Source organism: Brachionichthys hirsutus, chromosome 23 (assembly GCF_040956055.1).
Source record: "Brachionichthys hirsutus isolate HB-005 chromosome 23, CSIRO-AGI_Bhir_v1, whole genome shotgun sequence".
Classification (NCBI taxonomy): Eukaryota; Metazoa; Chordata; class Actinopteri; order Lophiiformes; family Brachionichthyidae; genus Brachionichthys; species Brachionichthys hirsutus.
The window spans coordinates 6,366,760-6,482,482 of record NC_090919.1 but is presented as its reverse complement, the minus strand read 5'-3'; the positions used below and the strand labels follow the sequence as shown (position 1 = coordinate 6,482,482).

At 47.0% G+C, this 115,723-nt stretch overlaps 8 protein-coding genes and 1 non-coding gene across 9 annotated transcripts; 6 read left to right on the top strand and 3 right to left on the bottom strand.

Moving 5' to 3' along the window:
* Positions 1 to 465: 465 nt before the first annotated feature.
* fxr2 (FMR1 autosomal homolog 2) lies at positions 466 to 12,748 on the bottom strand. The gene is made up of 17 exons (XM_068755691.1): positions 12,083 to 12,748; positions 10,057 to 10,109; positions 9,338 to 9,431; positions 8,980 to 9,051; positions 7,778 to 7,926; positions 7,589 to 7,682; positions 7,177 to 7,293; positions 6,916 to 7,086; positions 5,686 to 5,764; positions 5,393 to 5,550; positions 5,074 to 5,160; positions 3,903 to 4,122; positions 3,595 to 3,768; positions 3,170 to 3,364; positions 2,964 to 3,071; positions 2,525 to 2,613; positions 466 to 2,144 (listed from the first exon to the last, which is right to left on the bottom strand). Exons 1-17 carry the CDS (start codon positions 12,176 to 12,178, stop codon positions 2,034 to 2,036), a joined length of 2,067 nt encoding a protein of 688 aa, XP_068611792.1. The 5' UTR covers positions 12,179 to 12,748; the 3' UTR covers positions 466 to 2,033.
* A 2,249-nt stretch (positions 12,749 to 14,997) lies between these two features.
* haus4 (HAUS augmin-like complex, subunit 4) lies at positions 14,998 to 20,007 on the top strand. Its single transcript, XM_068755949.1, has 9 exons — positions 14,998 to 15,128; positions 16,143 to 16,282; positions 16,543 to 16,674; positions 17,653 to 17,793; positions 17,941 to 18,037; positions 18,580 to 18,725; positions 18,829 to 18,959; positions 19,056 to 19,124; positions 19,687 to 20,007. The coding sequence occupies exons 1-9, from the start codon at positions 15,062 to 15,064 to the stop codon at positions 19,871 to 19,873; spliced, it is 1,110 nt and encodes a 369-aa protein (XP_068612050.1). The 5' UTR covers positions 14,998 to 15,061; the 3' UTR covers positions 19,874 to 20,007.
* Positions 20,008 to 20,706: 699 nt separating this feature from the next.
* Positions 20,707 to 28,204, top strand: zcchc4 (zinc finger, CCHC domain containing 4). The gene is made up of 13 exons (XM_068755780.1): positions 20,707 to 20,794; positions 20,893 to 21,002; positions 21,464 to 21,546; positions 21,699 to 21,971; positions 22,453 to 22,533; positions 25,696 to 25,768; positions 26,029 to 26,179; positions 26,504 to 26,604; positions 26,864 to 26,985; positions 27,082 to 27,157; positions 27,237 to 27,288; positions 27,368 to 27,515; positions 27,855 to 28,204. Exons 1-13 carry the CDS (start codon positions 20,707 to 20,709, stop codon positions 27,964 to 27,966), a joined length of 1,470 nt encoding a protein of 489 aa, XP_068611881.1. The 3' UTR covers positions 27,967 to 28,204.
* On the bottom strand, positions 21,984 to 24,235 carry si:dkey-219e21.4 (tripartite motif-containing protein 14). Its single transcript, XM_068755781.1, has 3 exons — positions 23,703 to 24,235; positions 23,464 to 23,617; positions 21,984 to 23,336 (listed from the first exon to the last, which is right to left on the bottom strand). The coding sequence occupies exons 1-3, from the start codon at positions 23,916 to 23,918 to the stop codon at positions 22,738 to 22,740; spliced, it is 969 nt and encodes a 322-aa protein (XP_068611882.1). The 5' UTR covers positions 23,919 to 24,235; the 3' UTR covers positions 21,984 to 22,737.
* Positions 28,205 to 37,432: 9,228 nt separating the features above from the next.
* Positions 37,433 to 83,597, top strand: pde5ab (phosphodiesterase 5A, cGMP-specific, b). The gene is made up of 22 exons (XM_068755624.1): positions 37,433 to 37,530; positions 41,020 to 41,518; positions 41,801 to 41,974; positions 43,725 to 43,814; positions 43,899 to 43,970; positions 44,669 to 44,758; positions 44,858 to 44,995; positions 49,512 to 49,579; positions 61,698 to 61,806; positions 61,901 to 61,985; positions 64,413 to 64,588; positions 66,103 to 66,162; positions 66,534 to 66,680; positions 69,588 to 69,713; positions 70,672 to 70,766; positions 70,836 to 70,923; positions 72,257 to 72,357; positions 73,326 to 73,403; positions 74,798 to 74,861; positions 81,472 to 81,546; positions 83,201 to 83,284; positions 83,478 to 83,597. The coding sequence occupies exons 1-22, from the start codon at positions 37,433 to 37,435 to the stop codon at positions 83,595 to 83,597; spliced, it is 2,637 nt and encodes an 878-aa protein (XP_068611725.1).
* On the bottom strand, positions 77,343 to 77,414 carry trnae-cuc (transfer RNA glutamic acid (anticodon CUC)). The gene has a single exon. It is a non-coding gene; the product is annotated as a tRNA-Glu (tRNA).
* Positions 83,598 to 86,181: 2,584 nt separating the features above from the next.
* LOC137911397 (amine sulfotransferase-like) lies at positions 86,182 to 88,854 on the top strand. Its single transcript, XM_068755766.1, has 6 exons — positions 86,182 to 86,326; positions 86,424 to 86,629; positions 87,718 to 87,844; positions 88,307 to 88,401; positions 88,503 to 88,668; positions 88,745 to 88,854. Exons 1-6 carry the CDS (start codon positions 86,185 to 86,187, stop codon positions 88,852 to 88,854), a joined length of 846 nt encoding a protein of 281 aa, XP_068611867.1. The 5' UTR covers positions 86,182 to 86,184.
* Positions 88,855 to 89,673: 819 nt separating this feature from the next.
* LOC137911384 (amine sulfotransferase-like) lies at positions 89,674 to 92,648 on the top strand. The gene is made up of 6 exons (XM_068755748.1): positions 89,674 to 89,815; positions 89,913 to 90,118; positions 91,509 to 91,635; positions 92,101 to 92,195; positions 92,297 to 92,467; positions 92,544 to 92,648. The coding sequence occupies exons 1-6, from the start codon at positions 89,674 to 89,676 to the stop codon at positions 92,646 to 92,648; spliced, it is 846 nt and encodes a 281-aa protein (XP_068611849.1).
* A 1,478-nt stretch (positions 92,649 to 94,126) lies between these two features.
* Positions 94,127 to 99,773, top strand: LOC137911387 (amine sulfotransferase-like). Its single transcript, XM_068755751.1, has 6 exons — positions 94,127 to 94,268; positions 95,812 to 96,017; positions 96,452 to 96,578; positions 99,238 to 99,332; positions 99,419 to 99,590; positions 99,664 to 99,773. The coding sequence occupies exons 1-6, from the start codon at positions 94,127 to 94,129 to the stop codon at positions 99,771 to 99,773; spliced, it is 852 nt and encodes a 283-aa protein (XP_068611852.1).
* Positions 99,774 to 115,723: the final 15,950 nt, after the last annotated feature.

Below are 115,723 nucleotides of genomic sequence, written 5' to 3'. Positions count from 1 at the left end.
TTAGCCATCCTCTCACGCACATGCAACTGAACTGAGGTACAAATACTCGTTTAAAAACCAGCATACAGGTGAGAAGAAACGTCTAAGAGCAGCGTCTGGGTCATCTCACTTCAAACACTCCCATTCATGTGTCTGGAAACCTTTGGTCATGTAGATGCTTGTCATGCACAGCCCCCCCCCCCCATGAGTCGTGTCCACCGACAGAAAGCTGGACGTTCTGGGTAAATGAGCGAGTATTATTATTTTTTTTTACCAAGTCAACATTACATTAGTTGGACATTCACTGTGTACGTTAGCAGCGATTCTAGTGAATGAAAGGATAGCGCTGGGAGTGTGTCGATTAACGCCCCGTCCTCATGCAGGCACCGCCTACGAGTCGTTAACTACGCGTCATGCAAGTTAGAAAAATAGACTGCGAACTCACAAGACAGAGAGGTCAAAGTTCATCTCCAGAGAAGAGGCGGATTTCACTTCATTTTTTTATTTCATATTTTCTAAGATGTGGAAATAGCAACAAAACAAAAACAAAAAACTTGAGAACGGTAACCAAGACAACAGTGACAACATGAGCAGAGAGCCGCCGAGGTTCTGATGCCTCTCTCACCCCAACCCGCCAGGTACAAGACAGACACTTTGCAGTTCCCTGCTGTGGTCTTCCTACGCTGCGCCGCGTGGGCGCCGACGCGGACCTAAGCACACCCGGTGTGTGTGCCTAGTGTGTGTGTGTGTGTGTGTGTGTGTGTACCTGCGTGGGCCTGTGTGTCAGTGTGGCTCTCGGGTCATTTGAAGCTGTTCAACTGACAGTCCATGGTTTCAGGGCCCGACCCCACCGGCAGCACCCGTCCCAGAAAGGGACCCTCGTGTGCATCTGGAGCCGCGTGCCGTAGTGGTTTATCAAGACGCCGGTGCAGCTGGAAGCTAGCACCGCTTGCCCCCCTCCCCCCCCACCCCCACCCCTCTCCAACGCGAGAGAAAGTGGCATGGTAGAGCTCCCCTCGTCTAAATCTGCAATTCAAGCCTGTCCTGCGCCCGTCCCGTTTTGAGAGGCTGCATGGGGGGGGCCACCCCGGATCCTCTGAAGGACCGATCCATGAATCCAGATGCCTCTTCGTGCGACTTTCCCCGGGCTGTGTCACATCGTTACCTCACTCCTCCCAAGTTTAGTTTTGCGGTTGCTTAATATCTCAACTGTGCACACAAAGACACACATACACGTGTTCACACACGCACCAACCCCCGACGGCATCGACTCCGAACGAGGACAAGCGGCTTCAAATTTGGCACCGGACTTTCTCCTCATCCTGGCCGGCCATGCAATCCCTTCCCTCCGTCTGTTCTCGTCTTGGAACAAAAACTTATTTTCACGCGAGGGAAGAAAACCTCTTCCTCTTTTCTTCCTCCAAGGAAACAGAAGCAAACGTAGTGGAAAAAAAAAAAGTCACGTTTTTAATTTCTTTTTTCAAATTCAAGGCACAATATCTATTAATTTTCCAATCCGTGTCCGTCTCCACTCCCAGGTACAGCGTGCGAACTTGGCGTCTTTGAACTATCGGCCTCACGGGCTCCGACTCTCGCCTGAACTCTAACACGGCTAACAGAAGCGCCCGTTGGTTGAGAGAGACCGCCAAGTCCAAACCAGTGATAAACAACGAACAAAATCATCATAAGAAAAAGAAAACAAACAAATAAAGACAACCGTCTCAAAAAAAGAAAGTCTCGTCCTGTTTCTCATGTTTCAGTATTTTTAAAAATCAAGTCATATCCACCAGCTCTTTTTTGGCAAGCTAGTTGTTGTTGTTTTTTTAAATAAGCACTAAGTACTGATAGATAGGATAGCGTACACCGTTAACGTGTGTTTTTAAGTAGATGCGTTTGTCGTTTTTTTGTACTTTTTCACTCTCATAGTATGGATTCAGGTATTTTGTCAGGTACTTTTCACTCATCTGTTTAAGGTTTAAGTTAATGCAAGCAGGGACAGAGTTTGCCATGGAGTCTTGCTCTAGACTTGGGTTCACGAGGAGCGGGCCACATTTTTACGAGACCCCGTTGACCAAGGTCAGGGTCTCGCTGGGCGAGGCCACGCCGTTGCTGGGGGAACGCTTGGAGGGCATTCGCTCAGGCATCTGGGCGCTGGTTCCGTTTTCCTGCATTTAGGAAAGACGGCAAAAGGTTAGAAGTCGAGGGAAATGCCGACACTCATTATCCTCACATTCACAAACTCCAGTGGGCGACTGCTGCCAGGAACTGGGGTTCACCGTCTTGCCCAAGGACACTTTGACATGTGGACAGTCAGAGCCGGGATTCGAACCGTCACGGGACCGATCTACCGACCGAGCCACAGACACCACGGCGGTGTTTCCACAGATTCATTAACAGTTTACAGGTGACTTTATATCGCGTTTAAACCCAAAACCACTGGATTAGAGTTGGAATCCTTCCCACATGACATCGAGCCAGACAGGAAGACGCTCTCGCTGGCCACATGCGTCACGCCAGAGGTCAATGCGTGCGTTCGTGCACATACCTTGGGCTCTGGGCCAGTGTGGTTTTCCTTCTGGGGCAGGTTCTGTCGGCTCTGGGACTCGGGACGGGATATGTAGTCAGCGACGGTCACTAGAATCATTTCAGAGTGTTCAAAACGGCCCGATTGTTTGTTAGTCATCTTTAAAACAAACAACCAATCACGCTGCCAGCGGGGGATCAAGTCACAGTCTGTGCTTGAACTGGCTCGACAAAAGCTCAAAACGATATTCAGCCATCAAGCTCTACTCCACCCTGAAATGTATATGATAAGAGCACGAGCTGAACGATGCCTAAATTCAGCTGTAGTCACAGCGCCACCTAGTGGCATTTGCTGGACGTCTACATGCATAAAAGCATGAATGAGAACATCCCAACGCTGGACTCCGACCTCTGAGGAGAAAGGTCAAAGCTTGTTTCTGTGAAAGACAATGTCAGCTCACCATTCTCAACGAGCTGCCTTTCACGGCTGGTTGAACCCCCTTCCGGGCGGTTGCCACGGTTGCGGCGGCGGCGACTTCGGTTCCGGCGCTGAGGTCGGGCTTCGTCATCTTACATTTGTGGGCGAAAACACGAGTTACTCCCTTCAATGACGCTCCGGCACCGATTGAACGTAGGACTGCTTCCGTTGCCACGGTGAAACGCTCACCCAGCCCATTCTCAGAGGGGCCGGCCTGGCCGTCTGACTCCACGGCAGCGTCCATCACGCTGGGCTCCTGGTCGTTGCGGCGGCGGCGGGAGCGTCTGCGGCGATCCCCTCCCAGGCCTTCGCTGAGGTCGGCATCAGCAAGCTCTCCCTCGCCCTCCAGCAGGGAGTACGGGTTACTGTCGGGGTCCTTCAGCACTGGCACAGAAACGCAGCGTCAGGGACAAGGCCCGGAGCGCCAGCGCTAACTCGTCTGCTACATTTTTAGCGCAAAGACCGAGTGAACATGATCCAGTTGATCCCGCTATGAAACCCACGAGCTTCTGGGTAGCAGGTGCGAACCGGAGTCCTCCTCAGACGGGACGCGCACCAAATGTTTGGGCTTCGAGGCTGAACTGAAGGTTCAAAAAAATATGACCTTTAACTACCTGAGCTGATGGAGTTGGAAGGCTTGGGCCCCGGCCCTCCACGGCCCCGACCCGTGCCCCGGCCCCTGCCACCCCTTCGGGATCCTCGCTCATCGCCGCCGAGACCGTGGGTCCGCTGATCTCGTTCGTTGGCATCCTCCGACTCGGAAGCGTTGGACTGTTCGGAGTTTGTGCCTGGAACAAGCAGATCCATGTAAAAAAAAATCAATTCAAATCCGAACGAACAGAAGAACCGACATCAGTCTGACACGGAAAACACGGGGGGACACAAATTCATTCCTGGTCTTCTTCAGTTCATTCGTTCTTACCATATCCAGAGTACTGGCCGTTGGAGGCCCTGCGCCCTCGACCACGGCCCCCGTAGGTGCGAGAAGTGTGGAGGGAGTTGCTGCTGTCGTCGGTGGTGTAGCCCTTCTCCCGGTCGCCGCCGGGCCCCCCGGCTCGGCTGGGAGGCGCGCGGTATCCAACCCCGATCTGACGAAGCTGATCGTCAATCTGGAGACGCTCGAGGCGCAGCTGCTCCACTTCCTAGAGCGCAGGGAGACAGTCGGAGACCGTTTAGCATCAAATGCTCACCAGAGCTCTCTCGCATGACGAGGGAACCCGGGTCCCTTTCCTTTTGACAAACAGCACTGCATCGTAATAAAAATATTCTACTACTTGTGGCGTATTCAAGTGTTGCACTTCGTCTGATCGACAGGCATCAACGGGTTTAGTAAAAAAAAAAACCCACATGGACATCAGAGGATGAGAGTTTAAAGACTTATAGATCAAGCTTCAACTGCAGAAATAAGACGTTTCCTAGTAGAGAATGCAAAGCAGGCTCCGCCGCAGAGGGCTTTGCACGTCCAGCAATCCACCACTGTGTTGCAGCAAAGAGCCGGATTCAGTGTTCCAAACGGAACCAAGTGCAAATAGAGCCAGGCGGCCTCTCAGACAGAACGCCGACGCGCGTCGAAGCCGCTTGTCATCGCTCTAAACCGAAAGCCGGTGCCGAGGATCCAAACACTCCCCTCGCTTCATCCCTGGACCACCATGGGACTGGGATTCGGTTAGAGGTGGACAGTTTATGTTTTCCCCGTGCCGGGACGGAGGCTGCCGAACGGCAGCGGTTTTCTACGGCGGTTGTTTTGGGTTCAGGGTGACAGCTGCCTCCACCCAACGACAGCTGAATCTCCCGGGAAGCAAAGCGGAGGGGCCGAGGGTTCATTATTTTTGGACGGCGACGGTCCAGCTAGCTGGTAATCTAAACTCCAGCGTAACTTCACCCCGTCCCACTGAGAGCAGCTATTAATAAAAGCAGATGAGGTAAGGGCAAAGCGAGGCGTTGTCAGCAGCCTTCTCCGTGCGATCCCGAGCGGGGGGGGGGGGCGACAGGTGTCACAGAAAGCACCCGCTCCTCCAAGAAATAGAGGAAGAAGCCCGTTCGGGGATTCCAAGCGGAAGCCCCGCAGGCAGGTGAACACGGGTTTGACTCACCTGGAGGTAGGACACGTGGTATTCCAGCAGAGCCTGAGCGTTGCTGATGTTCTCTTTAGTTCCCACGAACACAAAGGGAACCATGCCCTGAAAGAACACAAAGAGGGAGACGGGGAAACGCAATCAGCACCGAGACAGACCAAACGCCGAAAGGTTTGGTTTTAAACAATGGACCGATCACAGGAAGCACTCGGAGACAATGGACTGCCGACGGAACTGGGGGGGGACGAGGTGCAGGACGACCACCTGGACGCAGGGTGGAGCAGCAGGCCTAAACGTCTGCTGCGTCAACACGGAGACGAGCCAAGCGTCCAGTCACCTCCTTGCTGCCGGCGGCGTCCTCCCTGCCTGACCCCTGCCTGCCCCCCTCCTCCCTGGGAAGCTTTTTGTCGTTGTCTCCTTCGATCCGAACGCGGACCACGCCGGACTTGTCCACGATCTCCTGGATGACTTTGCCACTCTTGCCGATGACTTTGCCTGTGCCAAAGACAGAGAGAAGGGGGGGGGGAGGGGGTGATGAGAGAGTGTGGCGGCTGGGGAAAGGCTCCGGCGATGAAATGAGAGGTCACTGACGGAATGAACGCCCTCTGGAAGGCCGTGCAGCTCACTCACCTACGAGATTCCTGGGTACCTGAAAGTAGTCTTCCTTGAACTCCAGGAACTCTCTGGCCTGCCTCACCGCCTCGGGGGTCTGAGAAACACAAACCACAGTTACACCACCCACGTATGATTACTGGAAAAAGTAGCGGCAGTATTCGGGTTCGACGTTACCGTATTTATGAAAACTACCTGCGCGAAATCATTTGATTGTTACCCACAAATATTTAACTCCCCCCCCGATAATATATCCAAAAGACTAATTGTCAGGAATCAAAAAGGCCTGGATATTTTTCTGACCAAGATGAGACAAATTTTCTTTTCCTGTGTGATTCATACGAACGTTTAGACTTCTCCCCGTCTTTAGTCGCCATTGTTACGCCAAAATCGAATAAGTTACGTGGTTTGGACATTTTAAAGAAAGTTCTCTTCGAGGGACGCACCGACCTGGCCGATCGCCGATTTTTAAAAACTCCTGACCGGCCGATAGCGATTTTTTAATTAACTGACAGTAATACCACCTTCAACGTTACAATCTTATTGAACACAAACAAGAATTTGTGCAGCAGGTTACCCTGCAGACCTGCGTCGAGTCCCTCACCAAAATGAAGTACTTTGCTTTTACAAATAAAAGGAAAACACAAGGTTTGAGGTCGTTCTATTCTAATAGTTCAGAATGTTTAACATTTTAATAAGTCAACGGCTAATAAGAAGAATTAACACAACACAGGTCACTTCTGCTTTTCCACCAGACAGGCAACTTCTTTTCTCATCTACACGTCCAGCCAAGCCAAACAGGCGCTCTCGTTCAATACGGCAGGGGGCGGAGCCATCGGCTCGGGCAGGTAGGCAGGTCTGTCAGTGACTTAATGGCCTAGCAGGAGACGAGAGTGGCCGCCTTTCAGACCTTCGTGGAGATGGATAAAATCGCTTTCACAAGTAGAAATCGTCCGAATGTTTGGTGCATCCCTATAAAACACACGCCGAACTGGATAAAGGTTAGTCCTTAAGCCGGCTGAAGGTCAGCGACTGCCCAAAAGGAGCAGCCGTTAATGTCGAACCCCGGATAAAGACGAGCGTTCAAAAAACAAGCTCCGCCTCCACTGCATTGATAAGCATTCCCGATGCATCGACTAATACTTTGGCACACTTCCAACGTGCGCTTGCACCGCCTTCACTGCTGATTAGCTATAACCTGTTTAACCAATCAGACGGCGCTGTGGGCGGGACAATGCTCCTACAAACCTCTCCGTAGATCCTGAACGTGCAGCTTTCCTCCTCCAGCTCGATGGCCGTGACGCCGGGCACCTTCCTCGCCTGCTGGATGTTGGCGCCATGCGAGCCGATGGCGAGGCCCATCAGGTCCTCCCTGACTTTCACCTCTTCCTGGTACGCCGACGCCAGCTGCTTACTCGTCTGGGAGGGGCAACATTTGTGGTTACCGCGCAAATCTCAGGGTCGACATCGAGGGGATCCACAGACACGCCGTCACGGGACCACGCCTACCTCCAGATGTTTGGTGGCTTCCTCGTTGCGGGACATTAGCATTAGCTTGGTACGGATGCTTCGGAAATGCATGTCGCTCAAAAGCGTTGCGCGCTTTACTGCGGTTTCATTCGTTGACTGTGAGGATGGCAGAGGAGGAAATAAATTAGACGGCTTGATGTCAATGCGGACCAAGAATGATGTCGTGCAGCTTCACGACCACCGCCGGGCTTGAGACGACTTTAGAGGCTGCGTTGGCAGAGACGTGGAGACGAGAGAGAAGACAGGCGGGGGCGCTCCCTTTCTGCCGCTTCCAGCGTAACGCGCAGCTCTGCTCTCGCACGTCTTTCTGCGCGAGGAGGACCAGCCGAACCGCTGCGGGACTCACGACGTTTTCAAATCAACTGAAACCGAAGCTCGGACGGGGACTGACCAGCACGACGAGCTCGTGTTTTGGGGCGCTGTAGAAGATGCAGTTGGCTCCGATGGCTTTCCTGAAGTCTTTGTGGATGTTGTCGTTTGCACATCTGTCAATGAGAACCACGGGTCACTCATCTGGCAGCGCACCGGTCGACGTCTAAAGGCGCCGCCGAGGCGCGGGAAAGCTTCACAGGACACTCACATTTCCCTCAGGTCCTCTGGGACGGGGATGGGGACCTTATGGAAGGAGTTTCGGGACGAAGGGCTGTTGGGGTTGAGGGGCCTGATGCGCTCAGACGTGACGATCTCGTTGTACGTGGCGTCGCACGCCGCGTATTCGATCACGTAGAACTGAAAAGACAAGGAGAGACAGATCTTTAACAACGCAGGACGAAAGAAAAGAGAAGCAACACGGAGCAGGAGTTCAGGTCTCTACCAACAAGACGACACGCTCGCTCTGGAAGGTGCAACACAACACGGTGCAAAAATGTAGAGAAAGACAAGGCGGAACCTAAGAGAGGGGGGGGGGGCGGTGAGAGGAACGCTACAGCCCGCCTGCTCAGAGGGACAGAATTAAAGCGCGAGGCAACGCCAGACATTCCTGCCGGCTCTGATCACGCGGCTCCAAACAGCGGCTCCATCTGCAGCTCCATCTGCAGCTCCCGCTCAGACCGAGGGCAAGTTCCGACTTCGGTGCAGTTTGGCTGGTGTGAACGCAGCGAGGCCCCAACGCCAGAAACGGGCTGCGTCATCGGAGGAACTCCTGCGCCGCCTCCGGCCACTGATGTACTTCCTACAAAGCTCTGGGCGGCTTCGCTGGCGTAACAACTGAGGGTTGAAAGTTCGTCGCACAGAAACGCACCATCAACGCCGTCCTTTGGTTGAATGGTAAAAATCCCAGCGTGAACACGAAACAAACCGGGAAAGACCGGTGGTGAGGACAAACGGTGGAAAGCCCCAGAACGGCGGCAGGTTGCCGGAGGGGCAGCGAGAAGGTGCCGGGTTTGAGTCGGGAATTCTTCTCCGGCTTCCTCCCGCCTCCAAAAACATGCAGCTCAGGCGGATTGGTGACGCTAACTCGCCCGTAGGCGTGAGTGTGTGTCTGTCTCTGTGTCGCCCTGCGATGACCTGGCGGCTTGTCCAGGGTGTGCCCCGCCTCTCGCCCATTGACTGCTGGGATTGGCTCCAGCTTGATGGCGGACAAAGCGGTTGGAAAATGAATGAGTGAATAATAGAAATGTCAGATTAACGTGCATTAGCTACAACGTCCCCTTCGTATGAGCGGTTGAGCGTTTCCAATAAAGATGTGAAGCGATGGACAAATGAAGCCCCGCCTCCAGAGGCGAAAGGGCCTGAGCTCTCTCTCCTCATCGATCCTCACTTTGAAAGCCGGCAGCCACTTACTTCTCCCTTCATCATCCGGACCCGGGCGAGCCACCAGCCGCACGGCTCCTGTTCGTTGGCCCGGGAGTAAACCTGGAAGAGATGCAGAGCGGATGAGTCCAGGGATACACAGCCGTTACCAGGGCAACGCGTCGAGTCTCGGGTCCGTCAGATCAGAGAGACTGCATTCACACACACAAAAACAATTCCTCTGAGCGTTATTCATTTATGACATCATGAAAAGTTGAGTCGGTCTGTGGAGGAAAAGCAGCCCCAGACCTGGATAGCCCCCCCCCCCCCCCCCCCCCAAACGGCGATACACCTCGTGGACCGTAAACACACAAAGTCGGCGACGGCGCCGCGGCGCTCCGGGCCTCACCTCCACCTCCTCGCCTTCGCCGATGTCCTTGTGGTAGTCGGCCGGCGGAGGCAACCGCACGTCGCTGAAGGGCAACTGTCTCTCCGGCTGCCAGCTACGGCGGGACGACACAAACAGACACGCAAACAGGTGAACGGCGGCAGGCCGCCCGGGCTCAGGTGAACTCGGGTCAAACCGGATCCGAGCAGAACGGCGGCACCGCTCCGTCACTTCCTGTGTGAACGCCGGCTGACAATCCCATAAAGTTCCATAGGGAGGACGTTTAGAATCACGTGGTACACAAACCAAACGTCAATATGTACTACGACTCCTCTGAAGTACTTTGATCGCTGGATTTCAGCACGATTCTCATTTTCACGTTTGGTTTTATTTACGCGCCGTCTTTCACCGCGACGGCAGAACAATCCAAAAGCGACAGGCCGGCACGCTGAACCCCTCCCAACCCGCATACCTTGGCTAACTATTTTTAGGGACACCCTCTAAATTCCAAACCGGCAAGATAAAGCGGGACTGGGGGGGGGGGAGCATGCCGTTAGGAGAGCAAGGCTGGGGCAAAAGACACGCGTGGACAGCTGCATGTGGAGCGCAGGAGCTGAGGAGGACGGTTTTAAATGTTCACGCGCTAGCGTGGCTAAGTCATCTCAACTCAGACTCAGTTATTAGCTAGTCCTTAATAATTATAGTTCAAGCTCAGTGCGGACGATCAACGGCCAACTTACTTGTTCTCAAAGACAATCGTGAGGGAGTCTTCGTGGACATCTTTGATGGTGCCCTGACAGAAAAGCAGAGGGGATGATTGTAATTATGAATTCACAAGGCGAGGACGAGGACGGGGACGAGGACGAGGGCGAGGGAGAGGACGGGGACGAGGCGTCTCCTGGAACCAGCCGACAGCTGGCCCCTCAGCCGCTACGGGCTGAAACGAGCATCGAGGGCCTTCTGAAAGGAAACACATCACGTCCCCGACACACCTGTCCCCGTGTGAATGCCGTGCTGGCTCAAATGACGGGGGGACGGGGGGGACGCAGACCCCTGACAGTTCAGCAACCCCCCGTCCCCGTCCCCCCCGTCTTCCCCGAGTTTCTGTCACAGTTGGAAAACATGTTTTAAACGTTACCCGAGGAGCGTTCAGGGGGCGAAGACAGAGACCGTAGGCCCATATGCTATGCTAACAGATGCTATGGCTACAGGGAGATCATTTCACCATGACCACCTATAACCCCCCCCCCCCGCCGAGCATCCATGGATCATAGGAAGCCAGTGTGACACAACCGTATATGGGGCACGGACATCACGGACACCTTCTGTGTGTGTTGGGGGGGGGGGGGGGGGGGGCACTAGCCTCGCATTAGTATGTTTACATCCGTTTACCTCCTTGACGAAGTCCACTTTGACTCGAGCTAAGTCAGAAAGCCGCGTTGGATCTGCACAGAAAGACGTTTCTAGACGCGCCCATCTTTTCACGTACGTGCTATAAACAGGACAAAGTGCCATTTTACTGGCTCTCCTGCTCGGTCAGCATATAAACGATCCCGATTCACAGACCGAAGACGAGAAACAAAGCGGAATGAAACGGTTTCCATCCGGCCCGTCGATCCCAACGCAATAAAGCTTTATCATCTCCGATCAAGACAAGGGGCACGCTGGAAGACGACCTTTGGAGCGGCAACAACACCGTCTAAGTGTCTGTTCGGTTCATCGAATAAGACCGGCGAGACGACGGGCCCGACGGGGACGAGTGGAAAGCGTTAAGCCGTGCCAGAGCCAAACTGTCATCCTGTAAATCAGAGCGACAGGTGAAACAGCAAAGGAGAGTAAATATAGGCTCGCTGCTAAACCGCCATGTGGCCGGCTGAACACCCCAGGAAAGAGGGGGGGGGGGGGGGGGGGGGGGCATGGAGAAATGCGTCTAAACACAGAGCAATAAAAAATTAGAGATATCAGGTATGGTCGGGACGAAGAAGTAAGGCTTCACCTGTCGAAGCCGGATTGCTGCAACTAATTTAATAAAATGCGCAACACACCTATTAGCCGTATGTCAGAAACCTCATGCAGTTTTTATTTGCAGTATTTGTAAGAAAACGTGTACAATTCCTCTCTGTTGGTAGTTTTTGCCCCCGAGAACGGGCGGTCCTAGCTAAACGCTCCTTTGATCTCCCGTGCGCCATTGACAAAACCGACAACAAAGTAGCTTCTGAAGCGCATCTTCAGCCGATGGACACGAGTGGAAACAAAGCGGCGACAAAGTCACGTGTCCCGAATAGGAACGTAAAGTCCCCATTTCTCCGGGAATCGAAACAGAAACCGACTCGGTGGCTCCGTCCTCGTCGGACAGATAAACACAAGCGACGAGGCTAGCTTCGGTTAGCATCCGAAACGTGTTTGTGGGCTCCGGTGAAGCGTCGCATCAGCAGCCGCTCATCAGCGCCCCGCCTCACTCGGGAAGAAACGCATATTAAAAATCCATCTCAAAACAGTCTCGTTTTATATCGTGTATTTGTTTAGGCGTTCGATGCACGCGACCAGAATACGGTCACGGCAAGTGGACGTAGCCGGACAGCTAGCTGGAGCTAGCTCGCTAGCTCCCAGCCTCGAATGGCACGAAGGTTGGACCGACCCGTTCGTCAGAACTGGACCTCAGCGAGCGTCGCCCACGCAGTCGGGTTAAACAAAACGGACCGAAATCCAGCAGCGTCCCGACGCAGAACCTTTAACCGGGACAAAGTACGGCTGCGGGCGGATTACCTTGTAGAAGGCCCCGTTCGAGCCGCGGACCTCGACAGCCAGCCCGTCCGTACTGGTCGGTAGATCCACGCGGCTGAGCTTGTCCGTCGCCGTCATGACTCCCTGCGAGTCCTGCAGCGTGACCACCGCCAGCTTCGCCGGCTCTTCGCCGCTTTCTGGCCGCTTGTGGATCTCCAGTGTTCCGGGTGGAGGGACGGGGGGGGCAGAGGAAAAGGGGGTCGGGGAGACGGGTGTGATGGTGGCAACTACTGCTACGCGAAACGCTGTTTCCAGCAGAAGCTAAAGGGGAAGCGCCGCCGCCTAGCTGCGTCTGAACGCGGGCCTCGGGGCTCGGAGGCTGAACGCCACAGCCGCGAGCGGCGGCCAAGTCTCGGTGTGCGGGAGCAGAAAAGGCGAGCTAATGATGCTACGGCTGGAGGATGCTAGCTGCTAGCTGACGGGGGTTAGCTATCAACACCTTGAGCCCGTCAGGCTTCAGGGATGCTAACTGCTTAGCGCTTGTTAGCCTGTCTGCGTTTGTTCGCTGCGCGTCGTCACGTTGAATAGTTTCCCTCACGTCGTCACCGGGGGCGGATTCTCCGGTCTGTAGCGCAGTTTTCAGCGGCGTTTCTCTCCCATAAGCGTCTAGATGCGCACTACCGCCCGGCGACTCCTCACTCCAGCGACCCGTCCCCGCACGCGTCGAGTGAATCAGGGAGCGACTGAATGACCCCGAACGACCCGCCCCCCAGCGACGAAGATCCACCTTTTACCAAATAGAAGGTGGTGATTGGTTAAATTCAAGAGCAATCAACTGGATCTTTCATTCATTGGTTTAGCAAATAAGGGTTGGTCCACGAGTATGACCAATCAGATCCAGTGTATCCCATTCTAACATAACCCATTGGTTTATTTCCGCGTCAATTATAATTTTACTCGATTTCACAGGTTCCCATGTTCACTCATTGATGGTGGAAGACCACCACCCACCGTGTAGACAGCGCGACAGTGAAGTACATGTACATGCTGTAGTATTTTGCAAGCAAATGTTACACTGCATTACAAAAAAGACATATTCAGTTTTAGGGAAAACCAGATTAGGGATTAGCTTCATTCCCTTCGGTGCATTTTATCATCTTCTTTAATCGGACAAACCCTTTTGCTTTAGAATAATACAACTTTTATTTGCACAGCACAGGCAAAATGTTGCAAGGGTATGTTACATAGGACATGGAATGCAGCACCCAGAAGACCAGATATGGGCAGAGACTGCAGTGAGGTAACAGCCGTAAGAAGGCCAGTGGTCACAGGAGGAAATACTACACAGTATAGAAATACCCACAATTGTTGAAACCCAGATTATATGTGAATTTAACGTTTTCATAATTTTCAATTTTTATTTAGATATCAAGGATAAACATCTGTAGCTCTATCACATATGTGTCAAAGTCAAGGCCCGGGGGTCAAATGTGGCCCGCCACATAATTTTTTGTGGTTTGTTTTTGTAAAATGCTGCATCTGTCACACACGTTCTTAGAAGCTTGCAATTGTTACTTGGATAAGTTTGGTTGTTGATCCAGCTCTTCTGGATCCAAACCAACATTTTACAATATGTTCCCGGTAACTTTCCCAACATTTCCTGAAAATTGAATCAAGATCCGTGCAGAACGTTTTGAGTTAAAAAAAATACTGGAACTTTTACTTTTCACTTTTACTTTTTATGGTTGGTGTATAAAGATACCAAGAACAATTTAGAACATTTTGATGATGATCCAGATCACCATGTGGACGGTGTAAATCTAATTAGGAGGAGAATTATTGAACTAGCAGTCTCTCTCCATTCTATCTCATTTATGTCTTCTCATAAGTTTTTTCTCCATGCATTTAATTTATCTATTGCAGAATCTTTTGAATTAAACATGAATAAATTATAATATATGGTCAGTAGACCTTCTTCTCCTTATTTTTCAATTATTTCTTTGATTAATGAAAGTGTAGGAATGTAAATAACATCTTTAATCCAAGATGACATAAAACATTTCAACTGTAAATACTTAAAGAAATGTTTTGTAGGAAGTTTGTGTTTGTCACATAAGTCTCGAAATGTAAGCAATACTCCATCCACATATAAATCCTTAACAGTAGGGATGCCCTTCATTTTCCATATTTTAAATCCACCATAATTTTTGCAAGTACACATTTGTCATTATTCCATAAAGATGTAAACTGGGAAAGAGTTATGGAATTCTCAACATGTTTGTGTGCTGTGTGCCAAATAATAATACTGCTTCTCAAAACCGGATTTTTTTGTTTGTTTGTTTTTAAATCTGCAGAATAGAGATAACATTTTTCAATTTTCAGCCAAGCTGGGGAAGAATTAGTACGAAAATAATGAGAAGTATAGAATTCAACTGGGCAGCCATATCGTACCATTGTAATCTGAAGGCCACCTCTATCATAGGGTAATATAATGTATTATTTGCTATTTTTGACCTTTGGTGTTTGCGTTGGACATATTTATTGGGTTTTTATCTCTTTGGTTGAAATATGGTTTCTTGCACTCGAAAAGGTATTATTTATTTTATTTTTTTATTTTTATTCTGCTTGAAACAAACAATAAACTAAAGTAAACTAAACACTGGAAATGTGATTTACTTACTTCCGGCAATGCGGCCCAAGGCCCAAGCTCTGACACCGGGAATATATGCTATATAAATAAAGCATATTATTATTATTATTATTATTATTATTATTATATTCCGTTTTGTGTGGGACAGCGCAGTCAGTGTTGAATCCCGTCTCGGGATTTTTGCCGCGCGCGTTCTCGCGAGAGGTTTCATTGATGACACGCGTGTCCGTTAGCCAATAGGAACGCATCCTACACGGGCGCGTAACTTGACTCCGGAAGTGCGTGTACTATGTTGCGTCGTCGAACGAGAAAACAAGTAAATTAGTAACAAGTCGGACTGTTTCGCTCGCGCGCCTTTCGGAGACGTAAACATGTCGTCTGGTTCGGATTCAGCACTTTCGTCACTGCTCGGGGAGACGGACCGCGTCCAGCAACAGGGTCAGAAGCTTTGCCCGCTCGTTGACGATGATTCTGTGGCGTTGTGGCTAAGGTTTCAAGCCACAACGCCCACGTCGAAGATATATATAATATATATAATATATAAATAAATGAATGAATGAATGAATGTGCTCAAATTGGTGGAAGCCACAGAGGAGCCGGTGTGTGTAGGTTGTCAGTCATCCAGGTCGAGGTAAAGGCACGACCCTTGACCTTATGGATGCTATTGCCTCCTGAGGAGTCCTGGTGCTCCTTTGTCTAAACTCGACCAGCCTCTCGGATGAGAGGTGAAACGTCCGTGTCCCGGCTGGCCGAGCTGGTTTAATGGGTTCCCGTGTTTCTCCCTCCCAGTCATTCCCTGCTGGTTTAATACGTTCCCGTGTTTCTCCCTCCCAGTCATTCCCTGCTGGTTTAATGGGTTCCCGTGTTTCTCCCTCCCAGTCATTCCCTGCTGGTTTGATGGGTTCCCGTGTTTCTCCCTCCCAGTCATTCCCTGCTGGTTTGAGTTCCCGTGTTTCTCCCTCCCAGTCATTCCCTGCTGGTTTAATGGGTTCCCGTGTTTCTCCCTCCCAGTCATTCCCTGCTGGTTTGAGTTCCCGTGTTTCTCCCTCCCAGTCATTCCCTGCTGGTTTAATGGGTTCCCGTGTTTCTCCCTCCCAGTCATTCCCTGCTGGTTTAATGGGTTCCCGTGTTTCTCCCTCCCAGTCATTCCCTGCTGGTTTGAGTTCCCGTGTTTCTCCCTCCCAGTCATTCCCTGCTGGTTTAATGGGTTCCCGTGTTTCTCCCTCCCAGTCATTCCCTGCTGGTTTGAGTTCCCGTGTTTCTCCCTCCCAGTCATTCCCTGCTGGTTTAATGGGTTCCCGTGTTTCTCCCTCCCAGTCATTCCCTGCTGGTTTAATACGTTCCCGTGTTTCTCCCTCCCAGTCATTCCCTGCTGGTTTGATGGGTTCCCGTGTTTCTCCCTCCCAGTCATTCCCTGCTGGTTTAATGAGTTCCCGTGTTTCTCCCTCCCAGTCATTCCCTCCTTCCCACTGTGCAACGTCACGGAAGAGGATCTGGCTCAGAACCCGGGATTCTGTAAACTCCTGTCTGCGCTGGCTCAGCGTGTGGATCAAACTGGACTCCTTGTTCAACTGAACACGGAGCTGCACAAGGTTCGTAGTAAAAGGATGCACTTCAAACTGAAGTCTTCTTTAGGCCCTAAAACTCGCTGGTACAAATAGTTTGTGTATTTTTGCCTTTGTTAAATGTTGTATTTTGTTTGGGGCTCTGACGCACTTTAGTCTGAGATGAACCACAAAAAAGAGAACTTTGCGTTTGTCGCTGCAAACGAGCGCTCGGTCTTTCTGTTGCTGCGCGTACTGAATGTACTGCACTGAAGTACTTGTGAATGTTTGTGTTTTTTCATCTCCAGGCCGAGCAGAAGCTGCAGAGCCAGAAGCGTCACTGGCTGCAGTCTGAGAGCCTGCAGGGGGCGCTGCAGGAGATGATCCAGGAGCACCGAGTCAGGAAGCAGCACGCCACCGCGTCCCCCGACGGGAACATGGTACCGTCGGCATGGAAACGCCAGATACACAGTCACGTTTATTACTCGTACTAAACAGTGAATCAAGGACTGCTGCTACTACTAGACTTTCTTCTTGTCCCCTGAGGGGTCTCCATAGCAACCCAACCTTCTCCACCTCACCCTGTCCTTTGCATCGTCCTCCCCAACACCAGGCACTCTCATGTCCTCCCTCACTACGTCCATGTCTCTTCTCCTGGGTCGTCCTCTAGTCCTGTTCCCTGGCAGTTCCATCCTCAGCATCCTTCTACCGATATAGTCCCTGTCTCTCCTCTGGACATGTCCAAACCATCAAAGTCTGGTCTCTCTGACCTCGTCTCCAAAATGTCTAAACTTCACTCTGTCCCTCTTATTGTCTCATTTCTAATCCTGTCCAACCTGGTCACTCCCAAGGAGAACCTCAGCATCTTCATCTCCTCCACTTCTAGCTCCGCCTCCTGTCTTTTCCTCAGAGACACTGTCTCTAAGCCGTCCATCATGGCTGTCCTCACCACTGTCTCTAAGCCGTCCATCATGGCTGTCCTCACCACTGTCTCTAAGCCGTCCATCATGGCTGTCCTCACCACTGTCTCTCAGCCGTCCATCGTGGCTGTCCTCACCACTGTCTCTAAGCCGTCCATCATGGCTGTCCTCTCCACCGTCTTGTAGACCTTTCCTTTCCGAGGACGGCATCCTGGATGTGTTTGTTTTTTCTTTCATGCTCCGAGACAACAGTTGAAACGATAAAATTGAAATTAATGTTGTGAATCTAGTTTGGGTATTTAGGGCGAGTCCTTCAGTCCAGAATCCAGAGGGGGGCGCCACGCCCAGCAGGGCTACTCAGTTAGCCAACAAAACAAAATCACATGGCGTACGAGGCGTGTCGTGCTGCGTGTTCGTCGCTGCAGACGCAGCAGCAACGAAACACGCCTTTTAGCGCGTCTGATCGGCCTGAGCAGCCGCTTTGCTTTGCTTGTGTAGTTCTACGAGACGATGGAGAAGTCTCTGCTGGTGTCTCGCTGTATTACACTGCTGGATCCCAGTGGCTCTGTCAGCCGAGACCAGCCCTCCCTTCTGGGTCTGAACCCCCGACTGCTGATGGAGCTCATGCCTTCAGAGAAGGTGAGTCACGAAGACACCATTTTAAAGGAAGAGAAACGATTTGGCGCTGCGGTTTCTTGTGACTTTATTCTGCATCGACGACGGGTTAAGTGTCGCCCATCGGCGGAATCCATTTTTACCCGAAATGCTTTGCTTATTTTTTATCAGAATGTTCAGAGGATGAAGCAAGTCCTTCCCGAAAAGCTGGAGAAACACCTGAAGAAGAAATGTCTGGATCTCCTCTCCTACTATCAACCTGAGTGGGGTACAGTGTGTGGAGACCGACGTGTCCAGATTCCGATTCGCTCCCACCTAACGCCGCCTCATTCTGCGTGAGCGCGTTGAGCCGCAAACCAGTTGTAACCGTGAGCGGGTCACCGTGGTAACCCATGCTTGATCCTAACCTGGTCCGGGAGCCGCGTCCGTGTTGCGTTTCAGATGAAATGGCTGCAAAGGCTGTGACCCAACAAGCGCTACCCACTGCACCACCATTTAGGACCCAGTAAGAATGAAGGCAGTGCACGTTTTTATTCAGAAATACGAAAGTGACATCGTGCATTCATAGAATTGTCCAATCGCAACATGTATCAATTTGGTTTTTAATTCACTAAAGACAATAATCAATGAGATTAATTAAACTTTTTGTGAAATGATATGAAATATTTCATGCACAGTGGTAAAATAATCATAGGCAGCGTCTCCGTCCACTCAAAGCAAGGCGTGTGAATGCTCGTCAGTCCCGATGACCAGTGGGTCGGACGAGAGAGAGGCCTTGACAGAAAGTCCGTCTCGTTCTCTTTGTTCCAGAAGCGGAGAGTGAGGGTCTGAAGACCACCAAAATGTCTCACCTGTCAGCTCAGTTGGACAAAGACAAGAAACGAGCAGAGAGCCTGAAGGAGAGCTGCCAGGAAAGCACAATCCTGCTGCAGCGACAGACTCGACTCTACCTCTCTGTAAGGGCAGGTCGGCGAAGTCCACCTCATGCCCGTCCAGAACCGAGGAGGGTTCTGCCTTGTTTCTGCGTGAAGCTTGTTCCTCTTTCTGCGCTGCGTCCAGGAGATGATGAAGTGCGTTCAGCTGCTCCAGTCCTTCGTCTTGGACCACAGGCTCAGGGTCCAGACGGACCTGGACGGGAAGAAGCTCGACTACTTCGAGGGGAAATGTGAATTAGTCTTACAGAAGATAAAGTAAGAGGTTCTCAAGGCTGTTGGTTATTCTCGGTTTACTGTGTGCTTCATCAGTCGTTGTTGAAAATAGTGTTTTTTTTTTCTTTGTCTTTTAAGGACTGAGATGGTGGAAATTCAGTTGGACACATACACAGCGGACACAATATCTGCTCACAGGAAGATAAGGTATAAGTCCTTTAATCCAGTGCTTCTCAAATGGTGGTCCTCATTTTGCTAAAGTGTTTTTATATTTTGTGCTCCTGAGTTAATGCTGCTGGTCAATTTTAATTCATTATTATTTATTGATGTTATATAATTTATTATTTAATTGTAAAAATTGTAGTTTAAGGATTAAAAAAAATATTTCAGGCAAACTGATGCACTTCAAATATTTTTTCAGACAAAAACAAAATGGTAATAAAGTTATTCTTTTTTGTAAGTTGATCTATATTTCTTTCTTTTTCATATAATTTTTTTTATGTTAATAAGGATACAAGAGTGTTTTTTCCGGGGGGGTCGCGAAATGTTTTTTTCTTCCTAGGGGGGTCGTAACGGAAAGGAATTGAGAAGCACTGCTTTGATGTAATTAACTCCGGTTGTTCAGATTCCTTTGTACTTTCTTGTGATAGTCCTCACAGGCGCTGAGTCATGTTTATTACTGACGCGCCCTCTGCCTGATTCACACCTTCACAAGCCGCTACACAAACTACGTTTCGTCCGACACAGCGGTGGTTGTGTTTCATTTCAGAGAGACAATGGCGTCTGAGCTGAAAGCCTGCCAGGCAGAGAAGCGGTCTGTCGAGTCCAAGCTGGCTTCCTTTGAGATCTTGGGCCGAGGCTTCGAAGCCTTGGCCGAGGAATACTGCAGGTTACGGCAGGAGATCGACGTAAAGAACTGGGCTCTGAAGGAGTTCACGCAGTACCGAGACAAGTAGAGAGCGTTTCGTGCCGCGGTCCTGCGTGACGTAACGCTCGTCCCATAAACGCTTTTTCATTGGCTCACGTCCTCCATTCGTCTTTTTACATCACTCAAGGTTTCTCTTTTCAAAATGATTCCTCAGCGATTCTTTTCAGCCAATAAAATTCATTTCACTTTAATTTGGCTGATGTGCGTTCTTTATGGGATGGCGTGAGACCTGATTATAAATGACAGAAGAACTGAAGGAGCCCGGCGGGGGGGGGGGAGGTGCAGCGTCTCCAACCAAACCTCAACAAGTCTGCCTGATTCTTCTTCTGCTGTCCGTGATCTAACGCGCGTCAGACGGCGCCACACAACCAGCGGGCGGGGTCAACGCTGGGGTCATCTGTCAGTTTGGAAAGGTGTGTGTGTGTGTGTGTAGCGTCATCTCGTAGTAGTACGACATCGTAACGTGATATTAGTATATTATAATATAGTCATCATTGAATATTGGTTTATTGATAGTTATTTGTTGTGTGAATACAAAAAGTGTGAATGCAATGCTAGCCAATGAATGAATAAAATACGTAAATAAAATGTAGTCAGAGTAGATTGTGGTAATATAAATACACTTAAATAATAAATCTGGAGAAAAATAAAAGCTTTATAATAATCTGCTTTTGTGAATGCATACAAATACTCATACAAATGGTGACTGGATAAATAGGAACAATAATTACATTGAAAAACAAACCAGGCAGGCTTCGCAGTTGTATTTACATCTGACGTATTTACTGCGACGCCATATTTGTGTCGTCATAACCACGCGACCAGAATCGGCGTGGCTCGCGGTAAACGTCGAGTCCCGTCATGGATCCTTCCGAAGGGAACGCGCAGAGTGTCGGAGTCCAGCTTGTCCCTCCAGGCGGCGGGGACGCGGCGCCGTGTTGTCCCCACGGTGAGTCCCCGGCTGGACATGTCCTCGGAGGTCAAACCGGAAGCATGGCGGTTCATTAGCGGCGGGTCGCTAAAGGGGATCATCGTGTTTCCCGACAGGCCCGGCGCTGCTGTTCGAGAGAGTCGGCGCGGAGAGCAGGAGGTTTTACGCCTGCTCGGCCTGCCGCGACCGGAAGGACTGCAAGTTCTTCCAGTGGGAGGACGAAAAGGTGAGAATGCGACTTCCGGTTAGCAGCACGGCGGCAAAGGGGGCGGGGCTATGCAAATATTCCACGTGTTACATCTGTAAAATACGACAACAACAGCTTGTAAGAACACTCATGAACATGTTTAAATATTTAGGCGAGCTACACAACTGGAATGATCTTCAAAACATCTGGCAGGAGGCAGAAAGTAGCATTGAGGTAGCTAGCATCTTTAACTAGCATCTTTAGCTAGCATCCTTAAACTAGCGTCAGCACAAAGTAGTATTCTGTGTTCAGTTCTCGGGGAAATAAACCTTTTGTATCGACTATCTAAACTGCTGCGTGATTTTATTACTGCAAATGACGGATCGATAAATAAACCTTTTGTATCGTGGCTGTTATAATAACTATTGTAAACATTTTGAGCTGAGAAGCCCTCTCTCTCTCTCTCTCTCTCTCTCTCTCTTTGTTTGTGATGCTTGGAGGTGTCTGACGCCCGGCTTTTGGCCAGAGAGGCGGAGAACCGCTCGAGGAGGCCTCCGTTTACCCAGCAGCAGTACTGCAGCAGGTAGCCGCTCACCTGCAGGCTGTCATGGCCGCCGGTGATCCAGGACGCATTGTCGGGCTTTTCGACGTTAATGAAAAGAACGAAAGCACCGGCGCCGTTTTATTTTCCGTAAAAGACAAAGGGATATGAAAGGTTTGGCTTCTGATCCGCAGGTTGGTAACGTTTGCCTCCCTCCCGCTGGAGGAGCAGAAGTTCTGCGAGGACTGCCAGATTCTGCTGCTGCCGCCGGAGCACGGGGCCCACGCCCCGCACAGATCCACGGCCGTCACGGCGGCCCGGCTGAGGAGGCCCAGCGTGCTGCTGCGCCCCCTGGAGAACAAGAGGAGCAACGCCCAGTACCTGTTCACGGAGCGCAGCTCCCACTTCCTCCTGGACGCCTTGGCTGCTCTGGGATACGGGAAGGTGCTGTGTGTGGGCACGCCCAGGTGAGGGAGGGGCGGAGCTCCGCGCATCTCGTGGCTAAAGATGGATCATGGATCAACTTCCAATCTCTCTGCTGGTTCTCTCGTTTTATTTATATCAATATTTCAAACTATCCGGCAAACACAAAGGGCCCCAACTCGACGGCAGTGTTGACATGTCTCTGTCAGCAGGAAACGATGCATCGCCATGGATACGGCTCAGTAGAGTACTGACATACAACACCTGTACCTGTAATACCAGATCCTTCTTTCAATACGCAGCTCCAAATGATAAACGTACCAGATCGGATAAAAATAACGTAAAAAAATTATAAAGATAATTACTCCCCCCCCCCCAGTTACAGAAAAGCCTGGAGCGTCTGAGTAAAACAGAAGTTCTGTTCAATGAAGCGTTCATTAAACAGGACACTTGAAATGTGAAATAGCTGATGTTTGATCGTCCGTATTAATCCTTGGTCCCTTGTGATTGGTCCTCTTCCTGCAGACTCCAGGAGCTCATCAAATTGCGCAACCGAGAGCAGAAGCACAAACCGATGAGGAGCCTCCTGCTGGACATTGACTTCAGGTCGGTTTGCGTCCTTTTCTAGCTAAAGGGTCGTATTCATTGTCGTGTAAACCCAGCATGATCACATCCTGAGCTCCAAGTTTGCTTCACTGCCCTCGGGCCGCTGCTTTATCGCCCCCTGTAGGAGAACTAGCCGTTAATGCAGTGACTGTCTTTGTGATGTTTGTGGGCGGTCTTGTGGCCGGGTGGACTGCGGCTGTGTCCTCATGGCGTGACCGGATGACAGAGCTCCAGGTGGTTCGGCCACATCTGGCGCTCCGGAGGTTTCAGGAAGCGCACGGCGGGGTAGAGCGGCTCGGTGAACCGGTGGTGAGCCCGGTCGAACACCGGCGTCACCGCTGCAGAGAACGTCTGCAGGACGGCCGTGGTGTCGGCGTCGTGGAACGCCAGCTGGCCTTTGTCGTAATTCACCCACACCCCGATCTTGCGTGGGGGGGCGTGGCCTGTGCCCTGGCACGCCACGTGCCGGTCGTTGTGCCAAGCGCAGAGTCGTCCGTTGCGAAGCTCGACGCACCACGAGTTCCGGTTGCGGCCGAGTTTGGCCCCTTTGTCCCGGCCCTTCCTCTCCAGGCTGGCGTAGGCCACGCCCACCGCCCAGGCCAGGCAGCAGCGGACGTCGACCTCCCAATAGCTCCGGGATGCCGCCAGCGGCGAGCGGCCCAGAGCGCAGCACACCTTGTCAAACTGAAGCGGCTGCTCCGGGGAGGCCCGGGCGGCGCCTGCGTAGGACAGGCCCCGCCCCCCCGGCGTCACCGTGATCTGCCTGTGACAAGTCTGCGTGTCGATCGCCACGAGAGAGGAATCTGAAACGAGACGGCGAGCGATTGGACATTGATCACGGCGCACTGGCGGCGCGCTGGCGGCTCGCTGGCGGCGCTCTGGCGGCGCTGGCGGCGGCGGCGGCGGCGGCGGCGAGGTCCGCCTCTGTACCTAACAGCAGAGTCTTCCTCCGCAGCTGCGCGCTCAGCTGTCTGGAGACGGACGATAACGTTCCCAAGAGGCGCTCGAAGCTTTCTTCATCCAGTCGGATTTCCTCCTCGGAAGCATCTGGTTTCTTCGGACTGAAAGACGCGACGGAGGACACCTGAGAGACGGGGGGGGGGACAAAGTCTCATGAGGACACCGGTGAGATGCCTCCAGGGGGCGTGTGTTCTAAATGCTGCTCTCACCGTCCCGGATTCTCCTGCCGCTGCGCTCGCCGCTTTCTCGGCGCTGCTGATGTTCTTAGCTACCTGGTCCTCATGTTGCTCCCAGTTCCTTTGGACCTGGTCCAGCCGGGTCCTGGTCCGCCTCAGATCCAGCTCTAGAGAATCCAGGACGTCCCGCTCGTCCTGGATCAGGACACGCCGCATGCCCTCGAAGCGCTCTCGAACCTGCTGCGCCATCACCCCCGAGCTCGTCTTCGGGGGGGGGGGGCGGGGCGGGACATGGACGCGGCGCCAGTTGGCTACTGGAGGACGTGTCCTCGCGGTCGGGCGGCTGTCTACTCACTGAGAGGTCGGCCTTGCGTTTCTTCAGAGACTGGATGTGAGCCCGAGTCCTGGATCTCTCTGCCTGCAGCTCCTCCAAACATCTGGACAGCTGCTCCTGCGCAGAACACAGATCCAAGTCGCGGTCGAGCCGCCGTGGCGTTTAGATTCAGGCCGTAGCTTGGAAAAGGAAAACGTCTGCCCACCCTCAACCCTCAACCCTCAACCCTCAACCCTCCCCAAAACGCCTTACTGAATATCAAAGGAAGTAAGTAAACGCATCCGGTACTACTCAAAGTAATAAGTACCTCATATCTCAAGCTGTTGTATAATTTCTACTTCAGTGTCATCATTTTTTTTCCCTTAAAGTGGTCAAACGCCCGCTCGGTAACGGACAGCTCGCGTTTTATCAGTTCACCGGTCGGGCTTTTATGCTTTGATCATTTCATCCGACTTCCGATCACTTTGTTACCCGAAGACGGGGAGGGATTCTCCGGGAGACGGATCAGTGAGTCGGACGGTGAGGAGGCCACCGAGCCGGAGCAGCAGCTTCTGGAGATTCTTCTTCTTTGGTATAAATCTCAGAAACTGGAAAACTGCTCTCAGAATATTTCATAGTAGAAGCGCTCTGATCTGCAGGTTCCGGTGGACCCGCGCGACGGAACAAAAGGACAGCTGACTCGTGTCATTCATTTTGACGTATTGATCTGGTATTGCCTGTAACTGATGATTGCAGATCAGGATGGCTGTTTACAGCTCGGGATGCTAATGGTGTACTATGGCAGTATCTTTGAGTACTTGAGTCTTTTAGACTAAAAAGAGAGAAGAGATGTAAATTTAAACAGGCCGTACGGGTCCCCAGGGGTACGGGGCCCCCAGCCGTGCGGGTCCCCAGCCGTGCGGGCCCCCCAGCCGTGCGGGCCCCGACGACGGGCTGCGTTTCTACCATTTTGCAGACGACTGAAGACGTCCCGCCGCTCGGCTGAGGAGCTTTACCTGCGAGGGCCGAGTGGCGTCTCCGACCTTCCTCTGTAGCTTCGGGGAACGTGGGAAAGGCTGGACCGCCGCCTCCCTGCCGGAGTCCAGCGAGACGAAGCTCGCCGCGTCCTGCAGTGCGCTGCGGTCGCCTGCAGAGGTCGCCGCCCGACCGGTCTCCGACGGCTGCCCGGTCCCGACCGATGAGGCCTCTTTTTCTGCCATGACTGGACCCGATCACAGATCAAAGCTCGACATGAAAGAAAACCATTTCTGTTCATCGGCTTCGACGGAATGGCCGACGCTTCACGGGAAACTGAAGGGATAACGAATCTCAACCAAAGTCCGTTTCTCTTCTGCGTGTGTGTGTGTGTGTGTGTGTGTGTGTGTGTGTGTGCGCGTGTGAACTAGTGTCTTTATGGTGGAATCAGCTTCCTGACCTCTGCCTGCGTTGGTCGTGAGTTTTCATGGCGTGTATGTTGTGTGTTCTTACCTGCGGCCGTCCTGATCCGCGTCACTCCCGTGCCTAAAGAATGCGCAGGAGGGTGCGTTCCTGCACAGCAAGCTGCAGCCTGCAGCACACACACCTCACTGTTACACACCTGTGTGTGTGTGTGTGTGTGTTTTGGCTATACAACCCAAGGAAACGGAACCGATCTGTTTCATGTGAAAATGCTAAATCGTATTTTGAACATGATTTTGTTTGTCCTGCTTCCAGATATGCTCAGTTCTACGGCCGGGACGAGTTTTGTCACTACAACATGTTCAACCATCACTTCTTTGACGGGGAGGTAAGTGTGTGAACTCGTCTGAGTGGGTTCCCTCCAGGGTCTCCGGGTTCCTCCCACCTCTGAAAACATGCAGCTCAGGTGAACTGGTCGCTCCAGTTTGTCCAGAGGTGTGAGTGTGTGCGTCCGTGTGGCCCCCGCGACGCGTTCGGGGTGGACCCCGCCTCCTGCCTGTCGTCAGCTGGGATGGGCTGTGACCCACAATGCAACGAGGAAGATGGCGGATTTCTACTGTGTTATGGTGACCTTTGATCTCTCGCCAGGCCTCCAGCCCAGTCCTGCAGGCTTTTCTCACGGAGGCCGACGGAGAGAAGGTGGTGACGGTGGCTGACCCCCCGTTTGGCGGCCTGGTCAAGCCTCTGGCCAGTAGTTTCTCTCTGATCTCTCAGACCTGGAGGAAGCTGCAGAGTTCAGGTCAGACTGGGTTTTTTTCCTTTTATTGATTTAAAGCTTTGCTCGTCCACAGGAGGAAATTATTTTTTGCTGTGATGCAGCTTGAAAGGAGCCAACCACGAATACGGTCAAAGACGGTAAACCGTGATCACAACCGCATTTTACATAAAGCTGCTTTTATTCTTTGTTCATGTAAATCGGGATTTATACAACTTTAACCGCTAATACCAACAAATGACATCAAAAACAAACAATTTAACAAGCGAATAAATATCTCTGCAGTCCAGCGTGTGAAGTCACGTGCAGGTGTGTGTGTGTGCGTGTGTGGCGTGCGTGTGCGTGCAGACAGCAGTAACTCTGAGATGCCCTTGATGTGGACATTCCCGTACTTCTTTGAACCTCGCATCCTGGAGTGTCTCCCCTCACTGACCATGCTGGACTACCAGGTATGCGAGCTGCTTCGGGAACACAAAAGAACCGAGAGCTCTCTGCTGCCCAACAAGAGAAAAGTTAAGATGATTTGTTCAAGAAAGTGATGATGTCGTGTTCAAAAGAAAGGCTCAAAGTCCCGACTCCACAGAAAGAGGCTCGTCTGACGGCGTTTTAACAGCCGGGACCAGCAGTGGGCTTCTGCTCCTTTGGGGCTTCGTTTCTCCCCTGTGGACCTGCATCACTCACATAAATGTTTGCTGTGTTGCTCACCAGGTGGGCTATGACAACCATCCTCTTTATAAACACGGGAAGACAGGCAGGAAGCAGTCTCCAGTCAGAATCTTCACTAACATTTCACCCAGAGATGTTGTCCTTCCCAAAGAGGAGGGCTACAGGTACCTTTGCTTTGGGTGGTGTTAGCTCAGCATTTTTACGAGTGTTTACTGGCGGTGTTTTAATGGCGTTCTGTTTCTTCTCTTTGTCCCTGGTAGATTTTGTTCTGTTTGCCAGAGATTCGTCTGGTCCCTCAACAAGCACTGTGCTAAATGCAACGTCTGCCCGTCCAAGGTAGGAAACCGCGACAGCAATCATCGCCGCTTCTCACTCGGGTAAAGATGAAGGCTAAAACGTTGTCGCTTGCCTCCAGGACGGCCGAGAATGGAAGCACTGCTCGCTGTGCGACGCGTGCGTGAAACCATGTACGTAAATGTCAGCAGACGGTCGTAAGGTGTTCGTTGATGCCTGCCTGACGTTAATGTGTGTTCCGTCCGCCGCCAGCCTGGAAGCACTGCGCGTCCTGTGGCTGCTGCGCCCTGCCGGACCACCCGTGTGGGCACCTTCAAACACGGGGGGGCTGCTTCAACTGCGGCAGCCTGGAGCACAAACGCAAAGCCTGCCCTCTCAAAGACGCTCACAGGCTCAACAGGCGAGTTCGGACGTCACTTCAAACGTCAGTCCAGCAATTTACAAGTGCCGTATTTTCCGGACTATACGTCGCTCCGGAGTACAAGTCGCATTCGCCAATTGACGCCTCATGAAGACGAAGAAGTTCTAACTCGAGTATCCGTGACGAGTTTTTCATCGTTCCTTCTCGTCTCGCGAAATTGAGTTGTAACTGCGGATAACTGGGGGTTTACTGTACATATTTTAATGTTGAATAAGTCGCAGGGCCAGCCAACCTATGGAGAAAAAAAAAAGCGACTTATAGTCCGGGAAATACGTCAGGAATCAATGTCTCTTTTTGTGTCTGTGGTTTTCCATCCAGGCATCGAAGTGGAGGCAAAAATGTATCCCGTCATCCTATTCCAAAGACTAAAGCTAAGAGGAAGTCTGGAGCGGCTCGCAGAGCGAAGAAGATGGCCGCTCTGTCGCTGTGACTGCAGTAGAAAAAGGATTTGTACTGTAAAATAATATTTGAGTATTGTTTCACTCCTTTTTTGCTTCTTGCATTTCTAGTCTCTCTGCAGGTGTTTATGACAACCTCAGCATAGCTCATCTTAAAAACTCCTGCAGTGTGACCTTGCAGAAGACATTTCCTGAGTGTGTGAGTGACCTGTACCAGCCCACATGACAAATTAAACCATGTTTGTGTCCTGAACTCAGACTGGGACGGATTTCCACTTTAATCCTTCAGTCTCGTCTCTTCCCAAACTCTTCCTGGCCATTATTAACCCTTGTGTTACCCTTTAAGTCAGGGGTCCCCAAACCTTTTCCTGTGAGGGCCACATAACTTTTCCCTTCTCTGATGGAGGGCCAGGGTCAGTCAGCATGGGGGCCTAAACATTTATTGTTTTCCAAACAGCCACCAAATAACCCTTTCTTCACAGAAAAAAAGTCAGGAAATAAATAATAACACTATTAATAAAATAAATAGTAACCAAATAACCCTTAACGGGTTCGTCACAGAAAGAAAAGTCCATGGAACATTACCTTTCTGGTCGTATGTGATCATCATTAAAATTGTCCCAAACGAAAGGAAGGACGCTTTTCTTCATAATATTAATATATCCTCCATCATCAATATCATTTTTAATATTTTATATTATTTTATAATATGTTGTTTCTAAAACAAATTGAATCCTGCTCCGAAGCTTGATTCTAAAAGACAAAGTTTAACAGTGCTGCTCCGATGATGTATCAATCAAGGCCGTGCTTCGGGAACCCTTGAGCATACTGCCATCTACAGGAAAGGTAATGAAATGCAGCCAGTAAAGAGTTTGAGTTCCTTTGAATTGTTTGCACACAATAATACACAAAATAACAGCTGCATAGTTTGGTCTCACTGATGCACACTGACATGCTTTAATTTAATATCGATTCATATTTAATAAAGTAAATGTGTCTTATGTCAATTTGTAGGTATAAACGCAAAGTCATGAGTGGCTGTTACTATGGCGATGGCATCCTGTAACAGTTGTAGGGCAGTCAAGGATGAGGATCGGACTGTAGCAGCATCCAGTGCGACGCATTTACAGCTACTTTAACATAAACACAGTTCACGCTAAAGTGGAACATCTGATTGGTCTTGGTCTAACTTGCATCCCATGAAACTTTGAGAGCGATCCCGATACCTGTTATAAAGTCGTTATAAATCTTGTCAAACCTGCGTTCAATTCACTCACCAAAAATCATAAAGGGGTCCGATATGAACCATCATGAAAAATGTCTTCTGGATCCGATCCAGAATGAGGTCAGGAAATAATTTAACATTTTAACATTGAAAACCCATTTATGGATTCAAAAATCAGTTAAAATACAATTTGTACAATCAACTCCAATTTACTTTAACTTCTCATGATTGGTGTGTAAAGATACCGAAAACAATCTAGAACATTTTGACGATTATCCAGATCACCATGTGGATGTTAATCCATTTAGCAGGAATGAGCGCCTTGGCGGAGGTCTGCGCCCTCTGAGTGCTTTTCTAGTTTGAATCTTTCTCTACAGCTCATTAAAAGATAACTTTTTTGTCAATTCCTATTTTTTTCTTGTAGATAAAAAGCAGAAGGTGAAATGCCTCTGAGCAGCAGGGAGAAAGAACGATGATGTGTGTGGTTTCATAAAGCGTGTCCTCTAACGTGGACGGGAGAACAGAGACGGAGACAAGGGGGGGGGGGACACGCTTCAGAAAGACAGCCGCTGTTTTATCTCTGCTCCATCGTAAAGAGCTGAAAAGAGGTGGCCGTCCTTTCTATTCCCATCCTGCCCCGGCCTTTGAAGCTTGTTTTAATCTCTGCGAACAGAGACCGGACGTATAACCCCCCCCCCCCTCACCCCCGCAGCAGGTGGCACCACGAACACACATCTGTGGGTGGACGCACACACCTGAAAGCAGTAGTGCATGAAAATAGTCCCATGATCCCTGCAGCTTCAACACGCCGAGCGATGGAGACCCCAACGAGCAGTCTGCCAGGAGGAACGTAGTCAGCTTCCTGTCCCATCAGCAGCACACGGAGGACTAAACCGAACAGACGGAGCCGAGCGGCGTTTGTCTTGTACCCTCTAATTCACCCGGGTGCCTCTGGAAAACTTTAAAATAACAATCCCCAATAGGGCTGTTCTGTTTTGCATTCTAGTCTCGAGGGTTTGCCGTCAAACATGAGGCCGTCCAGCAGTCGGGACGGAAGGTGAGTGCCGCTGAGCCTTTCGGTCCCGATCATTCTCGGAATCATCAAACGGGAGGGTTCGTCCCAAAGTCGGGCAGAATCATGTGAAACGAGGAGACGGCGTGCAAGGAGGCAAAGAATTAGGAAAGCCTCCCTGCAGGCCTGCACAGTTTCCAAACTGAAGAGGAGGAGGAGGAGGAGGAGGAAGAGGAGGAGAGGGAGGGATGATTGGTGTGTCACTGGAGCTCCTTGCTGCCGACATGGGGAGTAATTATTATGATCCCGTCTCACTTTCCGACACTCTATTATGTTTTCTCTTACTCCAGCAGTTCCAAAAAAGAATGCATGAGGTAAGTACAATATTCAGGTGAGGGTGGGGGGGGGGTGGGGGGGGGGCTGCTGGACCGATAGCCTTGTGTGTGGTGTCGTAGACTCTGTGTCATTCCTTCTGAGGGAGACTTTGAATCGCACGTAAAGAGGAATGCGTCTGTCTCAATGTGGCGACGGGAACCTGAGCGAGAGAGAAGATGTAAACTTTCACACTCAGACGACGCCCCCCTCTGGTGATTTTTCACCGTTGCCGCCCACAGAGGCTCATATAAATGAAAACATGCCGCTACTTTAAAAAAGAAAAGGCGGCACTAAGCCCACAGCTCAGCACCACTCCCAGCGAGGTCACGGGGCTGGTGGGCCCGAATCTGAACCGGCTGCAGGAAACTTTCACTTTGACCTCTGGACCACTGGCTCAGCCGGAGAATTTGTCTTTCTGGTCAGTCCGTGTGTTTTCGTGTTCTCTGTCTTCATCCGGGTTAGATTCCAGTGAGGAGAGTCTTCCTTGAGCTTTTCCCCCTCTGACTTCTGGATTCTTGACATTTTCCTCTTATCCGCTCAAGCCGCTCATCAGTTCCGGGGGGGGGGGGGGGGGGGGGGGGGCTTATCAGTGAGCCTTGGCGAGGTCAGCATCCTGACCTGTTGACTGTCTGAGCCTGAAGATGAGTTTGTTCTGACTATATAAGGCCTCTGCTTTCCTGTCCCTGCTCTCGCTCGTCCTTCTTCACTCCTGCCCGCGCTTCTTCGCTTTGTTCTCAGCACATCGGATCAGAGCTGTTTGCTTGCAGAGTTCCTTTTAAATAATGTGGGGGGGGGGGGGGGGGACGTAGATGTAATGCATCAGGCGGGGTCTTGATGTCTGCATGGCAGAGGAGTTACGGGATTTCATATCGAGCGTGATGCAAAGAGGAAACGTTCTTTGTTAACCTGAACAAGCACATTCTCATCGGATAAACAGTAGTTTAATGATGGGTGTCACGGTGGCACAGTGGGTAGCGCTGTCACCTCACAGCGAGAAGGTACCGGGTTCGAATCCTGTCTTTGCGGCGTTTGCACGTTGCCTGTGTGGGTTTTCTCCGGTTTCCTCCCACCTCCAAAACATGCAATTTAGGTGAATTGATTGCCCCGAAGTTTCCACCGTGAACAAACCCGTCATGATCTCGTCACGGAAAGTTGCAGCCCCGCGATGTGCTGGCGACACGTCCGAGGTGTACCCCGCCTCTTGCCCACAGCAAGCTGGGTTAGGCTCCAGCAACCTCTCAGACCCGCAAAGTGGAAAAAGCTGCAAGAAAATGGATGGATGGCTTTATGCTTCCTTTACTGCCCCCCAGGGGTGAGAAATGATTTAATACTCTTTAAAAAGTTGTGTCTTTCGTCTTCAAAGATTCGCCTGTTGGAGTTACGGGGATCTTCTGCAAAGACGAAACGACTGTGACACATTCTTGACCTCTGCTTGAATATAAACGCCGAGCAGTCGTGTCTGTTCAGAGAGACGCTCTTGTCCTTTCTCCAGAGGGAGAGAAGCCTTTTGGGCGTAACGCTGTGATTAATGGTCCTGCTCTTCGTCTACGTTTGGATCAGGCTTCTGCGTGGAAGCTATTATTTAAGATAAGAACATGTAAGCAAAGGCCATGTGCTTTTCATCACATCAGGAGTCACCATCGCATCATGAAAAATAGCAAGAGGTGCAAGTGTCAGCATAAATCTGTGGTTGTGTGTGTTTGTGTGTGTGGTTCTATTTCCTCCACTTTTTCGGCGTGGCCGCGGTTGTTAATGGGTCGCTTCTTCCCTGGGGGGGGGGGGCAAGTTCCCATTGTGTTCAGCCCAAATTTCCATTTCAGGATACAAGCTTTTCTCATCTCAGAAAGCGTGATGAGGCGTAAAAGAAAAGTGGCAAACGGGAGGGAAGATTCAATTCAATTCAGTTTTATTTATGTAGCGCCAGATCATAACAGGAAGTCATCTCAAGGCACTTTACAGGAGTAGCAGGGAAAGACAGAACCCAACTTGTCCCACAAGAGCAAGAACTTTGGAGAAAACTGAAGCTGCTTCCTGACCCGGTTGGATTTCATTTCGTACCGCCAGAAACAAATGATTTATTTGCTTTTTTCGTATCCTGCAACATAAATTACATTTCTGATGCAAATGCCACATTTTTACTGATCAAAATAAGAACGTTCATTAAAAGCAGGAAGAGCACTGCCAGTCTCTTAAACTCACTGAAAACAAACGAGGGGGGGTTAAACACAAACACAGAGGCCTGTAAATGTGAGCACTAGTGTTGTAGCTCTCGAGATGACTTTTGCACTACAAACTGACAGCAGGTGAAAAAACACCAAACGGAAGAACAATTCGCCCAGATGACCCTGGAACAGGTGGACTAGTAAACACGGGGACCCCGTTAACACACGCATTCACACCTGTCACCTGACTGTCACGGCCACGACGCTGGACTCAGCCATGCAGACCCCAGTATGGGCACGCAAATAGCCCCGTGATTCACTCGTTGCTCGTGAAGCCGGTTTTGGTGACCCCCCCCTTCACCTCATAGATTTGACACCTTGACCTCTCCTTCTGACCTTCCCGGTACTAATGCAACCTCCTGCCTCGTGTCTGATTGGCTGGGAGATCCAGCCCATCTGCAGGTATGCAGATGGACCGCGTCGCTCTTTTGCTGTCTGGGCCAGATAATGACTGACGTTTCATCCGGCTGTTCTTCAGCTTGTTACCCTCGCCGAAGCGGAGGCGAGGGTATTGCAATCGGGTGCGTTTGTTTGTCTGTTTGTTTGTTTGTCTGTCTGTTTGTCTGTCCGAGCGCATAACTCAAAAACTAGTAACCTAATCAACTTGAAATTTTTACACAAGCAAGGTTCTGTCCGTGGCTCGGTCCTCCCCGAGAATGGCGTTGATCCGGATCTGGATCCAGATTCTAGAATTATTTTTACATCTGGAATTGTGCCTGTGCTGTAAACTGCCACTTTAAGAGGGAGGGACACGAATTGCATGATGGGAAAAAGAGTCCAGAAGGAGTCTTGTAGTACATTCCGGAGCAGCAAGCTAGAGCAGGTTTGGCCCCTCTGATCAAGAAGCCCTGTTTACTGTCTCACAAGATCCAATAGTCTTTTGGAGGCGGGGTCTGCAATCTCTGATTGTCTTTCTAGTTTTTTTGTGTATTCGCCACTGAAGGCATTCCAGACATTCCTGATGAAGTGCGCTTTCTTTTGATGTGGAAGGAAAGGTCTTGGCGTGGCTCTCGCTCTCCTCCTGTAAGATTTATTCCCGCTGTCTGTGCTGACACTGGGCAGGCACACGTCGGAGCTCTCTCAAACATTTACAGGCTGGAATGAAGCCATTAAACATGAATCACAAGCAGCCCTGTTTTTAGGATCAGAGGCGATGCCGACAAGAAGACGTTCAGCTCTTCAACTGTAGATTTTCAGAGGATAAAGTTTCTGGCAGGAGGGAATTATGGGTTTTTATCCCGTTGGCTGGAGTTGCCATCTAAACCAGGCATGGGCAAACCCAGGCCCAGGGGCCATATGCGGCCCGTTGGTCTTTTTAATCCGGCCCGCCAAACTTGTCCAAATTATATCATTAAATTAAATTGTATTATAATTAAACCTCATTCATTTGACCTTTTTTGCTGTAATGCTACCTGTAAAAGGCCAAATCCTTTAATGTAATAGCTTTCATGTGTCATTTATATTACCTCACACAAATACTCCATCCATCTGATCTTGGTCCGGCCCATCTTTCAAATTTTAGAACCTATTGTGGCCCGCGAGTCAAAAGGTTTGCCCACCCCTGATCTAAACCCTGGTGGACAGACATGCATATACTCATGACTGGACCATGAGAATACACCCCTTTGATTTTGTTCTGTAGTTAAGCTGGTTTACTTCAGGATCGAGCTGGTTGACAGAATGAACATAAGTCAATGTGCAGTACTCAGCGAGGGGTCAGAAAAACGTCAAGTTGGTGTATTGGGGGACTGGGTGGTGCAGAGGTCAGCCCTTTTTCCCCGGTATGAACCCACCAGCTGATGGGGGCCTTCTGCGCCCAGTTGGTGTTCCCGGTGTTCCCGGTGTTCCCGGTATTCCTGGTGTTCCCGGTGTTCCAGCACGGTCCAAAGCCATGCAGGCGACAGTTCAGAAACTAAAACTGTGTCTCCAGGCTGTCTGTCTTGTCTCTGGTAATGCAGTATTGATGGTGGTGGGTTTGGTGGGGGTTGGGATGCTCATGGCGAGTCCCCCCCCCGGGACGGTCAACTACCATCTGCTTGTAAGGTAACACCAGTGGCGGGGGGGGGCCAAGTGTCTCGCTGAGGGGCAACTGGAGACCAGAACAGCCGGCGCACATCCATTAGCGTTCATCAATGAAAGCCAGCGATGCGCTTCAATGGGTAATAACACGTTATTTAGAGCTTATTATGAGTTTATTATGTTGAACACTGCGAGTGTTATTACAATTTTCAGACGAAATAAAGCAAGAGCTCAATTTGGCCTTTTTATTTGCCCGTTTTTTTTTTTTAACTGTTTAAATCAATTAAGTTACTTTTTTTTTTTCTAATGCCACTTTGTTCGATTAATTTTTGATTTATTTTTGTTTTGAAAATTGAGCCATTTGGCTTCTTCTTGTTAATCAGAATCAGAATACTTTAATTAATAATCCCATAGATAAATTATATCAGCACCAATTCTCCACTCAACAAAATCAGAATGACTAAATTAACAGTATGTAGTGCAGTAATAATTAACGAAAACAATAATATGTAGAAATATTCAAAAGCAATGGAAACTGATGGCTACTACTGTACTTTCTTCTTGTCCCGTTAGGGGTCGCCACAGCAACCCAACCTTCCCCACCTCACCCTGTCCTTTGCATCGTCCTCCCCAACACCAGCCACTCTCATGTCCTCCCTCACTACGTCCATGTCTCTTCTCCTGGGTCGTCCTCTAGTCCTGTTCCCTGGCAGTTCCATCCTCAGCATCCTTCTACCGATATAGTCCCTGTCTCTCCTCTGGACACGTCTAACCTTCACTGTCCCTCTTATTGTCTCATTTCTAATCCTATCCAACCTGGTCACTCCCAAGGAGAACCTCAGCATCTTCATCTCCTCCACTTTGAGCTCCGCCTCCTGTCTTTTCCTCAGAGACACTGTCTCTAAGCCGTCCATCATGCTGTCCTCACCACTGTCTCTGAACTGTCCATCATGGCTGTCCTCACCACTGTCTTGTAGTCCTTTCCCTTCGTCCTCGCTGACTCTCTCCTATCAGAGCACACCTGATACTTTCCCTCTATAGTTTCTAAAACTCTTCTTCTTGTAAATAGGACCCAGAACACTTCTCCTCCGTTCCTCTGGCATCTTCTTCCCCTCTCAGATTTTATTAAAGGACCCCGTTAAAAACTCTACAGCTTCCTCTCCTAGACACTTCCACACCTCCACCGGTCCAACAGCCTTCCCACTCTTCATCCTCTTCATCGCCTTTCTAACTTCAATCATGCTAATCTTTGTCACTTCCTGGTCCACAACATGTTCCTCTACTCCCCTTTGTTCTCTCTCATCTTCCTCATTCATTAATTCTTCAGAATACTTCTCCCATCTTCCTGCACACTACTGGCCTCTGTCAACACCTTCATCTCTACTCTTCATCACTCTAACATGCTGGACATCCTTCCTGTCTCTGTCTCTCTGTCTATCCAGCCTGTACAGATCCTTCTCTCCCTCTTTATCTAACCTGCATACAGGTCATCATATGACCTCTGTTTGACCTTTACCACCTCTCCCTTTGCCTTGCGTCTCGTCTCCCTGTACTCCTGTTTACTCTCTTCTGTCCTCTCAATGTCCCACTTCTTCTGAGCTAACCTCTTTTCCTGTATACACTTCTGCACTTCCTGGTTCCACCACCAGGTCTCCTTATCTCCTTTCCTTCCAGAAGACACACCCAGTCCTCTCTGTGGAGCGTAAGAACTTCTCCTTCTCCTCTAACCTCACCTCCTACCTGTGGAGCGTAAGAACTTCTCCTCCTCCTCTAACTCTCCTCCTCTCTGTGGAGCGTAAGAACTTCTCCTTCTCCTCTAACTCACCTCCTACCTGTGGAGCGTAAGAACTTCTCCTCCTCCTCTAACTCACCTCCTACCTGTGGAGCGTAAGAACTTCTCCTTCTCTAACTCACCTCCTACCTGTGGAGCGTAAGAACTTCTCCTTCTCCTCTAACTCACCTCCTACCTGTGGAGCGTAAGAACTTCTCCTTCTCCTCTAACTCTCCTCCTCTCTGTGGAGCGTAATAACTTCTCCTCCTCTAACCCACCTCCTACCTGTGGAGCGTAAGAACTTCTCCTTCTCCTCTAACTCACCTCCTACCTGTGGAGCGTAAGAACTTCTCCTTCTCCTCTAACTCACCTCCTACCTGTGGAGCGTAAGAACTTCTCCTTCTCCTCTAACTCACCTCCTACCTGTGGAGCGTAAGAACTTCTCCTTCTCCTCTAACTCACCTCCTACCTGTGGAGCGTTCCCACTAATATTATTCAAAATGACGCCATCAGCTTCAAACTCAGGCCCGTGAAAAAGAAGAAATGATTCCGGCGTGGAGTTAGTCAACAACAATGTGTCTTATTATCACGGTGAGAGACGGGGTAGTCTCTCTCTCTCTCTCTCTCCAATAGTCTCTTTATCAACTCGGAAGCGCACAGTCACCGCTTTATGGTCTGCGCGCACCGACCGACCAACAGCGCGCTCTCTCTCTCTCCCTCTCTCTCTCCCTCTCTCTCTCTCTCTCTCTCTCCCCTCTCCCTCTCTCCCTCCCTCCCTCTCTCTCTCTCTCCCTCCCTCCCGGTGCGTATTATTCGGCCGTGCGTGCGTAAATGCAGACGCTAACCAGGAGCCCGCGGTGGGATACTTGTCGCCATGGAGGAGAGCTGCTCCCCGGAAGGCGAGAGGATGGAAGCCTGGCTGGACGACCACCTGGAGTTCACCCACTCCTACTTTATCAGGAAGGCGTCAAGGTAAAGCCGGACCTACGGGGGGGGGGGGGGGGGGGGGGGATCTGCAGATCAGCTGAGTGTGCTGTTGCGCGCAGCCTCCCACCCGGTCGGGGACGCGCTCTCCTCCTCCGTGGATCTGTCTCCCGGGATCAGAGGTGATCACCGGATACTTTGCGTCCGTGTCCCGCTGCACTCTCTTGAATGTTTTCATCCACCCCACAATCAGTCCGAGTTGCGCCGGAGCCTCCAATCATTAACTTTTACTGCCTCCGGTGATTGGCTTTACGGGGCGGCGCTGATACGAGCCCTGGACGCACGGAGGCAGACCCCGGATCAGCCTCAAGCAGCGCAGCAGCTATATTAGGCATTGTTGTTCTGCAGGCATCTCTTCCGTCCGCCTGGCAGCTCTCCACCAGGACACTCCAGGCCTGTGTTTGCTTTAGTGACAAACCCCTCCAAGCCCATTTGTGCACTTTAACCTTCAGGACGCGCCGTCTCCACCTCACTGACCAAAGCAGAGGAGCCTCTGTTTCAGAGTGCATCATGAAAGCAAAAAAAAAAAACTGGCTCCCCCCGGTTTGCACAGATCTAGGCACTTCTCAGAGAGGTATTGATTCGGCCACGCCCCCCCACTGGCTGCATTAGAGTCTGCAGGGAGATGGAGTGAGGAGAACTTACTCCTGTACTCCAGCGTGGCCCGATTGGCCTGGCGAGCAGCCTACGATAGCAGGCTCCTCCAAGTTACGGCCTCCTGATCGGGTGAGCGGGCCTTTGGCTGGCAGGATGAGTCACCACGGGACCTTTGGCATGTTTTCAACGGGAGCGAAGCCCCGAAGGGCAAGCCTGAACATGTGCATGCGATCATGCCCAAATTGATTGGACAATGTGCTGCTGATTGGAGAGCTTTTCCACCATTATGTCCAATTTACTGTGCAAACCTCACACGCACGCACACACGCACACACACACACACCAAATATCCTCATCTGACACCTCCACAGCATCATTTTTAGGAGCATATTCATTCAAATGTTTTCCTTGCAAACCTTCCCAGCATCGAGTTTCACCGTAGCTCGAGGCAGACGGTTCTTCTTGTAACCGGAGCTTCAGGGTTAAATGTCAGATCTCTTACTTCAACAGGAGGCGGGGGGGGCAGTTGGGAGACTTGACTGAAAGGCTTTGAACAGATGAACAGATTTATCTGATAGCGTCTTCAGCAGCCACTGTTTGTGTGGACACACTGATTTCAAGGGAAACCGTTGCCGTTGCTCCAAATACAGTGGATCCTGGATACTGGAAATGAGATGAATCCATTCCTACGCACCAGATAAATGCCCGTGTACATGCCTACAGTTATATCAATATGTAACGACATGTATCTAATTAACAGATAACACATGAACGGGTAAATATAAAAAACAAAAGCAGAATAAAAGTACATTTAACCCCGTTTTGGATGTGGATGGAGGGAAGGCTCATTCCTTTTAAAGCGAGTCCTCCTCCATGAAATGACTGGGTAAACTGTCCTCCTGGGTTTTATCCCTTCTCTTTAGCTCAGTTTTCTTAAAACAAAAAGTCAAAATCATCGCTTTCTCCATCCCGTACTGCAGCAATGCCATTTTTCATATTTGGAGATGATTTCCTTCTTTAATTCAACAGCTGTTCTCACTACTTTGCTCTTTTCTTTTCCAGTCGTATTACTGCTGCCTTTCTCTGGATCCATGACTAAGAGCTAAAGAGAAACACGCACACAAAGCGAAGAGTCTGTACAGTCAGTCTCCTGTGGCAGGTCGGCTCAAACTCAACCTGCTCGCACAGACTCCGCCTTTGTTCGCGTAGACTCCGCCTTCGTTCGCTTGTCTTTGGTTCACCTTGGCTCCACTCGTGTGTTCGAACCCTGAAAATCTGTTTGACTTCCTCGCTTTTCGACTTCTTAACAAATCGGTCACAGCGGGTTTTACTCAACGGGGCCTTGTCTGAAACGCTCTAATGCTGGCTCACCGCTAGGATGTGTCCTCTCTCCTTGACCTTTTTATTTTATATCCTGACAGCCTTAATGCAAACAGCTTCCTTGTTGCGTTTTCAGGTGGCGCTGCTCTATTGTCACTTCTTCAGGGCAGAGAGTCAGATCACAGTAATGCTCTTCCTGTTTTTATTAAGACATTTCCCTTGACCTAAATGTCTCTAAAACTAAATAATTCATGATTGACTTTAGGAAACATGAGACAAATACCACTGCGAGCACACTTTATGGTGAGGACATAGAAACTGTTGAATCATATAAATATCTGGGCACTTTGTTTGATTCCCAGCTCAAATGTAATATCAACACTGGTTTAGCAGCCAAACGGGACCAAGAGAGGATTCAGCTGCTGCAAAGAATCAGTTCCTATGATGTTTCCAACACAAGGAATAGACGTAAAGGAGGTCGAGGACTTCAGGTACCTCCGGTCAACAGTGCAGAGTGATGGAGAGAATGTGGAAAGGAGGTGAATAATCGTGTGCAGGCAGGCTGGAACGGGTGGAGGAAAGTATCAGGTGTGCTCTGTGATAGGATGAAGGGACAGGTCTACAAGACAGTGGTGAGGACAGCATGATGGACGGCTTAGAGACAGTGGTGAGGACAGCATGATGGACGGCTTAGAGACAGTGGTGAGGACAGCCATGATGGACGGCTTAGAGACAGTGGTGAGGACAGCATGATGGACGGCTTAGAGACAGTGGTGAGGACAGCCATGATGAACGGCTGAGAGACAGTGGTGAGGACAGCCATGATGGACGGCTTAGAGACAGTGGTGAGGACAGCCATGATGGACGGCTTAGAGACAGTGGTGAGGACAGCCAAGAGACAGTGGTGAGAACAGCCATGATGGACGGCTTAGAGACAGTGGTGAGGACAGCCATGATGGACGACTCAGAGACAGTGGTGAGGACAGCCATGATGGACGGCTGAGAGACAGTGGTAAGGACAGCCATGATGGACGGCTCAGAGACAGTGGTGAGGACAGCCATGATGGACGGCTTAGAGACAGTGGTGAGGACAGCCACGATGGACGGCTTAGAGACAGTGGTGAGGACAGCCCTGATGGACGGCTTAGAGACAGTGGTGAGGACAGCCATGATGGACGGCTCAGAGACAGTGGTGAGGACAGCCATGATGGACGGCTTAGAGACAGTGGCTCTGAAGAGAAGACAGGAGGCGGAGCTAGAAGGGGCGGAGATGAAGATGCTGAGGATGGAACTGCCAGGGAACAGGGCTAGAGGTCGACCCAGGAGAAGAGACATGGACGTGTTTGTTTATTACTTACTTATTATTCTATTGTCATTTTTACCAAACATAATTCTCACGTTCTTGAACAAAACAAGGCTGAGTAGTTCCTTCACATTTTCCAAGAGGAGGGGAGGCAATGAAAATGCTTCTCAGGGGAGAGTTACAACATTTTACATTGAACGGGAATCTTGGGTAATGAAGTTCGTTCATCAGCTCCACCACTTTGTTCTCCTCGACAGGGAGATGGTGAACGCCTGGTTTTCTGAACGCGTCCACTCCATCCAGCCGCCTGCCTCCAGAGACAACCCTCCGCAGCTGCGGGCCCACCAGTCCTGCAGCGACTCCATCATCCCACCCACGCTCAGCTACCTGGACAACCGCTGCCCGTCGCCCGCCACCGTCCCCAGCCCGGCTCCCGGCACTCCAACTCGGAAAATCTCAGCATCCGAGTTTGACCGGCCGCTCAGACCCATCGTGGTTAAAGACGCAGAGGGCTCCCTGACGTTCCTCAGCGGCACTGACCGCGAGACCGTCCCTCCCTGGGGCTCAGCGATGGGCGAGGGTGGGGGAGGTCATGGAGGAGGACGCAGCGGGGCAGGCAGCGGGGGCGACCGTTGCACCAGGCTGCTGGAGCTGGTGAAGGACGTGTCGAGCCATCTGGATTTGACAGCACTCTGCCACAAGATCTTCCTTCACATCAACGAGCTGATCGCTGCAGACCGCTACTCGCTGTTCCTGGTAGGAATTGGAAGTGTCCGGGGATTAACTGGAGCGCTGCGGTCAGCCATGTTGTGACGTAGGATTTAGTATATGTTGGGGATGACATAAGCAGCACGCTCCCACCTCACCTAACAGCGCCGCTGTCCCAGTGTTTAAAACGGTTCCTCCCTAGGCAAGTGTTGCCTAGGGCCAATCTGCCTATGGTGATTTATGTTTTCACGACCAAAAGGTGAAACGCAGCTCGAGTGCAAACCAGAAGATGTGCAATATTTGACCACTTCCTGCTCTGTGTGGTCCCAGGTCGGCGAGGACAGCTCCAACAGGAAGTTCTTGATCAGCCGACTGTTCGACGTCGCCGAAGGATCCACGGTGGAGGAGTCGTCCAGTAACTGCATCCGGCTGGAGTGGAACAAAGGCATCGTGGGACACGTAGCCGCCACGGGACAGCCGCTCAATATCAAGAATGCTTACGAGGTGCAGGTTTGTCCGTTCCTTAGGCCACGAGGGGAGGAGGGGGCTCGGAGAAGGGCAAGCAGGTCAAAGGGTCCCTCTGGGGGGGGGTTCATCTTCACCCCACCCGCACCCAACCACACACTTCACCAAGCGGCTACAGTGTCTGGTGGCAGCCGACCCCTCTCAGGTCTTCATCTACTCAGTGATCTGCTTTCAACACAAAGTCACTCCCCCCACTTTAATCAATAATCAAATCGATAGGACTCCAATCTTGTGGAGCGGTATACGATCACTCTCCAGCGGAGTTGATTGTTGGTAAGAAGCTGGACCTTTGCTTGATTTGTTATTGTTCTGATTCATTTTACTTTTCATTTCCTGTCCTGATCCATTTTTTCCTGGGGATGTGATATTCAGTCTTCATCAAACCGACGAAGGAGCAAACAATCCAAATCATGGCTGTAGGTGTGGACGTAACCGCTGCCTTAGAAGATACACGATCACCAAAGAAAACACTCCGAGGTTGTCCGTGTCTTCATTAGTTCAAACGCCCCCACGGCTGCAGCAGCGTGACCTCTGCAGATGGAGCCGCTGACCTTTGACCCTTTGTGTGTGTGTGTGTTCGTTCTTGCCTGCTGAAATGCAGCCCTCTCATGTGGGTCGCATGCAGCAGGCAGAAGACGGTGGAGAAATGGGATGAATTGATCTGGTCCATCCACCTTCGGTCTGATTGATCGCTTTGGACGATTGATCGGCTCATAAGATGATTTATAATCTATCTCTATGTGTGGAGCTGACTCAGAAGGACAGTCAGTTCTTATTTCTGAGAGAGAGGGAGGGAGAGAGAGTGGGAGAGCAAGAGGGAGAGAGAGAGGGAGAGCATTGCAGCTCTCATGTTGTTGTTGATTATGATGATGATGATGATGATGATGATGTGGAGAGAAAATAACTGTAGGTTATGGTTTGGCGAGACGCACACACTCACAGCTGCATCCAATCAGCTGTGTGTGTGTGTGTGTGTGTGTGTGTGTGCATGTATTAGTGGTTTTGAGAGTAATTACAGCCTGAATATGTGTAATGATTCATTTGTATATCCTTTGATGTGAGTGCACATTTTGTTTGTGATCTCGTGATCGGAAATCGGGCCCGATCGGAATCGGACGTTACGTCCCGATTCCAACGTCCAACGTGAAAAAAGTATCTCAGAAATGTTTGTTCTAGTGCTGTAGTTGAACTAGATGTCCACCAGGACCACTGCCAAGAATCTGTGGGTAATCTGTGGGTAATCTTTGACCAGGACCGCGTCCTCTTCTCGTTGTGGACGATTAATTAATAGGTCTAAAACATTTTATCCGTGAAAATGAAGTCCTTGTCTGCCATGTTTTTTTGCTACGACAACACGAACAGGACGCACTCTTCGTTAGCAATTAGCAAGTGGTGAGGATCATCTTTCCCAGAGCACTTTGGTCCAGTCGCCCGCTGGAGGGTGAATGTGCGTGTGACCGGGTGAATGTGAGGCGCTTTGAGCACCGTGGAGGTGGAAACGCTCGATATTAGGTCGGCCCGTTTGTGTCTGTTTGCGTGGGGAAGGATTGGACTTTATCCAAGCCCCGGATGGATGAACGTCTCTGAGCTAACGCCCTCTACTGCTGATGGTCTTGGTCTCGGCTTGTCCTACAGTTGTGACTCCTCATATGTGATCCATTTCTGATCCTTGGCGTTTCAGTTCCGTTAAAGACGCCATTGGATCCTGTGTTTGTGCTTTGCTCCACAGGACTCCCGGTTCAACGCTGAAGTGGACCTGATCACAGGTTACAAGACTCAGAGCATTCTCTGCCTCCCCATCAAGAACCACCGAGATGAGGTAAGGCCGTGGACGTGGGACAGGACGGCTCTCGCTGCGTTTTCCCTCAACCTTTCTGTGCTTTCGCCGTCTCATCCCTCGCAGGTGGTTGGAGTCGCTCAGGCTATAAATAAAAAGTGTGGGGATGATGGTGCCTTCACTGACCAGGATGAAAAGGTTGGTAAAACTCACTTGTTTGGTCAGAATACGTTTCTGGAGACTCTTAGCTGATAGTTTATCCATATAAACATGCACCTCTTTGGCCTCCTTCAAAAAGGCCCTAAAAATACACCTTTTAGGGGGACAGAAACGGAGATAGTCATCACGACTCTCTCCGGGTCAAACCCCCCCTCCTTTTTTTTGTCCACCTATGTTGCACGTATTAATTGCTTTAGTAATTTATTGTAATTTATGTAAGTTATTTATTGTCATCTCGCATCAGTGGTGTAATTTATTTTAGATTAATTGTTAGTTTGCACTGGCGGTGTAATCACATTTTATTTTTGTCTTTCTAATGTTACGTTGCATCAATTGAGTAATTTAATATTGGTTTTATTTTTATTTGTATTGTTATTTGTGGATGATTTATGTACGAAGGACTTTCAACGGAAACAAGCCCGCAAGGGCTTTTTAGAAATGCTCCTCTTAGACAGGATGTTTGACGTTATTTGTACTGTAATACATGCTACTGTGTGACTGTACTTGTACTCTAACATTCTATCTAATAAATATATTCATCATCATCATAACCAAACCGTAAGCTCCAGCCAGATAAAAGTCTGTATCTCTCTCCTCTCTCACCACCCCCGTCGCCCCCCTCCTCTCTCCTTCCTCGCTGGTTTTGGTGTCGGTACCGTGGACTTCCTCTCCAACAGGAGTTCTCAGCCTATCTGGCCTTCTCGGGCATCGTCCTGCACAACGCTCAGCTCTACGAGACGTCGCAGCTGGAAAACAGGCGCAATCAGGTGAGCAGAGGTGTGTGTTCATGGATGCAGCTCTGAGATGTGATGCATCCTCATGTGTGTGTGTGTGTGTGTGTGTGCGTGTGTGTGTGTGTGCAACAGGTGCTGTTGGATCTGGCCAGTCTCATCTTTGAGGAACAACAGTGTCTGGAGGTTTTACTGAGGAAGTTTGCAGGAACCATCCTGTCCTTTATGCAAGCCCAGGCTTGTACCGTATTCATCGCTGATGAAGACTCTCTGGTCAGAGCACACACACACACACACACACGCACCTACACACACACCTACACGCACACACACTCACACACACACACATACTCAGATCTAATGATGATGTTACTTTCCTAAACAGGCTTCAGAGGTGAACTAAGCTCATTTTAGTTGATGGTGCATTCCGGCAGTTCACATCAAACTGTACATTTACTATAATACTTTATACGTTTACTTGGTATGCATATTATGGGATGTCTGCATGATCTTGACAACCACATGGTGCAAATCTTGTTGTTGTTTTTGTGCTTATTGTCGCTGTTGTTGTTCTTCTTCTTATCGTGGTCTTCATACTTTAGATAGCATTGTGATAACGTGGTAATACTTTAATCATAAGTAGGTAATTACTAGGTATTTTCATGTAATATATAATAAACCAGGTAATAACTTGACTTTATTTGCTTTTGTAGCTGATGACTGGAAAAATATAAAAAAATATGTTATATTAATATATAATAGACAGATCTACCAGAGACATTTTTAGACATAGTCTGTGTTTGACCAGTTGAAAGGTTTGGCACTGATTTGACATGACTCGCTCATTCAGCGATACAAATGCAACTCGCCCGACGTCATCTAAGTGCAGATTGTGATGCGCGTCTGTTCACGGCGTAACCAGGTCGCACTGCTGATACGAAACCCACTTCTGTAAGTAAAAACAACGAACTATGTGGACTATCTGTTCGTCTTACTTCCGCTTACTTCAGGCCTGGCTGCCGCAAAGATGATGCATCTGGTCGTTCTGGGGTGCCGACTGTCCAATTACTGTAAATACTTTGACAGAATGTTCTGTTGTATAGAATGTGTATACTCAGCAGGATCGGGTCGGTGGGTGGGCCTGCTGTCAAGTTCACATTTGTAGCATTCAGGGATGAAATCTTTTTTGTGCAGGAAGTCCTGTTCCTCTGGAGGGAGTGATATTTTCCATTAAACAGGATTTTATCTTGTTTATCTGTATTTGCTCCGATCCGTCATTTCCGACCTCACCACCAACCCAGACCGGGTTTCAGTCTTTCAACCAATTCAGTGTTCAGCATTTGTGTTTAGGTCTGGGTGAACTGGACGGGGAATCTAATATTGTTGAAGTGGCATGCATTGGGTTACAAAACACTGTTGTTTAACTTTGCCTGGCATGAATTACAACCAGGTTAAACTCACGGAGGGGAACATTTTCCAGACCCTGAAATCCACTTTCATAAGTGTTCCAGAATAGCTTTTAAAAACAGCTGTGTTCAAAATACTGTCAAACTGGATCAAAGAAAACGTTAAACCTGAAACTCAGATCGGATTGACTGGAACAGTTTCTAGACGTGCCGCTGGATTTGGTTTTATCGGCGTAGGTTTCACAAAACAATGGAGAACAGCTCAACTAAGACGGAAGGAGTAGCTCTGAGTTGCTACGAGTAGCTCTCATCTGAACTGGACTCCTGCTTTATTGCAGTTTAATTAATCTGTTTGGTAATATGTTCTACTCAGGCCTGATAAGGCCCCTAACGGACTTTGTCTAGAGAAGCGGTCTCGTAAAGGGGCCCTGTTATATAGTGGCTATTAATACTGCTCATTGTTAACCACGGGCTTTTGGTCGCCACTTTAGCACTAGCATTAGCATTTCTAGTTTTATATTGCAGCTCTTTAGTCAGTATCTTGTTCAGCAGCCTAAACGTTACATTATGTTTCTCTCTCTCGCTCTCTTGTCTCTGTCTCCTGCTCGGTCATTGTCTCTCTGTCTTTCTACCATTGTCTCTCTCTCTCCTTCTCAACCCAGCCGGACCAGACAGATGGCCGTCCACTATGAGCCTTAGGTTCTGTCCAAGGTTTCTGCCTGTTAAAGGGAAGTTTTTCCTTGCTTCCAAGTGCTTGCTCCTCTGAGTCAAGTTGGGTTCTGTCTTTCCCTGCTACACACCTGTAAAGTGCCTTGAGGTAACTTCCTGTTGTGATCTGGCGCGATAGAAATAAAATTGAATTGAATTTTGTTATTTCCGCTCTGTGGTGTTCGACACGGCTCGACGTTCCCCACCTTTTTTGGTTTCGCATGAGGCAAAAAAAGTAACTGTAATGTTACGGTAAAAGTAATCTGCTGCATTTCCAAGAAGGCCGAACAAGTCCTAAAAGGTCATGTGATCTGTTGCAAATCACTGATTGGCCCGAGACAATTGTTTCTACAACCATTGCATCATCAGTGTTCAGCAGGAATGGAGATGCACAACACAAATTAATGGCCACCATATTCCAATAACTAAGTTCCAGCTGAAGCTTTTTATTTTTTTATTAATCAGGTGACCAGAGGATCGCGAGGCGCCAGAGGCTACACCAGTGTCAGTTTTAGGCTGCGTCTCCATGACGACGAGCTACACCGAGGCTCTCCTCTAATGGAAGGCGAAGTGATGTTGAACCGGTACCATGAAGCACGTACCGCCTCATGGTACCGTTTCAGACTGACATATCTGAACAACTAATTGATGGTTTTTTAAAAATTCACCAGACAATCATCGTCCCCTGAGGATGAACCCGACAGAATTTTGCCCGATAGCAATTGGTCACCTTTAGTTCTTGATGGTTATTCTCTAAAGGCTAATAAACAGAACAAATAGGAGGCAACAAGGTCACCTGACCTGTGTTTGATGCTCAGGCTGGCAACATAGCAGAACATTCATATTAGAACATATAGCAAGGGGTGTGAGGGTCAATGCTAATGCTAATGCTAATGCTGAATGCACCCATGGAACTCATTCTTCCTCATGGCCACACGTTCACAGCGTTTGCTCTTGCAGGTTTGTCATCATAGAAGAGTGGACTGTGGCTTTTGGCAGAGGTCCGCTCTCTCTCTACGTCCGAGCTGCATTGGCTCTGTTACAACCCTCCTTATTGCACTGCGTGTGTGTGTGTGTGTGTGTGTCCCTCTCGCGACCTCAGGGTTGCCAGACCAGCTGTCTCTCTTTACTTTATAGCCCTCCCTTTTCTTTCTTCTCGCTCTTTCCTCACTAAACATTTACTCAGAGCAGGAACTTTTTCTGGCCCCGTCCTTTATATACAGGTGTCAGGGTTTTCTTCTCTGTGGATCTTAACTCTTCTTTGGGAAAGGCTGTCTCTCCTACAGGAAGTCCAGTAAACGGCTGGCCCAGCTTGACTTCACTGCAGCGTGTGCTCGTTTGTGACGGTCAATGCTATGAGCGTGCGCTGTAGTTTCGTTATGCGTGTGCGTTTTATTTGTGTGCATGCTTAATGAATGTGTGTGTTTTCAGTTTGGCTGTGTGACTGTTATGAGATTTGACATCTGGCTCACCTCACCGCTTTGAAAGTTTCTTTCCTCAGAGTTGTGTAACAGAAATAATTCTGAGATTGGCAACAGACATCTTGAAACATGTCCTGCATTGAGCGTGAGCCCGTTGCGCAAATCTCCAGTCGCTAATCTACCTGCTGCTTTCTGTCAGGGTTGTTTTCATATTTGTAAATTAATATGTTAACATTAACAATGTTAGAGACTTTATCCTTAACACTTTCTATTTTCCTTTCTTCATGCCTCAAGATGCTTTCAAAAAAAGTGCTTATGATATCCAACCACTGAAAGCATGTTTAAAGCAAGGCTAAGAGTTAGCTTCTCTGTGTAACTTTAGTGATCGTTTGAGCTACATGCTAACAGTAGTGCTGAAACAAGACAAAGTGTGTGTGTGTGTGTGTGTGTGTGTGCGTGCGTATACGCCACTGTGGCCCAAACAAACCATTCTTTGTCCCTCCTTGATATTTTAAACCTTTACCAAACTTTTCAAAGAATATGTAAAGACAAGCCCAATTCATTTCAAACGTCCATTGTCCCTTGTCATCCTGTTATAAACTTCCCCCCTTGCCAGACTCCCCAATAAATGTCATAACATTGGCTCGGTCCTTTTCTGTTTAAAACAGCCTCACCTCCATACACCAGGAGGGAGTCGTTCCAGAGAGGGAAGGTGTGTGTTTGGACTCGCATGTCTCGGGGGGGGGGGGGGGGGGCTTTTTTTTCTTCTTCTTTTCTTCCAAAAACGAGGAACAGCGTTCCATCGTTGGCCTCTTGTCCCCATCGCCTAAACATGGGAAAATTACCCTTTGTGAAGGGTTGAGAGAAAACAAGTCCCTATAAGGGGCAGAAGGCAAAAGGAGCGCTGGAATGTTGCCTTCTGGCAACGCTTGATGAGGACTAGATCAGCGTCCTGCTTGTCCTGCTGAGAGACATGTTGTGCCATGCTTTACTTGTGGTATTTGAATGTTGGGTTCACCCAGTAATTGGTAATTGGAGGGAATGAGGGAGTCGAGACAAGCAGAAAACAGACAGGATGGACCTGCAGCGAAACATGGAGCCTGTCCCAGTCGGGTTCGGACCGGGACAAAAGAAGCCCCTGTATGTTTTGATGTGTTTATATGTCCTTCGATTTTAAAGGCCTGGCAAGTTCGAACCGCACATCGTTCAGTGTCTCATGTCCCCCCCAAAAAGAAACGCTTCCTCTTTTTGCAGAACTCCTTCTCCGGAGTCTTTCACATGGAATACGAGGAGCTGGGAGAAGTCTTGGTTGCATCCAAAAGGTATGAGCAATTATTATTATTATTATAATACGTCCCACTGTTTTCACTCATTAGAGATAATATTTACTTGAATTTACGAAGGACACATTCCCTGAGATCCAATTCACTTAGAGTCGCAAGGATTTAGACGCACTCACAGATGGAAAAGGAAAACAGACGACAACGTCTCCGCAGCAGTAATCCCACTGGCAATAGCAAAAGAAAAGAAACAGAGGCGTAGCAGAGCTGGTCTCCACTCTGAGATGCTTTGAGGACATTTTCCTTCTATACCATCACTGATCAAAGGTCTTGTTCTCATTCGCTGGCATTTTTGGGTGAATTTGATTTGACCAAAGATTTGACCACTTCTCCTGAGTGAAAACCTGTCTGAATGAAGTGGGCTTCTTTTAAACTTTCCCAGACGATCCAACAATTGTCTGTATTTCACAGGTCAAGACAAGAATGAGACAAAGATTTGAAAAAGCAGCAGTTAGCAGCTAATGGAGAAGCCAGTCTGGCAGATTAGAGACATTTAAGTCCACGTTTGCACTAAACTCCACAAAATGTTTCTGGTTCTCAAACAGATGTTCAGTTTGGTCCCATTAAACAATGAACAGTTCATCCTCCAACCACCGGTTGCCGTTCATCACCCTCAGCTTAGTCCTTAGAGTTGCCTGAATATAACAATTTAACAATATAAGTTTGTTTGGGCTGAATGATGTGAGACAAATGGAACTAGCATTATAACATTCAATATCCACTTAGTCATCCCTGGGTCCGAGAAATCAACTTTGCGACAGCATCGAGGAAATGTGACGCCAACCTCTTGCATTTTGTTACGACATAATGCTAAAATGTTATTACCGTAGTTAGAATATGTTACAAGTTGAGAAGATTTAGGATATGTTTTGACCCGAAACTATTTACCAGCATGTTTCCAAACCAAAGTCATCTGGAGTCCGGTCTAAGCGCTCTATGATTCATGCTGCATGCGTATGCCGTAGCTTAAAGGGCTGCAGAGAACATGGCTAGCGGTTTACATTCTGAAATGACAGAAACAATTACCCTCTCTTTTCTATGTGAGCTCAGTTTCACAGCTTTTAGTGTGGAGTCGATTTTTAAAGAAGAAAGTGATCGTGTGACTAAAGCAGCCGCCTGATGTTAAAGTCAGACGGCCCGCTATGTCATGCTCCAGGTTTGTGCCAGTGTGCTAAGATTGTATATAGTGATAAGCCATTTAAGTTCCTAGAGGAAAGGGTTAATTTAATTAATTTCGGATAGATAGGACAGATATGACCACGTTCAAAGATTTATTTTCATTTGGCATGAAAATGATTGATGTAAGTCATATACAGGAGAAAATCAGGATGCAGCTTTCTCTGAGGGGGGGGGGGGGGGGGGGGGGAAGTGAACGATCAAAGAAGTGAAGGATTTAAAGACGCACAGGAAGGATGAACGGCGGTCCGGGCTGAGAAGAAAAGGATTTTATAGCAGCAGAGCTTCCTGACATCAAGTCCTGCTCCGGCCAGTAGGAGTGAATGAGATTTAATCTGATTTAAGATGCAATGTGATGACAACCCCCCCCAACCACGCACCCCCTCTCATCTCCAGGGTGGCCTGGCCTCCCCGTTGCTACGCAGCATCTAAAATTCAATCTTAATCTAAGCCTTGGACCATGCGTGTGTGCGGCTGTGATTCATGTCTGGAGCTGATATTGATCTCTTATTAGGTTTTGCCCATCATTATGTTCGACCTGCACAAACATGAACATTGACTAGGATTAGAAATGGAAAATAAAATCACACAACTGAAGTTTTGGCCTTGTCACTGGATGAATAGACAATAACAGATCTGCAAATGTGGGTGGAGTCACAGACCAGAGACAGGCAGTCTGGAGTGCGCGCTGTACTTCCTGTTCCCTCGACGTACAGCATGCAGCGTCACCACGTACTTCTGGTCCTGTGCTTGGTCCGGAGCTAATGTTGCCCCCGTGGCCTAACGTTGACCAGGTGGCATGCGTGAGAATAAACCTGTTTATGAAAACATGAGAGACACACGAAGCTCTGGTTAGCTGCTTCACCACAGGATTTATTCTGTCTAATAATAATACAACATCATCAAATGAAACAATTCACTTTAAATGCATGTAACCGGTGAGTGCAAATTAACAAAACATTACAGCCTGCTCCTTTAACTGCAAGATGGCGCAGATAGCATACTCAATGGCTCCGCTAGCTTAGCATATTAGCATGTTGTTACATGTTACACAATACCACAAAAACGAACTCTAACACTCTTACTTTTACACAAACCCAAATCACATAAACATTAACAACATGTTTAGCCTCCGCAATGCATTTCGCCTGTGCTTAAAAGAGGAATATTAACACACCTGTTTATGAAAACATGAGAGACACACGAAGCTCTGGTTAGCTGCTTCACCACAGGATTTATTCTGTGGTGTTTTAGGTCTCTGCGGGTGCTGATCCCTCTAGAGGCGTACATGCGCCCCCTAGCGGTCACAATGAGTTGCATTCGACGCTATATTTAATTGCCAAACCTGCTGCATTTATCTGTCTTAAAACCCCAAAAAAATATTAGACCCTCTTTCAACCTATGCCATACTTAACTCCTTACACACTCCCCTGTTTAAAAAAAAATGTCTCCTGACAATAACAGTCAATATGAATTATAGGGTACCAATGCATGTGTGTAGGGACTGTAAGCATAAGGGTTGGGGTATATGAAGTGTGGACCAGGGGACCCATGGTAGGCAGGCAAGCTGGGCAGTAATGTGTTCACACCCGCAACCCATGGCTGGTATGATGGCTGACCAAACTGATCATAGGTGAACATCTCTCTTGGCCTCATTATCCTCCGAGATCTCCTGGGCCCTTCTGCCTCACCTCCCTGGCTCTCTGTCTCAACATGGTGTTGTTCTGTCCCCATTTGGTGTTCATCTGTCTCAACTTGAATGTCATTCTGTGCCTGTCTTTCATCTTGGCCAACTTCAGCATCCTCTGTGGCAGGAAAGAATTCATCGGCAGTCACTCGAAGCTGTGGTTGGGTTGGAGAGAGGTCTGGCAACTTGTGACAACATTTCGGCCGCTGACTTCTCGTCACCCTTCGATAGCATGGGATTTGGATGTTTTGATCATATGTGAACTCCTCTTCATCTGAACTATCTGTAGCTGAATTGCTGTTTGAGACATTTGTTTGTTTGTGTCTTGGTTGTTTTGGTACATTGGCAGGAAGGTTCTCTTCTAGAGGAAGTTCATTCACCGGCATCAACAGGTTCCGGTGAAGCACATGAAGAGTCTTAGGCCCTTTTTCCGACTGCACCTTGTAGACTGGTCCGCTTCCAACCCTCTCTACCACTCTGTGAATCACTTGCTCCCAGTAGGCACGTAACTTCCCAGGGCCTCCTCTCTCCGACAGGTTTCTTACCAGCACCCGATCGCCTGGTTGAAGCAGAATGCCTCGGACTCCTCTGTCATACACTTTCTTGCCTTTTGACGAGGATTTCTCACTATTGTTGGCAGCTATTTCATATGCAGAGCGCATCCTCTCCGCCCATTTTTGTGTGTATGTGCGTCTGTCTGTTGTGCCTGGCTCTCCCTTCGGTGGGAACAATAAGTCGATCGGTAACCGTGGGTTTCGACCATACAGAAGGAAAAATGGTGAGAAGCCTGTTGCGTCATGCCTGGTGCAATTATAAGCATGCACGATGTGAGACAAGTGATCTTTCCACTGACTCTTTTTTTCTTCAGCCAGAGTTCGAAGCATTTGTAGAAGTGTTCGGTTCAGCCTCTCCACTGGGTTGCCTTGTGGATGATAGGGCGTGGTACGAGAGTGAGCAATGCCAGAAAGTTGTTGGAGTCTACTGAACATGCTATTCTCGAACTCTTTTCCCTGATCATGGTGGAGCTTTTCGGGGTATCCAAAGCGAGGTATAAAGTCCTGAAATATTTTATCAGCAGCTGCCTTGCCAGACTTATTCCGTGTTGGATATGCCTGGGCGAAGCGTGTGAAGTGGTCGATAATGACCAAAATGTACTCGTAACCTTGACTTTGTTCGAGGTGGAGGTAGTCAATGCAGAGCAGTTCGAATGGAGCACTGGTGGTTATGTGTCCCATGGGAGCTCTCTGTGGCATATTTGGGTGTTTTTGCTTGATACACACACATCTCTTAGTCACATACTCCTCAATATCATCTTGCATATACGGCCAATAAAATCTTTCACGGGCTAGATGTGTCACTTTCTCCACACCTACATGGCCCATATCATTGTGCAGTGTCTTCAGCACTCTCAGCTTCAGTTTTTCAGGAAGGACTAGCTGTCTGTGTTTGTCAGTCTGACGATACAGAATGCCATTCTCCACAACCAGTCTGTTCCACTCATAGAGTAGTCTTTTTGTCAGTTTTTCCATATTTCTTTTGTCTCTTTCATTTGGAATCCAGTTTTTGAGTTTCAGGGATATGATCTCTTTGATTGCTAAGTCCTCATGTTGTGCTTTTGCGATGTCTTCCGGGGTGACACTGGCAACACTGTTTGTTGGAATGGCGTCGTCAGTTACATCTCTGATTTGTAATGCTGCCACCCAAGGCACATCATTTTCCTGTGTTGCTTTTCTGCCTTGCCACACTGTAGACACGACATCAGGGGATATGGACTCAGAATGCTCCTCAACATTATCCCTGAGACTCAGTGGGTACCTTGACAAAGTGTCGGCATCAGCATTCATTTTTCCAGGCCGGTACTTTATGTCGAAGAAAAAATCGGAAAGTTCCCCCACCCATCTGTGCCCAACAGCGTTGAGTCTAGCTGTGCTGAGGACATAAGTCAACGGATTGTTGTCCGTAAACACTGTGAATGTTGGAGCATAATACAGGTAGTCGCGAAACTTTTCACAGATGGCCCATTTGAGTGCTAAGAATTCAAGCTTTCCAGAATGGAGGTGGTAATTCCGCTCTGCCGGAGTTAGGGATCTTGAGCCATATCCAATAACACGTAGCTTGTTGTCTTGTTTTTGGTACAGGACAGCACCAAGACCCTCATTAGACGCATCTGTGTGCAAAACAAAGGGGAGATCGAAATTGGGATAAGCCAGGATGGGAGGGTGCGTTAACATGTCCACTAGATTTTCCAGAACAGCTTGGTGTTCTGCCGTCCATATGATGGGTGTCTTGGATGGCAGTTGTCCTCTGTCTCCTTTCTTGGCTTTTCCACCCCCTCTTTGGATCTGCGTTTTGATGTTGTCAACCCCAGCAGGTTTCTGGTACAGGTTGAACAATGGCCTTGCCAGGCGGGAAAAATCTTGAATAAATGAGCGGTAATATCCCAGAAATCCCATCAGGGACTGGACATCTCCCACAGTTCGAGGTGTCCTCTCTTTCAGAGCCATTACTGCTTTTAAATCCTCTGGATCGAGCTTGACTCCCTCTCCTGAAACAATACGGCCCAGGTAACGAACCTCTCCTTTGAAAAACTCGCACTTAGCTGGTCGGAGTTTAATGCCGTTCATTCTCATCTGACAGAGTACTTGCTTGAGGTGTGTCAGGTGTTCTTCAAATGTGGCAGAATAACATAGCACATCATCCAAGTACGGTGCACAGCATTCATCCCTGATTCCCTCTAATACACCCTCCATACATCGCTGAAAGGCTGCAGGTGCATTGGTTAATCCAAATGGAATGCAAATCCATTCATACAGCCCCCATGGTGTACTGAAAGCTGTCATGTGTCTAGATTCTTCGCTCACGAAGCCTTGATGGTATGCACTGCCTTGGTCCAGTATGGAGAACCACTTATTGCCCCCCAGACTGGCTAGCAGATCTTGGATTCGTGGCAGCGGATGACGATCTGGGATGGTCTTTAAGTTGACTCCTCTGAAATCCACACACAGCCGCAATGTTTGATCCTTTTTCCGGACACACACAACAGATGAGGAATAGGGTGAAACAGATTTACGGATCCAACCTCTGTCCAAGAGATTTTGCACATGCTCCTTCACTTCCTTGTACAGTGGCTTAGGTATGGAGTTGTAGGATCTCTGAACAGGGATGTTATCTACAAGGTTGATCTTGAGCTGTAAATTGGGAATACAGCCTATATCTCCCTCTCCTTTTGTGAAAACATCACACTCTTCAAATAACATCTGACGGACAGCCTCTTGCTGTTGATCATTCAAATGTTCCAAATTTACGGGGGGATGCCACTTTTCTTTTGTGTGTTTTATTGTGGGATCACTATCGGGCTTTGCTTCAGCATCACTGACTGTTTCAACCCGGGCAGAGCACAGTTTGGTGTCACTAGTAAAGTTTGATGACTGCTGTGGGGAATGGAGATTGACGGCCTTGCTGTTAACAATTTCCTCTATGCAGCCCAGATGAGTTCTTGGTGGTAAAAAGATGTCGTGCTTTGAGGGGTTGTGTATTGGAATTTTTACTGTTTTATAAGAGCCCACAGTTACATCTACAAGAGCTGGAAACAGGTCTAACCCTTCTGGCAACACATCTCCCACATTGGGCTCAAACAGCATTGTTCCCCCTGCTGGCCATGCCCTGATCTGACACTTTACATGACAGCTTTGGCCGCTTCGGATTGTGAACCCTCTTTTTCCACTTTTTACGGTGGTCCTCCCCCGTTCTCTTTGCTCTGTTCGAGTTGGAGTCTCACTGACGGCTGAGACTATAGCTTCAGCTGTGTTTGGATTGACTTGCATTGTCTCTGCTAGTAAGTCACTTAAGCTGACACTTTCTGCTTCTTCCTGGCTTTCCAAAATGATTTCCTCAATTACATTAAAGCCGAGCAATGGACCACTGTCACAGTACTGACTTACCAGCATGGGAACCTGTATAGCCACACTTCCATGTTTTGCACTTTTGATCTCGAGCAGTAGTTCAACCCATCCTTCATAGGGTAATTCAGTCCCATTGGCGGCAGTAACTCGGAGCTGGTGATCTGGAAGTAGTGCATCCAGGGACTGGATTCTGACATGCGGTAGGTGCATCTCAAGCCATGACTTTTCTAGGATGGTTATTTGGGCTCCACTGTCCAGTAACATATCAATCTTGACACCATTAAGAAAACATGTTACCGTGCATCTCCTCCCGAGCAGTTTTGCTACTCGATGTCCTCTCCTGCATCTGGGTTTTGGTGACCCTTTACTAATAGTCGGACGTACTTGTTTCTGGCAGGTTATGGTAACATGGGACTCTGGTTTGGCTGTGATCACTGGTGGCCCCTCCCCAGTGACCTCGTCCAGTTTCCCACCTGCTTGACTAGGCAACCAACAGCTCTGTGACCGTCCTGACCACATTTAAAACAGTGGGTGCAACTGATGATCCCATCCGCGATGCATTTCTTACACCTCCCTTTTGGAGCAGGTGGTGGTTGCGCTGACCCAGGTTGGATGGTGTTAACAGGTACCGGAGTAGTTGCAGCTGAGCTGATAACTTTTTCAAGGCTCTTGGTGAGGGCTGAGACTTGAGCTGTTAGCTCGTGGATAGCAGTGCGGTTGGCTTGAACCTCTACTTGGGTCTGCAGAACATTGTTTTGGATCTCAGTAGGAGCTTGCACTGCCTTTTGTTTTACCCCTTGCTGTAGGACCTGCTGAGTGGTATGTTGTATAACATTAACAGTAGGTGTTTTTGTTTTAACGGGTCGGCCAAGGCGTGTTTGTCTTTCTACCTCCTCACCGACTGACTGAGAAATTATTTCTAGAATTAAATCTTCAGAGCTGTCCATGTTTACAATGTGAGGTTTGAGGTCTTGCCTTACATAACTGAATTTTTCGTGAAGACCTTGATACAATGAGTGGAGAAACACATCCTGTACTAACTTACTGTCATACTGGAACTCAGACTCACTTCGTCGTGCTGCAAACAGAACCCGTTGCTTTAGCCCCATCAGACGGTACATGAACTGTTGTGGGCTCTCTTTATCAGTTTGTTTGGCATGACTAAGTTCCTGGAACAATTCTGCACTGCTCTTATCTCTTAGGTGTCCTCTGAGAAAGCGTTTTAGCGCTGCTACAGTCAATCCATCTGTAGTCATCAACATCTCCTTAAAGGAACCTGGTTTGATTATTTTTATGACGGTACGAATCACTTCTGTCTCTGTGAAATTTTCAGCTAACCCCTCGTCAATTTGTTTACACAGGGTGTTGTAGCTTACATCAGAATCCTCATCAGAAATCTGCCCACAATGTAACTTAAATTCCCTGCGTGGCAATAAATGGGATACATCTCTCAACTTAACCAACTCCGTGACATTCATTATCTGATTACCTTGCGATGATGTCACCTTTACATTATTACTCAAACCTGTAACTGATACATCTTCACCTGACACAGTCTCTGCCGGGGCACTGGCCCACAACTTATCAGGATTTAACCAGGCCATAACAACCCTGTTACACTTGCGGTGCGGGCTCCACTTCATCCGAATGTTGCTGCCGTTTCTCGATGAGGTCGTTGAGGAAGAGAAGATGAGCCATGCCTCGGTCCTCTCGACTAGTCAGGTTATCACCATCCAGGACAGCCATGATGAAGTCGAAAAGTTCCAGCTCTGTTGCATCCTCTCCAGGCACCTCTTCCTCCTTTACCAGTTCTTCGAGGGTGGCAGCCAACTGGCGAAGCACGTCTGTGTTGGCTGAGCTGGTCAGTTTGATGATCTGTCGCTGGATCCCTCTGCGCAGGTCTCGTAGAGTAGCCATGTCTCGATCGATAAACTCTCACTCGTGAGTCCAGGTACTGCTTATCAGGTTCAATTGTATTGATGAGCTTCTATTCACCTTAGAAGCTCATCCCGGACGAGCCCCCAAATGTTGCCCCCGTGGCCTAACGTTGACCAGGTGGCATGCGTGAGAATAAACCTGTTTATGAAAACATGAGAGACACACGAAGCTCTGGTTAGCTGCTTCACCACAGGATTTATTCTGTCTAATAATAATACAACATCATCAAATGAAACAATTCACTTTAAATGCATGTAACCGGTGAGTGCAAATTAACAAAACATTACAGCCTGCTCCTTTAACTGCAAGATGGCGCAGATAGCATACTCAATGGCTCCGCTAGCTTAGCATATTAGCATGTTGTTACATGTTACACAATACCACAAAAACGAACTCTAACACTCTTACTTTTACACAAACCCAAATCACATAAACATTAACAACATGTTTAGCCTCCGCAATGCATTTCGCCTGTGCTTAAAAGAGGAATATTAACACACCTGTTTATGAAAACATGAGAGACACACGAAGCTCTGGTTAGCTGCTTCACCACAGGATTTATTCTGTGGTGTTTTAGGTCTCTGCGGGTGCTGATCCCTCTAGAGGCGTACATGCGCCCCCTAGCGGTCACAATGAGTTGCATTCGACGCTATATTTAATTGCCAAACCTGCTGCATTTATCTGTCTTAAAACCCCCAAAAAATATTAGACCCTCTTTCAACCTATGCCATACTTAACTCCTTACACTTTCACACCGATACGAACCGAACCAGGGTTCCCCTGCAAGCGAACCGAGTTCGCTTGTTTGATCCGCACCAGAGTTCAGATGAGCTTTCACACCTGCACAAACGAAGTGGACTATCCGAGGAAACGAACTCTGGCGCGTTTAAACAGCCTAGTGTAAAACATCGATAGCATAGAATGCGACCTTCTTTTTATCGGTGAATCAGGACCTGTAACCGTCCTTCTCTGAAGCTGAAATGTAACACACCTCTCTCAGGTCTGAACCCATGAACTGCATGTACCTGTCAGTGTGTAAGTACAGCTCGGTGTGTGAACATGCAAAGAAAGGGAAAGCTGCGAAGCTCCCAGTACCGTCAGGGAGGACACAACCCAGATGTCTTATCTTGTCTCGTCCTCCGTAACAGCCCATTTTTTAATGCCTGCTCTCAGGCCGCATGTTTAGACTCAACTGCCTTTAGATTCTGCTTTCTGTGTTCAAGTAGAACTCCTAACGGGCCCACACAGGAAGGGAGGGGCCCTGCAGGATGTTAGCACTGACTACAGGAGGCTTTTTATAGTGACATTAACCTCGGGCTGCGGCTTCCGAAAGACAACGTGTCCGTTTCGGCAGGAAGTCCAGTGAAACTGAACCAATGTAGATCCGACCCTGAGATAAATGCGGACACAGGGAGACAGGAAATGTGGATTTTAGCATGCGTGGATAATCAAACACAGAATGCGAGTGTGCACGTTGGAAGCATTCCGATCACCAATCCACAAAAGTTTCTTTTATCAACATTACCAGTAATATTTGTCCAATCAAAAACCCACTGTCTTCAATGGAATCCAGATCCAGTCCATAATCAATGTCTGGGATCTAAATTGGATTATTTTTTATGTCTGAGTACTCATACATAAAAATACTCAATTCTGATAGCTTGATAGGTGTTGACATGCAGTAAGAGCGTAAGAGAGATTCAGAATCAGAATCAGAATCGATTTATTCGCCATTGTCAGCGAAAGGATTCACAAACTAATTGTTCTCGGTGCAATCGTGCAACATGAAACATAAATAAAATGCAAAACTACAGCAATACGCTATCATGAGCAAAAGGACAAGATCCTGGATACAAGCGGTCAAAACGAGTTCCTTCCTGGTGGCTGGGTGCACCAGCCACCAGGAAGGAACTCGGAGTAGCGCTGCTGCTCCTCCACATCGGGGGCAGTCAACTGAGGTGGCTGGGGCATCTATTTCGGTTGCCTCCTGAGCGCCTCCCTGGGGAGGTGTTCCGGGCACGTCCCACTGACAGGAGAATTCGGGGAAGACCTAGGACACGCTGGAGAGACTATGCCTCTCTCCTGGGAATGCCCCCAGAAGTCTGGAAATCCCTGCTGAGACTGTTGCCTCCGTGACCCAGCCCCAGATAAACGGTCGACGATGGATCGATGGTTACTCTTGATTTTCTGTCTCTCTTAGTGACCAAAGTATTTTCTGGTATCTGGTATTTTTTTTGTCGTCTAACATTCTGAAATTCTTGTATTTCCTTTCTCTCTGTTTCTCTTTGTGTTAGAGCAAGCCTGACTGACACACGCACACACACCCCCCCCCACACACACACACACACACAAAATCCCTTGGCTTTTGCCTTAATGTTTATGAATCCATTTTCCATCATTTATCATGCAGTATTAAAGCCGACTCTGTGGTCCGGCTTGGAGCGACCAAAGACAACAAACAGACATATTAAGAGCGGACAGACGTGATTGACGGCTGCAGCTTGAAGACCTCAGGGAGGGGTCGGGTGAAGCTTCCCAGCTCCAGCTCTCTCATTAAGCAGCAGCTTTTACTATTCATTCCTGTTAGCCTGGAGCTAATGCACAAAGTGTCAAAGCTAAAATTATTCACAGAAAGCAAGCGAAGAATCAACTGGACTTGTTTAACTCATTGAGTGCCATTCATGCCCAAATATGCTGTTTATTATCCGCCACGGAGGTTCTGTTTTTACTGCCGTTTATTATTTACTTTTCTAGTTCATCATCATTCTGGCACTTGTTCTCTCTATTTTTTTACATTTAACAGTTTTATAATGTTTACATACAGTATGTTCGTGTTTTTCATTTAAGATGTTATACTACTACTACTACTACTACTACTGTACTTCCTTCTTGTCCCATGAGGGGTCGCCACAGCAACCCAACCTTCTCCACTTCACCCTGCCCTTTGGATCCACTGACTCTAAGCCGTCCATCATGGCTGGTCTTGCAGACCTTTCCCTTCATCCCCCCCCCGCCCCCCCCCCCCCGAAAACACCAAAGTTGTTGCTCAGCGTTGTCCTAATGACTTGAATTTATTAAGCTTTGTCAGTCACAAAGTAGTTGGTGCGAGAAGTCGGCTGTTCAAATCCCGGCTCCCGCACATGGGCAAGACACTTCACCCGCTCACTGCCTGCGTGTGAATCTAGTGAGCGAGTGAATGCCGTTGGTGGTCAGAAGGGCCGATGGCGGAAATTGGCAGCCTCACTTCTGACTGTCTACCCCAGGGCAGCTGTATCTGCCCCAGGGCAGCTTTGTCTAATGGAGTGAACGAATAATGTGAAGCATCTTTGTCAGAAAAGCGCTCTATAAATCCACTGCATTATTCTCATGGTTTTGTTTGTGTCGTGTGACTCGCCAGGGACTGTGATGTCACTCAGATTAACTACATGTATGCCCAGTATGTTAAAAACACCATGCAGCCTCTCAACATCACAGACGTCACCAAGGACCAACGCTTCCCCTGGACAGTCAGTATAGCTTTCCTTCCGTTGTTTCTTTCATCATTTCCTGTTCTCTTTTCCCACATGGAGTGATTATTTCTCTCCGATTGTCCTCGGACAGAGTGAAAATCAAGATCACACCAGCTGCCAGATCAAGAGTTTGCTCTGCACCCCTATCAGGAATGGGAAGAAGGACAAAGTCATCGGTAACTCGTTTTCATCTGTTCATCGTTCTGGATTAGCTGTGCAGGTTAGGACCAGACGGATGCAGAGTGTGCAGGTTAGGACCAGACGGATGCTGAGTGTGCAGGTTAGGACCAGACGGATGCTGAGTGTGCAGGTTAGGACCAGACGGATGCTGAGTGTGCAGGTTAGGACCAGACGGATGCTGAGTGTGCAGGTTAGGACCAGACGGATGCTGAGTGGGCAGGTTAGGACCAGACGGATGCTGAGTGGGCAGGTTAGGACCAGACGGATGCTGAGTGTGCAGGTTAGGACCAGACGGATGCTGAGTGTGCAGGTTAGGACCAGACGGATGCTGAGTGTGGAGGTTAGGACCAGACGGATGCTGAGTGTGCAGGTTAGGACCAGACGGATGCTGAGTGTGCAGGTTAGAAACAGACGGATGCTGAGTGTGCAGGTTAGGACCAGACGGATGCTGAGTGTGCAGGTTAGGACCAGACGGATGCTGAGTGTGCAGGTTAGGACCAGACGGATGCTGAGTGTGCAGGTTAGAACCAGACGGATGCTGAGTGTGCAGGTTAGGACCTGACGGATGCTGAGTGTGCAGGTTAGGACCAGACGGATGCAGAGTGTGCAGGTTAGGACCAGACGGATGCTGAGTGTGCAGGTTAGGACCAGACGGATGGTGAGTGTGTAGGTTAGGACCAGACGGATGCTGGGTGTGCAGGTTAGGACCAGACGGATGCTGAGTGTGCAGGTTAGGACCAGACGGATGCTGAGTGTGCAGGTTAGGACCAGACGGATGCTGAGTGTGCAGGTTAGGACCAGACGGATGCTGAGTGCAGGTTAGGACCAGACGGATGCTGAGTGTGCAGGTTAGGACCAGACGGATGCAGAGTGTGCAGGTTAGGACCAGACGGATGCAGAGTGTGCAGGTTAGGACCAGACGGATGCAGAGTGTGCAGGTTAGGACCAGACGGATGCTGAGTGTGCAGGTTAGGACCAGACGGATGCTGAGTGTGCAGGTTAGGACCAGACGGATGCTGAGTGTGCAGGTTAGGACCAGACGGATGCTGAGTGTGCAGGTTAGGACCAGACGGATGCTGAGTGGGCAGGTTAGGACCAGACGGATGCTGAGTGGGCAGGTTAGGACCAGACGGATGCTGAGTGTGCAGGTTAGGACCAGACGGATGCTGAGTGTGCAGGTTAGGACCAGACGGATGCTGAGTGTGGAGGTTAGGACCAGACGGATGCTGAGTGTGCAGGTTAGGACCAGACGGATGCTGAGTGTGCAGGTTAGAAACAGACGGATGCTGAGTGTGCAGGTTAGGACCAGACGGATGCTGAGTGTGCAGGTTAGGACCAGACGGATGCTGAGTGTGCAGGTTAGGACCAGACGGATGCTGAGTGTGCAGGTTAGAACCAGACGGATGCTGAGTGTGCAGGTTAGGACCTGACGGATGCTGAGTGTGCAGGTTAGGACCAGACGGATGCAGAGTGTGCAGGTTAGGACCAGACGGATGCTGAGTGTGCAGGTTAGGACCAGACGGATGGTGAGTGTGTAGGTTAGGACCAGACGGATGCTGGGTGTGCAGGTTAGGACCAGACGGATGCTGAGTGTGCAGGTTAGGACCAGACGGATGCTGAGTGTGCAGGTTAGGACCAGACGGATGCTGAGTGTGCAGGTTAGGACCAGACGGATGCTGAGTGCAGGTTAGGACCAGACGGATGCTGAGTGTGCAGGTTAGGACCAGACGGATGCAGAGTGTGCAGGTTAGGACCAGACGGATGCAGAGTGTGCAGGTTAGGACCAGACGGATGCAAAGTGGGCAGGTTAGGACCAGACGGATGCTGAGTGTGCAGGTTAGGACCAGACGGATGCTGAGTGTGCAGGTTAGGACCAGGCGGATGCTGAGTGTGCAGATTAGGACCAGACGGATGCTGAGTGTGCAGGTTAGGACCAGACGGATGCAGAGTGTGCAGGTTAGGACCAGACGGATGCTGAGTGGGCAGGTTAGGACCAGACGGATGCTGAGTGTGCAGGTTGGGACCAGACGGATGCTGAGTGTGCAGGTTAGGACCAGACGGATGCTGAGTGTGCAGGTTAGGACCAGACGGATCATCATTGATCACAGATTGCTCCAGATTGTGTCGGTGGTTTTCCAGCAGTGATGCAGGTTAACGCCTCTGAGAACACGTTAAGCCAGTCTAGCATTACCGCTTCAATCATCCCTCCATGAATAGACCTGCCGCTCCACCCATCCATCCATCCATCCATCCACCCATCCATCCATCCATCCATCCATCCATCGCAGCGACTGGCTTACATTTTAGGATAACGCAGCCACACCCTTACGCAATCCTCTCCTAACAGCCGACTAGCTATCTGTGCACATGAGACAGCTCCTCGCTAATGCCGCCTGAACGCCCGTCGCTGCTTCCCTCCACAGGCGCGTGCCAGCTGGTGAATAAGACGGATGAACTATCAGGCAACGTGAAGACCTTCAACAGGAACGACGAGCAGTTCCTGGAGGCGTTCGCCATCTTCTGTGGCCTTGGCATCCAGAACACGCAGATGTACGAAACAGTGGAGAGAGTCATGGCCAAGCAAGAGGTCACGCTGGAGGTCAGCCTCTCGCAGACAGAAGCCCAGTATGGGCCCGAACCGATCAGAATAAAACAATATATTAAGACGATGCACAAAGTGCAGTGATCGAAATATAATAGAAGCAATGGAAGGTTTCAAATGAGGCTTTGTGTCATTTTATTTCCACAGGAAGAAAAGGCCTTATATGGCGTTCAGTTTTTTTCGGGGGTGGGGGGCGTGGTCTCAGGCTCAGCCGTGTGCTCCTTTGCTGTACCAGGAGTTGATGGAGGGGGGTGGGGGTGTTGTCCAGGATGCGTCATAGTTTCTGAAGCATCCTCTTCTTCATCACTGTCTCTCGTCTAAGGAATCTAGTTTCGCCCCCGACAACATCAGCTGCTCTACAGACGAGTTTGAGTCTGCGACCCCCAGTGTGCTGCCCCAGCACGCCACCGCAAACAGGATGTCACTAGACCTCAGCATCGTCCGGCAGATGCTGAAGGACCCGAGCCTCCTCAGGAAATAGAGGCGGATCTGGCCGTTCTTATTCAATTCAATTCAGTTTTATTTCTATAACGCCAGATCATAACAGAAAGTTATCTCAACGCACTTTACAGGAGTAGCAGGGAAAGACAGAACCCAACTTGTCCCACTAGAGCAAGCACTTTGGCGATGGAGGCAAGGAAAAGCTTCCCTTTAACAGACAGAAACCTTGGACAGAACCTAAGGCTCATGGTGGACGGCCATCTGTCTGACCGGCCGGGTTGAGAGAGAGAGAGAGAGAGAGAGAGAGAGAGAGACTTCGCTTTGCAGGAGCATTTTTGAAGATGCCTCTTGATGTTTTCCTGCGTGTTTTTAGCTTCTGTGCTCGGCAGTCCAAGGAGACGACACAGATTCAGAATAATTGAGCTGCGTAAATGACTGTTACAGCTGCTGCTCCTGCGGCGCTGTCAGTCACGCTGTCGTTCAGAACGACGTCTGGTTTCAGCGGCGGAGCGGTCAGCTTAAGGTCTCGGACGTGAGAACTCCTCTCACTGGCAGCTGACACCCCCCCCCCCCCACTTTACCCAGTTCAACCACGTCTTCCTTCCACTGGTTTGACACCACTGTGCCTTCCTGTATCCAGTCTCATATTCTTTCACATGCGCCGCTATATTTGGCTGCTGGAGTCCAAAAGCAAAGAAATGCACTGATAAGAGGACTTCAATTATCTTAAATTGAGCTCCGTGCTGTTCCATCAAAAGCGTCAGCTGAAAGCTTCCTTGCTCACTCTGGTTTGTGGACGAGAAAAGTATAAATAACTGCAGTACTTCAGTCAGGACCATTCAGAGGGATGAAGGTATTGCTTTGAAGACTCTCCGCTGAGGATGACGTGATGCTGTTAGTACACGTCACAGAGCGAACCAATAACAGAGCAAAGACTGTTAACATGCGACTTAGTTAAAAAAACAGGGAGGTGGGCGGGAAAGGAGGGAGGGAGGGATAATATCTAACAAATAAGATTTTATTTTTTGTAACATTTCTGACCCCCCCCCCCCCCCTTCTGTCTGTTCCAGGTCTTGTCCTATCACGCCACGGCAACAGAGGAGGAGTCACGGGAACTCCAGGTAACCGCGGTAAATTCAAATTTATTAATTTAACAATACACACCTCTGCGAGTCCAGCGTAGCGACATCGTCACGTCATCATACAGATGAGAAGAATGCAGATTTCTGCTGAGCCTCTATGGTGGGCCGTCTGGCTTCAGACACCATGATAATGGCTGCTACTGGTTGTGCTGGTTTGTGTGACACACCTCAAATGTGTTTTTTAAAGCTTCTCCTGTTCGGTTTTGTAGCCAAAAAAAAAAAGAATCTAAAGAACTCATTTGACACTGAGATTCTGGAAATGATTCCATTAGATTATTACAGCAACCAGTCATTGAAGCCTCCCTGCATTTATGCGTGTGTGTGTGTGTGTGTGTGTGTGTGTGTGTGTGTGTTTGAAGGTAGCCGCCGTGCCGTCAGCCCAGTCCTTGGGCCTTCTAGACTTCAGCTTCAGTGACTTTGACTTGTCAGACACTGAAACCACGCTGGCTACCATCCGCATGTTCGTCGACCTCAACCTGGTGCAGAACTTCCAGATGAAGTACACGGTGGGTAAGAACTGACCCGGAAGGCGTCAGCGCAGGTTGTAGGTGCAAGTCCAGCAGGACTCTAACGTTACACGTCCAGGAAGCTGCTGTCCCACCAAAAACATCCCTCCACCCCTCCACCCATCCATCCATCCATCCATCCATCCATCCATCCATCCATCCATCCATCCATCCATCCATCCATCCATCCATCCATCCCTCCCTCCATCCACCCCTCCATCCATCCATCCATCCATCCCTCCATCCATCCATCCATCCATTCCTCCCTCCATCCATCCCTCCACCCCTCCACCCCTCCATCCCTCCATCCATCCCTCCCTCCATACATCCATCCCTCCACCCCTCCACCCCTCCACCCCTCCCTCCCTCCATCCTTCCATCCATCTTCTTGGAGATCAATCATCTCGTCTCCAGCTGCGGGTCACAGGTGCTGCTGGAGCCTATCCCAGCTGACAGCGGGCGAGAGGCGGGGTACACCCAGGATGAGTCGCCAGCGCATAGCAGGGCCACACATAGCCAGACAACCACACACTCACACACTCACACACACACACACACACACACACACACACACACACACTTACGGACAATTTGGTGGCTGACCTCCAGAGTGCCTGTGGACAATTCACATAAAGTGTCTTTGACTGGGGGGCCGATAAAGACCCTCCAGCACTGTGAGTTTAAAATGTATGAATTATTCCTGAATCATTGCTGGATTACACATCCTGGTTATTATAAATAGCAATGACATAATATACATACCGTATTTTTTGGATTATACGTCGCTCCGGATTGTAGGTCGCACCAGCCAAAAAATGCATAATTAAGAAGAAAAAACCATATATAGGTCGCACTGAAGGATAAGTCGCATTTTTGGGGAAAATATATTTGCTAAAATCCAACACCAAACAACATATAGCACAAAGAACATGCTAACAAGTTTACCAAAATATCAGGTTTTACTCGGAATCACGAAATCCAAGGAAATCTTCATCCTCTGTGTCACTTTTGAATAACTCCGCCAACTCGGCAGGTAGACAAGACGCCGCTTCCTCTTCTACGTCGCTTACATCAGACTCGTCGTCAGTTGCAGTTCCAATTATTCCAGCCTTTCTGAATCCCGACAGGATGGTTGCGGTTGTCACTGAAGCCCATGCTTTGTCGATCCATTCAATGACTTCCAGGAAAGTTGCATGGCGCATTCTCCCGGTTGCCGTGAAGCTGTGCTCTCCATCCGTCATCCACTGCTCCCACAGGTTACGCAAAACTGCCTTAAAGCTCCTATTCACGGAGATATCAAGTGGCTGGAGTATTTTGGTTAAGCCTCCAGGGATGATGGCAGGTATGGAGTTGAGAACTTTTAATTTATTTTTTAACTGTGGTGTGATGTGCGCTCTCATGCTATCCATCACAAGCAGAGCTTTGCGTGCTCTAAAGAAGCCATCCGGTCGCTTATTGTAGCATTTTGTAAGCCACAAGTTCATCATTTCTCCATCAATCCACCCTTTCTCGTTCACGGCGACTTCAACTGAGGAGGATTGGATTTTTGGCATGGTTTTTCGTTTGAAAATGACCATCGGTGGCAGTTTTGATCCGTCTCCACAACATGCCAGCACCACTGTGAAGTGTGATCTCTCATGACCAGTTGTAACGATATTCACACTTTTTTGCCCTTTCTCTGCAACACTTCGGCCCATGGGGATGTCAAAAGTGAGGGGGACCTCGTCCATGTTAATAATATGATCCGGTGTCACGTTGTGATCACTTACATGCTTTTCAATGAACGCGCGGAAACTGTCAACCTTGGCTTGGAAGTCCGCTGGCAGTTTTTGGGACAGTGTCGTCCTTGCTCTGATAGAGAGGCGTTTGCGCTGCATGAAGCGGTAACACCAAGAAGGTCCTCCCGCAAAGCCGTTTATATTCACCTCCCTGGCAACCACCTGGGCGTGGAGACGCAACTGCACCGTTGACAAACCTCTCCCAGCAGCACGTTGTTCAAGCACCCATGCGTGAACTCGTTCCTCCAACTGCGGCCACCTAGCTTGTCGCCCGCGATTAGCTTTCTTTGTTTTCTTCATTTCAGTTAGCGTAACCTCCGCTTTTCGCCAGTCCCTTACAAGTTTTTCGCTCACTCCAAACTTTCTTTCTGCTGCTCGGTTACCGTGTTCGGCTCCATATTTCACTATCTGAAGCTTGTAAGCAGCAGAATACGACCTTCTTTTCGCCAACATTTTGATTCAGCCCCTCTAATTGGTGTTTATAGATAACAGATGTGACAGATAACTCCGACCCTCCAGAAACAGCGACAGATTCTCACAGAGTTCCCTGTAACACCTTTTATAGAAATGTTTAGGCTACTGTCTCTGCGCTCACAAATTTTGTAAAAAAAATAAATATATAAGTCGCTCCGATTTATAAGTCGCAACCCCGACCAAACTATGAAAAAAACAGCGACTTATAAGCCGGAAAATACGGTATATATATATGTAATATATCCTGACATGTTTTTTTACACATAAACTGTCATCTTACACTAAAACCGACTGAGTTAAGACGGTAATGATCATTTGAGTGGCGGTTAAATACGAAGCTGATCGGCTAAGTTCCATTCAGTCTGTGTTGGCTTCTAATCAAAAACATTTATGGGAATTATTCCATTTTCTTAATGCACTCGTTCTAATAGAATTAGCCAGTGAAGGAATAGAATGCTTGTGTTAGACAGGAGATCAGACTCAAAGAGGCTGTCTTGACGCGGACATCCGACTAACATCCTCCATTTCTGTACGCTGAGCCTCTGTTTGCTTGTGTGGGACAGTTTCAATACCTTCTTTACCAAAGAGTTTATTGGACGCAGGCCCTGAAGGCATCGCCTGCGTTGTCTGAGTCTGAATCGACTTTCTCCCACAGAGTTTATGCCAGTGGGTCCTGAGTGTGAAGAAGAACTACAGGAAGAGCGTGGCTTATCACAACTGGAGGCACGCCTTCAACACGGCACAGAGCATGTTCGCCCTGCTCAAGTCGGGACGCCTGCAGGTCAGTGCAGCCAATCGCAGCCAAGCTTCCACCTCACTGCACGCAGACAGGCGGCCACGAACGCAGCTCGCGTTCCAAGCACAGCATTGGTTCAGCAGGCAGACGGAGGGTTCTCTCGGGAACAGTTTCTGTTAAACAAGTTCATGTGTCAGCAAATGTCCCGTTTTCTGAAATCTGAAGCACTAAAAGTTTGTTTTTGGACAGGCTATCCATGGAGATAAACAAGAAAACAAATAAATAAAAAGAAGGGTGCTGTAAGGAGGGCAATTAAAAAAGGGGATGTGCAATACACACACACACACACACACACACACACACACACACACAAAGTCTTACTGTCTACGTGAGGCTCAAGTTGACATCCAATAGTGATGACTTTGGTCCCGTTAGTTATGATACATGTCACAATATTATTTTTTTTCTCATTACCATATCACTATCTTAATTTATTTCCGTTAAATTTATTTTGAAGTTACTATTTTATTTTATATTCTGTTGCATTCTTATTTTAGATATGTTATTTTTGATATGTGTTGTACGGTGTCCTTCAGTGCCGAGAAAGGCGCCTTTTAAATAAAATGTATATATATAATACGACCGGGACAAGGAAGAACCACAACGTGTGAATGCATCAGAAGGTAAGAGTTATCAAACGGCACTCCTGACAGCGACACAACTTCAAGCAGCAAACATTATGAAGCAACGAGAAGCAAGTCTCGAAAGCAGGGATGGTGAATATGTTTCGAAGGCTGTCCGACACCTGCAGGGATGAAATTCTGGTGGCATCCATGACACAGAAACACTCATTTCTGCACATTGGATGCATCTTTCTGGAGTTCTTCATTCGCTCATCAGCGCCGTTGTAGAAGCTGCCGTGTCGGATGCTGCGTCGGATGCTGTGCACAGAGCGGCTGTTGTCCGTCCTCTTCTCTGACTCCTTCCACTCATCTCTCAACAGGGCAACCTCAGCGATCTGGAGGTTTTGGCGCTGATGATTGCGACTCTCAGCCACGATCTGGACCACAGAGGAGTCAACAACTCCTACATACAGAGGTGCAGCCGCAGCGCATGCAAAGGACTGCGTGGCTGCAGATTAGACTGAACTCTTGTCTGTGTGTCCAGGAGCGACCACCCACTGGCCCAGCTCTACTGCCACTCCACCATGGAGCACCACCACTTCGACCACTGCCTCATGATCCTCAACAGTCCCGTAGGTGCACTCACTTTGCGTAATCTCGTAACCTAGAAGTCATTTAAGTATCACATATTTCGGACTATGAATGAATGATGCAACTCGCCCGGCGTCGCCTCCCTGTCTCGGTGAACGTGTGGTCGCCGCCTGTCGCCCAACGCTCCCGGCTCGCAGTTTAACTTTGAACGGTCGGTAGAGTTCTTTGGTTAATCCCACCTGGGATGATGGCGAGCTCCGAGTTAGTTTTCTTCACGTGGGTTTTGACGGCATTGCAGAGACGGACGCGCATGTAGTCGCAGGTCTTCTTCTTGCTTCCTCCTCTTCCTCCATTGATCCATTCATGTTGGATTCTCACGCTTCCCGTGTTCTGCTGCGGGACCGACAGCCTCGAGTTGGAAATCCGCTTTGTCAGCATGTCTCTTAACAGATGGCATTTTGGGGTCCTTATACACACCATAATATTATATTACCGGTACGTATCACTCCGCGAGGCTCCTGACCACGGTGGCCGTAATGCACGGACAATCCATCAAGCGGTGCGGCTTCATAGCTGCCCAAAGTCCTGCTAAAAACCATTTGACTTTTTAAGGCGCTATTAGCTTTTTGTTAAAGGTGAACTCTTCTGCTGCGTTCATCGTTAGCCGGGCTCAGGGCTTCAAATCAGCGTATTTTTCAGCTGGAAAGAAAATATGAGTAAATTAAGATGAAGCTGTAGCCTGCTTGGAGAAGGAGCGACCAAAGCCTTGAACAACACGTTTGATCACAAGCACGATACGAGTTTAGTAGCCTCAAGACGGGAGGGATCAGAAATATCGCCCATTGCCACATTAGTGGCTGTATTTTAGACGTAGTATAATTTATGCGCGGCATTCTCAAACACAGGCAGCGTGGATTACAAAGCGTGGTCTCCCTGACTCCTTCCTCATTCTCCTCATTCCCCAGCTGCTATCTTACAACAGAGGACTCTGATGGTCCAATAAAACACAGCGTTCTGTGAGCTTTATGGACTCTCAACAAACAAATGCACAAACTCCAAACAGACTTCCATCATCCATACACACACACACAGACACACAAACACACACACACACACACACACACACCTACACTTAGAAGTCCTCGAAACGGCACGGACCTGGAATAATGTGTAAACTCATATGCTAATAAATTTTGTGCGTGTGTGTGTGTGTGTGTGTGTGTGTCTGTCAGACCTGTTGTCACGGTAACCTCTTGTCCATCAGAACGCACAGAAGAGGGCTGTTATCTCGCTCTTCACTCTGAGTCAAACTTGATATGTGTACTCGGTGAATAAAGTAAAACATCTGCAGCTGCTCCGTTTCTGTCTCTCCAGGGGAACCAGATCCTGAGCGGCCTTTCCCTGGACGAGTACAAGGCCACTCTGAAGATGATCGAGAGGGCCATTCTAGCCACTGACCTCGCCCTGTACATGAAGTAGGTACCAACTGTCACGCCAGATGGAAGTCTGACTGGACAATGATCGAGAAAGGGAACACAGAAGGACAAAGGTCCATTTGTGCAGAGGAAAGAGGTGCTATCAGACATAGCGGCATTTACACAGCGCCTCAAAAAGATCCAAGAAACAAAGAGTGCTTAAGATAAGATCCAAATGGCTCCTTGGAAAATCACAATTAAAATGCATATCTTGAGGGAACAACTATCCCAAAATGTAGATGCAGAGCAGTTCCTCAGCTGCAGTACATACAGTAAGATGCACAAATGTAGACTGTTAGGCAATACAAAACTAGCTAAAATGCTCTTCAGTTCTGAGCGACGAGTCGAGGGTCAGGATGGTTATACTCCTGTTGGAGCAGAAATCAAAGAAGTGACCAAAAACACAAAGGCAATCAGTCTCCCCATGAGTATTAGCATTACCTCTATGAATGCTAATGCTCCCCGGCAGTCATGAAACCTGACCAATGAATCCTCTGGAGTCATTAGGATCCAAAAGGTGAAGGGTCGCTGTCCCCGTACCTTCAACTGAGCCGTTTTGTTGAGATGCACCCAGGTGTGGCCGGGGCTTGTGGGTAGTCAGCTGATAGATGGTGTCTTAATCCTCCTCCTCTGTTCAGAGGTGGTTTCTCCAGTTTGACAAACATGGCACCTCTTGGGTTAAGTGTGAGTTTAATACATTAATGGGATGCAGAGAAAACACACAAATTCACACCTTGCTAAGAAATATGCCAAATATAGTGAATAAACGTGAATCACCTATAACGTTTTTACTATAATCAAAGGACAGAGACATGTTGTTCACTTGCAAACTAGTTTTCGTTTCCTCTGATCCCGGTGATTTCAGCGCTGATTCCATCTCTTCCCGTCTAGACAGTGGGTGGTAAAGGAGCAAAGTATTTATATAATGTGGGTAATTATCTGCTCTGGGTCATTATGTGTGTTGTCAGGAGGCGCGGGGAGTTTTTTGAGCTCACAAAGAACAGCCAGTTTGTTTGGGAGGATGAAAAGCACAGAGAATTACTGAGGTAAGTTTTACAGTCCCTCAACAATGTGAAACAGACCTTAAAAAAAGATCTTATCCTTTAATTAATACACTAATTTCATTTCTTCACAAGCGTGAGGTGGAAATATTAAATCAGATCTGTGCTCTGTGCAGGTCAAGCCTGAAAGCAGGAGGACATGTTGCGTCCCATAAACTGTACATAAGCACAATGTACGAATGATAGATTTTGGATTTTGAGATGAGTTTAATCTATTTCTTGACAGTTTGTTCGCCAACTACTTCAGTGCTTCATCCTTTCTCACTCATCGCTCTCACCTTGAGTCTTGGTTCTGCTCTCGGTTTCTGCCTGTTAAAGGCAGTTTTTCTCTCCAGTGACTTCATGTTCTGGTTTTTGTTGGGTCTCTGTAGATTAAAGTGTTAGTCTAGGTGGAGTGAGTGCCTTGACATAACTTATATGTTGTGATTTAGTGCTATATATAAATACAAAATGGCTGGATTTCAATCGCTGGTCAGTGTGCAAACAGTTAGCCCGTTGTCTACGATCGTGGCGCCGGCGCTATTGTTGTCTACGGCCGGTGTTACGTTAATAATGCACCACCGTTACCGGGCGCCGCTGCTCCTGTCGGAGACACCGACTTTGACCATCAGGTGGTGCTGGTGGGCGTGCCCTCACCATCTGTAGTTAGAGGGAGGGGCACAGCTAAGGAGCTAATTTCTGAAAAAAACCAAAAACAAACATTGAAATTCTCCAACAAATTCAGTGTGCTAAGAAACAGCATTAAGAAACTAAAGGATTATGTTGATAAGAGACACACAAAAAACGTGCATTGCAAACACACATATTACTATTGAATGTTGCTTCAGAAGCAAAATCCAATAAAATATTTATTACAAATCAAAAAAGAACATTCTAGCAGGATCCTTCTGCTGTGCAATGGAACGTTAATGGAGTGTTTCACCCTCCACAACAGCAGGTGGCGCTACCAGTCAATTCAAACTTGGGTTGAAGTTGCATTGTCATCAGTTCAAAACTAATTTCACTGCAGCCTGAACCAGCAGTTTATAACCACTTTATAAACCAAACAACGAACTGACACGGAAGAACTGGGCTGAAAGCTGCTTTCATTTGCACTGAAAGATTGTCTGGATTTTATTCTTATTGCAGTTGTCAAATCTTAAATGTGGCTTTTTCCTCTTACTTTCCATGTTTATGCCAAGCTAGATTAATCATATCATGAGCCACTCGCACATTTGAGCAAATGTTAGCTATTCTTTAGAATATTAACATGTTATTACTGAAACATTAAGTAGTCAATCCGAAGAGACACAGTTTGAATTCCAGCTTCATAAACCCACTCATGGATGTGGTTTCATTCCACCAGCTGTGACCATTCATATTTGTGTTTCACCCTGCAGGTCAATGCTGATGACTGCCTGTGACATCTCTGCGATTACCAAGCCCTGGCCAGTGCAAAAAAGGGTAAACAACAAACAGGCTGGATATCTTCTCATTACTGAATCTACGCTGGCAACACATTTTATTATCAATTTAAAACAAACATAACCTCCTTATGCAATCAAATCAGGGCGATTCATTACCCTCGCCGAAGGGGAGGCGAGGGTATTGCAATTGGGTGCGTTTGTCTGTATGTTTGTCTGTTTGTCTGTCCGAGCGCATAACTCAAAAACTAGTAACCCAATCGACTTGAAATTTTTACACAAGCAAGGTTCTGTCCGTGGCTCGGTCCTCCCCGAGAATGACGTTGATTCGGATCTGGATCCAGATTCTAGAATTATTTTTACATCTGGAATTGTGCCTGTGCTGTAAACTGTCACTTTAAGAGGGAGGGACACTATTGTGGCGTGTATAAAATGAATTCAAACGCCACGGTGGGCTAAGTCGAAGGGGTTAAAACATTGACGACGCGCACGCAGTACTTCGCACAGGCCTTGACGGATTTATTCTGCTCCAGCTCGCAGAGATAGCAGATTGAGGACTTACGTTGGCTGTTGTATCGGTTGACGGTAAATACCTCACTGAGCCAGTGCAATCCGTCGTTGTTCCCGTCGCGTCTATCCTGCGTTTTAATGCGGTCAACAAAAAGTTTCTCCTCACGCTCACCCCACCACCATAACAAGGCCACACACACTAACACAGCACAGGTGCGCACACAAATAAAGCCTCCACTCCAGCTGTGCCACGCCCCAATCACCGTGGCGTGGATGCGCACACACCCAGCACGCGCACGCACCCAGCGCGCGCACACACCCAGCGTGCGCACATTGGCTCTTACAGACACGAATGGCATGATGGGAAAAAGAGTCCAGAAGGAGTCTTGTAGTACGTTCCGGAGCAGCAAGCTAGAGCAGGTTTGGCCCCTCTGATCCGGAAGCCCTGTTTACTGTCTCACAAGATCCAATAGTCTTTTGGAGGCGGGGTCTGCAGTCTCTGATTGTCTTTCTAGTTTGATTTGATTTAGCTTCCACGCTTAAAGGTGTCTATGTGGACTGAGGAAGATGCACAACTTCAAAAACACACACTATTAGAACGCTGCATTCCTCAGAATCTCTGAGTTACCAGACGCTTCACAACAACAAGGAGAGCGCTGCTCAAGCTGACCTTGTTCAGTGCAGGTCCAGAAGTTCCTGAACAATAGTAATATATTAATATATGCTAAATCTTAAATATTTTATTCTTTGTCATTATGCATGCAGATACAAACACACAACGAAAACACATTTATCGACTGCATCCATCCAGTCTCTTTTAGACACGACGACCTCAATCTGTGACATCACAGGGGGTGAGATTTCTGCCAGACGCGTTTCAGGAGGTGATCACAGAACTACGCAAATTACGCAGGATTCATTTGATGGTTGATTTTGCTGTTTTGGGGTTGGTAGTGAACCAAAAACAGCAAAATAGTCGTGTAGAAACATCTTTGAGCACCGCAAAGGTGGAAAAAGCGCTATTTAAGTGCAGTCCATTGACCCTCTCTCCCGCTGTCACACACACACACACACACACACACACACACACATTTGTTCCATCATTATCTCAGAGCTGTGCCCCTGTTGTTTCATGTCTCTGCTGATCTTTGTAATTCTGCGCCTCATTAGGAACCACAGGCAAGCCGGAGAGACAGGCACACACTCTGTGCATGCGTTATCATTGTGTGCTGACAAGTGAGTCCTAATTAATACGAACAGCTGAGCCCCAGTCCTCAGATGAAACCACTAAATCCACTCAGGGCTGCATATTTTGAGGTGCCGCCTCTGTAATCACCTGGAAGAGGACAAATCTGACCTGTACTCCATTTGATGACAGAATTACACACGTATGTAGTTTTAAAAACACTAGTGAGTGATGATCCATGATCAGGAAACCCAGCAACTGTGTGGAGTAGTAACGCTAAGAGGTTTGCGGCTTGTAAAGCCTCATCGGAGTCAGATTGTCGGGGCGTGAGCTGCGAGGCTATTCCAGAGCGACGCTTCTCCTGAACTCTGGGTACAGATGGATGCCGCGGATATTAGGATGAATGAGGTCAGACAGATATGAGGGGATGATCCCACTGGTGACTGAGCTCCTCAACCCTCTCTAAGGGGGTGTCCAGCCCCCCTGCTGAGGAAACTCATTTATATCCGTGATCTTGTCCTTTCGCTCATGACCATAGGTGAGAGTAGGAATGTAGATCCAATCTGCCTGTCAATCTGATGATGATGATGATGAATATATTTATTAGATAGAATGTTAGAGTACAAGTACAGTCACACAGTAGTATGTATTACAGTACAAGTACAGTCAAACATCCTGTCTAAGAGGAGCATTTCTAAAAAGCCCTTGCGGTCTTGTTTCCGTTGAAAGTACATAAATCATCGACATTTAACAATACAAATAAAACTAATATTAAATTACTCATTTGATGCAAAATAACAATAAAAGAAAAAGAACAGATAGCTGTTCCCATACCGGGAGTTGAACCCAGGCCGCCTGGGTGAGAACCAGGAATCCTAACCGCTAGACCACATGGGACCACACGCTCCATCCTTCCCTCGCCCCAGAAAGGGCAGATCACCTTCATCCGATCGAGAACCATGACCTGGAGTTTGGAGGTGCTGATTCTCATCATTCTATTGTACTGACATCTCCTCGAGGTCCCTTCGAAGGTGTCCCGCTTCTGATGGTATTGGTTCACATCTCCTCTCCTCAGACAGTCTGTCTGTCTATCCCTATAAAGCCATGAAGCGTTTTCATCAGCAGATGACCTGCTTGGACTTTGTCCTGCCAGATTTAATCGGATTCTATCGTTTTAAATGTCTGCATTTTATATATGGAATTAAGGATTATTACATTCAGGTTTACCTCCAAATACGTGTTTTAGATCATCTGGATCTGAATGAGTCTGATCATGTTTCTTACTCAACTGGACTCGCTTCGTGTGATTCCACCACGATCTCAGATCGCCAGTTACTTTGGTAAAGACAGTGTTGTCTCAACTAATGGAACTACTGCTGCACTTCCAGCTTGTCCCCCGAGGGGTCACCACAGCAAATCAATGTTCTCCACTTCACCCTGTCCTTTGCATCGTCCTCCCCAACACCAGCCACTCTCATGTCCTCCCTCACTACGTCCATGTCTCTTCTCCTGGGTCGTCCTCTAGTCCTGTTCCCTGGCAGTTCCATCCTCAGCATCCTTCTACCGATATAGTCCCTGTCTCTCCTCTGGACATGTCCAAACCATCAAAGTCTGGTCTCTCTGACCTTGTCTCCAAAACGTCTCACCTTCACTGTCCCTCTTATTGTCTCATTTCTAATCCTGTCCAACCTGGTCACTCCCAAGGAGAACCTCAGCATCTTCATCTCCTCCACTTCTAGCTCCGCCTCCTGTCTTTTCCTCAGAGACACTGTCTCTAAGCCGTCCATCATGGCTGTCCTCACCACTGTCTCTAAGCCGTCCTTCATGGCTGTCCTCACCACTGTCTCTAAGCCGTCCATCATGGCTGTCTCTAAACCGTCCATCATGGCTGTCCTCACCACTGTCTCTAAGCCGTCCATCATGGCTGTCCTCACCACTGTCTCTAAGCCGTCCTTCATGGCTGTCCTCACCACCGTCTCTAAGCCGTCCATCATGGCTGTCCTCACCACTGTCTCTAAGCCGTCCATCATGGCTGTCCTCACCACCGTCTCTAAGCTGTCCATCATGGCTGTCCTCACCACTGTCTCTAAGCCGTCCATCATGGCTGTCCTCACCACTGTCTCTGAGCCGTCCATCATGGCTGTCCTCACCAATGTCTCTAAGCCGTCCATCATGGCTGTCCTCACCACTGTCTCTAAGCCGTCCATCATGGCTGTCCTCACCACTGTCTCTAAGCCGTCCATCATGGCTGTCCTCACCACTGTCTCTAAGCCGTCCATCATGCTGTCCTCACCACTGTCTCTAAGCCGTCCATCATGGCTGTCCTCACCACTGTCTTGTAGACCTGTCCCTTCGTCCTATCACAGAGCACACCTGATACTTTCCTCCCCCCGTTCCAGCCTGTCTGCACACGATTCTTCACCTCCTTTCCACATTCTCTCCATCACTCTGCTCTGTTGACCCGAGGTACCTGAAGTCCTCTACCTTCTTTACGTCTATTCCTTGTAGCTTCACTGTCCCCCCTGGGACCTTCTCATGTACACACATGTACTCTGTCTTACTCCTGCTCACCTTCATTCCTCTCTTTTCTAGAGCAGACCTCCACTTCTCTAGATTCTCCTCTACCTGCTCTTACTGCAGATCACGATGTCATCAGCAAATGGAAATGACGCTTAAAAGAGAATTCTCAGAACTACATTGAAGGCGATTGGTCTCAGTCTCAGTTTTCTTTTCTCTTTGGTTTTAAGTGGCCTTAAATGACGAATGAGAACATTTGTTTTGCTTGTTCAACCATCCTGATGGTGAACATCTGGTTTATGTATTCAAACATCCTCCAAAGTCAACTGGAAACCTGTTCATGAATCCAAGAGTGGGTTTTTCTTGCTGTTGTTAGAAGTTCAATGACGCAGTCCCTGACGGCAAGTTATTCTGACATGGAGCTAAACTCTCTCCGGCATGCAGACAAAAAGCAGCTGACGAGAGGGTAAGTAAATAAAGACAAAGTTACTTTACCTCACTGCTTCCAGAGTCCATAAAGCTGAACCTCGCTCAGACTCAGTGAGTTGTAGATGGCTTTAACATTGTCTGGAGCCCATAGCAGTCGTCATTAGTGCTGTCAAGCGATTAAAAAATGTGAGCTATTAAATAATTATGATCTGTAATTAATCTAATTAATTTCTGTTTTTAATCTCATTTTTATTTTTTTCATTTATTTATTTCGACCACGTAAACAACAAAGAATAAAATGATAAAACAACGCCAAATACATGCGCACACATATACATAAACATATACATAATTACATATATATATACTGTACACGCATATATACATACATATTCACACACACACGCAGCACATGTAACATTAATTAACAATAACTCAAACAATAAATAATAGCCATAATGCACTAACTATGCAATTTACGTAAGCGAAAAGATCAGATCAAAAGATTAATATATAACAAACAGTAGCTTTATAGAGTCAATTTGTCTTGAATCAGAAAACTTTATTAATCCTAGAGAGAAATACCATTCCAACAGATGCAGTCCCCTCATTTACATTCTGCTGTGTTTGCGGAATCTATTTGTTTTTCTTTTCTCCGTCGAGCATCTTTCTGATTTTGTTCATCACTGCCTTAGCTATCCACCTGGCGAGCACATTTGTTAGCTTGTCGGTCGCAGACCTGCTCATGTGCGCGGTGTCTCCTCCAGTTTAGTCCCGATTGTCTTCGCTGCGAACTCTCGACTGGCTGCTTGCAATCCGCTCCGAAATACAGAAGCAAAATTAGAGATAAAAATTAGATTAACGCGATTAAAAAATATAACGCGCTAAAGAGGACCGTAATTAATTAATCGCAATCAATGCGATAATTTGACACCCCGAGACATCATGTCTCATTTGTGTTCCGTAAACTGGCAGAGCCCATTAAATTCTATTATTAAATGGCCAAGCGCTGCGAGCGCACTTCACTTGTTCACTTGTTCACTCTTGTGTTGTTTCCATTATTTACTTGATTTTGGCTGTATCTGAGTTTGGGTAGGTCTGTAATCACCCCCTCAAACATGTCTGGAAGAAATCATGCCCCTTCTGACGTCAAAGCGGGCAAATGTGCACAAGATGTGAGTGCGGCCCTCTGTCTGTGCTCTCTTCATCGTCACGGTGACGAGGAAGCTGAGCCGAAAGGCGATTCACCAATCGATCCCCGTTCCTACCCTCTGGGTAGTGACCGAAAGAACAAGGTCGCGGGTAAAAGCGGCTGACATTACCTCCCTCCGTAGGGTGACAGTGGGAGGCTTTTGTTTGTTTGTTTTTGTTTTTTACATTATACTTATTGATTGGACTAAATCTACTGAAGAAATGTGAGTATAACTAAAATAAATTCATTCTGTAAAGAAATTGAGATAAAAATAATATATATTTTATCTTGCTGATTGTTGCAAATGCCGTACGTTGGTGCTTTTAATCTTAATCAAGTTGTAATCAGGGTTTGGCTTTAAGAAGTATTTCACTTCAGCCAATAAAATTCAGGCATTGTTCTATGTTTTCATTTTATTTTTATTTCTTTTTTGAGTTAAGATACTGACTGAAATAAAATTACGATGACTACTACTATAGTCTCCTCCATAGTCCATAGCCTCTATTATATTTTAATAGAATTATCTGTAATAATTTTTAGTCAATACTTTTCAAAGTTGTTAGTATTAACATCTTAAAATAGATTCATCTTGTGTTTGAATTTCTTCAGTGTGAAATAACTGGTATTAAGTGGTAACTTGCTCCTAAAATATTCATTAAAATGCTTCCTTTGGTATTCAAACCGCCACAGATGCTGCCTGCACTTAGTAAATATGTATGAACATTAGTTATTGTGTAATATTGGTTTTCTTTGATCAAATCAACACATCTGCACATCCTTTGATGAACTCTCCATACTTTCTTCTCTCTGATACAGATTGCGGAGCTGGTAGCGACAGAGTTCTTTGAACAGGGCGATAAGGAGAGACATGAGCTGAACATTGAACCCAGTGTAAGTGCAGTGCAGGTACAACTACAGCTGTTGTGTGCATCAGGAGTCTGATTTGGAGCCTTTATTTTGTAGTCCTGACTGCTTTACTGTACTTCCATTTTCTTTTGATGCCATTTTGCAGGTTTTTATGCTTAACATCAACTTCTCATTCCTCTTAAACTGATATCGCAGGAATATCTTTTTGCATGATCTCCCTTTGTATTTATAAATTAGACCCCACCATCCATTTTCTTGTAGACAACCTCAATCGTTTGGTCGGGTACACCCCGGGCACTCGTCACCAGTGCATGCAGGGCCACACCTATGCACACAACCACTCCTGCACACACGGAGGTTAAGTTTGGAGGTGGGAGGGAACCGGGGAACCTGGAGAAAACCCACATGGACACAGGGAGAACATACAAACTTTGCACAGTAAGGAATCGAACCCGGTACCTTCTTGCTGTTGCCTCGCAGCAGGAAGGTACCGGGTTCACCAACATGCCTCCCCATCAATTAGATGTCGGTGCTTAAATGTCCGAAAGGATGAACTGATGAAAACTGTCCTAAAGTTCAGAATTTGTAGTTTATTTGCAGCCATAACATATAAAAAATCCTGGTACATTCAAAAAGGTTACCTAAGTTATTCACAGCGTGAATAAAATAGTGTAATTTACTACAAGTAGTATAATTTAGACACATAATAGTTGTTTTATTAAGGACAGACTGGTGAACTAACGAAACAGATCAAATGTCCAAACAAAATACCAGGAGCCTGTACCATTTTGTTGGGACATAAGTCCTTAAGTACAGGTTTTAGCAGCCTGGTCATGGTTTTAACTTACAATAAATTACAAAAACTCAGAAGACACTGACCAACCACGTCCCTGTGCTCTGCCAGTGTAATTGGTGTGTGCAAGTAGACACACCTGTTCTCAGACCGACTTGTCAGTGCACAGAGCATTGAGAACCAACTCTTATGTTGGGGCTCCATCTAGTGTGCCAAGTAGGGAACTACCACTGGTTTGTGGGGTGAGGAGGTGGGAACAGGTGAGAAAAGAGGACAGAGAAGTGTCGAATGTGCATCTTCTTTGGCAAAACAATTTAAGAATCAAAAATCAGAAATAAACGAGGTTAATTTTTCTGCAATTGGATTCGTCATGATCTCTTCTCTTCTTAAATTGCGGCATTGATTGTAATTCATTTTGCTTTTCTTTTTTTCATTTGAAGGGACCTGCTTCAAGATGTCTTTATAAAGTACTGACACCAATCAATCAAAAGAAAATTCATTATTTTGAGAATCAATGCATCGTTTTAGTCATTTTCATCATACATGCCACCGGCTTCAGCTGATCGCTGAGTGTCAGACGTGATGATTAGCAACTTTGATTTTTCGGAGATGTCAGTAAATGCTAATGCGAGATGATGTGCCATTTCATGCGCTAAATTATTGAGAAACATTATCATTATTTAGGTTATTCAATAAGAAAAAAATTGTCTCTTGTTTTAATTTGTCAATATAAAATAATTCCACACAGGTGATAGTATTCTGCTAATACTTCTGTCAGAAGCTGTGGGGCCTTCCTGAAAAATAAAGCTCAATACTTTATCAATGGAATTGTTATTTGGAAGACTTGAAAGTATGTTAAATCTTTCATCCTTTCTTGGTTTGTAGGACCTGATGAACCGTGAGAAAAGAGATAAGATTCCCAGCATGCAGGTGTCGTTCATTGATGCTATCTGCACTCAGTTATATGAGGTAATTCGGGCAAGTTTACTATTTCTGAACATTCTCTGAAAATTTGCTGAAAAATGGCGACCATCTGTGTTCATCCTGTTATTTCTTACATGCTGTGTAAAAGAAATGCATTATTTTGAGAAAGAAGACTTTAAATGTCTGAACACACACTAAATATGCTTTGTTGAATGAAGTTTCTTTGTCGCCGTCACAGACCTTGGCTGGCATGTCAGAGTTCTGCTCCCCATTGTTGGAGGGATGTCAGAAGAACCGACAGCATTGGAAGCGCTTGGCCGAGGACTGTGAGAAGGAGTTTGTCAATGGCTTGGCTTGAACCCAACATTAGTTTGATTCTCAACCAACAGATTCCCATGTTTTCCATGTGCAAATCTCACAAAGTTTCATGAAACGAGGGCAGATAACTCTGTTCAGGGATGGTTTCTCCTGTATCGGCTCAAAATCAAATGACTCGGACTCGGGGTTAAAAAAACCTGATCAGGATATCCCTAGTTTAAACACAACAATGAATCAGAGAAACTATTACAAAATAAAACATATTGCATTACTCAAGCATTATCTATGTTATGACATTAAATATCTAAAACAAATTACTACAGGGCATAAGGCTGGCAGCATTAGCTAGCCTGTTGTTCGCCAAAATGGATCATGATAATTTATTATAGAAGTAACAAACAAAAATGTCTTGAAACATCCTTCATCTGCTTGGCTTACTGTATTTGTATGGTTCTTATTTGGATGATTTTGGAACTATTAACTATTATTAACTTTTGCTATTGACTATTTGAACCCTGCTGCACTTTGCTCCAGCTGCACCACTGTATTCCTGGATCTCTCCGAATCTGAGCTGCAGATATGACAGAAACAGATTAAATTCAGATCTCTGAATTTAGTCAACTGCATTGACATGCTAGCAAGACAGTACAGGTTTTGTTCACAACACATAAATCATGTTTCAGAGTCCTTCCCTCATTTCACCAAACTTTGTGACATGTCCTATCCTCACCGTTCTTTCAAGGCTTTCAATCACCAGAGAAGAGACTTCTCGCTAAACTATATTTATTACAATTTATTTTTTCACAGAGTGGTTTTCAATTTCTTGTCACGCACGTCATCTATATCACGGATAGTGGAATCTATAGGTCTATAATGCTGAAGGGTAAGACCCCCCAGGGTTCATCACCAGTGAGAGACACACACACACACTTTTTTATGGTGTCACAACAATCGGAAACAATTGTAAAATGTCTTCTTTCACAGCAGACACACTACAAGGGTTCGTCTTTTGTAAGTTTTTCACTCATTGTCTTAATGTCTATTGCATATTTATTTTGTTGAATGTATTTATTAGAGTTTCTATATTTTATTGTTGTCCTTTTATCAAGAGCACACAATTCTTTATAAGAAAACTAGTTTTCATACCTTTAAGGAATCCCATCTGCTATTATGGAATTTATTTTCAAAACAATGTTCAGATGACATTTGGAAGTGTAATGTACTATTGTTGTTGTTGTTGTTGTTATTTTAATGAAAGAGCCAAATACTAGGCCCGCAATTTCAAAGGAAATGGATTTCGACTTTTTTCACAAAAAAAGTATTTTTCTGCATCCCATTTTTATAACTGAATGAAGTGAAATTTGCATTAAATTATTGGCTGCCTGAACCGACTTTCTAATTTGCTGTTCTGGTGCCGCTTGCATTTAAGTGACTTTTTTTCTAAATCAGGAATCAATGTGTGATTACAGTGATCTCCATGTGTGGTGTCAAGGGATCAATCAGTGAGTCAGCTTTTATTACAAAGTCTGACTGGACTGAAACATGGTGACAATGCAGAATGTATGAGGGCAAAATTATTATTATTATAAAATTATCAAAGATAAGCTTGGTGTTTTACAATATGACATATTTAATTGTAGCTAAATGTCCCTTGTGAGGATTAAATAGTTAATAAAAGGAATGAATGTTATGAAAACTGTTAGAATTTATGAGTATTTTCAGACAAATATGGCTGTTTAGCCTACTGCTCTGTAATATTAGCTTAGTTACTTTCATATTATCTTGACTATTTAAATATCATGTTTCAATATATTTTTTTATTTAGGTTCAGTGCCTCACAACAGTTGGTATTTGGAAATAAGACGTCCTCTGCTTCTCTACTTTCGGCTTGTCCCCTGAGGGGTTGCCACAGCAACCCAACCTTCTCCACTTCACCCTGTCCTTTGCATCGTCCTCCCCAACACCAGCCACTCTCATGTCCTCCCTCACTACGTCCATGTCTCTTCTCCTGGGTCGACCTCTAGCCCTGTTCCCTGGTAGCTCCATCCTCAGCATCCTTCTACCGATATAGTCCCCGTCTCTCCTCTGGACATGTCCAAACCACCAAAGTCTGGTCTCTCTGACCTTGTCTCCAAAACATCTAACCTTCACTGTCCCTCTTGTTGTCTCATTTCTAATCCTGTCCAACCTGGTCACTCCTACACTGTAAACCCGAACAGTACTGCTAAATCAAAATCATCGAATGAGTCAACAGAGCACTTAACTATTAAGTGCCGTTAACTTTTAGTGTGGTTTTAAGTATATATGTATAAATGTTTCTGAGTGAATCATTTCTGTCAAAACATAACTTTTTAGTTAACGGGGGACTTTGCGTCTAGATTCCGGTACTTATAACAAAACCGTTTACGATAACTAAAAATAAGTTTTAGCACTCCAACTTGTTTTTCAAGTTGATTTTACTGATTATGGTTACTGAGTGCTGCTGGTTGGCACGATTTCAAAAACAATACAGAGGAAGATTCCAACCCCCACTGTCATTTAAAAATCAAAGTCCAAAGTTGAAATATAATTCCTCTGAACTTCTGCTTCTCTTCCTGAACCTTGTTCATGCACAAGGCAGCGGAAACATGGAACGGATCAGTAAGTATCTCGGCAGATATAAAAACTATATTTTCCCGATGGGATTCACATCGGCAGAAATCATTGACTCACTCCAGAGCTTTGAAATCAGAGGCAGTGATGTATTCCTTGTCACTTACCCAAAATCAGGTCAGTGAAACGAACTCTTCTCCTGCATACACACGTTTTCAGGCTGGAATCAGAGTCTCACATCACATGATTTAATGTCTCTTATGTCCAAGAACAGGAACTATATGGACTCAGCAGATCATCATCTCCATCTACGAGTTTGATGGAGGTCTGAGTAAATATCCAACCAACATGGGAAAAATGCCGTGGCTTGAGTACATTGATAACCGAGAAAACTACCATCTACGACCATCTCCACGGCTTTTTGCCTGTCATCTCACACCAGAATTTATGCCTCCAGGACTGGAGGATAAAAAGCCAAAGGTCAGTATTTTATCTTTTCCCTTAAAGCAGAGGTGCCCAAACTGTTCCACGAAGGGTCGAGACGCTGCAGGTTTTCCTTCCGGCCGGTTACTAAAGCAGGTGATTTTAATTATCAACTCCACGGGCCTTGAGTTTGACACTGTGACTGATTGATGGTTATTGTGATAAAGGGGAGTCTGCGAGTCCAATGTCCTTGCAGTCCTTCTGTTCTCATTCAATTCAATTCAGTTTTATTTCTCTAGCGCCAGATCACAACAGAAAGTTATCTCAAGGCACTTTACAGGAGTAGCAGGGAAACACAGAACCCAACTTGACCCAAAAGAGCAAGCACTTTGCGTGCACTCACCAGTTAACCCTTTCATGGCTGTTATGAGAGATCTCTCTCTGTTGCGTTGGAGTTGATTCGCATCAATCTTGCCTGACTTATTATGTTCATAATCGTTGTATCTAAGTTGTTATATGAAATCTATCTCATTTGATAAGATATCATCTAATTGTAATTTTGTAATTCAATCAACGTTTGATTGTTTGGGTTTGCTGCGTATTGATCAGTTTGTTGTTTAATTTTCTCCTCTAGATTTTTTTCCAATTCCCGATCCTGTTTTTTTTTTCAAGAGGCATATGATAGCCTTCTTTGTCCACCATGAGGATAAGACATTGGTACATTTTTATTTACAAGGCAATGCTTGGACGACTGCGCTTCCACATCAGTAATTTAATCAGACGTAGAAGAGTTGATTCCTTCTCTTTGGTTTGGAGCAATCATTTGATGCTCTGTGTTCCATTTGCCTATACAGAACTATTAAAAAGGGTTTTTGTCTATTCTGCTACTTCTCCATGAAATATGTTGCAAAACAAAATATCAAAATTAACAGACCTGATCTCTTCAAATGCCTTTAGATCCAGAGTGAGTGCACTTGAGACGAACTTAAGTTCTGACTGTTATTTTAATTGTTTTATCTTTTTCTAATAGTATGTAACTTTTGCTGCCTCTTGGCCAGGATTCCATTGAAAAAGAGATTTTTAATCTCAATGTGACTATCTTGTATAAAGATAAAATAAAAAATAAATCATTGTTTCCACATCAGATCATCTACGTGATAAGGAATCCAAAGGACATCATCGTCTCTTATTACCACTTCTGTCAAATCTACAATTTCTTGGATACTCCAGAGAGTCTTGAGGACTTCTTTGAAGATTTCATGAAGGGAAAAGGTGAGAAACTTCAGACTGATGTTTAAAGCTTTGTATCTGCCTCTGGAGTGTTGTTACATCCAAATATAAAATACTTGATAAAATATTTCATCAAATCAACTACTGATAACTTTTAATAAAATAACCAGTGATCATGAAGTTTGGCACAAATATTGGAATCAATTCCCAAATTAATATTTTTTATAAAATGCTTGAACTGTATAAATACAATTTTTATTTGAAATTAAAATATTACTATTTTCAAGGAAAAAAGTAATTATCTACTCACCAGTGCTTAATTGAAACTTAAATTAAGATGCTATAGAGATGATATCAGGTGAAAAAATATGTTAATAATGACTGAACTGTTTTGGAAGACAAACACAAAATACTTTCTATTGATGCAAGGAGGCAAAATATGATGATTTAATTATCGGTTTTGGGTGAACAGTTTTTGAAGAACAACATTATTCTATCACGCAGTCGGATCGGCCTCCTGGTTTGACCATGTCAAAAAGTGGAAATCAAAGAGCGACCAGTACGACATCCTCTATCTGACCTATGAGGACATGATTGTGGTAATATTAGCATTTCAAAAATAATTCAAAGAAAATGATTCTTAAACTACTCCACTGTTTCATTAGGTACTTCCATAAAGCTTTTTTTCTTTGTCTTGTAGGACCTGAAGACAGCAGTTATTAAGATCTGCACCTTCTTAGGTAAAAACCTGAGTGAAGCAGACGTTGAAAAAGTTGTAGAGAAATCTACATTCAAGAACATGAAGGAGGATCCAAAAGCAAACTACAAGTTTCTGACATCAGTGAAGGGAGATTTTATCCGCAAAGGTAATGTAACATAACTAACATATGGCACGTGAACAAACATCATAAGTGGTTTATTGTTTATATGTTTTAACTACAGGTCAGATCGGTGACTGGAAGAACTACTTAACTGTAGCTCAGAGTGAACGAGTCGATCAACTCCTTCAGGAAAAACTCAGGGATTCGTCTCTGAAGTTCATCTGGGAATAAAGAAAGAAGCCACGCCCACCCTGTGATGCTGGAACATCCTTATTAATTCAACAGTTAATGTGCAAAATGCATGAATTAAACATACTTTACGATGCTTTGTGACCTGTTGGATGTCTCTATGGGGAAACACTAAATAACAATATTCATTTATTTCTGAACTTATTCTGGGAATTAACCATCTCAGGGTGGCTGAGGCTCAGTGGCCTCCTCTGTTTGACAAACCCCCAGGTCTTTAATTAAGTATTTCTCACACACATTGTCTCCCAAAACTCTGGTGCAAATGTGTAGGAAGGTTTGTTGTGCTAGAATGCTCCTTTTGCTTACTTTCACACTGTCTTCTGTCTTAATACCCAATGTCAGTCTGAACTCCAATCAATGCTTTGTAATGCTTTTTAAGGTCTTAATTGTGGCACATTTAAACATCCATTGACACAGCTGGAGATAGAACATTTTCACTTTGTTTTATCTCAACACTGTTCACAGCTGCCCGAATATATCAAGTATTTTCCTTGTTTGATTAAAAAAAATGTTTTAACTGCAGGCTTGGTATTTACTGGTTTTCTCAGCTTGTCCTATAAATAAAGATACTCATAACATAAACGTTTACTATAACTTTAAAAATAAGATTTAGCACACAAACTTGTTTTTCTAGGTTACTGATTATGGTTACTGAGTGCTGCTGGTTGGCATTATTTCAAACACAAGTACAAATGACGATTCCCCCACTGTCATTTAAAAATCAATGTCCAAAGTTGGGATATAGCTTCTGCTTATCTTCCTGAACCTTTGCTCCTTGTAAAGGCACAAGGCAGCGGAAACATGGAACGGATCAGTAAGTATCTCGGCAAATATAAAAACTATATTTTCCCGATGGGATTCACATCGGCAGAAATCATTGACTCACTCCAGAGCTTTGAAATCAGAGGCAGTGATGTATTCCTTGTCACTTACCCAAAATCAGGTCAGTGAAACGAACTCTTCTCCTGCATACACACGTTTTCAGGCTGGAATCAGAGTCTCACATCACATGATTTAATGTCTCTTATGTCCAAGAACAGGAACTATATGGACTCAGCAGATCATCATCTCCATCTACGAGTTTGATGGAGGTCTGAGTAAATATCCAACCAACATGGGAAAAATGCCGTGGCTTGAGTACATTGATACCCAAGAAAACTACCATCTACGACCATCTCCACGGCTTTTTGTCTGCCATCTCCCACCAGAATTTATGCCTCCAGGACTGGAGGATAAAAGGCCAAAGGTCAGTATTTTATATTTTCCCTTAAAGCAGAGGTGCCCAAACTGTTCCACGAAGGGTCGAGCCGCTGCAGGTTTTCCTTCCAGCCGGTTACTAAAGCAGGTGATTTTAATTATCAATACCTCCTTCAATTTGAGAGAAGGCGCTCATTATTCAGATCAGCTGCTGGAGAGATGGTTGGAAAGGAAACCCGGAGTGTCTCGGCCCTCCGTGGAACAGTTTGGACACCTCTGCTTTTAAGCAAATAAAATTAGAGACGTAGGACTCGCACCTATCCCAAAGGATTTTCCTTCCGAACTCAAGCAATCAGGAAATAGTTTCCATACAAAACAAACACAATCTAACATGAACTAAAACTCAGAGAGTACAAACCTCCTCCAAGCAGCTCACTCCCCTCCTAACTTGGATATTGATATTGCTGTTTTGGGACTCAGGCATGTTACTGTCACTTTGAGAGAGAGCATTCTCAATTGCTCATGAGTGTGAAGGTAGGGCAGAATGTTCGGGATCTTGGAGGAACTGAGCCACACGGTTTCTTTACCGTATTGTAGTTAAATAAGTAGGAGGACTTAACTGTGAATGATCCAGTAAAATTGTTGAATGGACTATGGAATAAAGGAGCCCGATTTTTCAATTTTACCTCGGAGTGTTGTGGGAGTTTTCTGCTTCATTTAGATACAAACGTGTAAACCAAGGCTGTCTGATCCTCAACCTGCCACAACAGAAGATTATCATCAAACAGACACAGACTGCAGCGCATTGCACGTGCATTCAACTTCGCAATGCTGTTGACGACAACCAACACACTCACGCCCACACACAAGGACACTCAACAGCACACACGCACACACACACACAAACACGGGGTGTGTGTGTATAACCATGTCGTTATATTTACTGTGTGGCCAAAGTTCCCCATGTTAATCAAATGAGTGCCACACAAAACAATCACCAATCTTATGAAAATGACATATTAGCATGGAAACGTCCCAAATTTGCCACATACATTCTCACACACATGCCAGTCGAAAAGGTCAATGACACCCAGGCTGCATTTCTTACACTGTTGCCATGGCAATGGCCAAAATGTCCCATATTACCCCAGTACAGATTTGACTAAACGGTGAGCTACTCATGCAGCTCAAATCTAAACACTTGTGAAGCACTCAGGACAAAAGCGGCGTGCGTCGGCGGGTCAGCTCAACGGCCTGTCGGCCGGCGAGGGCCTTCGATGCCGCTTGCGGCTTTAATTTTAATTGTTTTAACTTTTTCTAATAGTATGTAACTTTTGCTGCCTCTTGGCCAGTATTCCATTGAAAAATAGATTTTTAATCTCAATGTGACTATCCTGTATAAAGGTAAAATAAAAAAGAAATCATTGTTTCCACATCAGATCATCTACGTGATAAGGAATCCAAAGGACATCATCGTCTCTTATTACCACTTCTCTCAAATCTACAGTAACTTGGATACTCCAGAGAGTCTTGAGGACTTCTTTGAAGATTTCATGAAGGGAAAAGGTGAGAAACTTCAGACTGATGTTTTATGCTTTGTATTGGCCTCTGGAGTGTTGTTACATCCAAATATAAAATACTTGATAAAATATTTCATCAAATCAACTGCTGATAACTTTTTTTTAAATAGCCAGTGATCGTGAAAATTGCCACAAATATTGGAATCAATTCCTAAATTCATATTTTTTTATGAAATGCTTGAACTGTATAAATACAATTTTCATTTGAAATTAAAATATCACTTTTTTCAAGGAAAAAAGTAATTATCTACTCACCAGTGCTTAATTGAAACTTAAATTAAGATGCTATAGAGATGATATCAGGTGAAAAAATATCTGTGAATGATGACTGAGCTGTTATTGAAGACAAACACAAAATACTTTCTATTGATGCGAGGAGGAAACCGATGATGATTTAATTATCGGTTTTGGGTGAACAGTTTTTGAAGAACGACATTATTCCATCACGCAGTGGGATGGGGCTCCTGGTTTGACCATGTCAAAAAGTGGAAATCAAAGAGCGACCAGTATGACATCCTCTATCTGACCTATGAGGACATGATTGTGGTAATATTAGCATTTCAAAAATAATTCAAAGAAAATTGTTCTTAAACTACTCCACTGTTTCATTAGGTACTTCCATAAAGCTTTTTTTCTTTGTCTTGTAGGACCTGAAGACAGCAGTTATTAAGATCTGCACCTTCTTAGGTAAAAACCTGAGTGAAGCAGACGTTGAAAAAGTTGTAGAGAAATCTACATTCAAGAACATGAAGGAGGATCCAAAAGCAAACTACAAGTTTCTGACATCAGTGAAGGGAGATTTTATCCGCAAAGGTAATGTAACATAACTAACATATGGCACGTGAACAAACATCATAAGTGGTTTATTGTTTATATGTTTTAACTACAGGTCAGATCGGTGACTGGAAGAACTACTTAACTGTAGCTCAGAGTGAACGAGTCGATCGACTCCTTCAGGAAAAACTCAGGGATTCGTCTCTGAAGTTCATCTGGGAATAAAGAAAGAAGCCACGCCCACCCTGTGATGCTGGAACATCCTTATTAATTCAACAGTTAATGTGCAAAATGCATGAATTAAACATACTTTACGATGCTTTGTGACCTGTTGGATGTCTCTATGGGTAAACACTAAATAACAATATTCATTTATTTCTGAACTTATTCTGGGAATTAACCATCTCGGGGTGGCTGAGGCTCAGTTGGTCAAGCAGGTCATCCAGTGACCGATATGTGAGCGGTTCAAGTCTCAGCTCCAACTGATCACATGTCGAAGGGTCCTTGGGCAAGACACTGAACCCTACATCCCAGTGGTGCTGCATGGCAGCAGTCGCCCACTGGTGTATGAATGTGTGTGTGTATCAGTGAATGCCACAAGAAATGAAATGTGTCTTTATGTATCATGACCACGGAACAAGAACAAGAATGAAATCCCGTGAAGTTTTCTGTTTCTGTTTACGTTCTGTTAGAGTTTCCTAAACTCTTCCCGGTTCTTTAATCCCCTTCGTAGGTGAGTAGTCAATGAAGAAAATGTTGCGCCCGTCCGTTTCCGCCGTCTTTCCGCCTCGGTGGGCAGTGGTGGGGGGGCCCTCGCGCGACTGCACCGACCGGGGCGGACTGTCCTCAGTGAGGACTATTGGGAAGGGTTTTGGCCAATTTACACACCTGTCTAGAAAGAGATTTGAGGTGATCCTTTCTTTCATCGACTTTGTAAATAATGATGAACTTGTAAACATCTATAAAAGTTATGTAATCCAATATGGCCGCTGCCTGGTGACATTATAACATGCAAATTAGATTAGTTAATTTATTCCCATCACAAACTTTGGTTCATACTGATGATTTTTCTCAAGTACAGTATGGCTTTATCGCTAACAGTTTTTAAATTACAACCTTTAAAAAAAAAAACTGAATAAAACTGTGGCAGCAGAGGAGTTAAAACTTCTTGGACAAATTATTTGAAATTCCTTTTTATTTGTAAATTTCACAGTACAACGTATAGTGATGAGTTTTAATTGTTGTTGCAGGTTTAATAATTTTTAAATGCTCCAGAAAAAGCAGAGGGTGGTGAGTGTCACTACACACACACATACACACAAACACATGGCGCAATGACGCAAATAATAGCAGGACGTTTCGCCGGAACAATACCACCAAAAATAAACATCATCCACTCTGTTCTTCTGTCCTCTGAAGCTTGTAGCCGGTGTACAGATCTGTGCAGCCAACAACATAGCAGCTCAGTGAGGGATCAATAAAGTTTATCTCATCTTTTCACTCTGGCCGGCACCTTCAACCTATGCCCTCTCCGCACGCCATGGGGACCATGCATAAAAATATGTGTGTGACCTTCAACCCTCCTGTCATTAATCCACTGCGGAACTTTATGGTTACAACATTATGTGCAAATCAAAGTCCATGTTTCGTATCCTTTAGGTCTCAGTTGAAGTCTCGGCTCATTTTTCTGGCACAGAGGCAGCATGGATCAGGACAACAAGTACTTCAATCGATATAAAAACTTTAACCTTATCGTTGGATTCTCATCTGCAGAGGCCATTCAGTCCCTTCAGAGCTTTGAAATTCGAAACAGTGACATAATCCTTGCTACTTATCCAAAATCAGGTCAGTAAAAGAAACTCTCACAGCCTTTGCGCTCACGATTTTGTTCCAGGTGGAAACAGATTTAATTTGAGTGGTTTTTTTTTATGTCTTCTAATTAGGTTCCGAGAACGAAGGTTCAAGGAACCTATTGTTTTTGCAGAAATTATTTTTATTATTATTATTTTTAAATGGCTTTTTGAGGCACTTCCCGGGCACTTAGAGGTGTCGAAACCATATAGGAGCGTCACATCTGGTGTCTAGTTTCTAAATCTGGAATTTGATTGGAATTGTATATGGATTGGGGGCTCCATAGCGCCACCTGAAGTTGGCTTTTCTCCGAAAAGGTGCTCGGATCGTCGCGAAATCCGAGTATGTCGTACCTCTGGGGGTCCCGAGGCTAGTAAATATTTTTGAGATTTTATACGCAGACAGGAAGTCAGCCATCTTGGATGGCGTGCAAAAATTTGAAATGTACGAACGCGTTTTTGAGGACTTTAGGATCGACGAAAATCCACGAAACTTTACGTTCGGGTCCGCAACGGTACTTACGAGGATTTGATTGTGTAATTTTAACGTTACGTCGCGTATTGGCTCTTTGGCGCCCCCTTGAATTTTTTTCCCTTGTAGCGTAGCTTTGACCCCCTCAACATACGCGAAAACTCTTGAAAATCGGTCGGGAGACGGACATCGGCCAACTCGACCTGCTCGTAAAGCGATTGCTCTCGGCGTGTTTCTGGGGCTCCAGAGCGCCCCCTAACGCACGGGAGGCCGTAGTTTGAACGTAGTTTGTCCGATAGTCACGAAATTTGGTGGGAAGGTCCAAATCGTCATTCCAGACATATTTGTAATTGGCTTTCTTTAGCCCCGCCCACCCGAATGTCGGCCATATTGGATTATATACGTTTTTTGGCATACTTTGACGAACTCCTCCCAGTCGCTTTATCGGATTCGCGTCGAATTCGGGTGACGTGATCGCCAAGTACCCGCGACGTTAAATTGTGAAGGGATTTTTGATCGATCGAACGATGAGGTCACAGGCCACGTTTGAATGTGCCATTTTACCATTTTATAGGTCTCGAACTTTGCGATACTCCTCCCGGAGGTTTCGAGATATCAATCTCAAAGTCGGGCGACGGCCTCTCGACTCATTGACGACGCTAAATTGCAAAGCTTTTGTGTTTTCGCCAATCGCTGTTGCCGTGGCGGCCTTGCAAACTTTGATGTTGTGCCGTGACGTGCATGGCTGTCGGAGCTTCACTTTGCACGGTCCGACCGTCTCCAAATTTCACACGCTGGATGAGAGTCCAGACCTGAACTCGAGTACATGCCATTGACGGTGATGGTCTCAGCGCCACCTACAGGAACAGGAGCATACATTGTCCGATCGGTCCCAAACTTGACACGCTTCATCAGGGTCACGTCGAGAGGACGTACGCGTGTTTCTGACATTCGTGGATCGCGAATAAGCGCGTACCCCAACGTGCGCCAGGCCCCAACGTACGCCGGGTTCGAGGAACCTCTCAAGGCTGCTCGCAGCTTTAATTCATCTTGTGTTGCCACTCAGGAACTATATGGACTCAGCAGATCATCATCTCCATCTGTGAGCTAGATGGGGATCTGACTGAATATCCAAACAACATGGAGAAGATGCCGTGGCTGGAATGGCAGGAGAAACGGGAGCAAAACTCTGGAAGACCTTTGCCACGGCTCTTCACCACTCACCTCAGACCTGATCTCCTGCCTCAAGCAGTGAAAGACAAGAAGGCAAAGGTCAGCGTTTCATGTAAAGAATTCAAATATCATGTATTTTCTACGATATCAGTGGCTTAAAACATCAGAGAAAATAGTTCCAGAATTAAAGGGTAAACAAATGCTCATCAACTCATCCTTGGAGTACCTTCCATCTAAAATAAATTATTTAATTTACAAAGTTTAACACTGATCTGAGAGTTTACTTTACTGCAGACATTCAGTCATGAATGAAGACATCTTCTCTGGCCATGGAGTCAAGAATTTAGAATGTTTAACACATAGATTTTCAATCAATCAGGTCATGTTCCACAGCATGTCCTCACTCCTGTTGTCGTTTGATTGTAAGGACCATCAAAACTGAAATTAACTAAAAGTGAAGATATCAGTATGTTGTGAATTATTCAAATTGAAAAGTATATATGAGATTAAACTATGTTTTTTTTCTATACCAGATTATCTATGTGATGAGGAACCCAAAGGACAACATTGTCTCTTATTACCACTTCTGTAAAATCGCCAGCTTATTGGAGACACCAAAGAGTTTTGGACACTTTTTGGAGGATTATCTGATGGGAAATGGTGAGGAACAAAAACACAGAATTAACCATCTGATAAAATATCCGACCTGCTCCACTTTGTTCGGATATTGGATCCAGTAGTGATGGGGCACTAGGGGACGTAACCCCTAAACAGGGTGAATGGCTCCAGCAGATACCAGGAATACCGTCCGACATCTCTGTCCAGAAGAGCGCCGGCCTATGGGCAGCTAAACTAAGCTCCCAGACCTCTGGTAGAGGACCCGAGCTTGAAGGAGACAACGACAAAGATTATTTTTTTATATACCGTTCATTGTCTAGATATAATATACAGTTAAATATCGATTAAAGGCTGTATTAAATCAAATCGCACTTAATTAAAAATAAATATATATATAATATCCAATTGGAACTTCTCAACCTCACACACCAGCTCAGGCTCCTTCCCCGCCAGAGAGGTGACGTTCCACACCCCTAGAGCTGAGGATCGGACCACCAAGGTCCCTGTCTTCGGCTGCCACCCAGCTCACATAGCACCCGACCCCTTTTGTCCCTTCTATGGGTTGTAAGCCCACGGGAAGGAGGCCCCACACTGCTTCTTCGGGCTGTGCCCGGCCTGGTCCCATGGGTAAAGACCCAGCCACCAGGTGCTCGCCATCATGCCGCACCCCCAGGAGTGGCTCCAAGAGGTGGCCACAGTGACCCGCGTCCGGGCGAGGGAAACTCAGGACCAATTAAGTTGGCCTCACCTCGACACACAGCAAGGACTCTGGAACCACCCTTCTTGAGGGGAGTTGGACTCTCTTCCACTCTGGGGTTGACACTGGTGAGAGGCGTCGGGCAGGGGTGGCTCATCACAGATTGTCCATAACAAGCAAAATGTTCAAGCATGTCCATATGTGCACTTGGCACCAGGACACCCTAGGCGGCAGTTCGATGATCGACTTTGTAGTCGTATCGTCAGTCTTGCGGCCGCATGTTTTAGACACTCGGGCAAAGAGAGGGGCGGAGCTGTCAACTGTTCACCACCTGGTGATGAATCAACTTTGATGGTGGGGGAGGATGCCGGACAGACGTGGTAGGCCCAAACGTATTGTGAGGGTCTGTTGGGAACGTCTGGCAGTGTCTCCTGTCAGAAGGAGTTTCAACTCCCACCTCCGAGCTTCGACCATATACCGGGGCAGGCAGGGAATATTGAGTCCGAGTGGGCCCTGTTTTGTGCCTTCATTGTTGAAGTGGCCGATCGGTGCGGTGGCCGTAAGGTGGTCGGTGGTTGGCAATACCCAAACCTCTTGGTGAACACCGGGGGTGAGGGATGCCGTCAAGCTGAAGAAGGAGTCATATCAGACCCTTTTCGCCTGTGGGACTCCAGAGGCAGCACACTGACCTTGACTCGAGACATTGTGTGTCTACTTCGAAGACCTCCTCAATCCCACCAACATGCCTTCTTGTGAGGAAGCAGGGCCTGGGGACTCGGGAGTGGGATCTTCTATCTCTGGGGCTAGAGGTTGCCGAGGTAGTCAAGTAGCTCCTCGGTGGCAAGGCCCAAGGGGTGGATGAGATCTGCCAAGAGATCATTAAGGCTCTGGTGAAGAGGGAGCTGAGCCGAAAGGCAAAGCTCTCGATTTACCGGTCGATCTCCGTTCCGCCCCTCACCTATGGTCACAAGATTTTGGTAGTGACCGAAAGAACAAGATCGTGGTTACAAGTGGCTAACATGAGCTTCCTCCGTAGGGTGGCTGGGCTCTCCCTTAGAGATAGGGTGAGAAGCTCGGTCATCTGGGAGGAGTTCGGATTAGAGCCGCTCCTCCTACGCATTGAGAGGAGCCAGATGAGGAGGCTCGGGCATCTATTTAGGATGCCTCCCGGGTGAGGTGTTCAGGGCACGTCCCACCGGTAGGAAGACCCAGGACACGTTGAAGAGACTGTCTCTCGGTTGGCCTGGGAACGCCTTGGGATCCCCCCGGAAGAGCTAGAGGAATTGGCGAGGCACAGGGAAATCTGGGCTTCCCTGCTTATGCTGATGCCCCCGTGACCCGGCCTGGATAAGCGGTCTGAAGATGAATGGATGGAATATAAAATTATTTACTTAATGCACATTTTACATTTCGACATTTTAACATTGATGAATCAAATAGATATTAAAGCAGCAAAAGGAGATCAATAAGAACTTCATTTATGAATATCTGAGTGTTTACCTGTGGTAAACAAATCTATCAAAGACACACTAACTGTAATGGTAGCTGTCAGACTAACTAGCAGTCAGTTGATTTTTAAACAGTTACTAAAACATTAATGTGACCAAGTTAAAAAATATTAGTCAGTCCTTTAAAATAAAAAAAATTCTAAATTAACGTTGCAATTGTAATACAGAGAGAGATAGAAATGCATGTGCCTTTCAAGCTAGTATTTCCTAAATTTTTATTAAAACCAATAACCACCTTGAAACGTTGGAAATATTTTGTCTAAGAAAATTCCCTTGACTTTCAATTGTCAATGGGAGAGATATTGTCATTGTCACATTCATTTGTGAGAGGAGTCTTCTTTTAAGGGCTACTACTACCACTACGACGACTACTATACTTTCGGCTTGTCCCATCAGGGGTTACTACAACAAATCAACCCTCTCCACTTAACCCTGTCCTTTGCATCGTCTTCCCCAACACCAGCCACTCTCATGTCCTCCCTTTCCCAATTTATAGTGGCTTCATCTTCCTGGTTTGACCACATCAGAGCGTGGCATTCAGTGAGAAACCAGTACAGCATCCTCTACCTGACCTACGAGGACATGATTGTGGTAAAATTAATTTGGTTTGTAAATAAATCTGTTAAAAGTCAAAGATTCGTGAATCATTCATATTTTGAAACCCATTTCTCTTTTAGGATCTGAATACAGCGGTAACAAAGATCTGCACCTTCTTAGGTAAAAACCTGAGTGAAGCAGACATTGAGAAAGTTGTAGAGAAATCTACATTCAAGAACATGAAGGAGGATCCAAAAGCAAACTACCAGTTTCAGCCTGAGTCATTGTTGAAGGGCGACTTCATGCGTAAAGGTAACATAACTGTAATATGTGTGCAGAAACATGTAACCAGATATCAGGTGTAATTCCTGTTTCTTGATTCCAGGTCAGATTGGAGACTGGAAGAACTACTTTACTGTAGCTCAGAGTGAAAGAGTTGATCAACTCCTTCAGGAAAGACTCGGTGATCTGTCTCTCAAGTTCATCTGGGAATAAAGGAAGAAGTCACGCCCACTTGTACTCATTTAAAGTGATCCCCTGAACACAAGAATTTACCTCTACTACGTAAATACATTGACAAAAATATATAAATATTTCTTACAAGATATAAAATCCATTTTGTTTGGGAGTCACCAATGTTGTTTACGTCGCAATGCATTCTGGGTGTGATGTCAAATGGTTGCAGCCATACACATGAAGAGTAGATGCTGCATCGAGCGCTACTACCTATCAGCGCTGTCGAGCCGTGGGGCACCCATCTTGGTCTGGTCACCTGCTCCACTCAGTGGAATCTGCTAGGCAGGCACATTGATGATGATGAATATATTTATTAGATAGAATGTTAGAGTACAAGTACAATCACACAGTCGCATGTATTACAGTACAAATAACGTCAAACATCCTGTCTAAGAGGAGCATTTCAAAAAAGCCCTTGCGGGCTTGTTTCCGTTGAAAGTCCTTCGTACATAAATCATCCACAAATAACAATACAAATAAAAATAAAACCAATATTAAATTACGCAATTGATGCAACGTAACATTAGAAAAACAAAAATAAAATGTTATTACACCGCCAGTGCAAACTAACAATTAATCTAAAATAAATTACACCACTGATGCAAAATGACAATAAATAACTTACATAAATTACAATAAATTACTAAAGCAATTAATACGTGCAACATAGGTGGACAAAAAAAAGGAGGGGGGGTTTGATCCGGAGAGAGTCGTGATGACTATCTCCGTTTCTGTCCCCCTAAAAGGTGAATTTTTAGGGCCTTTTTGAAGGAGGCCAAAGAGGTGCATGTTTTGAGGGCGGGAGTCAATCCGTTCCACCCTTGGGTGGCCGTATTGTAGAAAGATGATTTACCCATGTTAGTCCTATAGGAGGGGGTAATCAGGTTGTTGTTTGAGCTCCCTCTAGTGTTGTGGCTGTGGGTGTCACTAAATCTGTGGAGGTGTTCCGTCAGGTATGCAGGGATTGAGGGGACTGAGGGCAGAGCTGCATTGACTATTTTAAATGCCAATCCCATTTTGAGTTGTTTAACCCTGTCTTCTACCCTGAGCCATTTTAGGCTAGCAAAATGTCCAGGAAGAAGGTGGGTTATGGGCCCCAGATTGAGGAGTAGCCGAATCAGTTTGTTTTGGGAGGTTTGGAGCCTGGTTTTCAGGGACATTTTGATGTTTGAATACCAGGAGGTGCTAGCATAGTCAAAGAGGGGCTGAACGAGGGCTCCAGCAAGCGAACGGAGAGCACTTTTGTTGACAAAAGCAGACATTCTGCCCAAAAATCTTGTTCTCTGATTGACTTTTTTGATCACCTTAGTTGCCATACTATCGCCAGACAGGTATTTGTCAAGAACACAGCCCAAATAGGTAATCTCTTCTTTGCTGGAGATTACTGTATTATCGGCTGTGACCTTGAAATCATTAACATTTATCTCACGTAGAGAGTGTTTAGACCCAAAAAGAATCGATTTGGTTTTACCAAGATGTAGTGACAGTTTGTTATCGGTAAGCCAAGTACGGATTCTGGTGAGCTCAGAGCTGAGAGCCTCCTCAACCTGCACTTTGTCCTCTCCCGAAATCAGGAGTGCTGAGTCATCAGCAAACAGGAACAATTTGCAGTTACAGGCAGCACTCATGTCGTTAATGTATAGGAGGAACAGTAACGGTCCTAGAATGCTGCCTTGAGGAACCCCACAGCTCACCGGGAGGGACGAGGACAAGGTTCCGTTTATGTCTACCATTTGTTCTCGTCCCTCTAGGTCGGACCGGATGTGATCGCGCGAGACCTCCCGTGTGATTTTTGGATGAGATATATGACGGCTTTTTGCTACTAATATAATATTAGATATCACCATCGCATAATTCGCCCCTTTCGATTACTTTCATTAATCGACGGATTGGATTATCGCTCAGCGTGGAGGACCTCGAGGTATTTATCGACGAGTATTATTCCAGCTGCTGCGTCATGGAGGAATCCGCGTCGGGCGATAATCCCTCCAAGAAAAGAAAGGCCGACTCGGCTACTGATACGGAAGATCTCGGCAACGAAGATGCTCCGACTAGCGCACTGGACTCCATTAATAAAAAACTGGACGTCCTCGGCGTGCTTCACGCCGACGTTAAAGATTTGAAGGCTAGCTTGGAGCTCGCGTATGGTATGATGGCTGAGCTTCAGCGCGAGAACATCGAGCTACACTCCTCCGTTGCGACTGTGTCAGTCGAAATGGAGAAGATTAAAACAGAAAATAAGACGCTCAAAGAGACAGTCCTGGACATTCAGTCGCGCAGTATGCAAGACAATTTAATATTCTCAGGCATCTCAGAGAGCGCCGCGGACAACCCAGAGTCCTTAATTAAAAACTTTATGACGACGTCACTGAAAATTCCCCCGGAGACGGTAAGTACAATCTCCTTTCACCGCGTCCACCGCCTCGGAGCCCGTAGAGGCGATAGGCCCCGTCCTATTATCGCCAAATTTGAACACTTTAAACATAAAGTGCTGCTAAAGAGCAAAGGACGGGAGCTTAAAGGAACCTCTTTCGGGATGAATGACCAGTTCCCGAGAGAGATCAACGAGCGGCGAAAGGTACTGTATCCGATCATGAAGCAGAATAGGCAGAAGGGCAAACGAGCTACGCTGGTTGTGGATAAACTATATATCGACAACCAGCTGTACCGAGACCCTGCCACCACCCCCTGGCTATTCTGAGTCAGAAACACCTGTAATTATTCCATTCAGCTAAGAATTAGAGGCATTTTCATGTGGATGAGGATTATGCTTTAACATAATGCTCGTCAATATGTGTAGGTGTAGTTATGTTTTGGTGTATATGTAGATGGTTATGTATGTATGTATATGTATTTATATATGTGTATGTCCGTATATATATATATATATATATGTGAAATAGAGAAACAAATGATCCAAAACTCACTGGGCTATTAGGAATTAATGTATTCCTCTTGTCCCAACTCTCCCCTCAGATCCACTCCCCCCCCTCACTGCTCCCCCTCCCTTTCACTCACCCCTCCCCTCTTCCCACACACACACCCTCTATGTCTATCACTTGTTTGTTATACTTGTTTATGTATCAGTGTTCTTGATTCTACTGTGCACGCATTTAAGACTCTTTATATCCCTCTCAGCTATCCAAACATCCAACACCTTGACTTTAACTTATCACATGTAGAGAATAGTAAGCAGCTTACAGAGATACACACAGTTAGACCTGACTGCTCACCATCGGTATGTCTAAGTTAATTTTGGTATCTTGGAATGTGTGTGGCGCTCGCTCTCAGGCAAAAAGAATCAACATCTTAGACCATCTCTCAAAATTAAAAGCAGACATTTGTCTCCTACAAGAAACCCATTTACAAAAGTCAGAAGAGAAATTACTCACAGACACAAATTTCAGTCAAGTTTTTTCTGCCTGCTATAACAGCAGACAAAGAGGAGTCTCTATATTAATACACAAGAGACTACTCTTCACGTTAAACAACACTGTAACGGATCCAGAGGGCCGATACATTATTATTCAGGCAACCGTATTCAATAAATTATACACAATTGTGAATCTGTACGCTCCTAATAGTGATGATTCGGCCTTCTTCCACACATTGTTCTCCCAGCTACTCGAGCTAACAGCAGAATCAACTATCATCATCGGCGGAGACTTCAACACAGTTCTAAATCCATCAGTAGATCGCTCCAGTACTACAGTACACACGAGGCGTTCACAATCAGCCAAAGTACTACTGGAATATATGGATGATTTTGGCCTTGGCGACGGCTGGAGATTAAAAAATCCAACGAAGAGGGAATACACGTTCTTTTCTTCTGTGCACCGTTCGTTTTCAAGAATTGATTATTTTCTCACAAATAATTCTGTGATTGAGAATATTTCTACTAAAATTAATCCAATAATTATCAGCGATCATGCTCCGGTCACGCTTACCTTACAAATCGCAGCGACCTTTAAACCCCCGTCGACGTGGCGCTTTAACACCTCTTTGCTTAAAGATGCAGAATTTGATAGGGTCATAAGAAGAGAGTGGGCAGACTATCTGGAAACAAATGACTCTCCAAACTCATCTCCGTCTTTACTCTGGGAAGCAGGGAAAGCTGTAATCAGAGGTAAAATTATATCATATGCCTCTTACAAAAAAAAACAGGAACAGAAAATGGAAAAGGAATTAGAGGAGAAAATTAAACTATTAACCGATGCTTACGCAGCGAACTCAAGCAATCAAATGTGGACTGAACTACAAAACACAAAACTAAAACTAGATGATATATTATCAAAGAAAACAGAGTTCATATTACAACAATTGAGATACAACGACTTTGAATATAATAACAAATCAGGCAAGTTTCTGGCGAATCAACTCCAACGTAACAGAGAAAGATCTCTCATAACAGCAATTAAAGGGTTAAATGGTGAGTGCACGCAATCACCAGAAGAAATCAATCAGATATTTTACACGTTTTACCACAACTTGTATTCAGCAGCTAATAAACCCAACCCGGAGGATATTGAGGCATTTCTCAGTAATCTGAATATGCCTCAACTATCAACAGAGTATAAGAACATTCTGGAAGCTCCGCTGTCTATAAATGAACTCCACAGCGCCCTAGATAGTATGCCTAACGGCAAAGCACCAGGCCCGGACGGCTTCCCGGCTGAATTTATGAAGCATTTCTGGACTATGTTAGCGCCGTTATTCTTCAGATCAGTGACAGAAATGAAAAACAATGGTCATATACGACCCGACATGAATACAGCAGCAATTAAACTTCTACTGAAGCCGGACAAAGACCCCACCCTCCCTTCAAGCTACCGACCTCTATCATTAATCAACGCCGACATCAAAATTATAGCAAAGGCACTCGCATCCAGGCTGGAGACAGTGATCCCGACTGTAATTCACAGCGACCAAACAGGATTCATTAAAGGTAGACATTCCACCAACAATATTAGAAGACTGCTAAATCTGATCAGTATGTCGCAGCGACTTGGAAAAAAGGCAGTGGTTGTATCGCTGGACGCAGAAAAAGCCTTTGATAAAGTTAGCTGGTCCTTCCTCTTTGCCGTCCTACACAAGCTTGGGTTTGGAGAGTCATTTATTCACTGGGTGTCAGTATTATATAACTCTCCCAAAGCGACCGTAACCACCAACGGGATTACCTCACAGAGCTTCACCTTGCAGAGAGGTACCAGGCAGGGCTGCCCACTCTCTCCTTTATTATTTGCAATATTTATTGAACCCCTAGCAGCAGCAGTGCGGCAAAATACCAGGATTAAGGGAATCAACACTGCGGTGTCAGAACACAAAATCAATTTATATGCTGATGACATCTTGCTTTATTTACAAGAACCCTCGGATTCGCTGCAGGAAGTATTCAAGTTGATAGCTAAATTTTCACAACTTTCAGACTATTCCATCAATTGGACAAAATCAACATTACTTCCCATTACAGAAAAGTCATGGAACCCTGCAGACCAGGACCCAAACTACTCCTTTCCTACGGGCAATTTAAAGTACTTGGGCATTAATATTTCACCTAAACTGTCTGAGTTAACCCGATTAAACTTCACCCCACTTCTGGATAAAATCAGCAGTGATCTGAAGTGTTGGAATAACCTCCCGATATCCCTTTTGGGAAGAATAGCCACCATCAAAATGAAAATTTTACCACAAATAAATTATTTATTTTCAATGATTCCGTTTAAACCAACTTCCAACTGCTTCCAGTCGTTGGATTCAGCCATCACCAAATTCTACTGGAAAAATAAAAAAGCAAGAATTAGTCTATCTACCCTTCAGAGGAGTAAATCTAAAGGAGGCCTGGAAGCCCCAAATTTTATGAATTATTACTTGGCTAACCAGCTACAATATCTTGTACTATGGATGCACCCGAATAGAGACTCTAATTACTGGTTAGAATTGGAACAGAAGGACTGCAAGGATATTAGACTCGCAGATCTCCCCTTCATCACAACAACCATTAAACGGCATAACTGTTTTAAAAACCCGATGATTTCTTCCACCTTGTCCGCCTGGTGGAAAGCGTTAGAAGTTACAAATTCTAAACTGGAACCCTGCGTGTTCTCTCCAATCTGGAATAACCCTGACTTTCAGGCTAGCAATCAACCTTTCCATGTAGGTATGTGGGAACAGAAGGGAATCTCTCAACTCCATCATCTCTTTCGTGACAATACGTTTATGTCATCTACAAAATTGTTCCAAAAATATGAACTCGGAAGCGGAAATTTCCTTTACTATCTTCAGGTAATGAATACAATTAAGAAAAGAATTCCAACGCTCCGGGGCCCGCCTCAGCCACCTGTATTTGTTATGGAAGTCACAAAGATTTCCCCGACAGTTAAAAAGACCCTTTCTAAGATTTATAAACTCCTCTCAAGCACAGATACGTTACTTCTTCCCATCTCAAAATGGGAGACGGATCTGTCACTAACCCTAGATCATGACTTTTGGACACAAATCTGTGAAAATGTATTTAAAATGACAAAACACAGAAATCTTCAACTCATCCAGTATAAGATCCTTCATAGAACACACATTACTCAATATATGATGAAGAAAATGGGCTTTTCTGAATCTGACATCTGCTCTCAATGCTCCCAAAATACTGCTGACACTTATTTCCATGCTCTATGGTTGTGCTCACCCGTCCAGGATTTCTGGGTCGCAGTATCACATAGACTGTCGTCCATCTTAGATTGTACGTTCCCTTTATCTCCGATCACTTGTCTACTCGGTGACTTGGCAGAAATCATTATTTCAAAGAAACATACGCACCCCACACTCGCAGCCCTCGCCATCGCCAAGAAAACAATCCTCGTTAACTGGAAAAATAAACAGTCTTTAAACATCAATCATTGGTTGAATCTCCTCATAGAACACATATCAATGGAGAAAATCTCTGCTTCCAAAAAAATAAATAAAAAACATTTGAAATATTTTACAGAAAGTTGGTCTCCTTTTATTAAATCATTAAATATAAATATTACAACCTGATTCTGCCTGCTAGCGAAAGCCACCACAACGATGTAAATGGTAATGCTGCTTGTTTCTGTTTTCTGTATCCAGGACCGAGTGGATCTCAGAAATACATCGCCGCCCAGCCATTCTAACTTTCTATGTTTCAGCTCCAGTCTCCACCTCAATGTTCTCACACAAGGATGGTTGATCTCCGGGGCTGTTGGCATGCTGGGCTAACTCTTCAGGGGCTGTCCCCGTGGCTTGATATGTGCAACCCGGCTCCTCGGGTCTCTCCTGGGTGGCGCATGCTTCTCGGGCGGCCGCCGGTGTTCCGCTAGGCTGCCATGCGGGGGTGCTGGCCTATGCGTTTGGGATGGCACTGAGCTGGCGCAGTCTGTCACTCCTCTGCTGGTAGTAGCGGCCGGGGTCCGGCTGGTGACCTGGCGTGGCCATGGCCCCCTCACCTCCCCTCCCTCCTCCCTGACCTCTCTCCTCCACCCTCCCCGTCCCCTGCTCGCCCTCTTCTCCTTGGTCTCGTCTCCTGTCCTGCCTCCCCCTTGCCCCTCTCCCCTCTCCTTCGCCTCCCTTCCTCTCCCCTCGTGGTCTCCCCCTTCCCCTCTCTCCCCGCATCTCCTCTTCCGGCATCCTGCCTCCCGCCGGGGCCTCGCGGCTCCCTCCTTCCTGGGGGCTTGATTATGGGGGATGGGTGGGATGCGTCGGGGGCGGCGCTCGATCCAGGCCCTGTGCATGGTTGGGCCCTCTGACACATGTGGGTGGGATGGGTGAGGCTGGGGACTATGGTCGGGCTCCCTCCTCCCCCCGCCTGGTTGGCTGGGGCCTCATGTGCTGCGCCTCTTAACTCACCACCTTAGCACAACACATTTGTAAATATACACATAGGGTACATGCACCTGGGGGGCCTGGTGCTGGGGGGCGTTCACCGAACGTCCCTCTGCAACCCCCCCCCCCCCATTTTAATGCACCACATGGGGTTACGCGGGTGCTAGGCGGGGAGATGAGGGGGAGGGCGCAGGGCAGGAGTGCGCCGTTGCCCTCCTCCGCATCCCCCGTCTGGCCCCTCCTGCCCCAAATTTTAACGCACTACATACATGTGTATATAGCACCTGGGTGTCCACACATTCACGGTGTTGGGAGGGTTCCCCAGTCTGGGATCTGGGGAGCCATATAGACAGGGTATGGGGGGGGGTTCATAATCAATTTATTTATTTTGGCCTTGGCGCGGCATGTGGGGCCTTAGCGGGCTGGGCTTGGGGTGGGACGGTGGTCCGGCCTCCTGCTCCCTACTCTCCATCCCAGGGAATAATACTCTCCTCCCAAATGGCTGTATAGGGTCGGATAGGGCTGAAGCCCCTGCACTGTCTACTCCCGTTCCCCAGACGCTGGTTCGCTGGGTTGGGGGGTTGCCCAAGCTCGGCGGTGGGTTGGGTGGTGGGGGGGGGGGGTGCGGTGGGGGGGAGGGGGCGGGGGGGCGCGGGGGGTGGGGGTGGGGGGCGGTGGTGGGGGGGGGGTGGGGGGGGGGCTGGGCCGTGGGGGGGGCTGGGGGACTGGGGGGTGTGTGGGATGGGTGGAGGGTGCTGGGAGGGGGGCGGGTGGTTGGGGGGGGCGTGGTGTTGGGTGCTGGTGGGGCGCCGGGCCGGCCCGCTGTGCCCCGTGCCGCTGCACTGGCCTAGGTTTCGTCGGCTGTGTTGGTGTAAGTCGCCCCCGGGCCCTGGACTGGTTCTTCTGCGTGTGGCTCTGGTGGGGCCATGGTGGTCGTTCTTGGGTTGCTGTGGCTGCTTGGGGTGATCTGGGGGCTTATGTCGCCATTGTTGGGTCCGGGATGGCTGCCCCGTTCTTAGGTGGAGGTTTCACGCATGCCAGATCCACCACTCCAGCACCTATTAAAACTCGTTTAGAGAGTCAACCCCGCACACAGATCTCTGAGTTAGTGGAGGTTGCTGGGTCAGTGCTTGTGGCTCTCACTATGCTCTCTCTCTTTTTCTTCAGATCTGAGAACTTGGTGATCCATACTTTCCTCTAGAGACGAATGTGAACCTGGTGTATTGGGACAACTCTTGGTGATGATTGGATGGAAGGGGTAGAATTAAGGGGCACAAATAAATCCATTGCACTTTCTTCTCAGAACACTGTGTATTTGTCACTTTTTGTTTGTTCATGTTGTATGTTCACTGCGGTGTGCACAGCCCTCTACGGCGGTAAGCAGGTAATAAAACAAATAAAATAGGAATAGGCTAGGCTGCCAAGAGGGCAGGTGACGGTCACAATCACTATAAGAATAAAAATTGCATAGAACTCCAGCAGTGACTGACGTTATGTCCGTCACTGTGGAGCACGAATGCAGACAAGGTATAGAAAAAAAAGAAAAAAAAAAAAAAGAAAAAAAAAAAAAAGAAAAAAAAAAAAGAGAAAAAATAAAAATGGAACAATTTGCAGTTACAGGCAGCACTCATGTCGTTAATGTATAGGAGGAACAGTAACGGTCCTAGAATGCTGCCTTGAGGAACCCCGCAGCTTACCGGGAGGGACGAGGACAAGGTTCCGTTTATGTCTACCATTTGTTCTCGTCCCTCTAGGTACGATTTCATCCAGTTTGTTGATGTGCTATCAAAACCAATCACCCCTAGTTTATTCAATAGGATTGAATGGTTAACGGTGTCAAAGGCCTTCTGGAGGTCCAGCATGACCATGCCGCAGTACTTGCCCGAGTCTACTTCACGCTTAATGTAGTCGGTCAGATATATGAGGCACGTGTCAGTGGAGTGGGATGTTCTGAAGCCTGATTGGAATTCAAAGAGCAGGCTGTGCTCGGCGAGGTAGCGGTTGATTTGCTCCTGGATTATTCTCTCCATAACCTTTGAGATGGAACAAAGGATGGAAACAGGGCGGTAGTTGCCAGGTTCTAATTTGTTTCCTTTTTTATACATTGAAGTGTCAGTGCATTTAATCAATCATAACTGGCTGAATACTAAACTGATTTTAATTCTAAAAATGTCTTGCAAACATCATACATGTAGGTATGATGCAGGACATATGGTTTGGCGTGTTTTAATATTCAAACTGGGCTTAACAGTAATAGAATATTCTGATATGTAATGTATGTGATTTATAATAAGTATTTTGCAAAACATAAGTAAATTATATATACAAATATATAAACAGTAATATATGATCGAGTATTTTAATACGTTGAAAAATTCAGAAACAACATTTCAATACTTTATATATCCATATTTAAGTTAAAACACGATAGACAGAAGATATATATATATATATATACATACAATTCAACAACAAATAATATAAACAGTGGCACTATTGACATTGAGGTTTAACCAAGTCCCAAATCAATGGACTTTACAACATGTGGTTTAGGACTCGGAGCATTTTATGAACCTGAAGATGGGAACGGAGCATCTTATGAACTCGATGCATGAGGGAACATAGGATCGTTGAACCTGATGCATAAGGGAACAGAGAAATGTTGAACTCATGTCATGAGCTTTTCCTGCATGAATAACAGTTACAATGGTACTATATGGCTGCCCAGTTAAATTCTACACTTCTCATTATTTTTGTACAAATTCTTCCCCAGCTTGGCTGAAATTTGAACAATTTTGTCTCCCTGCGATGTACTGGCGGCTTGTCCAGGGTGTCCCCTGCCTCTCGCCCATTTGACTGCTGGGATTGGCTCCAGCTTGGCCCGCGACCCGATAACGGATTAAGCAGTTGGGACAATGAACAATGAATGTCTCTATTCCGCAAATTTAAAAACATAAAAAAACAAACAAAAAAATCTCTTTTTGAGAAGCAGTATTATTATTTGGCACACAGCACACAAACATGTTGAGAATTCCATAACTCTTTCCCAGTTTACATCTTTATAGAATAATGACAAATGTGTACTTGCAAAAATTATGGTGGATTTAAAATATGGAAAATGAAGGGCATCCCTACTGTTAAGGATTTATATGTGGATGGAGTATTGCTTACATTTCGAGACTTATGTGACAAACACAAACTTCCTACAAAACATTTCTTTAAGTATTTACAGTTGAAATGTTTTATGTCATCTTGGATTAAAGATGTTATTGACATTCCAACACTTTCATTAATCAAAGAAATAATTGAAAAAATAAGGAGAAGAAGGGTTACTGACCATATATTATAATTTATTCATGTTTAATTCAAAAGATTCTGCAATATATAAATTAAATGCATGGAGAAAAAACTTATGAGAAGACATAAATGAGATAGAATGGAGAGAGACATGCTTAAAAGCCAAAAGACAAACCATAAATACACGACTTAAATTATTGCAATATAAATGGTTAACAAGAGTTTATATAACCCCCGAGAAATCCATCGTATGTCAAGCAATATCCCTGATGTGTGCACCAAATGTCGAGTCGACAAAGGAGCTCTTAATCACTGTTTATGGGAATGTCCATCCATCCATCCATCTTCTTCCGCTTATCCAGGGCCGGGTCGCGGGGGCAGCAGCCTAAGCAGGGAAGCCCAGACTTCCCTTTCCCCGGCCACTTCCTCTAGCTCTTCCGGGGGGGATCCCGAGGCGTTCCTAGGCCACCCGAGAGACAGTCTCTCCAACGTGTCCTGGGTCTTCCCCGTGGTCTCCTCCCGGTGGGACGTGCCCTGAACACCTCACCAGGAGGCGTTCAGGAGGCATCCTGAATAGATGTCCGAGCCACATCATCTGACTCCTCTCAACGCGGAGGAGCAGCGGCTCTACTCCGAGCTCCTCCCGGATGACTGCTTCCCCCTCCTGAGATGCCGGATGGTGGTCCAGAACCTCTTCGAAGCCGTCCGGAAGTCATTTTCCATGGCCTCACCGAACTCCTCCCATGCCCGGGTTTTTGCCTCAGCAACCGCGGTAGCTGCGCCCCGCTTGGTCTGTCGGTACCTGTCTGCTGCCTCCGGAGTCCCACAGGCCAAAAGGGCCTGATAGGACTCCTTCTTCAGCTTGACGGCATCCCTCACCACCGGTGTCCACCAAGAGGTTCGGGAATTGCCGCCACGACAGGCACCGACCAACTTACGGCCACAGCACCGATCGGCCGCTTCGACAATGGAGGCACAAAACATGGTCCACTCAGACTCAATGTCCCCTGCCTCCCCCGGTACATGGTCGAAGCTCTCCCGGAGGTGGCTCGAGCACCTATTTAGGATGCCTCCTGAACGCCTCTTAATCACTGTTTATGGGAATGTCCATCCATCCATCCATCTTCTTCCGCTTATCCAGGGCCGGGTCGCGGGGGCAGCAGCCTAAGCAGGGAAACCCAGACTTCCCTTTCCCCGGCCACTTCCTCTAGCTCTTCCGGGGGGGATCCCGAGGCGTTCCTAGGCCACCCGAGAGACAGTCTCTCCAACGTGTCCTGGGTCTTCCCCGTGGTCTCCTCCCGGTGGGACGTGCCCTGAACACCTCACCAGGGAGGCGTTCAGGGCACGTCCCACCGGGAGGCGTTCAGGAGGCATCCTGAATAGATGTCCGAGCCACATCATCTGACTCCTCTCAACGCGGAGGAGCAGCGGCTCTACTCCGAGCTCCTCCCGGATGACTGCTTCCCCCTCCTGAGATGCCGGATGGTGGTCCAGAACCTCTTCGAAGCCGTCCGGAAGTCATTTTCCATGGCCTCACCGAACTCCTCCCATGCCCGGGTTTTTGCCTCAGCAACCGCGGTAGCTGCGCTCCGCTTGGTCTGTCGGTACCTGTCTGCTGCCTCCGGAGTCCAACAGGCCAAAAGGGCCTGATAGGACTCCTTCTTCAGCTTGACGGCATCCCTCACCACCGGTGTCCACCAAGAGGTTCGGGAATTGCCGCCACGACAGGCACCGACCACCTTACGGCCACAGCACCGATCGGCCGCTTCGACAATGGAGGCACGAAACATGGTCCACTCAGACTCAATGTCCCCTGCCTCCCCCGGTACATGGTCGAAGCTCTCCCGGAGGTGGCTCGAGCACCTATTTAGGATGCCTCCTGAACGCCTCCCTGGTCAGGCCATTTTCACAATTCTCTATTCTGTGACTATGATGTTCAAACATAAACGTACGTACGTCCATAATCCCGTTCTTTCATTGTGCCTGTCTGTCTGACCTTAGGGATGATTTGAGGTTTGATACAACCGCAACAACTGCTGCTGCTAACTTGCTGTTTCGTTCCGCTGCTGTGTTCCAGCAATTCACCAATATCTATATCCTCCTGAGACAAAATGTCCACTACAGAGGACACATGTCAATGGGCTGGGTCTCAGGAGGATATATCATCAGCAGCAGACCGGTGTTAAGTGATGATTAACCCCCTCTGCCTCTGATTGGCTGATGGAAGCCATATGCGTGACAATCTGCAAACTAAACAGAAATATTCATGTTATCAAGACATCTGATAGCATATGATAAATCTCACTCAGGTGATGGTGGTTGTCATGATCAGATGAAGTCTTCTCACCTGCCTGGTCTCTTCTCATCTACCGTACTAACTCTTCTGCCAGTTGGAACCGGCTGATCCAGGATCACACCTGGTGGAGCGGTTGTAGGAAGTGGACTGTGATGGTCTTGTTGGGAGCCAGTGTTATCACAGTCCATCTGAGGAGCAACAGGCTGATCCCAGGTCCCACAACATGGAAAGATGTTCTTTAGTTTGGAGATGAAGCGCAAGAACTTATTCTTCTTCTTCTTCTTCTTCTCCGTCCGCGTTCCTTTGGTCTCTGCAAACAAAAAAGACATTAGAACACCCACCATCCTCCAAATGCTCAGCGATCATTCAGGAGCAGTTGTGACTGATTCTCACCATCTGTGATAGGCTCCACGTGGATGGAAGTCTCTGTGGCGCATTCAGGGACTCCCACCGGAGACTCTGGCATCTTGTTTGGGCCACTCTGCAAACTAAACACAGAAATGTATTCCTGTTATCAAGACATCTGCAAGCATCCGACAAACCTCAGTCATATGATGGTGTTTGTGATAATCAGATGGTCTTCTCACCTGCCTGGTCTCTCCTCGTCGACCGTATTAAGTTTTCTGCCAGGTGGAGCTGGCTGATCCGGGATCACACCGGGTGGGAAGGTGCTGTTTTTCCTGGCGAAGAAGCGGAAGAACCCATTTTTCTTTTTCGGCTTCTTCTCCTCTTTGGTTCCTTTCTTCTCAGCGTCAGGCTTCAGCGCATCTCCTACTGCTGAGGTGGTTCGAGGTGGACTGCAGGGGTCTGAGTGGGTGTTGGCAGTCTTCTTGCAGGAAGCAGATTTTATGAATGGATGGTTGAGGACTCCTTCTGGCGTGATCCTCTTTTTAGGATCCAGCGCCAGCATGGCCTTCAGAAGCTCGATGCATGATTCAACAGCTTCTGCATCATCATTTTCCTCCAGCAGCATCTAGTTCAGGAAGCAATGGTCAAACTCATCCTTATGATCCATGAGAACATCATCAATCAAAGTTAAAGAAAACAAGGAACTTTTAGCCCTTACTGTTTTCAGATCGTCCAGAGAATTCAGCTCCTGACCCGTGGGAAGACGAAGTGGTTCCGATACCGTCTCAAGCATCTGAAGAAGAACAACAACTTTAGGGGGAAGTGCTTTCTGCAGGAACGTATTCGTGTTTGCATGACTATCAGAAAAGAGTTTGCAGCTGCAAACATGTTATGTTCTTTGGAGTTGAGAAGCTTAAATGCGTACCCTCCACTTTGTGAACATGGTCTTGGTGAAAAAACGCTTTACGTGAATCCCCTTGTTGAGAACACGGTTGGACGGCATTCCCAGCAACTTCACCATTTGTGCAACCTGGAGATAAAAGACAGCACAGTTATTTTTACAGTATCACAGGTCCTGTGGGGGGGGGGTGTCCTCTTCAGAACGCTGAACACCAAAGAAGTAGGCTGATTACTACAGGTAACTTACCACCTCTGTATCCCCGAAGCTAGGAAAGAGATAGCTTCGCGAGATCATTTCGGCCATCACACAGCCCAGAGACCACATATCAATGGCCTCAGAAAGGGGAAGACCGAAAAAGACTTCTGGAGCCCTACATGTAGAAAGAATAAAAGGTGTACATCACATATTACAAATATTAAAAGAGTATATGAAGCATGTCCCAAATGAAATAATGTGCAAGTATGGACAAGAATACTAAATACTTTAATAGACTTTACCTGAAACAAGGTAACTGTATAGCCATACCAAGCTTTAGTTTAGACCTGTGCCTGGCCAAGCCAAAGTCTATCAGCTTGACATTACTGAAGGGTCTCTGTGGATCGCCTGACATGATGTTATTAGCTTTTATGTCACTGTGGATTATAGCCATTTCCTTCAGCGCCAGCAAAGCTTCAGCCATCTGCAGGACACAGGGAGGGTGTGTTTCAGAGATTCTTACAGGTTATAACCAACAGCATCGTGCGATTTCTCCCTGCTATTAAGCCCACCTGCTGAATGATGCTTCTGATGTCACTCAGAGGCATTGTCTTCTTCATTTCAAGAACAAGCTCCTCCAAGTTCTTGTCCAGCAGCTCCAGCACAGGCGCCTTTCCAATTGTGAAATCAAACCATCCATGACACTTGATGATATTGTGCTGGTCAGCATTTGCGGCCATTAGCGCTTCCAATATGTTACTCTGTAAAAACATGACAAGTTATACATGATTAGTTTCCTGACAGAGAATAATAATATATAATACAGGTCATCTAATCTAATATGTACTGTGTTAGAGTGTCATTTTGTGTCATTTTGGTTGGTTGTGTGCCGCAGGATTTTGTAAATGTAAAAAATGTGCCGCGGCTCAAAAAAGGTTGGGAAACACTGGACTAAACTAACAAAATGACAGATGTGAACAGGAAACTCAACAACTGGTCCACACTCACCTCGTTGTCACAATCCTTTAGACCCAGGGGCCTTTTTACAGCCACACA

Coding starts and splice junctions, on each gene's coding strand:
- LOC137911397 (XM_068755766.1), top strand. CDS start 86,185: ATGGAACGGATCAGTAAGTATCTCGGCAGATATAAAAACTATATTTTC. Junction 87,845..88,306: donor AGATTTCATGAAGGGAAAAG/GTGAGAAACTTC, acceptor TCTATCACGCAG/TCGGATCGGCCTCCTGGTTT. Junction 88,402..88,502: donor CCTATGAGGACATGATTGTG/GTAATATTAGCA, acceptor TTTGTCTTGTAG/GACCTGAAGACAGCAGTTAT.
- zcchc4 (XM_068755780.1), top strand. CDS start 20,707: ATGGATCCTTCCGAAGGGAACGCGCAGAGTGTCGGAGTCCAGCTTGTC. Junction 20,795..20,892: donor GGCGCCGTGTTGTCCCCACG/GTGAGTCCCCGG, acceptor GTTTCCCGACAG/GCCCGGCGCTGCTGTTCGAG. Junction 26,180..26,503: donor GAGGAAGCTGCAGAGTTCAG/GTCAGACTGGGT, acceptor GTGTGCGTGCAG/ACAGCAGTAACTCTGAGATG.
- fxr2 (XM_068755691.1), bottom strand. CDS start 12,178: ATGACGGCGACGGACAAGCTCAGCCGCGTGGATCTACCGACCAGTACG. Junction 10,110..12,082: donor CGAACGGGGCCTTCTACAAG/GTAATCCGCCCG, acceptor CTTTTCTGTCAG/GGCACCATCAAAGATGTCCA. Junction 7,683..7,777: donor CCAGAGGACCTGAGGGAAAT/GTGAGTGTCCTG, acceptor TCTCATTGACAG/ATGTGCAAACGACAACATCC.
- pde5ab (XM_068755624.1), top strand. CDS start 37,433: ATGGAGGAGAGCTGCTCCCCGGAAGGCGAGAGGATGGAAGCCTGGCTG. Junction 64,589..66,102: donor AGCAAGAGGTCACGCTGGAG/GTCAGCCTCTCG, acceptor TGTCTGTTCCAG/GTCTTGTCCTATCACGCCAC. Junction 83,285..83,477: donor TCTGCACTCAGTTATATGAG/GTAATTCGGGCA, acceptor TCGCCGTCACAG/ACCTTGGCTGGCATGTCAGA.
- si:dkey-219e21.4 (XM_068755781.1), bottom strand. CDS start 23,918: ATGGCGCAGCAGGTTCGAGAGCGCTTCGAGGGCATGCGGCGTGTCCTG. Junction 23,618..23,702: donor CGGCAGGAGAATCCGGGACG/GTGAGAGCAGCA, acceptor CCCGTCTCTCAG/GTGTCCTCCGTCGCGTCTTT. Junction 23,337..23,463: donor GAGGAAGACTCTGCTGTTAG/GTACAGAGGCGG, acceptor GTCTCGTTTCAG/ATTCCTCTCTCGTGGCGATC.
- haus4 (XM_068755949.1), top strand. CDS start 15,062: ATGTCGTCTGGTTCGGATTCAGCACTTTCGTCACTGCTCGGGGAGACG. Junction 15,129..16,142: donor GGACCGCGTCCAGCAACAGG/GTCAGAAGCTTT, acceptor TCTCCCTCCCAG/TCATTCCCTCCTTCCCACTG. Junction 16,283..16,542: donor TGAACACGGAGCTGCACAAG/GTTCGTAGTAAA, acceptor TTTCATCTCCAG/GCCGAGCAGAAGCTGCAGAG.
- LOC137911384 (XM_068755748.1), top strand. CDS start 89,674: ATGGAACGGATCAGTAAGTATCTCGGCAAATATAAAAACTATATTTTC. Junction 90,119..91,508: donor TGGAGGATAAAAGGCCAAAG/GTCAGTATTTTA, acceptor TTTCCACATCAG/ATCATCTACGTGATAAGGAA. Junction 91,636..92,100: donor AGATTTCATGAAGGGAAAAG/GTGAGAAACTTC, acceptor TCCATCACGCAG/TGGGATGGGGCTCCTGGTTT.
- LOC137911387 (XM_068755751.1), top strand. CDS start 94,127: ATGGATCAGGACAACAAGTACTTCAATCGATATAAAAACTTTAACCTT. Junction 96,579..99,237: donor GGATTATCTGATGGGAAATG/GTGAGGAACAAA, acceptor CCCAATTTATAG/TGGCTTCATCTTCCTGGTTT. Junction 99,333..99,418: donor CCTACGAGGACATGATTGTG/GTAAAATTAATT, acceptor TTTCTCTTTTAG/GATCTGAATACAGCGGTAAC.